The following is a 141,219-nucleotide window of genomic DNA, read 5'->3' as shown; positions in this document are numbered from 1 at the left end:
ATTTTACTTGGCTGTGGCTCTTAGCACTTCTAATCATAAAATATCATTGGGAGAAAAGGCAAGCCACTGTGTTCATATCTAAAATATTTAAAAAATTCACAATCTTTTATGGGCACCTGATAAAAGACTATATCAGAACACACACGAGGGTTCTCAGCCTTCATTAGATATTAAAGAAAAGCAAACTAAAGCAATAGTACTATACTTCTATGCAGCCAACATCAGAATCACTAAAATTATAGACTGGGAATGCCAAGGAGGAAGCCATAAATTCTCTGATGTCAGTAGAATGTGTAAATTATTTTAGCCTTTTAGCATCTAACTGTTAGGCTTTACCTTCTGGGGCTACCATACACTATGTCCCAGCAATTCCATCGGGGGAGAAACTCATGCACAAGTGCATCAGATCCATGTACCAGAAAATTCACAGCAGCATTATTCAGAAAACACGAAATTGGAAACAACACTAATGTCCATTAACAGAAGAATGGTTAAATTACATTATGATAAATATTCTTTACAGCAGTGAAATAAAACTGAAAGGGTAAAGTTTCTAAGCTGCAAAGCCTGAATTAAAATGTAAAAGACTAGGTATTGTTAAGTTCCTCTGCTACACCCAGAACCTGAAATTCCTGAGATAATTAAGACAACCCTACTGGCCTTTTAGCCCAGGGCCCTGTGCAGTTTGTCACAGGGCCTGAACCAATCAGTTTGAATGTGTACCCCGCTTAGGAGTGACCAATCACCCCCTCCCAACCTGTTCCCGCCAATGAATGTGCTAATCGTGTCTCAGAGTTGTTGTTCAATTTTCCCAGGCCTCATGATGATTTGTTCTGATGTATGCAAAGCCCCCCCCCTCCCCAAAAAGTGTACTTAAGCTCTGCTTGACCTCTGCTGGGGCTCTGGGCTGCTCTATCTTCCTGAGTGAGCCTTGAGCCCCAGCATGCTGGTTCAATAAACTCCCTCCTGCTTATTGCATGAAGCCAGTCTCTTGTGTGGTCTCTTCCTCCAACGCTTCACTGGACCCTTACAAAACCAGCCTTCTGTGTATGCGACTCAGGTGGATTCCAGACATAATACTCAAAGAAACAGGCAAAACAAAACGGACAAATAAAAACATACTTCATGATTCTATTTATAGTAAAAGCAAATGAAACTAATATGTGGTGTTAGGTTCGCAGTTGCCTTTGGGAACAGATAAGGCTTTCAGAATAGTGTAGAATACTGTGTGTGTGTGTGTGTGTGTGTGTGTGTGTTGGACCCTCCTGGCGACAACGTAGGTGTGTGCTTCGTCACGTGGTCGACTTCTGTTGCGCACAATTTGCTGTGTGTCCTTCTTCAGTGTGGATGTTTAAATGTCTACAGATCGCAAGTTTCTCGGCAAACCCAAGCGTCGCGGGTGCCAGCTCGGATGTGCAGGGCGGTGGGGCGGTCCCAGCAGCTGCTTGAAACGTGTGACCTGGCCGCGGTACTCACGTTGCAGCCAGAGATCCACAACCTAAGCCCAGGACAGGAATCTGAAGTCCGGGACCATTCGCTAATTCCTATGGGTCCTCGCTTCTCCCGGTTGGAGACAGGACGGTCAGCTTTCCCTCCCGCCTCAAGCTGCAGTGATGTGTAAGAAAACTCCACTTGGGTGTTTGCACTTTTTGCTTAACTTTTGGCCACAAATGCTATATATCAGGAACTCTCCAGACGCCAAACATGCCCCAGCAAAGAACCCCAAAACAGAGACGTTCTCAACACTGGCGCCAAGACCCTGGCCGCCTGGTGCTTTGAGGCTGGGCCCAGGGTGGATGTGGTTCTTTCGATTGCTTCGGCCTGGCGGTCGAACTACGCGCGCACGCGGCGGCTGCGACTGGTGCTGCCTGGCGGCGGAGCGCGGTGCACGCTGGGACTTCTCGCTGGCGGGCGGCTGCGGGCAGGCGGCGGCGGAAAAGGAGCGGGAGACGGCAGGATGGTGAAGCTGACGGCGGAGCTGATCGAGCAAGCGGCGCAGTACACCAATGCTGTGCGGGACCGGGAGCTGGACCTCCGGGGTGAGTCGGGATCAGCGGAAGGGCTCTCCCGGGCCTCAGCGCTTGGCCTTGAGGTCCGCGCCCGGCCGCGTGCGCGGTGGCTGGAGCTTGGCCCGCGAGCCTGCAGTGTGGACTCCCAGTCGGGGTTGCCTCTTGCCGTTGTTGCCCAACTATCTTGCCGTTAGGCTGCTCAGAGTCTTATGTGGTCCCGCTCCTACTCACAGGCTTGACCGTCTTAATTACTTCCTGATCCGTACTCTGTTAGGCCTTGCCTGGCCCAGGTGTGCCGCAGTTTGAGCTGTTTTAGAGCCAGGAAAATAGGCTCGTTAATAGTTATAACTAGAGCAGGGTGACAATCTTGGTTCTTAGTAAATAGTTAATAGACATTGAGGATTAGATATGTTAATGACATTTGGAGGAGGAAGAAAGTTTGGTTACAAGTTAAAAAAAAAAAAAAACGGGAGTGCAGATAGCTACTTGTTAGTTTTTTAGGATAAGGTCTTAGAAAGGGTGTAAAGAGCGCCTTGGCTCAAGCCTGTAATACCAGAGACTCTGGAAAGTTGTAAAGACCAAATTCTCCCGGGTAAAATAATGTGTGATCACAGTCTGAGACACCAAGGTCAGAGTGCCACTGCTGCCACCTCTGCTTTGTGCTAATATTCCTTACTGACCGTTAGGAAATCCCGGTTCTTTTTATTTTATTAAAATTTAAATTTCTCAGTGGGCATGGTGGCAGACATCCGTAATCACAGACACTTGGCAGACTGAGACAGGAGGGTAGCAAGTTTAGTGCCAGTCTTGGCAACTTAATGAGACCTTTAGAAACTTAGACTGAGCATGTGTGGAGTTCCGTGATTCAATTCCCAGGACCAAGAAAGAGAAATTGAGTTTCTCAAAAAAAGGCCAAATTCAAGAGAATCTCATCACTTCTACTCTTGGCACTATTTGAACCGCTTGCAGTATCTTATTTGGATGCAGTACTTACTTTGATATAGCCTTTACGGCTCCCTACTCTGTACTTTAACCTGGTTTGTGTTTCTTTTCTTTCTAGCACCTAGTTCAGTAATTATGTCCAAATTACACAAATCAGTTGAATTTGTTCACACTGTGGTTTACCAATTGTGTATAAAATGTTGACTTTGAACTCAGAATTGGAGGTGAAGGGAAAGCTGTCATGATATCATGAGGATGTGTGGATGAGTTCTATGAATATGGCCTGTGGGAATGCAAGAGATTGAGAACTGTTCTTCCCAAATTCTGAATAAGGCTTGGGCATTGATAATTAGCAAGTGTCAGTTTTTCTTACACTGCTTAATTAGCTCTAAAGCCTAAGAACAGTGAAATATCTTGTAAATGTTCTTATAAACATTAGTTACCAAGACTACCCAGGGTGAATAGCCCCATCATCCTTAGTCTTATCCTTGTTCTCAGCATTTTCAAGTCCACTTCCAGACCATAAGCTTCAGGGCACTGGGGGCTTGTGACTTTACCTCATTTATTATCTTCAGTACCTTGCAGAGTGTTTGACATGGCATAGGGGATAGGTAACTATTTCCTGAATAAATGAAAGTTTTGAGGCAATTACCATGAAATACTGATACTGTTTTAATGAACTTTCAAATCACATTACATTAATAACCTCTTATGTGGTTTCTCCCCCCTCCATTTTTAGGATATAAAATTCCAGTCATTGAAAATCTAGGTGCTACCTTAGACCAGTTTGATGCTATTGATTTTTCTGACAATGAGATCAGGAAGTTGGATGGTTTTCCTTTGCTAAGAAGACTGAAGACATTATTAGTGAACAACAACAGAATATGGTAAGTGTCTGCTAAGAGAGTGATATATTTTTTTCCCCTCTAGAGTAAATGTTTTGGTGTGCCTGGAAGAAATTGTAATACATACTGCCAGTTAAACCTACATGTTTCTTCCTAACAAAAAAAACCAGTAACACTTTTTCCCATTGAGATTCAGAGATTACTTTGGCAGTGATCTAGGTTACGTGTACCTATTCAGAAATCTTATGTTTGTATATTTGTAATCTTCCAACATACTGCTTTATACATGTTTTAGTTTCTAAAGCAGAGCAATCATATTTAAAAGGATATACAAAATCCAGTTATATTTTTCACTAATCATCTGTACCTCTTACTTTCTACTATTTGTTTTTCTTTACAACCAATTTCTAAAATAAAACTCATTAAAATGAGATCTTTTTTGATCCTCCCTTCATCAGCTTTATGCAAATTTTATTGGGAAAGAATATGTTTTTATAAAGTAGTACAAAGTCGTGAATTGTTGTTTTTGAAGCTAGAAATAGTTCTCATGGGTTAACCATTCCCTTGTGGCATGGTTATGTCTTGTACCTGAGCTGTGAATGCAGTCACTAGTATGTCCGTGCTTCCTGAACCAAAAAGTAGTTATGAAGCAAGCTAAATAGTTTATTCTACCTGGAATTCTCACCCTTTTTAGGTTCTTCTGGACAGTATGGCGTTGGAAAGAGGGATTGGGAGACTTAGGTTCTAAAATCATCCCACTCCTGTCACTGGTCTTGTGACCTCAGACAGGGCTTCCTCTTTGTGCTTCATTTCTCTTTTGTGAGATAGGGTATGATGGAAGGATTTCTAAGGTTGTTCAGACTTTGAGGTCTGAGATCCTCTGAGCAAGGACAGGGATGAAATTATTAGTTTGTTAATTTTCACTTTTAATAAGAGACTTTCTGTTTTTATTTTAGCCGTATAGGTGAGGGACTTGATCAGGCTCTGCCCTGTCTGACAGAACTCATTCTCACCAATAATAGTCTTGTGGAATTGGTAAGTTGAACAGGGGGAAAAGGTATTTAGGGGCAGGGTTAAAGGTATTACAAGTTTCTTTTACACTACATGCAAAAATATATATATATATATTATTTCGTAGTCTTTTTTTTTTTCCCCCCTGTATCTTTTTCCTAATTATTTCAGAATCTGGACCTTTTGGATTATTTTATTTTTATATGGTACCTTTTTGTTGTTACTGTTCTAGGGAGTGAACCCAGAGCCTCATACATGCTAGGCAAACTTCCTGGGCTATAAATGTTGCAAATACCTTTTCCTATCCTGGCTTTCCTTTTGACTTTGTTAAGGTATCCTGATGGAAAAAAGTTCCTAATTGAGTGTAGTCTAATATGTCAATTTTTATTGTTAGTACTTCCAATGTTCTTTTTTTTTTTTTTTTAACCTTTATTTTGTTTATTTATTTTTATGTGGTGTTGAGGATCGAACCCAGGGCCTTGCCAGGCGAGCACTCTACCTCTGAGCCACAACCCCAGCCCCAGTATTTTCAATGTTCTTATGTCAGTTTTATTGTTAGTACTTCCAATGTTCTTTTTTTTTTTTTTTTTTTTTGTTAGTACTTCAAATGTTCTGTTAAAGCTTCCCTTTCTTCTCCCCAGATTATAAAGAAACACCTACATTGTTTTCTAGAATTGCAATGTTCGGTGTGGTACCAGTAGCTACAAGTGGATACTTCGAATTGAGATGTGCAGAACTATAAAATACATGCCAGGTTTCAAAACACAGTACCAAAAAGGAAAACATAAACTTAGTAGGTTTTAATACTGATGTTGAAATGATAGTATTTTGGATAATAGGTAAAATAATATATTATTAATTAGTCTCTCCTGTTTTTCTATTTTAATGTAGGTACTAGAAATTTTTAAATTGCATATCTGACATGCATTAAATTTTGTTAATGATTCTATCCTAGAAACTTTATTGCTTTGCTCTTCAAATTAGATGAACAATCCACCTGCAACTGATTTCGTTATGAGATAACAGGCAAATTTCAGTTTTACTATATAGATAACAATGATTTGGGCCCTTTTTTATGCCCTTAAAATTTCCATTCTGGCTGGATGTGTTATTACACATGTATAATCCCAGCATCTCAGTAGTCTGAGGCAGTATAATCACAAGTTTAAGCTCAAAATAAATAAATAAGTGAAATGGTCTGGGGATATAGCTCAGTGGTAGACCACCAGGGGTTCAGTCTCACATAAAATAATTTTAAAAAAATGTGTTCTACATGTTTAATTTTTAACAAAATTGAGTTCATATTGAGTTATCCTGTTTTGTAACCTGAATTTTCCACATTAACACTGAATGTTTAAATTCATATTACATAGTTTGATTTTGGATTACTAAGATTTTGTCTGCCTTCTCTATTTTCCTTATTGTTTAGAATGAACTGTATGTTCTATTCCTGGTGGACAGTGTCAGAGGTGTTCATAGCATCTTTCAGGTTTTCAAAAGGGTATTTAACTCCAATAGTAGGAATGGACTGTCTTGAGGTTGTGTGCTTTCCAAAATTTGAAGTACTTAGCCCAGAATGCATGCTATTTGAGAAGTTATAGTTGTATTTGAAGTTTATTGCAAAGATAAAAAACCCGTTCCTATGAGTTACAGAAAAAGGTGTGTTCAAGTCTCACATCAGTGATAGAGGATTTGACTACCTGCCTGGATTTCTGTCAGTCTTGGTTTTACATGTACCTTCCCAAACAATACAGTATAGTGACCTAAAACATTTCAGCAATTCCATAACTTCTTATGTATTTAGTCTTTTTAAAATTTATTAATACATTATCATTGTGTTTTATTGTATATGTGTAACAAACCTCGTTTTGTATTTCTTTTTGGATATCTGTGGTGCTATGCCAGTATCAAGCTCAAGAGGTCCCCCTGGTGGTGTTTGTGAAGTAAAGATGAATGATTCCTTTTTTGAAAAGTGGCTCTGTTCCCTTGTTGCTTTTCGAAGTTGGTTCCTTGTTTTAATATGGACCTCTTCCAGATTTTGCATATCATTCTTGACCAGACCATGCTAATCCCTATATCCTTCCAGTTATCGTATATGTGCTACAAAAGTAAGCACTGTCCTGTTTTTATCAGTACTTCTTTTCACTGTCCCTCTTGGCGGCCCTAAATTTTGATCTGTTTTTAGCAGTTTTTTCCTTAGTGTAAGGCTTTGTTCTGGAAAGGAAACAATTTTTGGTTAGTGTTTAGAGAGAGGGCCTAGATTGCTGTAATCCATTAGACCTTCTCATACACTTGTACTATTAGAATGTTCAGATCCTTGGACTGTTGTTCTCAAACTAAGTACCTATCCAGTATAAGAGATGCCTCTGCCTTCCCTCTGCTTCTTTCTACACAAATGGTTTCACTGTGCAAGTCTTTTTTTTTTTTTTTATCTTTATTTTTATTTATTTATTTTTATGTGGTGCTGAGGATCGAACCCAGGGTATCATGCATGAGAGGCAAGTGCTCTACCACTGAGCCACAACCCAGCCCACATGCAAGTCTTGAAGCTTTCAAGTTGTCCTTACTTATTTCCATTGTAGGGTTCATGGGAAATATCTTCTCATCTACTTTAGTTGTCACTATTGACAATAAGTTTTTGGTTTTTCTATCCTCATTCAACTGTGGTTTATGGGACAATTTGGACAGATTCAAAAACCATCCTGCCTTCTTCCCATAATTTGGTGGGGGGTTTTCTTTGTTTTTAATTATTCTGTTCACTTTGTGAAAAATTATTTGAAGAGATTTGGGGAAGCCTAGAATAAAGGTGCCTTTTTGCAAAGACAATATGTTGTTCTCAGGCACTTGGGGGAGGTACTTGCCAAAAAAGACCACATTACACCAAGATTCTGGATTGAGATTCCCTGGGTAAATAGCTTGCTCCAAAGTTGCATCAGCTTTAGCATTGCTTTCTTTTCAGTGTATGTCTGCTGCTGTTGACAGAGTTAATGCCAAGATTTTACAAAGCTCAAGTTATAAGTATTTAAACATTTGAGATGTACTAGTATTGGGCTAGGTGCTGGGGTAGTAAGAAATAAAAGACAATATGGATACTTTCTTCAAAATAGACAGCATATGGTATCAGTGTTCTTATGTGTGCTCCTTATTTTTACAGGGTGATCTGGACCCTTTGGCATCTCTTAAATCATTGACTTATCTAAGGTATGGAAATTATTTGTTGTGTTAACAAAACTAATGAAGTACTTAAAATTACATTTGACCCTAAAACAGTCAGTCAGTAGAAAGTAGCTTTTATTTTATTTATTTATTTATTTATTTATTTATATTTATTTATTTTTTAGTTTTTGGCAGGCACAACATCTTTGTTGGTATGTGGTGCTGAGGATCGAACCTGGGCCGCACGCATGCCAGGCGAGCACGCTACCGCTTGAGCCACATCCCCAGCCCCAGAAAGTAGCTTTTAAAAACAAATATAGGAGCCTGGGGTTGTGGCTCAGAGGTAGAGCGCTCACCTAGCATGCTCCCCTAGCATGTGTGAGGCACTGGGTTCAATCCTCAGCACCACATAAAATTTAAAAAAAAAAAAAAAAAAGATATTGTATCCAACTATAACTAAAAAATAAATGTTTAAAACAAACAAACGAACAAAAATGAGGTGCTAAGCAACTCAGACCCTGTCTCTAAATAAAATACAAAATAGGACTGGGGATGTGGCTCAGTGGTTGAGTGTCCCTGAGTTCAATCTCCGGTACTCCCTGCCAAAAAAATATAGATAGATAGATATTTCCTTAATGTAAAGAATTTTTTCTCCTTAATTTATAGATTTATTACACTGTTCAAATGGATCTCTTAAATGCTAGCCTATGAACAAGATTGGTATTGTGTTGTTCTTTTTCTTGTAGCATTCTAAGAAATCCTGTAACAAATAAGAAGCATTATAGACTGTATGTGATTTATAAAGTCCCACAAGTCAGAGTGCTGGATTTTCAGAAAGTAAAACTAAAAGTAAGTATTCTTTGATTGTAGGTCATTATAGAGTTTTATGCTTTTCTTTATACTTTTGTTACTGACTTTTTAAATTTCCTAATTGAGTACAATTTGCCATTAGTTTGCAGTTTAAAATATGGGAAAGAAAATGTTAAGTCAGATTTTTTTTTTTCCTCGTGGCAGGATTTTAAATTAACACTCTTGTCTAACATTTGCTGTTCCATATTTGGCAAAATGTTAGAACCACGGCATTGAGTATCTGCTTAAATACATTCCCACTGAAGATTTTGATCTATTTTTGAGCAACTATTAGCATGACTTACCCCTTATTGGAAGTGCTTCTGTTTTTGCTTTTCTCCCCTTTCCTGGTTTTTTGGGGTCCCTCCTTGAAAGGAGGGGAGGGAACTTTCTTCAGGGAGCTTCACCAGAGAAGGCAAGATCTCTATCTTCTTTTCATATGAAATTGGCTCTTTGGTATTTTTGCCAGCCCAGAGTATTTCAGGAGAGTTGGCTTCCATGTTTTCTGAGGAATGCATCTAAATGCATGTGGTATTCCTATTTCCATTAACTCTGTGTGTGGTGTTGCTGTAGGAGCGTCAGGAAGCAGAGAAAATGTTCAAGGGCAAACGGGGTGCACAGCTTGCAAAGGATATTGCCAGGAGAAGCAAAACGTAAGATACGGATATCCAACTTAACTCCACTTCACCTTCAGAAACACTGTCTGGCAGTTGGCCTCCTTCAAAATTAAGCCAAAAACTGTGATTAATGTGGTATTAAATTTGAGTGCTGATAGTTTATGGCCATCCATGGTCCATACATTAACAGGTTAGCAGAGAATATATTTCAGTTTGCAGTCTTAATGTGAAATTTTGTACATCCTGTTTTCTCTATAGGAAGATTAATTGGGAGGTGTTTCTGAAGGAGAGAGTTCTTGTATCAGTTTGTTAACAAAGATAAGATACTACACTGGTTGAATTACTTTCAAAAACCTTTGAAAGTAAAAGAGAAGCAACTTCCTTTGGGCAGGATTTAACAATTATGTTCTTCCCTCCTAAGTTTTAATCCAGGTGCTGGTTTGCCAACTGACAAAAAGAAAGGTGGGCCATCTCCAGGAGATGTAGAAGCAATCAAGGTAATAATGTTTTGGTATTCTAGAACTGAAGAGAGCTGAGATGTGGTTAGGACACATCATGGTATAGTGAACCAAGTTCTGAATGCTGCAGATTCCATAGTTGTTAGAATCCAGCTATATTTCTATTTGAGGAAAAACTACCTAAAAGTTATTATTTGACTTGAATTCATTGCGTCAGCCAATCAAAGTGGGAAGCATCTGTCTTTTTTTGTTTTGTTTTGTTTTTAATTGGTGCTGAGGAATAAACCCAGAGCCTCGCACATGCTAGGCGAGTGCTCTACCACTAAGCCATAGCCTCGGCCCTTGCCTTAATTTTTGCTTTCAAAGATATCTTAAGCTGGGGATGTGGCTCAAGCGGTAGCGCGCGCTCGCCTGGCATGCGTGCGGCCCGGGTTCGATCCTCAGCACCACATACCAACAAAGATGTTGTGTCTGCCGAGAACTAAAAAATAAATAAAATATTAAAAATTCTCTCTCTCTCTCTCTCTCTCTCTCTCTCTCTCTCTCTCTCTCCCTCCCTCCCTCTCTCCCTCTCCCCCCCCCTCCCCTCTCTCACTCTCTCTTAACAAAAAAAAAAAGAAAGAAAGAAAAAAAAAAGATATCTTAAATTTTAGGATATGTAGAATTATCATTCGTTCTCTTAGAAGAAGGCCTGTTTCTCTTCACTAATTTTGAAAATTTATATGATTTGCTTTTTGATTCAGTATACCAATAAAATTCTTCCCCTGACACAGAGCTACATAATATTCCATATGAAAAGATACTGTGAGTTTCTGTAGATGTTTTCCACATGGTTGGTACTTTATCGCAACTAATTGTCTATCTCCGTTTTCCTTTGTCTTCTAGAATGCCATAGCAAATGCGTCAACTCTGGCTGAAGTGGAGAGGCTGAAGGGGTTGCTGCAGTCTGGTCAGATACCTGGAAGAGAGCGTAGATCAGGTTAGGGAATGGTGTTATGTGAACTTTTACCCATATGTATAGTCATGCTCCAGATAATGTTTTGGTCAGTGACATAGTGCATACATAGCAGTAGTCTCATAATATTATAATAGATCTGGAAAACTCGTATGCTTAGTATTTTTACTTTATCCTTTCTATGTATAGATAACACAAATAAGTATTTTACCTTTGCATTAAAGTTGCCTGTAGTATTCAGAACAGTAACATGTTGTATAAGTTTCTAAGCTAGGAGCAATAGGCTATGCATCATAGAATGGATATACAATAGGTGATACCATCTAGATTTGCAGGTATACTCTTTGTGCTATTCTGATTCACATAACAACAAAATCACCCAGCTATAAAGTTCTCAGAAGAATCTTTGTCATTAGGCGAAGCATGGCTGTCATATAATATAGTAGTTAGGAACACAGGTCCTAGAACCAAACAGCCTGAGACTTAAATCTTAGCCTCATCAGCTCATCCTTGGGCAAATATGTAGTATATTCCTTCATCTTTAAATCTGAGATGATAATAGTACAAGCTGTTATAAGTTGTTGGGAGAGTTAGGCCTTGTCCACACCTGTAATCCCAGTATTCAGAAGGTTAAGACAAGATACTTGTAGGTTTGAGGCCAGCCTGAGAAACTTAAGAAAACCGTTCTCAAAATTAAAAACAAGGAAAGAAAGAAGCCAGGCACTGTGGCACACACTTATAATCCCAGCAGTTCAGAAGGCTGAGGCAGGAGGATTATGAGTTCAAAATCAGCCTCAGCAACTCAGTGAGACTTTTTCTTTTCTTTTTTTTTTTTTTTTAAGAGAGAGGAGAGAGAGAAAATTTTTTTTTTTTTTTAAAGAGAGAGTGAGAGAGGAGAGAGAGAGAGAGAGAACTTTTAATATTTATTTTTTTAGTTCTCGGCGGACACAACATCTTTGTTGGTATGTGGTGCTGAGGATCGAACCCGGGCCGCACGCATGCCAGGCGAGCGCGCTACCGCTGAGCCACATCTCCAGCCCCGAGAGAAAATTTTTAATATTTATTTTTTTTTAGTTCTCGGCGGACACAACATCTTTTGTTGGTATGTGGTGCTGAGGATTGAACCCGGGCTGCACACATGCCAGGCGAGCGCGCTACCGCTTGAGCCACATCCCTAGCCCCACTACATTTTCTTTATAGCCTTGAGTCAAAACGTGTTAGAACAGATGCACTGTTGAAGTCAATACAGGAGTCTAGTTGACTGTTATTAAGGCAGAAATAATGGGAAAATACTAAATAATGTCACTAAGTGTTTTGTAGTAGAAATTACCATTTCTATAAAAATGCAAACATAAACATGTAATGGATTTACTGTTTTAATAAATTACTATTCTTTAAAATTGTTTTAATTTCTAATACCTATCAACAGATGTAATCGACATAAACAAGGTTTTTTTTTTTTTTTTTTTAAAGAGAGAGGGGAGAGAGAGAGAGAATTTTCAATATTTATTTTTTAGTTCTCGGCAGACACAACATCTTTGTTGATATGTGGTGCTGAGGATCGAACCCGGGCCGCACGCATGCCAGGCGAGCGCGCTACCGCTTGAGCCACATCCCCAGCCCACAAAAGGTTTTTTTTTATGTCCTCACCCTAAAAGTTTAAGAACTGCTGAACTAGACAGAGGCAGCAGGACATTCTAGGCAGAGGAGACTGCCCTGCCAGAATCCGTGTAGAAAGGTACACTTGAACTGAGAAAGGGCCAGAGTGAATGAGGCTCACATCTCTGGGAGGATGTGGCCTGATGAGCTGACAGAACCACATAGACGCTGCAGGTTGTGTGATATATGGTGGAAATCTGTTGAGCCTTTTGAGCTTAGATGATGACAGATTGGGAAGTAAGAAAACTCCTTATTGTACTAGGGGTGAGAGGCTGAGTGAGACAGGAAGATTGCAAGTTGGAGACCAGCCTCAGCAACTTAGCAAGACCCTATCTTGAAAAGGACTAGGGATGTGACTCAGTAATGAAGCGCCCCTAGGTTTAATCCCCAGTGCCAAAAAATAATGTGTATTTTGACTATAGTGTGTCAGAGTTGTTGCATTGATTTGCTGTCATCCCCAAACCCCTCCCTGGGATGTTTCAGTTGAGTCTTGGCTATCTTAGGATATAAGCATAATCAAAAGCACAGTTCAGACATCGAGTATGGTACTCCATTGCTTGATTTGCTAGATCTCAGTGGGCCCAGGCTTCCAAGTAGGACTAATGAAGCCATTCCTTCTTTGTAGTTTTACATCTAGAAATCTGGTATTTGGATCCAACTGTAGAAGCAATAGACTTAAACATGATTTTCTTTTTTTTAAAATATATTGACCAAAAAATCTGCCATATATTGTTGAACAAGTGGTTTGTTGTTGCCATATTTCCCTTAGAGCAGTAAAGTCATTGACTATTCCAGGATCTGGCAAGTAGTGAATGCCCAAATGCTTTTTGAGTATATCTAGTTTCTTTGCCCATAGTAGTAGCAAGAATGAAACACATGCATATAATCTTTTTGTTTTCACAAAAAAAAATGAACTAACTATCAACTACAATGGGAGGCAATAGTTTTGACTTTAGTTAGACCCTTTGTGACCCTTTTCCTTGGAAATCGATCATCTCTTCCAGTATCTGCCAAAGACAGTTTGACCCTGGACTATAAGCTCCTTAAAAATGGGCTGCTCCAGGTCTTTTTGTGCCTAGTCCAGTGCCTGGTATACAGTAGCCACAGAATGGGCACTCACCTACTAAGCAAACAGTCTCTCAAACTGACGTGGCTTTTTTTTTTTTTTTTTTTTTTTCTTTTCAGGGCCCACTGATGATGGTGAAGAAGAAATGGAAGAAGACACAGTCACAAACGGGTCCTGAGCAAGGTGGTGGATGTCAACTAATAGGCAGTCTTGGGACAAATATACTTTTTGAACATGGAATAATAGCCTTGTTTGTGTCAGCAAAGTGGAATCTCACCATTGTTGAAACGTTTTAAACTGCTGCCCATAATTTTGTATTATAAATTTTGAAGTCTAAATGTCAGTTTTTTACAAATGGTAAAAAATAAAGGCCACTCACTGTGCTGCCGAATTGCTTGTCATTGTGGTGTATTTGCAATGAGGTGTAAGGACAGATTTTTTTAAGTTGGAAGTTCAGGACAATGGTGTTTGTAGGTGGGCATCCCCATTATCTGTGAAATGTTTACATTTTCAGATTTTTCCTAAAGGCTTTAGGATTCACACAAATCAGCATCTTTTGACCTTTTTAATTAAACCTATCTGTAAATATTATACAAATAAATAAATTGATTAGAAATATTGCTGTGGGGAATATGACAGGAACCTGTAGTATGTGGTGAGGGGAGAATCTTGGCTTCCCTAATGGCAGGATAAGTCATGCTTCCTCAGCTTCTGGACACTACGACTTTGTTTATTTGGTGTTCAAAGTTTGGATTACATGGTTTCTATGGTGGGTATAAACTCAAGGACAGATAAGTGCTTAGGACAAAGAAGAAAGGTAAGAGCTGGGGTTGTGGCTCAGTAGTAGAGTGCTCACCTGGCACGTGCACGGCCCTGGGTTTGATCCTCAGCACCATATAAAAATAAAAAAGGTATTGTGTCCAACTAAACTGAAAAAAATATTTTTAAAAAGGACTAGGTTGTGGCTTAGGGGTAAAGCATCTCAGTGCTTGATTCCCAACAATAAAAGTAAGTGGATTTTTTTAATTTCAAGATTATCTTATTGTAGTGTTTGTATTAAAGGCCCTGATTTTGTGGTTCTAAAAATTATTAACTGGGGCTGGGGATGTGGCTCAGGCAGTAGCGTGCTCGCCTGGCATGCGTGCGGCCCGGGTTCGATCCTCAGCACCACATACCAACAAAGATGTTGTGTCTGCCGAGAACTAGAAAATAAATATTTTTTTAAAAAAATTCTCTCTCCTCTCTCACTCTCTGTAAAAAAAATTTTTAAAAATTAAAAAAAATAAAAATTATTAACTTAGGAAACATTTTATTTGTGTACATAATTAACATAATTTAAAGCCCACCTTGGGGGTCTGTAATAATGTCAGTTAAAAGTAGAGATATATAGCTCATTGGTAAAGCACTTTCCTAGCACGCACAAGACCCTGGGTTCAATCCTCAGTATTGCATGCAAAAAAAAAAGCAATGAGACCTCACAGTTCACATTTTTGTGATTTATTTTATTTATTTCGTGTGTGTGTGTGTGTGTGTGTGTGTGTGTGTGTGTGTGGTGCTGGAACCCAGGGCCTTGTGCATATGTGAAGCAAATACTCTACCAACTGAGCTATATCCCCAACCTGACACTGTTGATTTATTGCTCCCTCTTATCTCCTTTATCTACCACACCCTTAATCCTATCTAGACCTTTGTCACTTTTATCAGTAGCTATTGCCACAATCATGCCTCTTAAACCACCCAAAACTTAAGGTTTTGTTTGTTTTTTTTTTTTTAAAAGAGGAAAAAATGAGTTCACAGCTGGCTCTGTATTTCATTGTAGATCTATGGATTAACTAGGATAGCTTTTCAAGTCTCTGTCTCTCCTTAGACAAGCCAGATAACCTAGCAATGCCTCAAGAAGTAAACTTTAAAGGCTTCCTGAAGCTGACACTCAGAGCTGATGATGCACATTTATGCCCACTTGATGTTAATCAATGTAAGCCACCTGGCCAGATACAAAGTCAAAAGATGGAGAAACTCCTTCCATGTGAAGGTCCTGACATGGATATTGTAATTGTTTAAAATGTGTGTTATTTTCATGAATTGGTGCCATATTTTATTTTATATTACAAGGTCCTCAGTGGAAAGGAGTCTCACTTTTTATTTGCCAGCTAACTTTTTACTACAAGAGCCAGAGTGTTCGTAAATGGTTTGTTTCACTAGGAAAATTAATAATTCCATTTTATTTTTTTGAGAGAATTTTAATATTTATTTTTTGGTTCTCGGCGGACACAACATCTTTTGTATGTGGTGCTGAGGATCGAACCCGGGCCGCACGCTTGACAGGCGAGCGCGCTACCGCTTGAGCCACATCCCCAGCCAATAATTCCATTTTAAATAGAACAAAATCGGTAGAACTGCAAAGAACACTGAAATCCATATAATAAACAAGCTTGATATAATGGATACATGAAGAACAGTTGGAAAGTATATAGAACATCTTCCTTAAACACAAAGGATGTTTATTAATACTTCATGAACTTGGCCATTGTGTCTCACAAAATATAAAGAATTGACTCAAATTATAATATTATCACAAGTAGTCAATTTACTTTAACCATGTCCCACTTTATGCTTTGAATATAACCCTTTCTGCTCTGCCACTGCACTGGGGTGGGGGGACAGGGTACTGGGGATTCAGCTCAGGGGTGAAGGGAAAGCAAGGAACAAGAGACTGGTAAGTGAGAAATGAAAGATGGAGACCAGGCAGAGATACACATGAGAGTTTGTCAGAGCTGACAAATAAAGGCCATCTCTAGAGGAAAGAGTTAAAACAGGCTTGAGTTCCTGGACTTTCCTGGAGCAGGCTCAGGAATCAGAGCCAGGCTGGTCCTAATGCTGGTTGTTAGGGGTTGCCGGTGGTATATGAGAGTGGTGAGCCTTTCTCAGAAAGGCCCTTGGATGGGAAAGTGAAACTTTTTCCTTTGAAATGGCAGCTATCACTTAAGATGACCATCCAGATGCTAAGCAAGGACCTTATAAGGGACACTCGACCACTGAGCCACATCCCCAGCCCTTTTTTGTATTTTATTTATTTAGAGACGGTCTCACTGAGTTGCTTAGCACATCATTTTTGCTGAGGCTGGCTTTGAACTCACAATCCTCCTGCCTCAGCCTACAGAGCCAATGGGATTACAGGCATGCACCAACATGCCCAGCTGCAACTTATCTTTAAAATGGACATGTTTCTTTCTCTTCCTCTTTCCCTGCTCCTCTATCTCTCCACATCCCTAATCTCAGGGGAAACAGGATTATCTTTCTTCCCCATCCTAGGCAGAATTACAGCCTTTGGGACAGGAGTCCCCAGTGTTTCTCCTTTGCTAGCAAAGCAATAAACCTTTTTCCTTTTTCTCAAAATCATATCCTCATTTTTGGATTGGCGTCAGGGACAAGGACTGAGCTTCTGGCAATATTACTAATATAAAAAAGGTACCATATAGACTTGAAAGTCTCAAAACAAATTTGTAAGTAACTCATGGACCAAAAAATAAATCAGATCTGAATTCAAAAGTAGAGGCCCTTGTGGTCCAGTAGCATTTGGCATTAATTAATAATAGATACACTGAAATATAAGAAAAGTGGATTCATTAAGGGAATTAGAAATTCAAATATAAATAACTTACACCACAAGGTAATATGCAATAAGAACCTAATGAAGAATTGCAGTTAATAATTGCTAGGTTTGGGGGGAATATATTAGTTGAGCTTGGGCTTACAGAAGAAATAGTTGTTCTTTTAACAACTGACCATTTTTCTGGTGATGAAAGTGATACAATCAAATACCAGAAGAGCAAAACAAATACTCTATATGACAATAGAAGATTGCCCTAAATGTGATTTTTATTTTGCAAACCTGAATAATATTTATAACAAATATGACAGAAAAGTCAATAAGAAATTTGGACAAAGGTTTTGAAAAAGTTATTCACAAAACAAGAAATAAGAATAACAGATATTTTTAAAGATGTTCTTTAATGCCAGATTCATGGGACCCTGATAGACCTCCAGGAGCTGAATCTGATGCAATCACACAAGAGTCTTTATTGCAAGCTGGAGCCTGGACTCACAACCGTTTCCGAAGCAGCGGTCCCAGGGAGTGAGTCCTGGTCCTTTGTTCAGTGAGATTTTATAGGTTTGGGGGGATACTCTATGTATCACAGCATCACACAGCAAATCATTCCACAACACGAAAAATCAAACAACAACTCTTAACATTGATTAGCACTTTCACTGGCGGGAACAAGTTGGGTAGGGGTGATTGGTTAGTACAAGAGGGGGATTCTTTTGAACTGATTAATCCGTAAGGGGTGTATGTGCTAAACTACATAGTTTCCTAACATGTTATCAATCACCGAGACTACTGCGGGGGTCATCTGGCATCCAAGTATTTTCCCTGTCCTCATGATGATTGGGGGTTGCTAGGGGGTTGCTATGGATCCTTACCTAGCCTGACTGAGTCAGGGACACCTGGCGCTGCAGATCTCTTCCATTATTTGCAGACAAACAACTCAGCAGGGTGGCTATGTGCCTAGGAACATTCTGTGGGTTTTTCCAATGACAAGGGTCACGCCCCTCCCTCCGGACAGGCTTTGAGGTAGAAGCTCGTTTCTCAAAAATGGAGTCACATCAACAGCAGTTCAACAGCACATACAATCAGGGAAGGAACCAACAATGAAATATTTTTTAAATTTTTTTTGTAGTTGTAGATAGACAGAATGCCTTTATTTTATTTGTTTAATTTTATGGGGTGCTGAGGATGGAAGCCAGTGCCTCATACATGCTAGGCAAGCACTCTGCTGCTGAGCTACAGCCCCAGCACAACAATGAAATATTGTTCATGTCAGATGGGCTAGGATAAAAGAGACTGAAAAGCTCATAATCAAAGGTTTATGCACACAGGGTTTATCCAGATATTTTCTCTGTTGTTCATAGTGTCATTCAACATGGCTTATTCTGTCTCTCACCACCCCCTTTCCCATGCACAAAAATCTATTTTTCTGTAGTAATATTTTTTGATCACGAAGTTTTATGTGTTTTGGTTGTTTTTTTTTTTTCATGTTTCTTTCATGGGCTGTTAGCAATTTGACAATATATTCTATATTCTTTGACCTATGAATTCTGGGAATTTATATCTAGATGTGAAATAGTATATATATGCAAGATTGTTCTTGCATATCCTTGTAAATATTAGTGAAAAACTCGGTAAAGTTCTAGGAATAGAGAATATGTTAAAGAGAATATGGCAGACAGATTTACACATATGTCACACACACATATATTTACCATGTAAAGAACTATGCAGTAATTAGTAGCCATTTGTGTTAGCAAGCTTGAGTATTTGTAACCAATACACCTGACAAAAACAGCTTAGATGTGAAAAGTTTATTTTGGCTCACAGTTTAATCAGTTCAGTTCAGTCAGCTGACAGCATTGCTCTGGGCCAGGGGTAAAGCAGGACATCATGGCAGAAGGGAGTGGCAGAGGAAAGCTGCTCAGTTCAGGACAGCCAGGAAGCAAAGAGCAGAGTCTTACTTTTTAAAGAGAAAAACTAATGTTACAATTTATCCCATATTGATGATTACAGCAACAAGACAGGGTGGATGAATACATCAAATTCTTTCCCTCATTTAACTAGGTGAAGGTTGGCTTAATTTGTTGATGGAGGGTGAAAGTTGGTAACAACAAATCTTTGCATTTTTGTATCTTCCTCCATGGCTACTGTGAGCATCTTGAGTCCTGAACTACACTGTGAGCTGGAAGTGATGTGAACTGCAACATTCTTGAAGCTTTCAAATTTTAATCTGACACCTCTTGTTAAAGCAAAGGCAGGGAGCCTTCTTTTAAATGCTATCTTAACTGTTAAGTACTATATAAAAATAAACTCTACTCCCAAGCATTGATTGAAACTGTTCCTACTGTGATCTCTTTTCTAAGCACAAGCTTCCTGAGAGAAAAGAGAGACTCCACAAATTGCTGCCATGACCCAAGGGCAGTTTACCCAACGTCCTGACAAAGAGGCCGAGTAACTTCATTCCTACGCATTTGTCACTATGCATAAGTTTTTGTTTGTTTGTTTGTTTGGCTGTTTTTGTTTTTGGGGTCTATGGATTGAACACAGGGGAATTTTACTACTGAACTACAACCCTAACCTTTTTTATTATGGGATAGGTCTCCCTTAAGTTGCTTAGAGCCTTGCTAAGTCACAGAGGTTGGCCTAGAACTTGGGTTCCTCTTGTTTCAGCCTTCAGAGTTATAAGACAGGTGGGTACCAACAAGCCTAGCAAGGGGTTTATTTTGTTGTGTTGTGGTGCTTGGGACTGAAAGGCCTGTGTTAGATAAGAGTTCTCTACCACTCAGTTATATCCCCCCAGCTCTAAGGTACATTAATCTCGGACCAAGTATTGATCTGATTATGGTTATAATCCCAAGAAATCATTCAGTTTTAACACATTGAGTTCCTGTAAGATGCCAAAACAAGTGGGAAATCATTGTAAAGCAGAGTAATGGTTCATCATTTAAATGAGAGAAAAACATCAGGAAGAAGAAAGTATGAACTGGGTTGTAGCTCAGTGTAGAGCACTTGCCTGGTATGCATAAGGCATTGGTTTGATCCCCAACACAGTTTGAAAATTTAAAAAGAAGGTAGAAATGAAACTCCTTTCTAAACTCATCAAATTGGTGCCTATTTTCACAGCTTTAATTGACAATGTTCACAGTTCTCAATTTTCTGGTTTGAGGAATACATTTTCAAGGTGGTTATCAAGGTGAAGAAGGGGTTTCAGGGTTTTTCTCTACTAGCCCCATGAGCTTCAGTCCTTCAATAAGCATCTCTATTAGCTTTTCACTACTATAATAAAAATACCTGAGGAAGGCTTACTTTATAAAGAAGTTTATTTAGCTAAGTTTGGAGGATAAAAGTCCCAATAGCATGGTATGTGTTCTTGCAGGGGCTTCTCTTGGTTGCATCACGTCATGGTGAAGTACATGTGTAACTGTGTGCGTGGTCTTTCTCCCACTCCTTAGGGAAGGGCCCCACCTCTAAACACCACAGTCAGATTAAGTTTCCCCCCTTTTAATTCCACTAACAAGCCTTTAGAGGATTAAACTGCATGGATTTGGGAGAACAAACTGTATTCAAACTATAGTATCTTGCATGGTTGTGCATGCCTGTAATTCGAGTGGGTGGGAGGCTGAGGCAGGAGAATCACAGGTTTAAAGCCAGCCTCAGCAACTTAGAGGATCTATAAGTAACTTAGTGAAATCCTTTTTTCAAAATAAAAAATAAAAAGGGCTGGGGATGTGGCTCAGTGGTTAAGTGCCCTTAAATTCAATCCCTCCTACCAAAAACAAAACAAAACAAAAAACCCCAAACCACAACAATCTTCTCCTTTACTGATTCTGAATATACTGCTAGGAGCACTTGGTGAGTTTAAGAACTTCTTGGCAAACTAAAGGAAGAAGCATTGCTGGTCTTCCAGCTTGATGATGATGTAAGCCTTCCCACACCACTCCTGGTCAAGGCAGCAGTGTGACATTCCGACATTATCATTGTTACCCAACTCTAATCTTATATTGCCTAGGTGACCTAGTTGAATTTCTACACTCCGCCCGGCCCCCAACCCTGATTATCTTTGAGGAAGGGATGCCTGAAGGCCAGAAGTTCCTTTTCAGGTGAGCCAGCTGAAACTTGGATGGCCCTAAAATGACTGCCAGAGTGATTGCCAGACAATATCTAACTTCATTTTCATCCCATCTCCATGCTAAATGACACCCCATGACAATTGACAGTTGCCACAAGGAAGAACCATAAAAAGAGACACCAGAATTGAGAGAAAACCTCCACCCAAAGAATATATGAATAGTCTTTTCCTTTATTAACCTAGACTTCCCCCCTCATTTCTTTACATACAACTATAATTTACCAATCCTCCAGGATTGAGAATGATTTACAAGTCCATTTTCCCACCCCTACTATTCTTGGCCAGGAAGAAAAGTCTCCTTAGCTGCTCAATCAGCGCTGTTATCTTGTTATTGGGTCCACAATTCCGAAAAGGAAGCAATACCCAATTTGGGGTAAAAATCTGCCAATAGCAACCACTGACTTTTTTTCTTTTTTTTCACTTTGTCGTATTTCTAATTCTCGTTCGTTCTTTTGATACACAGCTAGGTTAAGTGCACGTCTTCAAAACCCAAAGGTCAAATTCCAAGCAGGGTAGTTATAATCGCCAAAGAGGTGGTGACATTTGAGTAGTTGGAGGGGGTGGAGGAAGGCATTGCCGGCAGAGGGAACAGCCAGGACACTATTATAAATAAGTGATAATATGCTGTGACACACAGTAACCATGAACAAGTGTTGGTGCCACTGCTATGGTAATTCTTCCAAGAGGTTTTGATTCTGAAAACTTTTGGGATCAGTGAGACTTTCTTGGCCTAAAAGTAGGATAAAGAAGCTGCTGTATTTCGTGTTTACAGCTTTGCGGGACGGATGTCGCCAAAAGGTTGAGCTCTGTTGCCTAAAGGGCTCCGGCAAGAGTGTGGGCACAATCCCTATCCCTGGGCGGACCCTAACCTTCTTGACTCAGTGTCCAATCAGTATAAAAGTACAAATTCCATAAGAAATCAGAATAGAAGTCTGATTTCCTCCCTCACTGAGGACACTACGAAGATTAAACCTCCCTGCTGGCTCCGGGTGTGTCCAGCCGATTTTCGCCCCGCCTCTCGGAGACACCTACTCTGCGATTGGCCAAGCGTCATGACGGGTCGAGACGCGATTGGTAGACACCACTGCCACGTCCAGGCGCTCCACGTGTACGTAAGGACCGGCCGGAAGTACCCGGATAGAGGCGACGCGGCAGGGTTGGGCAACGGTGGTGGCGGCGATGGAGCGGGAAGGGGAACAGCTGTCCGCGCGGCCGGCCCTAGAGACTGAGGGGCTGCGCTTCCTGCACGTCACAGGTGAGTTGCCGCGGGCTGTGGTGAAGTGGGGCGCGAGTATCACCTCTTCGGCGCGCCGCCATGTTCGGTGGGTGGTCCCCCGCTCTGAGCTCAGGGCCGGGGCCCAGAGGCCTGACTCGTAGTCGGGCGTTAACCTCGCACACAGGCTCTAGGCTGCGGCCTGGATCTCGCGCAGATGCCTTCTCTAGAGCCTCCCATCTTTGGGTGGCGCCCGCGGGTCTTGTTTGCTGTAGTCCTGTACTGCAGTCCTTTCTGTCACTCGACCCTTAACGTTTCTTTCTAGAAGCCCCTTTCCCCCACCTTCGCCCGTACACACACCCAGTGCTGTCACTGCTTTATGTGTGATTTTGTAGTTCTGAAAGACCTTTGCCATCTCGGGACGGATAAGCCCCCCCCTCAACCTTCAGAACCCACTGCTGTGCCCTCCACCGGCCATACTCCCTAGATGGTTGAGCCGTCTCCCTTAATTGTTGCGCTTCTTGCTCTTTTTGTAAGAGGGCGTTTTTTCAGCTAAACCGAGAAGGTTTTTAGGGCAGGAGCCAATTTGTCTTTATTGAGATTTATGGAAGTATCATTTTTAGTGTCATATTTTTTCTTTTCAGTGGGCTCCCTGCTGGCCACCTATGGCTGGTACATCCTATTCAGCTGCATCCTTCTCTACGTGGTCTTTCAGAAGCTCTCCGCCAGACTAAGGGCCTTGAGGCAGAGACAGCTGGATCAAGCTGAGGCGGCTGTGGGTTAGTGTCTGATATAACCGAAAGGAAGACAGTGGCTTGAAACGAAGACAGTGGCTTGACACCTGCTTTTTGTACTATTATTGAAAAGTCCGTTTTTAAGAGTAACAATACATATGCTTTTTTATGTATGGGAAGGGGTACTTTGCCTCCGAAGTTGATTTTGATGTATATGTAATTCTGTTTTTGATTCAGAGATTATTTTTTAGTGTCAATTTTCAAACTGTCTTAAACTTTGACAGTAGAAATGAAGATAATCTGGATTTTTTTTTTTTTTTTTTGCAAAGGGGGAGTGGTGACACTGGGGGATTGAATCCAGGGTATCAAACATGCTAGATAAGCACTCTGTATACTTTTTTTTTTAAATTGTAGTTGGACACAATACCTTTATTTTATTTATTTTTTAATATGTGGTGCCTAGGATTGAACCCAGGGCCTCCCATGTGCTAGGTGAGCGCTCTACCACTAAGCCACAACCCTAACCCAACACACTGTCTACTTCTAAGCTACATCCCAGACCTGTTTCAGAGATCTTAATGAGATTGGAAAATTCAACCTGTCTGCCTGATGGTGTATAGTGTGCTCAGTGCTTATCTTATTAAATGATTATTAATTTTAGGAAGGATTAAAGTGAAAACAGTTTCTTGGTACATATGGATCTGTCCACTGAGTTTTATCACAAAAACCTTTGTGAGTGATCACAAACAGCCTTAGCTCTTCATAGATAATTCATCATGATTTTTCAGTAAATTCTCAGATCTGATTTTTAATTGCATTAGTTGTATAAAAAAATTCCATCTCAAAGTAATCTTTTCACTGGTTAAAGGCTATACTGGCATGTAGTCTTAGCTACTCAGGAGACTGAGGCAGGAGGGTTGCTTAAGCCCAAGTGTTTGGGGCCAGCCTTGGCAACATGTCAACACCCCAGCTCCAGAGCAAACACATATCTTCATGTATCTGAGTCACTACAGTACTGAGTTAGGATGGAAAGCTTTATTTTACTGGCACTTGTTAATATTCTTAAGGCTAGTTGGGAGGATTTTTCTTTTCTGTAGAAATGAGGATAAAATTCCTATGAATCTTTACCTTTTTCTGATATAGGTGTGGGCTAATTAAGTGACTGGTAAAGATTCAGAAAACTGGCTGTGCTTGGTCTCTCACACCTGGAAATCCCAGTGACTTTGGGACACTGAGGCAAAAAGATTGCAGGTTTGAGGCTAGTGCCAGCAACTTAACAAAACCCTAATTAAAAAAACAGAAAGGACTGAGGATGTAGCTCAGGGTAAAGTACCTGTGGGTTCAGTCTCTAGTACCAAAAATAAGGGTGGGAGGGAAGATTCAGAAAACTTTCTTTAACTTTTGGAGTTCTGGTCAACCTAAAGATAGGGTGTGAGTGAGATATTCAATTTCACAGGGTCCTGTCCTGTGAAATCTCATTGTGAATCTCACACTACTCATATTTCATTCACAGGTCCACTGTATACCAGACTTCCTGAATTAACATTATTGTAGGGAATACAAATATCTGCATTTATGTTTTGAAAGAGCCAAGTGAGACCCTAACTCAAAACAAACACAAAGCAGTACTGTGATTGAGGTAGAAAGCTGTTTTAGGAAACAAAGCCTACTGTGTTGCCCAGGCTGTTTTTGAACTGAACTTAAGGGATCCTCCCACCTCAGATCTCCCAAGTGCAGAGATTTGTTTCTGATAATGTGGACATGTAGGGCTGAAAAACTATGGCTAAGGCAATGTCACCTGTTCCCTTAAGCAGTCAGATGTATGTGCAGAAGTGGGTAGGATTACTCACAAAAAAATTTTTTTGTTGTGTTGAGCTGGGGATATAGCTCAGTTGGTAGAGTGCTTGCCTGGCATGCACAAGGCCCTGGGTTCTGATCCCCAGCACCACAAAAAAAAAAAAAAAAAATGATGTTGTTGTCTAACATTGTACATCTATACTTATAGACACTGAGAAGTTTCTATTTTATATTGTATAAGATGCTTTATCTCTAATTTTTTTCCTGATATTTTAGAACCTGATGTTGTTGTTAAACGACAAGAGGCTTTAGTGGCTGCTCGTTTAAGAATGCAAGAAGAACTGAATGCACAAGTTGAAAAGCATAAGGAAAAACTAAGACAGGTATAAACTGGTTTTATTTAGTAATTTTTTTTTTATTATTATTATTTGCTGTTCTGGAGATTAAATCCAGGGTCTAGAGCTTGTCAAGTGAGTGCTCTACCTCTGAGCTGAATCTAATCTGAATGGCTTTACTTTGAAAATGTAGTCTTAAAAAATGGTGTGAAGCTTAGTGGGTAAGAGTGACTGTATGTATATGTTCTTATTTGTAAATTGTTAGAATAGGGTCCTGTCCTGTGAAATTCAACAGATGTTTTAAGGCCTACCATGTAAATATTGGCAATATGAGAAATAATTCTGTTGTTGGGGAAGGATAAATGTAATGCAAAGTACAGCGCTTAAGAGGGACAGACTGGAGGCAAGATGTGTATGTAAGTACCTGTGCCTGTTGGGAGTAATAGGAGCAGAAGGGCTTCCACTTAGCTTTGTATTGGTCAGCATGCATTTTCATTCTGTTAAGCGGGAAATACTCGTGTGTCTAGGTCTTGAGTCACAGACACATAGAAGACACTTTTAGCTTTGTTTTAAGCTGTGTTGCACATGAGGTAGCATAAGGGAAGGGAATTGAAGGAGAATGAGGGGAAGGCAGCTGAGAGGCCCAGTCAACAATGGTGCTAATAAGAGATGGAAAACAGCGGCAGGGGCTGGGGCTCAGCGGTGGAGCACATGCCTCGCACGTGTGAGGCGCTGAGCTTGTTCCTCAGCATCACATAAAAATAAATAAATAAAATAAAGATTATTATGTCCAACTACTACTTAAAAAAAAAATTGAGAGAGAGATGGAAAACAGGAGATGGAGTTTTGAAAGTTTTTTTTTTTTTTTTTGGTACCAGAGAACTCAGGGGTGCTTTACCAATGAGCTATATCCCCATCCCCCCTTTTTTTTTTTTTTGGAAGAGAGTCTCATTAAATTTCTAAGGCTGGCTTTGAACTTGTGATCCTCCTGCCTCAGCTTTCTGACTGCTGGAATTTCTGGCTTGTGCCACCACACCCGTGTTTTAAAACATTTTTAAGGCATGGGATTTGGTTGAAAGAGAAGGTGGAAGGTGAGGTGGGGAGGAAGAACTGAGGATTGCCTTCAGCAGTCAGGTGGAATGCAGTGGTATGATCACCCACCAGCTTTGTCCTCATCTGTGCCACTAAAATGACCTTTGCCATCTAATTTTAGTCCAGAAGTTTCTGGGCCTCCTTATCCCCTCAAAATGATGCATCTGCCAGGAACTTTTAAGGTTGTATTTTTGGTCTCGCTTGCATCTATCCCTTGTTCCAGAGACAGATGTCTTTCTGCAGTCACTGACAGCTGTTCTTATTTCTGCATGGTCATCTCCTTGTGGTTTGTCTGCCTCGCTTGGCTGGGACCACCTCCATATACTCCCCTTCTTGATCACCCTGTCCCAACAGCCGTGTGTGTGTGTGTGTGTGTGTGTGTGTGTGTGTGTGTGTGAAGCACTCTACCAACTGAGCTATATCCCCAGCCCTCCAACAGCCTTTTCTTTTCGTTTTTTCCCCTGTACTGGGAATTGAACCCAGGGCCTTGCTCATGTTAGGCAAGTACTCTGTACTGAATTATATTCCCAGCCTTATATTGAGACAGGGTCTCACTAAGTTTCTTAGGCTGGCATTGAACACTCTGCCCTTCTAACTCAGTCTCTTGATAAGATGCAATTATAGACAATCCCCTCTGTGCCCAGCTCCAACAGCCTTTTAGTGTCCATGACAGTTGATCAGCTACCTTCCCTTTAGTTGTTAACCTAAAGTGTACATTATTTACTTAACTTTTTTAATTAGAAAAAGTTGTGGGGCTGGGTTTTATCCTCAGCACCACATAAAAATAAACAAATAAAACAACAACAATAACAAAAAAAGTTGAAATGTAAAAATCTATACCATGGAAACTAAATTTTTATATTTCCCCACTCCCTCATTTTGCACTGCACAAGCATCCCATACAATGTTAAGTTTGTGGGACATTTTTTTTCCAGAAATATTTGATCTATATATAAACACATGTATGGGCTGGGATTGTGGCTCAGTGGTAGAGCGCTTGCTTAGCACAGGCGGGACCCAGGTTCGATCCTCAGCACCACATAAAAATAAAGGCATGGTGTTATGTCCATCTACGCCTAAAAAATAAATATTAAAAAAAATAAACACATGTATTTTTTATTTTTTTTTTGGTACTGGGGATTAAACTCAAGGGCACTCAACCACTGAGTCACGTCCCCAACCCTATTTTGTATTTTACTTAGAGACAAGATCTTACGGAGTTGCTTAGCAGCTCATTTTTGCTGAGGCTGGCTTTGAACTTGTGATCCTCCTGTGTCAGCCTCCTGAGCTATTGGGATTACAAGCATGTGCCACTGCACTCTGCAATGGGCTCCTTTTTATAGAAATGGAAGCATGTCATTTTGAGCACTCCTTCCCCCCCAGTTTATAACCATTAATTCTGTGTTTGTATGTGTATTATCCTGAGAATGGAATTTAGGGCTCTGCATATACTAGACAAGTACCCTATCACTGAGCTATACCCCCAGCTCAAACCATTAATTATTATTGTTTTGTTTCTGAGAGCTGTACAATAAGTCGTATTTCTTCTGTGCAACAGAATTCAATGATTTCAAGGTCTTTTTTTTTTTTTTTTGAGAGAGAGAGAGAATTTTAATATTTATTTATTTTTTTGGCGGACACAACATCTTTGTTTGTATGTGGTACTGAGGATCGAACCCAGGCCGCACACATGCCAGGAGAGCGCACTACCGCTTGAGCCACATCCCCAGCCCCAATTTCAGGGTCTTAGTTTGAGTATTGTAACAGTTTTATCATTCAGTTTGCTAATATAACTGAAAAATCTTTTTTCCCCTTTGGAATCAAGCATTGAACCTAAGGGTGCTTGACTACTTACTAATTCACATCTCCAAGCCATTTATCTATGTATCTATCTTTTTATTTAAATTTTGAGATAGGTTCTTACTGGGTTGCTTATACTCTTGCGAAATTGCTGAGTCTGGCTTTGAAGCTTTGCTTTTCCTGCCTAAGTCTTCTGAGCTGCTAGGAATACAGGCATGCACCACCATATATGGCTGAAAAATCTTTTAAAAGACAACTTTAGAATTGTAATGAAAGCCTCCTAAAATTGCAAGAGGGACAAAAAGTCTGTCCGTGTTCAAGTGTCTAAATTCTGTGGCATATGTAATTCTGATTGGATCTGTGCCTCATGGTTACTATGAGATTTCTAGTGTATAATGTCAGAATTTGTCTGCTATGGTTTCATTTAGATGTTCTCAATTACTCAGTGAAGTATTAAAGAACTTTCACGTTTAGAGGTGATTGGTTTCCTGACCTTTTTTACTTGAGGACAGTGGAAGTATGATGTAATAGATGTTCGGGTGTAGCATTGATAAATCTTGTATTCTATGAAGAAACTTGCTGGGTGCCCGCTTTTTAAGACATCTGTTCACAAATCCTTGTGACACCAGTTATGTAGAACCAGAATGAATTACAGTTCTGTCTGGATTCCATTGGAAATGAGAAATTTTAAGTACTGTTGGTATACATGTCAGTTGTAGTTCTTGGTTGCTGGAAGAGATGGTATTTGTTAAGGAAAAGAGAACAGAGGCAAAGGTCTTTCCTATGATCCTCACAGCCTCAGGCAGAGGGTTTTAGTGACTTCCCTGGGCGGCACAGCCAGATGACAGCCAGGGGATGACAAAAGGAGGCTTGCTTCCCACCTTTTCCAAGTCAAAGTAGTTCCACATTCTAAAAATGTCCTATTAAGTGCAAGTTTTGGAAGACCTCAGTCATTGCTCTTTTTTCCCATGACACATTGCTTTTTTTAAATAGTGTAAAAAGCAACCAAGCATAGTGGCATAAACTTATAATTTCAACAGCTCAGGATGTTGAGGAAGGAGGATCACAAGTTCAGAGCCAGCCTCAGCAACTTAATGAGGCCCTAAGCAACTTAGCAAGACCATGTCTCAAAGTAAAAAAGGACTGGAGATATGGATCAGTGGTTGAGTGTTCCTGGGTTCAATCCCTGCTACCAAAAAAAAAAAAAAAGGTACAGAAAAGCAAGAGTTAAACTCACACAACTAGATCACAACAGCGTTTTTAACTGAAGAAAATAATGGGTACCGGTTTGTTTTGAAAAACATTTAAATTAATAATTATGAAAATAAGCATTTTCCTTGAAAGGGTGGCACTTATGAGTACCTTCTTATGTGATTCTCTTTCTCAGCTTGAAGAAGAGAAAAGGAGACAGAAGATTGAAATGTGGGACAACATGCAGGAAGGCAAGAGTTACAAAAGAAATGCGAGAAACCCTCAGGTAACTATAAATTGGCCTGCCATTTTCTAATAGATAAAGATTTGTTAAGTAGCATGTTAAATTTTTTTCTTTGTGATTCTGGGGATTGAACCCAAGGTCTTATGCATGCTAGCCAAGCACTCTACCATTGAGCTACGCCCCCAGCCCCAAGTAGAAGGTTTTAAATAATTCTTAAGCCTGTGTGTGTTCAAATAGGAGGAAGAGAGTCCTGGACCTTCTACTTCATCTGTCATCCCAAAACGGAAATCTGACAAAAAGCCTTTGCGGGGAGGTGGTAAGCACAATGTCAAACGTTTATTTTTCAACACTTACAGGATGTACTTAACCTTTTAAAAGTAGATTCTATTTCTTTTGTCTCAAGGTCCATAAATTGACACTAATTTCTAAGCTTAGGGTTATGAGGATTAAATAAAGGAAACAGAAAATGCCACATAGGTCCTAAGTAATTAGAATTATGCCTGGGATCAGTATTCTCACTTGATCCCACTGCAGCTCTATAAGAAAACAGGTAAGCAGGATGGGGAACATTCTGCCCTCCTGGCAAATGACTGTCAAGGGATTAAAACATAGTGGTTAAGTCTTGGTTTTCCTTATTTCTCATAAGTAACTTTTTCTCAAAAAAATGTGAACAGATGTTTGTTCAGAGCTTTTTTTCTGTATGAAGAAAACTGGGACACTCTAGGTAATACCATAGCAGTCTGTCTTATTGTGTCTTAGAGAAACTTCAGATATACTTAGGAAAATGGAACTCATACGGAAATGGAAATCAGTAGTCTTCTGTGATTCCGGCTAGGAGTTTCCAGTTAATTCTGAGCAAGAATAAAGATATGAGAACACCATGTAGGCACCAGTTCTAGGTTAAAGACATCCATGGGGAAAGAAGGACACAACAGGGGCCTGCTTGGCATCTTTGAGGACCAGGGAGGAGACAAGGATGTGGACTCTAGGCAGCATGGCAACAAACTTGGCAAAAGGCTGCCCTCTAATCCCCTCTGTGTCAGGAACCCAAAGCCAACTTGCTGGAATGGTGCAGCTGAGTAGAAAATGCTATTTTATAACTTTCCATTGCTGGAAGCCTTAAAATATATATATGTGTATATATATATATATATATATGTATATATATATGTATGTATGTGTATATATATATATATATATATGTATGTATGTATATATTTGTTATAGATGGGCATGATACCTTTATTTGGTTTTTTGTTGTTTTTTTTTTATGTGATACTGAGAATCAAACTCAGTTTCTCATATGTGCTAGGCAAGTGCTCTACCACTGAGCCACATCTCCAGAGCTCCTAGTGGTGATATTTAGGAGAAGAATAGGAATTGTAGAAAATGTAATACATGACATGCTTGTGTACATGGCCCATTTTGGTGTGCAGCATTACTGAATTTAGGGCGTTTGCCCAGCCTGGTTTTACAAAGAAGGAAGTAGGCACAGGGATTTATTGCCCAAAGATTCCACAGTAAGTAAGGAACAAAGCCAGTTCATTCATTGTTTGGTTAGCTCTGGGACCTGAGCACTCAACCCAGTCATCAGTTGATTGCTGATTTTGGGAAGCTAGTGGGGGAGGAAGAGAGGGAGAAATGATGTAGGCAACCCAGTTCTGACTCATAGACGTTCCATTATAGAACTTCTGCCAAGTTCTAACTGGCAATTTCATTATGTATGTATGTATGTATGTCTATCTATTATCTGTCTATCTATTTGTGGTACTAGGAATTGAACCCAGGAGTGCCACCAAAAAGCTATATCTCAGCCCTTATTTTTATTTTGAATTTGAAGAAGGGCCTCACTAAGTTGCTGAGGCTGGCCTTAAACTTGCAGTCCACCTTCCTGAGCCTCCCAAGTGTCTGAGATTAGAGGCTCATTCCACCATTCTGGCTTAAATTTATTGTCTTTTATTCATTTATTTTTTTATTTAATGGGCTAAGGATTTGAACCCAGTGCCTCACACGTGCTAGACAAGTGCTACCACTGAGCTACAACCCCAGCCTTTTAAATTTATTTTCTATAGCTTGAACTGCTCTTGAATATATACTTTTTATTAAGCACTACAGTTGAAGCCTTCGTACAATTCATATATTCAAAGTCAGGCTATCCTGAAGGATGGGGTTGTTTGTTATGGCTTTTTTATTTTTATTTTTTTGGCCCATATGTTTTCGGGAGTTAGGATAAAGACTGAATGCTTCTTTTTTCCCTTGCAAAAAGTCAATTCAAATTGCAATCACAGTGTAGAACATTTTTTTAATATGGTAGTTAAAAGTTTTTGTTTTTGTTTGGTACTGGGGATTGAACTCAGGGGTACTCAACCACTGAGCCACATCCCCAGCCTTACTTTGTATTTTATTTAGAGACAGGGTCTCACTGAGTTGCTTAGTGCCTTGTCATTGCTGAGGCTGGCTTTGAATTCTCAATCCTTCTGAATCAGCCTCCAGAGCCGCTGGGATTATAGGCATGTTCCACTGCGCCCAGCTTGGTTAAAAGTTTTTTGAAAATATCCATGAGAATACAATTTATACCTTTGCATGTGAGGCTTACATTTGTATTTTTGATATAAAGTAATCCCAGATTTTCAGCCATCTAGTGTTCTGCATCTGTTCTCTCATTCCAGGTTATAATCCTTTGACTGGAGAAGGAGGTGGAACCTGTTCCTGGAGACCTGGACGCAGAGGCCCATCATCTGGTGGATGAAACTAAGATTCTTGTTAGTGTCACTTTTGACATTAGCAAGATAATCCCTTAGCCCTTGATTCGATTGCCTTACGCACACTTTTCACAGTGACTAGCCCAGGGGAGGTGTGGTTTATTTCTTTTCTTAACTATACCTGCGTGTTTAAGGGTTTTAGTCAGCATGGGATGTAGACATTGCCAGTAGGTAATGCTCCACTGAAAGTCAGTCATTGCAATTGTTGATTTCATGATTCATTACTAGCTGGTAGATAGAAGGCCTCTATCTAAATAGCAATCTTGGTAAAAGAGGCCTAACAATGATCTTTTGTGTTGGAAGTCCTTCCTAATTAAGGACAGTCTCTGTGACAGGTTGCGTTGAATGATGTCTTCCTTATAAATGGTGAGCCCACCAGTGAGGATTACTGATGCAGATGGTTGATGGGGTTTGTTTCTGTATATTTATTTTTATGTACAGAACTTTGTAAAAAATGAAATTGTAAATATTTAAAACAAAGAATGACATTTTTAGCATATTTATTAAATTTATGGAAATTTCTTTATGCGCTTGAATTTGTCCATTAGACATTAAGCAGCTTTTTAACATTCAGACTCCAAATGTTTGTACTTAACTTCTTCACTTACTATTTCTTACCAGAAATGAGAATCACAAATGGCAGACAGCTACAGCAGTTTTGAAAGTTGGCAGATTCTATTGGGCTCATCTACAATATCAGGATCTTGTAGTTTAGTTACTGAATTAATAGGATGAAGAAACATCTTGATTCAAGATAACTTGTAGGCTGACCAGGTTCCTAAGAGCCCTATGAGTCATTCCCAATTTGCCATGACTTATTGATTATGTTCTTTTTTAATTTTTAAAAATTTGTTTTTTACTGTTTTAGTTGCAGATGGACAAAGTACCTCCATTTCATTTATTTATTTTTATGTGGTACTGAGGATTGAACCCAGTACCTCATACGTGCGAGGCAAGCACTCTGCCACTGAGCCACAATCCCAGCCCTTGACTATGTTCTGTGAGAGCCCTTATCAGGAATTTTCTAAAAGAACCAGATAGTTGTAAATAATTTAGACTTCACTGACTACTTAGGGTCTCCATTACATAGTTATTGGGTTTTATGGTTAAGTTTCTTTCTTTTTTTTTTTTTTTTAATATTCATAGTTCATGGACTAGATTTGGTCTACATGCTATAGGTTATGGACCACCCCTACTATAGAGGTTATCATGAGAAGGAACAAAATTAAACTTTAGGCCTGGGTGTGGTGGTGCATGCTTATAATCCCTATGAATCTGAAAGCCAAGGCAGGAGGATTGTAAATTCAAGGTCAGCTTCAGTAACTTAGCAAGACCTTATCTCTAAGAAAGGACTGGGGATATATAACAGTGGTAAAACACCCCTAAATTCAGTCCCAATTGTCCCCCTCCCCCAAGATTTAAACTTCAGAATAGTGCTAATTCAGAAAAGTATTCTGAAATGGTCTCATAAATTAGTCAACATTTGGGTTGGGGTTGTAGTTCAGTGGTAGAGTATTTGCTGAGCATGTGTGACTCACTGGGTTTGATGATAGTACTACATAAAAACAAATAAAAAATAAAAGTTAAATTCTTAAAAATAAATAGTCAACATTTATTGAGTATCTGATGCAGGTAGAATATTCTGTGATTGTCTATCTGGCATATAAAGGAAAAAAGTCTGGTCACATAGGACTTAAAATGTCTTGGGAAGTGCTACAGGGAAGAGTTGAGGAAAGCAGAACAGGGTATGTAAAAATTGGTTATAAACGAAGTTTGCATGAAAACCAAGACAGTTTGGAGAGATCTGAGTTCCAATTATACATTTTAAAAGTAGAGCGATACAGGCCAGGGTTTTGTGCATAGCAAAATCAGCTCTCTGGCTGCAATCTAGTCAGCTCTTGACACACAGAACAAACTACATAGAAATAGGAGTTACAGGGGAATAGAAGGGTGTGTTTTTTCTTCCTTCCATAAATTATGAAGTCATGAGCATGTAGGAAGAAGCAGTGCTTGAATTTTGAATGTCCTCTTTGCATCTGGCTCTTCTAGTAATGGTAGTGGAGGGTTGGTATCATAGGAAGAAGTGATGAGCAGATATGGATATTATCTGTATATAGTAATATTATTTATTGGGGTGCTAGTTATACGTGGTAGTATGTGAAGAGCATTTACCATGTGGTAGTTACATACCTATATATTTAGTCCTCATTACAGTCCTGTGAAGTAGGTTCTGTTAATAAGTTTGATTTTCAGAAGCTGAAACTTAGAGGGGTTATGTAAGTAATCCAAGGCCCCTAATCATTGAAATTCACTTTGTGCCTGTATTCCTGCCTACCAAGGGCCTTAGGTAATCAAGATGTGGGGAGCTTAAGCTAGTAAATGAAACAATTACATATGGAAGTTGTGTTACAAGACTAGTTAAGTCAGTGTTTCAAAGGATTGGTCAGAGAACATAGGTCTTACTGAGTGTGGTGACACATACCTGTAATCCCAATAATAAGGGGGACTGAGGCAGGAGGATCACAAGCTCAAGACCAGCCTCAGCAATTTAGTGAGGACTTAAGCAACGTGAGAGTCCCTGTCTCAAAATAAAAAGGACTGGTGGTAAAGCACCTCAGGATTCTATCCCCACTACTAAAAATAAAGGTCCCTCCCCCCCCCCCAGCTCTCCAGAAAAAACAAGAAATTGGGGGTAAAAATGCAAGGGCCAAAACCTGAGGCCTCTGGCAAAGAAAAGACCTGGGCCAGTGCCATGAAAACTGTGTTTCAAACTCAGACTCTATTCTCTGCCATGTCCCTCTGCAGAGAAACTGTAGCTGAGATAGAAACACATTCTAGCACAGAATTTGGAACTAAAGTGGTAGACATTTGGGAGCTTTTAATTATTTGTGGGATTTTGGGGTGAGGGGGGCAATAGGGACACTGCTAAGGCCCTACCACCACAATAAATAAATTTTTAAAAAGCTACATTGTGGTCTCGCTTAGTTACTGAAGCTGGCCTCAAACTTGTGATTGTCCTGATCCTCAACTTTCTGAGCCACTGGGATTGCAGGCATTTGTCACCATACCCAGTGTCATTCATTTCTGTCACCACGAAATGTTTGCCATCACCCAGTATTGTTCCCCAGCAGACTACAAGGCTTGCAGGGCAGGGCAGGACCTGTGCTTATGCTGTTTGCAGTTACAGCATCTCCAGGCCTGCTTGAGTCTTATTTTCTACAGCACATCTCTTCTGCCACTGTAGTTTTCTGAGATGGAGCATTTGAATTGGGTTATGATACAATTACGTTTCATCTCAAACCATGAATGTCTACCTGTGTAATATCTTTTTTTTTTTTTTTTTACCACCAATATGGTTTTATTTTTGTCATTGTCAACATGTACAGCATTGGAATTGTATCATTTTATTTCTTAAATATTACTGGAGTATGCATTAAAAAGATACTAATACATTTAAAGCCAGCAGCAGTGACACACACCTAATCCCAACTATCTGGGAGGCTGAGGCAAGAAGATCACAAGTTCAAGGTCAGCCTGAACAATATCACCAGACCCAATTTCAAATAAATATATATAAATAAAGAGTTGGGGATGTGATTTAGTGGAATGCACCAGGGTTCAATCCCCAATATCACCAAAAAACATTTAAGAAATATGACACATTAAGAAGGCCTCTGTAAACATAATCCTTTCTGAATATTTTTTCCTATTCTGCTTCATAGGTAAATAACTTAGCCTATAAAATCATACATAAAACTGTCAACTCTTATGGCCTAGAACTTCATACACATTTTGGAGTTTGAGAATAAATGTTCCCTTTGATTTATAAATAATACGCAGTATTTGTAGTGTTTAGTTTCATTCAAATCACCAATTCTTATTGTCTCCCAACTTGTTCTGCTAATAGACCTTTTCAGTTTACTGGTAAAGATGCCATGAATTAAAAGTCATAATGGACAAATAAATATTTTAAAAAAGCAGAGAAAGTGGCTACCTAATATCACTAAATATTAAAACCACTTCAGCTTGTATGAACAACAAAAAAACAGTGAAGAATGAATACCATTCATTTAAAAGGTATCTAATAAAATTTAGTCAACAATGAAATTGAATCCATATTAGCCTTGCAAAAAAATTCCACTGAGATTCTGTTATAGAAACAGAACCAATAACATCCTAATTTTCTAAAATTTATTTTTGAATTATCATTTTGATGAGTTAATACTTTAAGGGTAAATAATGACACACAAAATGATTTTAGAAAGGCAAACTTATAATTCCTGATACACATTTCATTAGTTTTTGTTTAATGACTAGAAATCCTTATTTCTTCAGAAAATATTACATATTCATTGAAACACACCACTTATCTAGTGGTTTATTATGTATCTTCATATTTATTAGATAAGAATTTCAATTTTATGTAATAAAAGTAAAAAGGAATTTTGCATGTTGGCTATGTTTCACTTTATACATTATTTTTAGGCCTTTATAGGATATAAAACTTAGAAAAACATTCCCAACTAATATTCAATGTAAATGACTCAAACTACAAACAATACTAAGCTAAGCACTGTTATTACTTTTAAAATCTAAGTTTCTAGAAGTTTTGTTTTTCAGTCAATACAAAATGATCTAGTTCACACTATTAACTGCCCAAAAACGGTTTAAAAAACTAAATATTCTTTGTTAAAAGAGAAGATTACAAGAAATTTTTTCTATGTTCTCATTTAAAAAAAAATAAGATTCTGGTATACACGGGGAATTTAAGTACAAATTCTTACATGGTGGCTAAAATCTTGTCAACTTTCAGCCTGATACAACATAAATCAACAGTTAATATGCATAAACATTTCAAAATTAAAGTTTATAATGGAAATGTCAACAAGTCATAACTATGTCACGTCAATACTGATGGGTTCCACTATACTTCACCAGGCACAGCAGATATGAACATCTGATAGACAGACTGCTTAGAAAATTAAAGCTATCAGAGCTATAAATAAGGAATACATAAATATAAACATAGCAATGCAAAACATTAGGGCCATTAAAAAAAAAACGGTGTGATGCAAACACATTTGATAGTTTTCTCTGTAAGCCACTTTCCACTGATTTATAAAGCTATGGTTTTATAATTCTTTTTAAAAGGAAAATTTTTCAACACATACTGCATGCAGTAATTTCACTGTACATTCTTGACTAAAATGCAATCTTCAAATCCTCTTGAGGAATTTGACATATCTCATGATCTCTCCAGAAAGTCAGCTTGTCATATTTTCAGCAGCCTTTAGTGCTTCAGTAGCCTTGCGGAGTTCCTTAATAACAGATGATAAAGCTTCTGGGTTAATTCCTTGTTCACAAAGCCGTACACAAATAGACAGTGTTTCCATATCTAAGCCAGTATTCAAAATTCTTGAAATCTCAAGCAGAACATCCATGGTCTCCCTCACCGCATTCAGATTCGCCGCTGTGGTCACCGAAGACCCGGCACCGCTGCCACTCGCCATGGCGGAGCTACCTGTGTAATCTCTAGAAAAGGCATTTGTGTACTTGAGTCCACATCACCACTTATATCAAGTGGCATTAGAGGGGTGGTTACCTTCTTGCCTGTTCTAACTCCATGAGGTAGGGCACTCACAGATATCAGCTCATTCTAGGTATCCAAGATGCATCTGCAGGCCAGCAAAATTTCTGGATTGGGGGAAAGATGTGATTACAAAGAAGTGTGATGATTCTACCCCAGAGGGAGAGTGGAAGCTGAGAAGCACACAGCAGTTATCTCAACGTGGTCTGTGGGCTTCCTGAAGATGTCAAACATTGGAGCTGAAAGGGCTATGGTGGGGGTGTCCCTTCAGCCCCCCCCCCCATGAGATTGAGCATAGGTAGAAAAACACAATAGGTCTAAAGACTGAGCTCTGGAGCACACCGGTGGTAGAGATTAGGAAGGTCAGAAAAAAGCAAGGCTGAGGAATGGTCAGAAAAGGGAAAAGCACACAATCTAGGAGGCCCAAAGCCAGATGAATACTGTTTTTGAAGAGTGCTCTGGGTAATTAAAAAAATATATATATTAGGATAACTTCAGTTGAGAATCAAGCCCATCACACTTACCATCACAAGTGACCTTAGGAACAGTTAGCAGGATAGATTTAACAACAAATGGACAAAAAGATGGGAGAGAATACAGAAAATATTTTCAAGACTGGATACCACAGAGAAGAAAGGTGTGGTCAGTCATTTGAGTAAAATCCAGTAGGTAATGCTATAGAAGAGGTGGGAATGTCACAAGGAGGGGCTTGTATATAATATGTTCAGTGCTATCAAGTAAAATGAACCAAACATCCCTAAAGTCTGAAATTTATGGGCCCAGGAATGCATCTTCAGTGCACTTGGCAGGGCAAGGAACAGACATTAAGAGACAAGGCTTATTTTGATGTGGCCTTGCTCTTTTTTTTTTTTTTGTATCAGGGATAGAACCCTGGGGCACTCAACCACTGAGGCACATCCCCAGCCCTTTTTTATATTTTATTTAGAGACAAGGTCTCCCTGAGTTGTTGGCTTTGAACTTGCAATCCTCCTGCCTCAGCCTCCTGAGCTGCTGGGAGTATAGGCATGTGCAACCGTGCCCAGCCTGACCTTGCTCCTTAGAAGAAAGACTTAGTAATGCTGTTTGATGAGGAAGAACCAGCAGAGATGGTAGGATGGAGAGAGAAAGGGGCAGCAAAGAGTCCCTGAGGCATGATTCTTCAAGTCTCTCTCAAATCATTTGGCCAAAGACACAATACCATCTACCTAAAAGTTTCCATTGAAGATTTATGTGTTCTGTGCCCAACAATTTATTAATGCTGCTCCATGATTAAGATGGATGGGGGATTCATCCATCATTTAAGTTAAGAGCTCTGGGCTAGGCTGTAATCTCAGCAACTCAGTAGGATTGCAAGTTTGAGACCCACCTGGGGAAACTTAGTGAGACCCTGTTCCCCCCAAAACAAAAAGGGTTGGGTGTAGCTTGGTGGGGGAGAGCTCCTGGGTTCAATCCCTATTCACCCCCCTCCATAAAAACATAATTAAGAGCTCCCAAATGTCTATCACTTCTGTTCCAGAGGCCCAAGGGGACATAGGTGGCTATTGCTGCTTCTATGACAATTGTTGCTCTGATAACTTCCACTGTGGCAGCAACCACCAACACTTCTGCTCTGCTGACAGCTGCTGTAGTTTCTCCTACTGTTCTAATTACTGCTACTGCTGCCACCCTCACTGCAGCAAGGACTGCCACCACTGCTGCGGGACCCAGAGGCCTGCCAGGGAATTTTCCCACAGCCTCTTGGGGTGGAGGTAGTGAGCACCTCCACCATCTCCTGACAGCTGAGGGCATAGAGCCGAGCTATCATGACAGAGCTGAAGTTCAGTGGCTAACTGCTGATTGTGTGGGCAGAGCCTGCCCCTTTTGCCTGTATAAGATTCACTACTCAGGTCCTCAGAGACCCAGTCCCAGAACACTGTTTTACCTCCCTTGTGCCTCAGAAAAAGCCCCATTCATTTGGTATTGCTTAGTCTTTTTGTGATCTCTGCTTTGAATTGAGCAGAGCCCTCAGTAGAGTTAGTAACACTAAGAACTGAGAGCTCCTAACACCAAAGAAGCTGTCTTTTGCCTTTTCATGATTTCTGCCTGAATTAAGCAAAAAGAACCCTCATCTGATTGGCAACAAAGTGACCTCTGATTTGGAAGATGTATCCATTAGCTTTTCCCCCATCCCAAACCACTTTGATTTTAAACAACCATTTATCCTTAAATTCTGCTGGGCATGGCTATGTTGATTTTGGCTACACTCACTCCTATGTTTGTGGTCGTCTGGTGGCTCAGCTGGAGGCTGACTCAGCTAGTGGCCTTCTTTGTGTCTGAAGTTGGCTGGTTGTCAGTTGGACAACAGGTGAGTGGTCAGGCCAGGTTGGATGCATTCACATGGCAGTTCAGTTCCAAGGACAATGTGCCAAAGCTTTTCAGGTTATCTTGCTTCTCATTTTGCTACAATCCCATTGGCCAAAACAATTTATAAGTTTACTCCCAAAGTGAAAGCTAGAGGAATATTAACAATGAGAGGAGCTATAAAGTCACATTGCAAGGGAATAGGTGGAGGGGAAGCAACCAGCCATTTGCAGTAGAATTAGTATACAGTCTCATAAGTGCTGTTAGGTGAACTCATGCATCATCAATGCACATCTTGCAGCCTGAATTCTCTTATCTGGATCAAATCTGCCCCCACCTGATCATCCCCAAGATTTACAATCAAAGGAATTGTATAGCAATTTTGAGGAATCATGCTCTGACCAATACACTACATCGCAACCCCTAAAAAGCTTAAGAAATGGCCTGCATCAGTCAGAGTGCCAGTGGGAAATATGGTATACTCAAACTGGTTGACTGCAGAGCATGTAACAAAGAAGGTATTTGCTAACAACACGCAGACAAGACTTAGGCATGGTACAATACTAAGGGAAGCTAATAACACTGGGGAGTTTTTGAGCATTAATGTCTCAAAAGCCTGAACACTGACTAGAACCTGGAGAAAAGTGTGTATGGATAGGACCTGAAAGAGTTAAGTCTTCAATCCAGACAGCCAACTTGCAGTGATCCAACTAGAAGGACCAGAATACTGTGATCTCTCCTCCCATCCACCATTCCTCTGCCAATACCTCCTATTGTCTGAATCCAGCTGAAAGCTGGTGACCCTGGGGATGTGCTAATCTCTGTAAATTGGTTAACTAGTGCCTGGTAGGAGTTGCACTGTGTCTCCTCACCCCAAGAACATGTTGAAGTTCTAATCCCTATTGGGTACCTGTGAATTTGCCTTTGTTTGGAAATAGGGTCTTAGCAGAGGTAATCAAGTTCAGATGAGGCCAGTTGAATTAGGGTGGGTCCTAATCCAGTGTGATTAGTGTATTAGTTAGGTCTGCCCTAATAAAATATCACAGACTGGGTGGCTTCAACAACACAAGTTTACTCTTTCACAATTCTGCAGGTTGGAAGTCAGAAGGTACTTGTAGAGTTTGTGTCTTCTGTAACTTACTTCCTTTGCTTGCAGATGACCACTTATTGCTGTCACTTCATGTGGTCTTGTCTTTCCTGTCTGTGTGTCCTAATCTGTTTTTTAAAGGCACCATCAGACTGGGTTAGCATCCACCCAATTTTTCCCATTTTAACTGAATTCTTTGAAGACCCCATTGCCAAATACAGTCACAGTCTAGATTCTGGGGATTAAAGCTTCAACATATGAATTAGGGTGGGGTGAGATAAAAGCAATTCAGTCCCTAACAGTTGTTATCCTTGTAAGAAGAGGAGAAGAGACGTAGACACTGAGAAAAGAAGGCCATGGGAAGACAGGTTGACTAGAGGGATGCAGCCCACAGCTAAGGAGCCCCTGGGCCTTCCACAAGCTAGAAAAGGCAAGGAAGTTTCCCCAGAAAGTTCAGGGGAAGCTTGGCCCTGTCAATACCTTAATTTTGTTCTTCTAGTTTTTTTCCCCATTTTTTAATTTGTTTTAATTAGTTACACATGACAGCACAAAGATCTTGACATATCATACATTTGAATCAAATGGGATATAATTTCTCATTTTTCTGAGTGTATAGGTTGCAGAATCACATTGGTCAGGCAGTCACGTATGTACCCACAGCAATAATAATGTCTATTTTATTCTGCTGCCCTTCCATTCCCCCCTTCCCCTCCCCTCCCCTCCCATCCCTTCTCTCTACCCAATCTAATGAGACCCTCTTCTTTTTTTTTCCCCTCACATTGTCATACCTGTATTCTGTATAACGAAGGGGGTCTCCTTCCCTCTTCCATGCAATTCCCATTCTCTCTCCCTTTCTCTCCCACCTCTCTTCCCTATCTAGGGGTAATTTTCTTCTCATGCTCTTCCTCCCTAACCCATTTTGAGTCACCTCCCTTATATTAGAGAAGACATTCGGCATTTGTTTTTTTTTGGGGGGGGGGATTGGCTAACTTCACTTAGCATAATCTGCTCTAATGCCACCCATTTCCCTGCAAATGCCATGATCTTGTTATTTTTTAGTGCCGAGTAATATTCCATTGTGTATAAATGCCACATTTTTTTTTATCCATTCATCCATTGGTTCTTCTAGTTTTTAACCAAGCTGCATCCCCACCCATTTTTCATTTCCTATTTTGAGACAGGGTCTCGCTAAATTACAAAGGTTGGCCTCAAACTTGCTATTCTCCTGCCTCAGTCTCCCAAGTCTCTGGGAGTACAGGTGTGCACCACCACAACAGGCTTATACTGCTAGCCTTTAGAACTGTGATAGAATAAATGTCTCTTTATAAGCCACTTTGTGGTCATTTGTTACAGAAGCCACAGGAAACTAATACAGTGACTTACAGGAAATGTAGTTGTCCTATAGAAATTTCTCTTATATCTTGTAAACAATATAGATACAGTCCAAAGGCTCAGGAAGAATAAAAGTGGCATGGATCTATTACATGTGACATGCTCAGACACATCCTAATAATGGGAGATGGCCTGGAGGGCATTATTTCAGCAAAGTCTTGAAAAGATGCTGGTGAAGGGGGCACCAACATTCTTGAACTGCATTGGTGGTAACTGATCAGAGCAAAGTCTGACTTGAGGACAGGATGACAGGTCATGCTGGACAGTTCAAGTTTGGCACTCCAAACCCATTTTCACCCCCTCTTTCACCAGAAGACTAACTTGTGTTAGGAGCCACAGCAAAAATATTGATATAGGCACCAGCCAGCAATTCACATTCATATGGTAATTGGACTCATGCTGTTCAGCTGGGCCCATTTCAAGACTCAGGTTACTCATGTCACTCTTGTAATGGGAGAGTTCCCATTGGTTGGAAAAGGATGGTAGGAGGGTGTTCCGGGGGAAGTGGAAACCCCCCCAGCTCAGGTAGAACACACACGTGGCGGGCCCACCTGTTAGGGGACGCACACGGCCTTTCTCTAAATAAAACTTTGTCTCAGTTTGACTGGCTTGTGTTTTTGTGCCCAACCGGGTTGCAAGATTGCAAGCCCGCGTGCACTGACAGCTCAGCAGGGAATCGCTCAGCAGGGGTGCCGCAGGCAGTGCTCGGCAGCAGGAGCGGGACTCAGCCGGCCCGGGCCGGGCAGTTTGCGGCAAACTTGTATGAGCTGCAGGGACTTATCCACAGTCTGTTCAGGCCAGTCATTTGGGTGTTGACCTGAGACCACCTTGACTTAGCAGATGTAAACATCACTCCTAGGGGCTCCTATCAACACAGTAAACCTGAATTGTTTCCATAAATTTGGCTCCAGCAAACTTTATCATTGTTTTATTTTACCTCCAGACACCTGTGGAGTCCCCCTCCATAATTCTTCCCCATTTCCCACCAGTGTGGGTAGATGGGGTCCTGCCACACTTTTAGTGTATAGCTATGGCCTCCCACAGCAAGCTTGTACTTTTCAACCAGAGATGTTGGGCTCAAACTCCTTCTGTATCCTGGAGGCTGTGAGGAGCTGTGAGGTGAGGCCTGAGGGTGGTCAGCATCAGGTGGTAGGGAGCTACCTTAGGTGCATTAATTGAAAGATGTTTCTGTAGGAGTTGGGCTGTGAGAGGCTGAGACAAAGGGATTTAAAGGTTCAAAGTTCTCTGCAACTCTTACTCAGGCCTAGTTTTGGCTTCCAACCTTTTTCTCCAACTGCTGCAGAGGATGATGGTCCATCAGGGCTTTCTGATCTTCCCCTTGTGTTCTACATTGGACAAAAACTGCCTTCAATTTGTCCTTTTCTCTGTGTATACACTTGAGGGTCATCAGAAGCAGCCATCTGACCCCACGGTCTTTGTAATTCCCTTGTTGCCACTGTGCCTAATTCACTGTCCTTTGATCTCCTATTGCCTAGTCTCCTTTTGCCTACTTTCCTAGGCCAACAGGAATATCCTGAATGCCCATGATGCCACTGTCAGCCACTAGTATCCCATAGCTTTCTTCAATAGCTGAGTAAGCCAGCCCCCAATCCCATTGTGAAGGTATGTTTCTCAAGCCCATGTCACTAATCATATCACCATAGTGAGATATCACTACATACTTCTTAGAAAGACTAAAATTAAGAATATTTATGATTACAAGTGTTGGTGTGGACGCTTGGCATGGATGTGGATGAATTGGAACTCTTACATTCCTGTTAGAAATGGAAAACAGGGCAGTGAGTGATATAGCTCAATGGTAGAGCACTTGCCTAACATGTTCAAGGCCCTGGGTTTGATTAGGGATGGGGGTGGGGAGTGGAGAGAAAGGGAAGAAAGAAAATTGAGAGCAATTTGACAGTTCTTAAAAACAGTGAAATGACACCTACTGTACCACTTAGCTATTCTACTGGTAAATATTTACCTAAGGGAAATGAAAGTGTGTGTTCATATAAAGCCTAGCAAATGACATGAATGTTCACAGCAGCTGTACATTTAATAGCCCAAAATGAAATCAGTGCAAATGTCCATAAATGAGTGCATGCATAAACTGTGGTACATTATTAGACTGGAAGGCTGTTTAGCAATAAAATGTTGTTTCAAGATATTTTCTTCTATGTGAAAGACACCAGAGCCCCCAAAAGAGTACATACTATATGATTTCATTTATACAAAACTCTTGAACATGTACCTGACCAATAATGATGGAGCACAGATCAATGGTTTCCTGAGAAACAGAGGTATGGGCAGAGATGGAAGAAGCATAAAGGGGTGCAAGAAAACTTTTGGGGGAATGACCATGGAAACGGTCACTATTTTAGTTGTGGTGATACCTACCTATCTATATGAGATATATATATATATATATATATATATATATATATATATATGTGTCAAAACCTAAATTTTACATTTTAAACATATACAGTTGATATCAGTTGTACCTCAATAATATTGTTGTTAAAAATTCTTTCTGTTCAAATAACTGGTGAGGTTCCTGTCTACTCACTGGGCCCAGATGTGATGGGTGGCTCTGGGGAAGGGTCAGAGCTCTCTGTGGGGTCTTGGAGTCTCTGTGAGCTTTGCTCCCTTGATATCATAAGCTGACAAAGAAGTGAAGCAGAGATGGGTTGGCCCCGAATATGTCCCATATACGTGTCCTGGGGAGCTCCCGTGGCCAAGCCCATGCAATACCACTTTCCACCTTGCTTCTAGAGTTTGCCCTATGGCAGGGAAGCAGATGGTCTTATTACTATCATATATTTAAAATTTAAATTTCTTTTTTGGTGCTGGGGATTGAACCCAGGAGAGCTTTACCCCTGAGCCATATCCCCAGTCCTTTCATTTTTAAAATTTTGAGGTAGGGTCTCGTTAAGTTGCTGAGGCTGGCTTCAAACTTGCCATCCTCCTGTCTCAGCCTCCTGAGGCACTAGGATTACAGACATTTGCCACCATGCCAGGTTAAATGTGTTTTTCAATGGCTTACGTGTTTATCTCTGATTTACAGTTAAATGGCATGAAGCTTCATTTCAAAACCATTTCTAATCAATCAGAAAATGTCATGAAATACAGAAAATGTAGAGAAGAAACAAATGACACTGGTTGAGTAGAATTCCTCCTGTTAATTCCAACATTGCTGAAATGGTGTTAAGCCACTCTAGCGGTGGCAGCTGAACACCAGGGCCAGTTGTGCCTTAGGCCATTTCCAGTTGTGATAATAGAAGTGTGTTCTTTGGAGGTTTCCTTCCCATTTACTAGGCGGGACACATTTTCAGAGTGCTGGGGTCTGAGGTCTTTCCTAGGGACCGTAATGAGGGCTTTTGCTGAAGGCTGAGACAGGAGGATTGCAAGTTCGAAGCCAGCCTCAGCTACTTAATGAGATCCTACCTCGAAATAAAAAAATGAAGGACTGAAGATATGGCTCAGGGGTAAAGTTCTCCTGGGTTCAATCCCCAGCACCAAAAAAGAAATTTAAATTTTAAATATTTGATAGTAATAAAACCATCTGCTTCCCTGCCAGAGGGCAGACTCTAGAAGCAAGGTGGAAAGTTGTATTGCATGGGCTTGGCCACGGGAGCTCCCCAGGACACGTATATGGGACATATTCGGGGCCAACCCATCTCTGCTTCACTTCTTTGTCAGCTTATCATATCAAGGGAGCAAAGCTCACAGAGACTCCAAGACCCCACAGAGAGCTCATACCACTGAGACAATACATGGATGCTAACAGCTTAAAAGTGTCATTTTTCAGGAGAAATTTTTTTAGATGAAGTTTCAAAAAAGTCAATAGCCTTGGGCTGGGGTTGTGGCTCAGAGGTAGAGTGCACGCCTAGCATGCATGAGGCACTGGGTTCGATTCTTAGCACCACATGAAGTAAAATAAAGACATTGTGTCCACCTATAACTAAAAAAAAAATTTAAAAAAGGGTCAATAGCCTTTCTGTGTTAGGCAGCTTTCAATAACTGTGACAAAATACCTGAGTTAAAATCAACTTTTAAAGAGGAAAGGTATAGTTTATCTCAAAGTTTTGAAAGTTTCATTCACTTGGCCCCACTGCTTTGAGCCTGTGGCAGCACAATATATCATGGTAGGAGTGAGTGACAACTGGGAAGAAAAGAGAGGAAGAAGAGACGCTAGGATCCCCAAATTTCTTTTGAGGACATACACCCAATAATTCAACTTCCTCCCACTATGTCCCGTCTCGAAAGATTCACAACCTCACAATAGTACCACTGGCTGAAAACAAAACCTTGAACACAAGGGCCTTTGGGGAATGTTCCAGAACCAAATGAAAGCCCCCCCCCCCCTTGTAGGGGACAAAGATGGGCTTATCATCTTTGCACTAGTGTTGAGGCTGATGAAAGTCCAATGATGTGAACAACCTCACTGACCTTTAACTCCACACCCTCCTCACCCTATGCCTGCTCAGATCCCATGAATATCAGGATTTTCTGGGCTTGGGGAAGGCATTCTGAATTGTGATACTGTGTGATGTTGTGATACTGTGTGATGTTTTTAAATTGTGATACTGTTTGATGTTGGCAGGCATACAACATCAGTAGAACATCTCAACAAAACTCCCAGTGTTTGGGGGGTGGTTGTCGGAGACCAGCTCCAACAGGGGGTCTCAGGAGACGAACGGATGGTGAGGAGTCGGCGAAAGAGGGGGTGGAGAAACAACACAGACACCAAAGTGAAGGTGTTGATCCCAATCTTTACTTGTGAAGTTGATCATATATACTTTTCATTTTGGCAGGCTTACAGTATTTTGTGGTTACAAAACAGTAATCATTATTCAAAGAAACAAAATATTACATAGTTACAATTAGAATAGAAGAATGTATTTTGACTTATGCATAAGCAAGCATTTGTACTTTCAGTTGAGTTTTGCTTTGAGCTGTTTCTGCTTAGTTAACTTTTAATAATAGTTACAAATGTCCCAAACTATTGGCCTATACCTTGACTATTCTTTTCTTGACTTACTGACTGGAACCGGTGCCATGGTTACGGCAAGTGGTTGACTTGTTATTACTTTTAATCAAACAAAAGTAAGAGCACAAACCATTGTGCACAGAAACAAGAACAAGTTGCCCAGTACTAAGCACTAATCTATCTTCTCTAGATTTTAATTTAATTTCTCAAAAACTTCCCTGACAGGAATACAGGGAGTTTTTCATTAGACATTAACAATTTACACTCCACAGCTGAATCATTGCATTTAAAGCAAACAGATCTATGCTTTAGAAGTAGTTGCATTAATTGGGAAAGTCATGATTTTTCCTTCATACTTAATGGTCATATGAGAAATCGCAACTATACTTATTAAAGGAATACAAAAACAAATCAGCCCATTCCCAGAAACATACTGCGCTCCTCCAGAGGATGGACGCCTTGCGCCATCCACCTCAGTAGGGCCTTGCCATTGCCTGAGTCAGGGGAGGGGCGCAGCAGGTGGTACTGGGTATTGAATCTAGGGGTACTCTACCACTGATCTCTACCCCTAGTTCTTTTTATTTTTATTTTGGGACATGGTGTCCCTAGGTTTCTGATGCTGGCATTGAACTTGCAATTCTTCTGCCTCAAACTCCCAAGTCTCTGGGATTAAAAGCATGCGCCACTGTTGCTTGCCTAAACCTCCCAATTTTTCACAGCCATGTAATGCTTATTTGGAAACTCAAAATTTTTGTAGTGAGGCTGGGCATGGTGGAACATGCCTGTAATCCCAGTTATTTAGGAGGCTGAAGCAGGGATTGCAATTTCAAAGCCAGCCTGGGCACTTAGTGAGACCCTGTCTCAAAATAAAATTTAACAAAAACTGGGAGTATAACTCAGTGGTGGAGTGGTTCAATCCATGTATTAAAAAATATGCAGCAATGACCTGCAGACAACCTTTCCTGTATGAAAGTTGCATCTTGTGGTCCTAGACTAGTGAAGGAAGACAAAACTTCTCAAGAAGCATCCACAGCCATATACAATAAGCTTAGATGGGCTGATATTTTGCAGGTGTTGGGAGATCACTGGCCCATCTATCACATGAAAGAAGAGATCCATGGCTATCATACCAATCTGGGCATCAGGATCACTTGGTGTGCTTGTTAAACCTGCAGAAGTCAGCCCTACTTTTCCAACATCATTCAGTTTCATGATGCAAAGAGCAGATTCCAGTTCACAGGGGTTTTTTTGAGGCAAAGTCTCACTAAGTTGCTTAGAGACTTGCTAAGTTGCTGAAGCTGGCCTCTAAACTTACCATCCTCCTACTTCAGTCTCCTGAGTTGCTGGGATTACAGGTGTGTGCCAATTGCCCAAGTCAGTTCAGTTTTTTAGCTCAACTTTGTGTTTATCGCCAGATAAACACAAACTCAAAACCAGTATATAACATTGGAAAGTACTGGAGAAAGTGATAATTAGAAATAGGCTATTATTAACCATAAAATAAAGTGTCTGATCTCTTTTGAGTCCAAGATTAAAGAAATCCTCACTTAACAAGAACAGATATATACCACGAGAGGGCGCCATTGTCACAAGGTTCTAGCACTGTCCTGACCCAACCCTTTTTCAATGTACTATCCTAACAAATTTTGAAAGATTAAAAAAAAAAAATGTTTAAGGGTTAAAAGGGGGAAAATAATAAGACACACAGATGGGGAAGGTGGATAGAACACTTTCCTAGTGTGCACAAGGACCTGGGTTTGATCCTTAGCACCAGGAAAAAAAGACAAGAAAAAAAAAAAAGACTACCATAAATCCTTAGGCTTATGGAAGGCCCGAGAATAAAAACAAGGAGGAGCAAATATTAAATAAATAGAGAAATAGATTCTAAGTACATTTATCCAAAGTAGTGTTTGGGACCTAAGTGTTTGTGTATTTGTTTTTTTTTAAATATATAGTAATATTTTGGAGATGGGGCTAAATTCATTTATGCTTCTATACAATATTTTAAATAATTTTGTACATAAAACAAAGCTTAATGTTATGGAACTTTTAATTTGTAGCCCTATTTCAGCTCTCAAAAAGTTTCAGATTTTGTAACATTTTGGATTTTGGATATTTGAATTAGGGATGCTCAACCCATATAGGCATTTTGATTATTCAAGAGGGCTCTTACTATTCAAGGGGGCTCCATGCTTGAAAATGCCTAACAATGACATATTAAGAAAACTATGAAACAAAACTTTAAATTATTTCTCTGAAACTTCATTTTTAATTAGCTATTGAGGGGCGAGAGACAAAACTTGAAATAAAGTATTATGGAGATACTTGCTTAGACTCTGATGCATTCTGGGCTCCTTGGCTGTGGCTGGTGACAGCACTCACTATGTGGCTCACTGACTTCATTTCTTTTGTCCTCAGTGTCCACTTCTGTAATATAAAACAGCTGTCAGATAGAATCTGTGATCTTAATGATCTAAACTGTTAATATTTTGGAAATCTGTTGTGTGGAAAAATTGGTATCATTTTGTCTTTGTTGGCTTAAGTAATACAAGCACATATTAAAAAAAAAAAAGCAAAACTGATGTTTAAAAATACTAATTGGAAGATCTCATTCACATCTTTCCTTCAAACACTCCCCGCACCCCATTCCCCCTGGCTCCTCATAGATCCTCAGTTTGTTAGACGTCCATCTAGTATTTTGTTATAAAAACACTAGCAACATTCTTATTGGTTTTTGTTTTTCAGTATGGGGATTTACACTGAGCCACATCCCAGCCCTTTTTATTTTTTGAGACAGGGTTTCACTAAGTTGCTTAGGGCCTCACTAAATTGCTGAGGCAGGCCTCCAACTTGTGATCCTCCTGCCTGAGCCTCCTGAGTTGATGGGATTACAGGGGTGTGCCACCATGCCTGGATGAAAGCATTCTTCTTCTTCCCCTTTATTTTTCACCATCTTGCTATAGAGAGAACCTGCTCACTTTGTTTTACAGCTGCAGAACACAGACTGCCCCAGTTTACAATGGTTTACTAAAGATTTTTGATTTTATGATGGGGCAAAAGTGATGTTTTCAATGGGAACTCTAGTTTGAATTTTGAATTTGGACTTTTTCCCATGCCAGTGATTTTGGTGCAGTCCTCTTTCCGGATGCTGGGAGCTGCTGTTTCCAGTCAGCCACACCATTAGAAGGGGAAACAAGTGATACTGCACAGTGCGCCACATTGTTAAGCTGTGAAGTCCTGTAGGTTAGGTGTATTCAATGCATTTTCCACCTATAATATTTTCAACCAATGATGGGATTTTTAGGATGTATCTTCTTCATAAATAGAGAAACACCTGCATTTCATTTTCCAAAGGCTAGTCCATAGTTTGTTTATTCATTCCACACACAATCACAGAGAACAACCTTGTACAAGTGTCATTTTGTACTGGTATGGCTGGAGGATAAATTCTCAGAAGTGGGCTCTAAATTTAATGCACTTGAAATTGCTAATGATGATAAAATGCCCTCCAAACAAGTTGTACAGACTGCATGACAGAATGCTTCATCATACCTTTCTTAGTGTGAATTCCTAGAGAGCCCTTCATTGCCAGGCTGGCTAACAGCCCTTATCAACCATCAGATGAGTGATAAGAGTATTTATGACCCTAGTGCTGGCATGATATCGGAATAACAGGGTGTGCAAAGGATCAGGGAAGCACTGGGGGGTGATTTAATGGGTGCTATGATGAAATGTTCTTTTATCCTTGCATTTTACTTTAGGTGTTTGTGTATTTGAATTACTGCTGTCTCAATTAGTAGCTTAAACCTTCTTCTGCAGCTTGAATTCAAAGTGATTTGATGCTTCATTAAGCTTTGAGTAAAACAAAGAGGGTTTGAGCTACACATCTGGAATGTCTCTGCAAGACCTGACCCCGACTGTGGTTAGCCCTTAGATGGCCATGCTGGCCAGCTGACCAGCACCAGGGTTCAGGTGTGAAGGGTGGGGGGTGTCCTTCCTGTGGATGAAAGCTATGTCTTTGTGCAAACCCTCCAGCTGCAGAAATTCTGACCCTGCTGTAAAGATTAATGGCATTTCTTGGCAACAGATGGGAAAGTCAAACTTCTTTGTGACATAAGGATTAAGTCCTAGGCTAGAAGCAAACTGTTCCCGCACGTTATCTCACAAAGAACGATTAGGTTGTTTCCCAAGAGTGCCTGTGCTGGCGGCAGCCGTTTCTAGTTAGTAAGATTACATCTCACCCGGCCAGTGTGCAGAATTGTGCTCAATTTTTTCTTTCTGGCTCTGTCCTAATATAAATGTGCACATGCACACATACTTGTGTGAGAAACACACTGATGATGCACAAAGATGATAGGCAGAACAAGGAAGCATGAAACACTGAAGAATGTTCCAGAGAGAGAAGCCAGAGTAAAACCCATAATCACTTGCCCTTTCGTACCTCTGACTGGAAATGTTGCAACTAGAAGGAAAAATTGAAAAAATTAAAAAGGTAATGAGGATCTTGCCTGACAATTTAATAGCAATGTTAATAATGAAGCAAAATTTTATTGGGTTAATAGAGGTTAAGAGGTAATATTAGTAAAATGGTCATTACAGATAATCTTTGCAGGCAGTGAAGAGAACCTTCTGAAAGGATGGATTATTACAACTCTCAGAATTTCACTGTTTCTTAAAAGAGGCAGTCCTAAAAGTTTTTTTAAAAAAATTATTACCATTTTTTTCCAGGGACCCTCTTTTGAGGCTCAAGTCCAGACACTGAGTTTTTCAAGAAGCCCTTACAGGGAACTCTGTCAGTTGTTCAAGGCTTGCTGCCAATAAACAATTGAGGTATTTACCAAGAGTTTCCAAGAAATTGCTGCAAATTACACGAAATGTTATACCTGCAACAGGCATTCAATGTATTAGCAGCAGGGAAAAAAAAATGTATTTCGTGCGGGAACAAAGTTGCAATTTGTGAGAAAATGTTCAGTCATGTAGGTAGAGGTGAATTTTAATTATGTGTCAGAGAATCACAGACATGCAAACAGAAAGGAAGTAGATGATCCAACATTTTAAAATGAATTTCTCAATATCAGTCTAGACTCACTACCAGGAGACTTTAACTGGATCTGTTGGAAAGATCCGTTTAAAGAAAAGGAGAACTGTCAGACCCTGAAACTCTTTGAGCTTGGTTAAATGGGACTCTGTTTAGAAGTCAGAGCCCATCCCAGGCTCCTGATCCCCGCATCCAGTACCAGCCAGCCGCCTCTCAGGTGCCATTAGGAGTTTTCATGGAATATGCTCACAGTTCAGGTTTCCCTTGCATGTGGGCCTGTATCTGATTATGGTTAACTCCACTCCTATTTTGCGGTCAATGACCCCCAAAATAACAAAAAAGGTTCCCAGTGCTGTTAATCAAGAACCCAACAAACATCATTACACTTAATGGACTGTGGTGACACACCTACAAAATCTTAACAACCAGTCTTCTCCCTATCTTTAAAAATAAATTAATGTGAAGAAACTTGTGAGGAGCTTCCAAGGCCTCCACTATTGAACCTGTAGGTGAGGCCGAATGTGCACCTAGGAATCCAGGGATTTCTAGGAATTGGGAAGTTGTGGAAGACAAAATATTATTCCCTTCACATGTTTCTGTACTTTTTATTGGATTTTAGTTTAGGAGAGGAAATAAAGACATGTCCAAAGCAGGTTATGAAATCATTGACTATGTCATGAAATTGAATGTCTACAGGCCTGCAACTTGCCATATTTATGTCTTACTTAAATCATTTTGAATTATGGGGCTGTTGCTGAATTTGGGGGGCTCTGGTGACTCCCCAGCATTTGTGGTCTATAGTCTTACTGGAAACCTCTTTCGATGGTTTTTGAGCCTGTAATTCATGGTTGTATGTTCTGTATTTTTCTCAAGACCATTGCTGGAATCCTGTATTCACTGCATAATCGTATTTTATTTTTGGATGTGGATCACTTCTTGGGAGGGAGTGTGGGGAAGTGAGTAATGAACTATTTTTGACATAAATCACAGAAGTCTAAGAAAGTACTAGTACTCCAAAGAAGAAACAAGAGCGACCACCATTCGGTTAAAAAGAAAGTGCCTGCATTTCTCATAGCTTGGTATTTTAAACTATGTTAATATCTCAGTTATTTGGTCTTATTAGTAATGAAGAGAGACTCAATGATTATCCCCAAATATGCTTAGTTTCTGTCTCGAATTGCTGGGTTCACTTAATTAAATGAGAGCCCCTCAGGCCCAAGAAATACTTTGCTCTTGGGGCTGGGGTTGTGGCTTAGAGATAGAATGCTTGCCTAGCATGCATGAAGCACTGGGTTTGATCCTCAGCGCCACATAAAAACAAAATAAAGGTATTAAAAAAATACTTTGCTCTTAGAGAATTTCATTATGAAACCCCGATAATATATTGGCGACTAAGTACTGATACTTACAAACATTTGTTGAATTGTCACGTTCTCAGTTTGTTGCTTTAACTGAGTTTTCATAAAGGAAATGTATAAAATTTAAAGTCTAGCGTAGAGGAGCAGGTACCCCCAAATCTGTCTTCAGAAATCCAGGACCCTTTTTGTAGATTAACTATTAAAATATTGACAAAGACTCAGATGAACGATACTAATCAGCTATCTGCCCACTAGACTACAAATAATAGTAGTGGTTTGTTGCCCAGAGTATTAACATCTTCTGCCGTTTCTTCAACATCTACTAAATGCTAGTACTGTATGAAGAGCTTGCGCATAAAGTGTGGCTCCTTCCTTCCTCCCTCCCTTCTTTCTTTCAAGGTAACTGAATTCATGGTTAACTCTCCCAGCCTGCACGTCCCAAACGGCTCCCCAGCTGTTGATTCTATACGTGCCGGTTCCTGCCCACAGGACGGCGGGAACAAAGATACAGTGTGGATGGGGCGACGCAGGCAAAGGAGCAGGGAGGTCAGCCGGGCTGACGGGCAGGGCGCGGCAGTGGGGTTTATCCGAGGACAGTGTAGGAGCGAGGAACGTGCGGTTCGTGTAGTTTGGGGCCAAGAAGCCCCTTCTGCAAAACTCGCCCTGGAGATGTCCATTAGCGACGCCCAGGTGCGCAGAGGGACTGCCCGCGGTGGCGCCCACGGAGGCGAGTTCTCCCACCCGGCGCAGTCAGCCTGCGGGCCGGCGGGGGCGTGGCCGCCGGCGCGGATAACGGGCTGCTGGAGCCGGCGTTTGAATAGGCCTGCAGCTCTAGGGCAGACGCGGCCCCACGCCCCCTCCGCCCGGCCGCAAACCGCACCGGCGGGCGGGGCACGTGGGCTTTTTTAATTTTTTTTTTTGATCAAACTTTGGCCACGTGAACCGCCCCCCATTCACTTTTGCGCCAATCGCTCGGCGCGGACGGATCCCGAGAGGGGCCACGGTTCGCAGCCGCCGGAGCCGCTTCATAACGCGCTGTGCGTGACGTGAGGGGCTTCTGTTGCAATGGCGAGTTAAGCCGGAGGATGTGCAGCTGCGACGGCGGCGTCGGCCACGAAGAGGACGGGGGCGGGCGCAGCACAATCCGAGCAGAGCCAGCCGGGGGACGCGAGCTGGGCGGGACAGGGGCTCTGGCCCGGCTGCCACTGCTATCGCCGTCGCGCTGGCCCCGCGCCTCCGCGCGCGAGCGGGAGGAGCCGCCGCCGCCTAGCTCCCGAGCCGCCGCCGGCGCGCTCCGGGCATGGTCCCCTCTTAAAGGCGCAGGCCGCGGCGGTGGGGGCGGGCGTGCGGAACAAAGCGCCGGCGCGGGGCCTGCGGGCGGCTCGGGGGCCGCGATGGGCGCGGCGGGCCCGCGGCGGCCGCGGCGCTGCCCGGGCCGGGCCTCGCGGCGCTAGGACGGGCTGGCCTCCGCAGGCGGGGGCGGCGGGCTGAGGGCGCGGGGAGCCTCGGCGGCGGCAGCGGCCCTGCGGGCGGAGTGGCGCGGGAATGGCCGCGCGCGGCCGGCGCGCCTGGCTCAGCGTGCTGCTCGGGCTCGTGCTGGGCTTCGTGCTGGCCTCGCGGCTTGTCCTGCCCCGTGCTTCGGAGCTGAAGCGAGCGGGTCCGCGGCGCCGCACCAGCCTCGAGGGCTGCCGGCCCGGGCAGGCGGCGGCGGCGGCGGCAGCGTCCCAGGCCGGTGGAGTGCGCGGCAATGCTCGGGGGGCGCAGCTGTGGCTGCACGGCTCGGCCCCGGATGGTGGCCCGCGCGACAGGAACTTTCTCTTCGTGGGAGTTATGACTGCCCAGAAATACCTGCAGACCCGCGCTGTGGCTGCCTACAGGTGAGCCCTTTCTTTCTGGGTACAGCCTCCCGCATTCTGCATCCAGGTGCGCCACATTACCTGTTCAGTGGCTCCTGCCCTTGTCTAGACTCGAGGCTCCCAGACTTTTTGGAGGATCCAGGTGTTCTTCTCAGGAGATGACCGACATTGGCAGCTGATGTCATGAGCGGCGGGATAGCGAGCACAAGGCTCAGGAGCCCTGCTCTGGGGTCGGATGGACTAGGATGACTCTGTGGGTGTGCCTCGTCCTAACCTTTTGCAAGGCACTTCAGCTTTCCGTGTCCAAGCTTCCTCCTTTGTTAAATGGGCCTGACTAAATGCGTCTGTCTCTTGAGGTTGTAGGTTGTAGGAAAATTCATAGCCCAGTACCTGTGGTAGTGGTGGCAAGTGAGGTTATAATTTGATTCTCTAAAATGAGCACATTTGCTCTTGCACAGCTAGAGCTCATATAAGTTAATCTGGCTAGAGATTTTCCATAGCATACTTCTAGATTTCACAGTTGAAGGCACTCCGGTGAACGAAAGGGGGTGCCCACTGTGCACTTGACCACACCGGTCTGAAAAGCAGAGAGAAAAAGAACTTTGGAGAAAAAAAATAATTTCCCATGATAGATTCCGTGGAAGGCAGCATTCCCGCGTTCTTTAGCTCATCAGTTATGGTACATGAATGTTATCCAGTAACTGAAGCCTAGTTGGCTAAATGAGTCATAAAAGTGGCTGTAGTCATGTTAAGGATTAACAAAGGGATTAGCCAAAGCAGTCTTTAGAAAGGAGATGATGATTTTGGAATGGCCGGCATGGTTAGAATCAGATTTGTAGTGGAGTGAATTTAAAGTAGGAGAGGGATGTACACTCAGTAAAGGGATTTGGTGGAAACTTTATGTGTGAAATATAGAAAACACTGGAGTTCATCAGGCCACAAAAACAAGCCAGTGTCAGGAATGATTTTAGAGCTCGAATGTTTTGGGAATGAACTTTTAGATCAGTCAGTACTGAACAAGGCTATAATAGTTGCCGGGGGTTTTGTTATGTTTTTTTTTTTTCTTTTTCTTTTTTTTTTTTCTGTTTTAAATGCCTTTGTAACTTCAGCTTTTAAATCCAGTACTGCTCTTTTATGTTTTCAAGCATTAGATATTGTAATGGGACTAGCATATACAGATCTTTCCTTCCTTTTAAAGGAGGAAGTATTGAGAAACAAGGTCAAAGAGCTTGACTGCCCTTTGAATGACTTAATCCCCATTCCTACATGTTTCCATTATCTTGTTGAAGTCCAGACTCCACATTCTGCCAGGAATAGTTCTGAGCAGATGAAAAGCTTCAAATTTAGGTATTGTACCACAAAAATGGAATCCCAATTAGAATGTTATACTCCATATATGTGTAATACATCAAAATATAGTCTATTGTCATGTATATCTAAATAGAACAAGTAAAAAGAATTTAGGTGTTATAACTATAGACTAATACATCAGTTTGGGAGCTATCAGATCAGGTTCTCTTCTAGGTGTACCATGATTTACTTGGGGTTTTATACTCTTTGTCCAGAGAAACATCCACATCAGAAATTGGTGAGTCCACATGACTACAGTTTGATGGCTGACCATGTGAAATCACAGTTCTAGGGACAATTACCATAGTAGTTTGTCCGATGCCCCCAATAAATACCAGCATACTCAAAATGTAATGCAATCCAGAATTACTAGTTTACCCTCCATGATAGTTTCCCAAAGTCCATGCTTGACATTCTGACTTTTGGTTTCTTGTCCACATCTCCTACCTCCTTTTTGTTTAAAACACACACACACACACACACACACATTAAGATTTTGTTTATTTTCTTATAGGCAGTTGGGGAAAGTAAAAACACAGTTTGCCCTCTGGCCAGGGTTCTTCCTTCTTTGAGATATCTGCTTTTCTGAGAAATGAAGACCCCTACCAGAGGTTTGCAGTCATTCCTTCAACTTTCTTGCATAGCTTTTATTTCTCTAATTTGAAAAACTCGGCATACTTGGAGTCTAAGGGTGGGCCTACCTTACCAGTTAGAGTGTCTGCCCCTCCTGTCTACCCTGTGTTTAGATTGGCTTCAGGAGATGGCACAAGACAATTTTAGCCTTAAGGAACTTTCAGGGAAGGCCTGAATTGGGATGGAGTTTATAGGGTGTAACTTATGATTACAGTTTTGCTGTGCTTTGTAGGCCAAAAGTCCACACTGAACTCTTAAATTGGAAATTCCATGTACAGATTTGTATGTTAAGTAGACTTGAATCTCGAGTCTTCTAATGCAAGGTGAAATCATAGTTGCAACTGGGTGTGCTCAGTTTTATATTTCTTCTGGAAAGCAAATTTATTCTTAATCTCAGGAAAAAAATTTCACTTTTCTTTTTAAACCTGTTGTTTACCTTATGGATGAAGGAGATGCTAACACTTTTAGTAAGAGGGTAGTGTGTTGTAAGATACTGAAAGTGTCAAAATTTAGGTTTAGAAACTAGTAGTTTCTCTTCTTTCCAAGAACTGTTTGAAATCTATGGAAGATCTAAAAATCTCTTGAGATATTCAAGAAGATATGCCTGTCTGCACTAAAGTTACTGCATCTTAATGATAAAACAACCTCGTCCTTACATACTTTACTTTCTAGACCTGCCAAATGCTTGTAGTAAGGGTAGGTACCACCAAGAGATGGCAGGGCAGTGATAGCTAGCAGCAGACAAAATATTGAATTTAAACAGGAGGCAAAATAAAACTCGAAGTGTAGTAGATCAGAGACCAGCCAGATCTGACTTCTATAGACTATGACTAGAGACATAGCATTTGGATTCATAGGAGTATTCTTGGTTCATCAAAATGTTCAGTTGCACTTTGGATTCGTCCCTTTGTAAAGCAAATACATACATGGCCCCTGTGGATCTAGACTCGCTGAGGTTGGGGACATAACAGTACAGATGCTTGTTCCAGGGGGAGGGACAGACACTAAAAAGAAGGTTTCAGCTAGTGGTGGGCACTGTGGAGAAAATAGAACAGGTAAGGGCAGGGCTGGGAGGTGCCCTGTCTATATTAGGTAGTTGGGGAAGGCTTTAGAAAAAGTGGCATTTAGGCCATTTGGTTTGATAATGAGGAACAGGTTGTCTGAATATCATTGACGAGCATGTGAGGCAAAGGGAAGAACTGTTAAGATCCAAGGCAGGAAATAGTTTGGAAAGGAACCCAAACATGGCCGGTAAAAGAAAGGGAAATGGGCTTACAGAGTCCAGTCTTTCAGAATTTTATTCTAAGTGAATGAAAAAGCCACTCAAGCATTTAAGCAGGGAAAAGGGTGAGTAGTTGGGATTCTGCAAATAAACAGAAAATAATTTATTTTGACTCATCTACAAAGTTATTTGTATTCTAGGTAATTTCACTTTAAAATACTATGATTCCCCCAAAATAATTTATTGTGCTGATTATCAGCATGTTGTGGGAATGCCTTGTTCGGCATGTCTTGAGTTACCAACTGCAATCCAAATTTTCTCCATTTTTAAAAATTTCTTAATATGTTCTTTGATAAATGGAGGTTAACTGTTTATGCAATTCAGTCTGTCTTTCCCTGATTTTATAACTCCTTCCTTAAGTTCTGAAAACTATTATCCTAGGGAGATTTGAAAAGGTAATATTTTTTTTTTCTAATGCTAGAAAGGATACAAGTCATCTCCACTTCATTTTTTTCCTTCCACATGGTATATTGTCTGAGCACCATGTGTTGAGTAAGCTCTCATTTCCCAACCAATTTGAAATACCATCTTCATCATATTCAAAATTCTTGGGTATTGTTTTGGACTTCCTCTTTTGTTTTATTGATATTTTTTGTCTATTCTTATGCCAGTACCACCCATTAAAATTATTTGAGGTTGAATAATATTTTAATATCCGGTAGGCAAAGTCCCTTTTGTTTGTCATCTGTTTCAGACGTTTCTTGGCTACACTTACATGTTCTTGCTGGGGGAGTTGTGTACATATTTTTATTTTTTGTCAAAGTTTTGATTAAAAAAATAGCATACACATTTAGTTGTTTAGTTCATTTAAATCTCAGAACACTGAGCTAATCCAATACTTCTTATTTGTCTTGGTTCTTACTTCTCCTGGGCCTGATGGGCAACAGTTTGCTTCTTTCTTTCTCAGAAGAAAGACTTGGTTCCCTTCTTTGCCTAAGAGTGATAAAGGGTACCTATAAAGATTAGCATCCGTCTGTAGGGGACTGTGGGGAAGAAAAGGTGAGAAACACCAGCTGTGGATGCAGGACTCTTATTTCAAGGTACTATTGTATCAGTTAATGACTTCTTCCCAATACTTTGAAAGAAGGCAGACTGTTCCTTTTACCAACCCTAATGAACTGCTCCTCTTTTATATATCTCAGAGTTCATTTCCTTATTTTTTGAGCTAAGCCCACCATGTTTCTCTTGAACCAGTTTAGAGCAGTACTCACTTTCTTAGATGCAGTTCTGTTTGGCAGACATTTATATGGAAGGTTTTTACATATAAAATCAAATAACTTCTAAGTGAACTTTTGCAGCACAATCCATTTCAAGTGTGTATTACCTGTAGAAAAAGACTAGTGAAAAATGTGGTCCTGAAAATGAGGGTAGTTTTAAATATCATGATTTGAGATCTTGTTGTCTCCGATTGGAATATTCCAAGCATAGCCATGGTTGTGTTCTCATCATATGGCAGTTTGACTTTTCCCTGTCCATGAGTTAAGGTGCTAGTTATTAAAAGTAGATTACCAGTGCTGGGCTTCAATCCGTACAGAATTTAGTTCAGGAAAGGAAATGAATGATGATGGATGATGAGGGAGGTGCCTGAACGAATTACTGGGGGGTACAGAAGAAAGAGGCTTACACTGCATGAAGAGGATCAGGGCAGTCTCACCCACACTCCCACCCTTTCTTTCCTGCGGAATCTTGAAGGATGAGTAGGAGTTTTTGAGACAGAATAGTATGTTTCCTAAAACATGAAATATGAAGAAATAATGAAATGATGGATGAGAAAGGGACAGTTCATTGGAGTTGAGCTGTGAGCTGTGGGTGACGGAGTAGCAGGCAGGGACATTCAGGGCCAGGCTAAGGAATTGGGTTTTGTGGTATGGGTGTCCAGAGCTATTGGTGGTATTTCAGCGGAGAGTAGCTTGGTGTGTTTGGAGTTTCTGAAGATCAGTTGACAGCCTAACTATTTAGAGAATGGGCAAAAATCCAAAGACAAATTGTTATTTATTTGACGGGGTTGGGGGGTGATTGGCAGTATTTATCAAGAACTTTAAAATGCATCTCTCCAGAAATCTAGCAATTCATTTAGAAGTTTTCCAAAGGAAAATTTGAAATGTATGAAAAAGATATTTAAAGTACCTTAGATGTCCATCAGGAAGTTTAGATCATGATTAATTGAACTGATTTAATTGTATTGTGATCTATATTTCATACCATTAAGATGATGTGGGTCTGGGGCTTTGGCTTGGTAGTGGAGTGCCTGCCTACTATATACAAGGCCCTGGGTTCCATCCCCACCCAGCACTGAGAGAAAGGGAAAAGCAATGTGGCTGAAATATTTTTTTCAAAATGAAGAAGTTCAAAATATACTTGAGCACGACTGTGCTATGAAATAGTATAGGCAGCATGAGGCCCATTTCGTTTATAATCAAACTAAGATATTTGTGTAGTATAGAAAAGAAAGTGTAAAATAATATATACACCATGATGCTAAAAGACTTTTTTATATTCTATATATTCTAGTTGTTTTATAATTAGTAGTTGTTTGTAATAAAACTATATTGGAGTGGGGAGGAGTTGACAGCTCTTGGGAAGAACCATGAATTTGATTCCCCCCCACCCCCTGCCCCAGTACTGGAGGTTGAACCAAGGAGCATGCTGTATATACCATTGAGCTACATCTCCAGCCCTTTTAAATTGTTGGAGACAGGATCTTACTAAATTTCAGTTTAAATGTATTAAATTGGTCTGTCTGCCTTCTCAACTTAATGCATTGTCATTTTTGAAGCACTGACTGCCACCGCATTTATTTTGTATGTAAACAGATTTGTTTTGGATGATTAAAAGTAAGGGGCAGTTTACTCCTGCTTGATGTCAAGTTGGTGCTTGTGAACCAAAAACCTGAGAATTGTTGAACACTAGATATCAATGTCATGAATGTGTGATTTTTGTAAGTTGATCACAGGTGTAAATAAACTTGTGTCTATTACTGATGATAATGCCCCGAAAGAAGTGAGCAGGATTTTGAATAGTAAACAGATTTCAGAAGGTTATGTTTGAATCAGGTTTTCTGGCTGAGAGTAAAACCTGACCCCAACACTTAAGTTTTGCCTGGATTTATTGTCACCAAGCCAGACAGACAAAGGTCGGGTAGGAGTGGTTGAAGTGTGTGTAAGACTGCTCTCCTTATCTTTGATGGCTGTTTCCTCAGCCTTATCAGTGGCCCAGAGACTGGAAAAGAAATGTGGGTGATAATCTAGGTGACAAGTGTATGGGATAAGAAGCCAATAGGCTGGCCTTTGGGGGCTGTCGAGCTGTACCTGTTTGCATTCTGGCTTCCATGCTTATTAGCTTTATGATGCTGGGAAAGTTAGTTACTTAGATTTAGACCATAGTCTCAGCTTGTTGTGGATAATGATACTTCACATACCTCACAGAGTCCTTCTGAGTTTGAGTGAGTGTAATTCACTCTGTAATTGTTCAGTGAAAGGTAACTGTTGGCTGTGGATAAGCAGGCTGATTCAAGGTAGTGCCTCAATACTGATTTCAAAGGGGTCAGCTAGAATAAGTTCAGGGTGGTTTTTATTGTTTGCATTTAAACACTGATTCCCCCCCCCCCCCAGATTTGGAAACTTAAGTTTTGTTCATGTGTATCATCTTTTTCTCCGAAGAACAAAGGAAATTATATTTACTTGGGGCCAATTAGGAATGTAATCCAGAAAAACAATATTCAAGCAGGTTTGAAAATGTGCTCTTTGTTCATACATATCCCTTAGAGTTAGTTGTATGTTTACACTTTTAAGTGTACAGCAACATTTTACATGTTATACCAAGTATCTCTGCAATATTCCAAGTTCTGGAAATCTTTCAGGAGATCAGAATTTGCCTTCTGTCACTTACATTCTGAATTTATTTCTTATGTTTCAAGGAGGGTATATTTAAGGGGTGTTCCCATTGTTTGTTGTGAACCTGTGCTCCAAGAGCAGGTTACTCTTAACTCTTAATACTTTAGAGATGTCTTCTGGGGGAGTGCCCAGGCCACTGTTGAGATGGGAAGTTGTAATCTACCCTGCCAACAACTTGAGAAGAAAAATGCTGTTTAGTACTTGCTTTCCTTGGTATGTATTTTTTAGGATTGTCAGTAAAGAGCAAAAGTGATTTCGCATTTAAAATTATCTCTCCACTTATTCCAAAAAGACACGTCTTAAGGACAGTGAGTCAGTTAAAAGATTTTAAAAGAGGAAGCCACATACCCGGAAACCACATATTCAGAAGGGTGAAACTGTAAGTACATTTGATGCAGAGCTTCTGCTATTGGCTGAAGACAGAAATAATGGACTGAATAATGCTGGCAATGTCTGGTTGAGGGCACACCTTCAGTCCTAGGAGAGGCCTTAGTGAATCAGCTTTCAGCCTGGGAGTGTCTGTAAGGCCTTTTGGTGATCTGACTGGCAATAAAAAGCACACAGTCTGTGTTTTGGGGGAAGGGGGGTGAGGTGGGGTTGAAGTGAGATTGCTCCTCCATGAAACCATTCTTTCTATACAGATATTCCCTATATTTGTTCTGCTTTCTTGCCATGGACCTGGGCGGGGGGAGGAATTTCCCAAGTCTTAGTATCTGAAATAGTTTTTACACTTAACCCAGAACAATAGGACACCGACTTGTGACTTTGGGTTGCCAGCTGGAACCAGAAGTCTGGAAAGCTTATAGCTGAATTTGGGCCTGCCATTGGCACTTGCACAGGTCATGTCATGGCACTCAGGTCTCAGCGTGTGAGCTAACCGCAGTTTGAGTGGGTACCCTGAGAGTCCCCTGACTGATCCAGGGTTGTCCTGGGTGTAGAGTTGGGCCAGGCAGCTCCTACAGTGATTTTGCCCTTTATGCCTTGCTCTGGGTTTCCTACTCTTGTTTTTCTTTAGCTTCATTTTCTTGTTCCCTTTTTCTCTTAAATTTTGTCTGTCATAAATCCTCTCTGAAACAGGGAAGAATATATGTACACTTAATTCCTAGTATCCAAATTTTCTACAAGGGAACACCCGTGTTCTCCCTTCATTCTTTGACCTCAACTTCTAAAATTATTTTACACTTGAACGTAACCAAAAGGCCAAGAAGCCCTATCTGAGGTGATTTTTTTTCATGAGTCCTTTTAGACTTGCCACTCTGTAAATTGCAAATGACATGCTTAATAATGGTTTTGGGGAACTTGAAACTAACTCTCACAGCATTTTTAAAATAAAAATCAATATAACTGTTTAAGTTTAGAAACTTTAAAACAAAGAACTCAATTTTACTGTTTTTCTTTTAAGTTTTTGCCTGTTGGATAAAGAAAGGTTTTTATTACAAAAGTAAAATTTTCTGTTGTCCTTATCTTTTGGTTTCTTTATTTGCTTGTTAGCCCAAAGCTTTCCTCCAGGTAATTTTTTTCCCTAATTCTAAATATATGAATCAATTGAAAAAAAAAAAAAAAGAAAAGAAAATTCAGACTTTCTGGCCCCCTATCCAGAAATAACTGTAGTGACTATTTTGGAGTGGAGGTATATGTTATCTTATTTTTGTATGTATATATTTTTTCTTCTAGAAAGCCACATCAGAAATATATATGTATGTATGTATATATATATCTCCTGCTTTTTAAGCTGACCATATCTTATGATTATTTACCCAGGACAGTGGTTGTGCTATAGATGTAGTGTTACACAGAAATGAATTTTATGTAGTTTTCCCTAAAAATGTCATTTAATAGAAATGGAGAATATGATATCAAGTCCTCACAGGACACAGACATTCTAATAAGTTAGGATTAGGCCAGCAGCATTACTGAACTGTGATTTGACTTGGTGTAGGGGTAGTGGTTAGAGCCTAGAAGAATGTAGAAGTTGCTTGGCACTCTCAGATTTCAGTTGTCTTATCTGGGCTTTAGGAAGAGTTGGGTATCAGGCCATTGAAAATTGAACTATCTGGCAAGGGCCTTTGGAAATGTCCTGTTGTGTCAGTTAAGAACTGCTGGTAACAAATGTGTTGATAGTCAAGTTGCCATTTACTTGTGGAAACTACAGACCTTTGCCTATTTCTATTACAGAAGGAGGGCCAACTTGCTTGGTCAGCAACATTTCCTTAAATTCTTTGAAATTATTAATGTGCCCCTTCCCTCCCTAAGAGTAAATTATGAATTATGTTCCAGAACTTATTCACAGGTGGAGTTCTTTAAGGTAAAATTACCTAATTGAACAGATAACAATTTCTTAAGATTGGAGGGTTTACAAAGACTTCATGCTGAGAGATGTCCCTTAAAACACCATCATTTAGATCAGCAAAGAACAGCATGTTGTTTTTCTCTGGGTTACCTAAAAGAGAGCAGATAATAATTGGGTGGAGTTACTGTAGAGGGGCCTTTAAAGATGGTTGAAGATTAGATTATCTGTTTTTAAAATTAATTGTTTTCTCTTCTTGGGCAAATTACACCACTTGAAATCACAGTTGAGACATTAAGTGCAACTGTGATAGGCATGTTGCTAGTGCTTACTGTTCTGAGTTCTGTCTGGGGCATGTGAGGAAGCAGGGCCAGGTGAAATATTAAAGAGTCTGGTGTTTTAAGCAGAAATACCTAAAATTTAAAGTCTTATAAGACTTATATCTTGTAACACTGAGATTGAGAATAAAACAAAATTCTAATAAAGTATATAGCTTGAGGGTTGGGATTTTAAGCCAAATGTGTGAGAAGCATTTTCCACAATAGCTTCATTCCAGTTTGCAGTCTTGCAACTAACTATTCTGTGTTTGGTCTATACTTCCCTCTCTCTCTCTCACTTTTTCTGTTACTACATTATTGTATTTACAAGTTCCTGTTTACCCTCATAATAAATGATACTAATATAGTGCCAGGCAGGCTTCTAAGCACTTTACATGTAACAATTTATTTAACCCTTGCAATCATTTGATAAGGCAGATACTGTTATTCCCAGTTTATAGGTCAGGAAACTGAGGCACAGAGTAATTTACCAAAGTTGAGCCAGGATTCTTATCCCAGCATCATGATCCCAGAGTCCATGCATTGTAGATTGCCTCTTTAATAGGTTGTTCCTTTGAAGTGAGGAATTAGTTACTTCATCTTCCAAATAATACTATGGTGCTTTTGTATTTTCAGTTTTTTGGGTTGGCTACTTTAGCACTACTTTGAACTTGGTCTGTTTTTAGTACTCACATTTCAGTTTAGAAGCACCATATGTATGAACAAGCTAAAGTTAAGTAGCTGTTATTCCTCATCCTTTCAAAATCAGTCATAAAATGGTACAGACTATTTAGCTTTGAATTACATTTCAGAAGTATATGGATAGTAGTATATTTCAACTCCAGTGAACCTGTGAATTTTCCTTCTGGATAATTGTTTTCTTGTTCTTTGAGTCAGTTTTCTATAGGTTGGAATTGTAGGAAGTATGACTTGGGGTATGAAAAGTGGTGAGAAGCTTATCTGGAAATGATTTCTGCCCTTTTGCAAACACATATGTGTCATCTTTAATTCACTTATTATATGTGAGTGGTTAGTATTCATTCCATACATTTACTTACCTCTGTTATGTGTCAAGCACTGAAATTATTTTCATTTTTAAAGAATCGTAACTGCCAAACAAAACAACACTTCTATACAAGGAGAATTCAGAGGGGTGGGGTTATGGTTCAGCGGTAGAGTGCCTGCCTCGCATGTGCAAGGCCCTGGGTTCGACCCTCAGCAGCACATAAAAATAAATGAATAAAATAAAATAAAATAAAAAAAGAGAATACAGTAAGATTTCTTTTTCTTTTTGTACTGGGAATTGAATCTAGGAGTGCTTAACCACTGAGCCACGTCCCCAACCCTTTTTGTGTTTTATTTAGAGAATCTTGCTAAATTGCTTAGAGCCTCACTAAGTTGCTGAGGCTGGCTTTAAATTTGTGATCTTCCTGCTTCAGCCTCCCAGATTACAGGCATGTGCCACCACCACACCCAGCTGAGTCAGATTTCTTGACTTGAATGAGGTTAGTTTAGTTTTGCCATCACCTTCTGGAGGTTGGAAGAATGCTGGGAAGTCATCGCCCCTCCAGAAGTGACCACATCAAAGGAGCACCTGTGGATTTGTCATACATTCTGTTTAGGTTGCAGCTCATTCACATTTGCCAAGGGACTGGTCCCTTATAGGTGGGTTTGGTTCTCTCCTGTATTTCTTTTTCTTTTATTATTATTTTTTTAATATTTATTTTTTAGTTATAGGTGGACACAATGGCTTTATTTTACTTTATGTGGTGCTGAGGATTGAACCCAGTTAGGGTGAGCACTCTCCCTCTGAGCCCCAGCCCTATCTTTTTCTTTTTTTAATGATAAGAATATAGGGGCTGGGATTGTGGCTCAGCAATAGAGTGATCGCCTAGCATGGACGGGACCCGGGTGTGATCCTCAGCACCACATAAAAATAAATGCATTGTGTTGTGTCCATCTACACCAAAAAATAAATTAAAAAATATTTAAAAAAATAAGAATACAGAAGACAGAGCGATCAAGAGTGAGTTCTGGAGCCATGTCAGAGTTAGCTCTACACCAAACTGGTGTAAAAAATTGTGTGTTGTATGAATTTGTAAGGCCACAGAAAGCTAAGTATCTACCATGGTGAGAATTTGAATGCTTTGTAACATAGAACATCTCATGTGACTTGCAGTTTTATTTATGTCTAGGCTATAGACAAAACAAGTATACGTAAATGTTCCCGATAGGTTGACTGTTAGCAAAGTAGCTGATAGAAAACCTAGTGGGAATTTTTTATGGTCATGTCCACAGCAAATGAGAAACTGCATTCTAAAAGCCTTAGTAATGACCATTTCTCTTATAGTTCTCTTTCTTTTTTTCGCTCATTCTTTCTTTCTTGGTACTGGGAATTGAACTCAGGGGCACTTGACCAGCCTTACTTTTAAAATTTTATTTAGCTTTGACTGAGTTTCTTAGTGCTTCACTATTGCTGAGGCTGGCTTTGAACTTCCAATTTTCCTTGTCTCAGCCTCTGAGCCACTGGGATTACAGGTGTGCGCCATTGTGCCACCCCACCCCCCTTCTTCTTCTTCTTTTTTTTTTTTTTTTTTAAGGAAAATAGTTTTTGTGAAAATGTATGTATGTGATATAGCATTTAATGCTGCAGAGTTATGAATTTTTTTTAAAGAATAAAAAGTGGTATAAAATAGTAGTTCTGTTTAAAATCCATAAGGCATTAAGGGGAAACATTAGCAACTACTTTGTTGTATCCATTCTAAAATGCACTTTCTCCCCTGACATTTTAACATCTTTGAAATTTGGATGCATCTTATAGATATTGGCATGATGGGATAATAATTGGTGGTATTTTTTTCTTGATAGATGAAATGGTACATCTTACAATTAACATTCTAGATTTGATGAAAAGGAAATGTTTAGCAGAAAGTTGAATCCCATCAGATTTTTCTTTTGCTTAAAGAAGTGTGAAGTTGTTATGTATTTCTTAGATTTTGATTGAGAAATGAAGCCAACTACTTCATTGAAAATTTATTTTCCAAGAGTACTTTATTGTAAATTGTTTCTAAAATTACAAAAGTCATACTATGTTTTAGAATTTCATAATCCAGTTGGTAGAGTGTTTGCCTCCCATGCACAAGGCCCTGGGCTCAATCCCCAGCACCACCAAAAAAAAAAAAAAAAAAAAAAGAATTTCAGTTTTGCAAAATGAAAAAAGTTCTAGGGATGGATGGTGGTAATAGTTGCATCACAACAATGTGAATTATCTAATACTACTGAACTGTATACTTTTTAAATTTTTTTGGCACTGGGGACTGAACCCAGGGTTGCTTTACTATTCAGTTACATCCCAAACTCCTTTAATTTTTTTTTTTTTTTAATTTAAGACAGGGTCTCGCTGAATTGCTTAGCACCTTGATAAGTTGCTGAGGTTGGCCTCAAACTTGTGATCCTTCTTCCTGCAGCCTTCCAAGATGCTGGGATTATAGGTGTATGCCTCCAATGCCCAGCTTGAACTGTATACTTAAAAATGCTTAAGATGTTAAATTTTATGATATGTGTATTTTATCACAGTTAAATTTTTCTCAAAGCTAAGTGATATGATATTTATGAAAGTTTCCCCTTAGTACAGAGATACATAGACTAAGAAACAGTGACAGTCTTCTTTATCCACAGTTTAGCCTCTCTAAATTTTGCTAGTTCTATACTCTTTCCCAGAGGTTTGGAATATATTTTCAGATACATATAGATACATCTATATCTATATCTATATCTATCTATCTATCTATATGTTTGTTTTTGGTTTTGGGGATTGAATCCAGGGGTGCCCTTAACCACTAAACTACCTCCCCAATCCTTTTTAGTTTTTATTTGTATTTATTTTAATTTTTTATTTTTGGTACGGGGGATTGAACCTAGAGGTACTTAACCACTGAGACACATCTCCAACCCTTTTTTAATATTTAATTTAGAGATTGGGTCTCACTGAGTTGTCTAGGGCATCGATAGGTTGCTGAGGCTGACTTTGAACTTGGAATCCTCCTGCCTCAGCCTCTTGAGCCTCTGTGATTACAGGTGTGTGCTACCATGCTTAGCATCTTTTCAGATATTTTTCTCTTAAGACTTTGCACTAAAGATGTGTATATGTTTAATTTTATCTGCAAAGTCACTTTTTACTGTACAAATACTATTATTAGCAGTTAAGTTAAAATAAAACAGAGGAGAATATTATTTGGAAACTGCTTTTTTAATTTCATTAAGATTAAATTTACTACACATCAAGCACCCCTACTGTGGAAATCCAAAATGCTCTGATACATGATGAAACTTGAGTGCAGTGTTCAATTCTGCCAGGGTCAGATTTCAGAGCACTTTGGACTTTTGGATTAGATCTGCTCAACTGGTAGTCTGTGTACCTATTCCAAAATCAAAAAAAAAAAAAAAAAAAAAAAAAAAAAAAAGAAAAGAAAAAGAAAAAAGAAAAAGAAAGCTCCAAATTTCAAACACTTCTGGTCCCAAGCATCTCAGATAAGGGATACTCAATCTATATTTCATTTATTCTCCATTATATGTATTTCCTGAAAGTAGTCTATGTAAATAAATTGTAGTAAATTACTTCAGTTCTAAGTAGATAGCCTAAGTACAAGGTAAAGGGTATGTGATAGCCTTAAATCAGTTGTTTGGTATAAGGATGCTTTTGTTTCCTCTTAATTGATCCTTAGTCTTTCCTTGATCCTGTGTATCTCTGGCTTCCTTCAACCCTCTATTCTGCTTCTGGGGATTTCATCTGTCCTCTACTCCATTACCTTTGGTGACTTCTGGTGGTTTTTGTAGTATAAAGGCCCACATGTCTGGCAGGCTCTGGAGGACCTGCAGAGTTTTCCCTACTTGACAACTCTCCGCACTTCCACGCTCTTGGATCCTGGTCTGCCTTGGTGTCCTTGATGGTCACCTTGTCTAGGGAAGCATTCTCTGTCTTACAGGTCTTGTTCACTTGTAGTGATTCTTTCAGGGAGCTTATTTTAGTTCTTGGTAATATGTACATGAGTGAATGTCCTATAATGTCTCTCTTCTAATGTCAGCTCAATGAGTTGGATGATGTTTTGTTCACCATCACATTTTTCTTGGCACATGTTTGGCACTTGATCAGTGTTCAAAGAAAATTTACTGAATGAATAATTTGACTCTTTTCTTTTGGTACCAGGGATTAAATCCAGAGGTGTTTACCCACTGAGCTATATATCCAGCCCTTTTTTATATTTTATTTAGAGACAGGGTCTTGCTGAGTTGCTTTTTAGGGCCTCACTAAATTGCTGAGATTGGCTTTGAAATCACAATCCTCCTTGTTCAGCCTCCCAAGCTGCTGGGATTATAGATATACACCACAATTTGACTTCTTTTTCTTTTCTTTTCTTTTTTTAATATATTTTATTAGTTATATATGGACACAATATCTTTATTTTTTATGTAGTGCTGATGATCGAACCCACATGTGCAAGGCAAGTGCTTTGCCACTGAGCTACAGCCCAAGCCCCACAATTTGACTTCTTGTAGCTTGTTTTATAGAGTTGAGGAGGTGGTCATTAGGAGTTGATATATCAGAAAGTAACCTGACTATCCAGGTCTTGGTGTCTGACAGTTTGGTTTTCAGTGAAACTGAACTGCAACTATTTTAACACTTCATCCTTCGTTTTTGTTGGGTTCTTTTAAAAAAATGAATTTGGAGCTGGGCATGATGGTACACATCTGTAATTCCAGTATCTCGGGAGGCTGAGGCAAGATGATCCACAAGTTCAAAGCCAGCCTCAGCAATTTAGCAAGGCCTTAAGCAACTTAGCAAGAACCTGTGTCAAAATAAAAAAAATTAAAAAAAAAGAGGCAGGGGGCTGGGAATGTAACTGAGTGGTTAAGCATGCCTGGGTTCAATTTGTAGTTCGAAAAAAAAATTGGATTCTGCAGTATCTGGGAGCCCGGGCTTCCATTAAGAGGAATCAAACAAACCAAGAAAATCAAGCAATCATATGTAGTGGTTCAAAATGAGCAGATATGTGAATTTCTAAAAATAAGCCTGGAACAAACTGTTCTCTAATTGATATTTATTTTAATTCCAGAACATGGTCCAAGACAATTCCTGGGAAAGTGGAGTTCTTCTCTAGTGAGGGTTCAGACACATCTATACCAATTCCAATAGTGCCACTACGGGGCGTGGATGACTCCTACCCACCCCAGAAGAAGTCTTTTATGATGCTCAAGTACATGCATGACCACTACTTGGACAAGTATGAATGGTTTATGAGAGCAGATGATGATGTTTACATCAAAGGAGATCGTCTGGAGAGTTTCCTGAGGAGTTTGAATAGCAGTGAGCCCCTGTTTCTCGGGCAGACAGGACTGGGCACCACAGAAGAAATGGGGAAACTGGCCCTTGAGCCTGGTGAAAACTTCTGCATGGGGGGGCCTGGTGTGATCATGAGCCGGGAGGTGCTTCGGAGAATGGTACCACACATTGGCAAGTGTCTCCGGGAAATGTACACTACGCACGAGGATGTGGAAGTAGGAAGATGTGTCCGGAGGTTTGCAGGCGTACAGTGTGTTTGGTCTTATGAGGTAAGAGCAGAAATCTTTATTATAGGGAAGACTGTTAATTTTGTCATTAGTTCTGAATCAGTTGTAGGAAATTAATGATAATCCTTTTCAAGGGTTAAAATTAGTATAAATTATACATTTTTAGCCTCGGGTTTTTGTTTTTTTTTTTCTTCCTAAGGTTTGAGTTCCCCTTAATACCTTTTCTCTTGGTCTTAGCTTTTGAAGCATGCCTTCCATACCTTTGTCATAATACTTTGGTTGATGAATAATGACACTTGGGGCTTAAATAACACTAGTGGTTTGCTGATGGTCATAGTGACATTTTCATGATTTTTTAGAAAATCATTTTATCTGATTTCTGCTGACTCCACAGATAAAATTGACCATTCTAATCTGGACATGATGACCTACACAGAGTAGAAATTTACATATTTTGAATTTACAAAATGATTAATAATGTGAAAAAAAAGTAGCATTTGGCTTTGCATTTATTTTGAACTTTAGGGCTTGGGTAGAGTGTGTACTTGCCATACATGAGGCTTGGAGTTGCATCCCCAACACCATAAATAAACAAATATTTTGAACCTTGACTTTTTGGATAGTTGTTATAACCTGTACGTTTATAATGTAGTTCCTTTCAGATGAGGTGGTAGGCAGTTTCTGAGTTACCTTGACATGCACATGAAACTTGTTTATATTTATTTTTTTTTGGTTTGTTTTCTCTAAAACCTGAGCTTTTTGAAGGAAATCTACTTGTAGTTGTTTTCTAATTAATAGTTCCAGAGGATATGAGTTAGCTTTTTTACTTTTTCTGTTTTTATTGGCAGACGTGTACCTCTTGTCTGCAGTTGCAGGATCTAACAGTGAAAAAAATAGTTTAGGTTGTGTTGTGTTTAGATCGATAAACTACTTGTAGTTGTGAAGAGCAGAGGGAATTGCTAGGCCTTTTGCCCAAGAAAAAGAATGTACTTTCTGATGTGAACTGTTACCTCTTTCAGAGTTAATTTTCTACAATACTTGAGTGAAGAACTGATGTTCTTGTCTGTACTTGCCTTCCCCCCCACACTTGCTTTTAAATGTCTTATAATCACTCTGTTAGATTTGTTTGAACTTTTAGGGAGGTAGACATTTTCAAGTGCATAGGAAATGGTCTTTGTGTAATTTTTAATTTTAAATTTGCAAAGGTGTTTTAAAATGCTAGGTGTGATCTGAATGAATCCCTTAATCTTCATGTGCCTATACCACTCCTCCCACCTGTTCCATTATGTAGGTATTTTGCTGGCTGGGCCAGGAGGATCTCTGTTTTCATGGATTTTTGCAAGAGGAAGGCCATTTAGGGATCTCATGCTGTATTAAGCAAAATACTGCAGTATTTCTGCATTTTCTCCATCCTTAATTAAGTAGATACAGCCTTAAAATAATTCATCGGTGCTGAAATATGTAATGCTTTAGGTAGTTTGGGACACTTTCTCCTGACGCTTATCTCTGAGAAGGGAGCCTTCTTGGTAGATTTGTAGAGGACGTGCCAACTTCTGAGACAGAATTGTTTTTCAAAATGTCTTACTGTAGTTATATTTGCATCTTAGATACTGCTAAGTAGATAGACACCATTAGAGCCAGTATCTTGAGTTAAATCAAGAATTTTGATACAGCACCAGTTCCAAGATATAGTTGTAAAGTAGTGTCCTGGGACTGCAGGAATTGGAAGACTGGGGGATAGTTTTCTTTTTTAAAAGTAATCTAACTTTAAGGTTTCCAACACCCTAGACAGGGATGCCTGGGATCATCCTGTGTGAACGCCTGGAGCCACCTTTTAGACTTGACACATCTGCAAATGGCCTCATTAGTAAAAGGGGACCTGGTTGGTGAGGAAGTTCTCTCCTTGGATGCTTCCCTTTCTCCCTGCCTTGCAGTTGGGTCAGCCAACAGCAGTAGGGAGGATCTCCCTGGGAATGTGGGGCAGTCAGTCAGGGTGTTTCTGCTGCTTTGCATAAATGCCTTATGATGACAGGGCTTTTACTAGATACTGCTGGCTTGCTCTCCCTGGTCTTAGGCCAGGTGGCTCTGTTACCAGCAGTGCTGACTGTTCTTTTTTCTCTCCTGGGAGTTGCCTGTTGTAGTTTTGGCCACTTTTCTGTTGGAATGTTATCTGTCTTAGGGTTTTGTTGGAGTGCTTTATTTTGAACAGTGTCTTCTCTCAGACCATGACTTGTCTTTTTATCTTCATTGTGAAATTTTTATTATAGGCAAATTGTGAATCTAATTTATCATTCTTTTCCTTGATGTTCTCCCCCAACTCTCCCTTTTTTGGGGATAATCTTGTTTAAGAAATTATTCCCTTCCTGAGGTCACAAAGATTTTCCCCTATATATTTTTCTGTATGTTTAAAATTTTGCCTTACATATGTGGTTCTTCATTATCATTTTAAAGAATTATGTCCATTGGGATATTTACCATTTTGTAAGTTTTTTTTTTTCTTTTGGTAAGTCCTTAAGAACTTGTAAATTATTAGAATTTATCATTGTGTTCACCATTCAGACAAGATGAATCTTTCATGTTAGTAAGGAATTTTCATTAAACATCCTGTAAATCTTGTTTCTTTTTTTTTTTTTTAAAGAGAGAGTGAGAGAGGGGAGAGAGAGAGAGAATTTTTTTTTTTTTAATATTTATTTTTTAGTTCTCGGCGGACACAACATCTTTGTTGGTATGTGGTGCTGAGGATCAAACCCGGGCCGCACGCATGCCAGGCGAGCGCGCTACCGCTGAGCCACATCTCCAGCCCCAATCTTGTTTCTTTATTAAAGCTTACATAAGAAAATTTTGAGGTAGAGTCTTATGGTAAAGACAGTTATGTTAAGCTTTGGGTCTTGGAAGGTACTTATTTTGCTCAATTGTAAACCTAGCCAGAAGGTGTGATTTTTTTTTTTTTCACAAATAGAAATAATGCCTTGGATAATATCTGCATAATTAAGTGACTCAAGAGTCATGAGGAACAACCATCAAAATCAAAACCCAAATTTATTTCTAAGCTTATTTTGATTACTACTGGTAGTTATTTATTAATAAATAAATGACTTTTAAAACTTCACTTGGCAATAATTTTAAACTCACAGAATTTATGGGAAAGTTGAGAATATGGGCCTGGAGCCACTATTAAATACTGGGAAAGTCTATAGGAGTTTATCTATAGCAAGGTCTGATTGCCCTTGTCACTGGGAGTTGGCATCATTAACTCAAGTTTTACAAGATTTTTCTGAGAAACATGATCAAAAAATTTGAAAAGCTAACTTGTTTTATTTAAGCAAATATTAATTCTGTTCTTTTTAAAAGGGAACAAAAAGAATATTTACCCACATAATCTATTGGTTTTATGTTTTAGTTTTTAATTGGCGTATTCCTGTGGAAAAAACGTATAGATTGTTAAGTGTAGAGCTCTGTGGATTTTCACAAACTGAACACAGTTGGGTAACAAGCACCCAAATCTTTCACTTATTTTAATACAGTCTTGACTTGTAAAAAAAAAAAAAAAGGCATTTGGGGTAAGATAATTATTACTAAAGAAATTTGGAGATAGGCATAGATGGATTTAATACTTTTTCAAAAGTTATTGATTTTAATGATTAATGCTGTCACATGGTTCAGAATTCAAAATGGAAAGAGTTTACAAGGATAAATCTCCACTTCTCTCTCACTGGGTGTCTAAGATGAGTCAGTTCCTCAGTGTGCAGAGAGGCACCAGGAGGTGTCACAGGGTATATCACATCATGTACAAACCATTTAGTTTATGTATCTTTCCCCTTTTACACGAATGCATGTTAATATACTATTTACAGCTTGCTATTTTTCACTTAAATTTCTTGGAACATTTTCTGTGTGGTTCATCACCTTTTACAAATGTCCCTTAAGTTCTTTTCAGCAGTTTTTCTAATCGGTCATTTAGCATAACACTTCTCAACCTTTTTCACATCATGGTACTCTCACACACTGGGAGACTGACTTCAAGGGCTTCTACCCCAGCCCCTGTCTGCTGCAACCACCCCTAACCCCATACCACCCCAGACCTGGAGCAATGGCAATCTGGGCACACCTGAACTTGTTCATAATATACCTGTATGCCAAGGTACACCAGTTATGATGCTCGATGTTAGCTGAACTAGTAGGAAAATTGCAAAAGATTGAAACATGAGTGGCTTTCTTTTTCTTCCACAAAGACTTTCTATACAAAGTTGAGGAGACAAAGATAAAGAAAAGTAAAGTATGAGAACCCGTGATACTAATTTTAAATTAAAGAAACTATAAGGAAGGCAAGATCGATGATGTTCTTTTTTTGGCAAGGCACATTATCTGTGGAAACCAAAGTTTACAGCAAAATATATAAAGAAGAAAAGATCTTTATTTGGCTGATTTATAAAGGCATGTTGAACATTGTAACATCAGAAACCTGGGTTTTTTTTTTTTTATTCTTTACTAATAGAAGAAATAATATCTCCTAACTGGTGGTTGTCACGGAGATGATTCATGTTGGCTTCCTCCTCATTTAGGCTGCCCAACCATCTCACCTACCAGAGAACCCAGCAGCTCCCCACCCTGTGGCCAGAGTAGATGTACCACAGACCACACACTAATGCTTTACGGTACTTCTCATGCTTACACTGAGCCTTATTCTTTTGTTCTGGAGGTTCCGAAGTTCAGCTATTCAGCCTCTACTAGATTAGAAGTGGCAAATTATCACCCCTAAAAGGGAACTACTGTACAAAGACTATCAGCAGTGAGCAGGAAAGGCAGGAGGGGAAACTGAAAAATTAGAGAAAGTGAACAACACAGCAGTCTAAGACCAGTCATTGTGCTGTGGAATTCTAGTTTCATTCCATTGTGATTGGCAAATGTACTTTGTATGATTTCAATTATTTTAAAATAATTGTAATGTTTTTATGCCTAACATATGTTCTGTCCTGGAGAATGTCCCATGTGTACTTGAGGAATGCTGCTGTTGTGTGGAATGTTCTGTAGATGATTGTTATGTTTAGTAGCTTTATGTTGATCAAGTTTTCTGTTTCCTTGTTGATTTTTTTTTTCTGGTATTCTAGTCATTATTGAAAGTAGAGTATTGAAGTTTACAATATTGTTGAATTTTCTTTTTCCTTTCTGTTATGTGAATTTTTTCTTCATTTTGGGGATTTGTTTTTAGGTATATAAAAACAGTACCTAAATATACTTTGGAATGTTTGTATGTACTGTATTTCCTGATGAATTGGTCCCTTTATTATTGTAAAATTCCTTTTTTGTCTCTGATTACAGTTTTTGTCCAAAGTTTATTTTGTCTGATATTAACATAACCATTTCACTTGATTGGCAGATCTTTTTCTGCCTTTTTAGTTTTAAAGTGTATCTTTGAATCTTAAGTGTATTTCTTGTAGATAGCATATAATTGAATAATTTTTAAGTCCATTCTGCCAGCTCTGCCTTGTAAATGGAGTGTTTAATTCACTTTCATTTAATGTAATCACTGAGAAGGTAGGACTTATGTCTGCCATTTTGCTATTTGTTTTCTGTATTTTTTTGAAGTTCTGCTCTTTTTCAGTACTTTTATGTTTAACATATTTTCTAGTGTAGCATTTTAATTCTCTTGTCATGTCTATTTCTATATTTTGTTAAAAAGCTATTTTCTTCGTAGTTTCCCTGAGGGTTACAATTAATATCTTAGTAACTTAGTTAGGATTAAAATCAACTTAATAACAACAGTAAACAAAAATTTTTGCTCCTGGACAGATCCATCACCTGAGTCACCTTTGTGCTGTTGTTGTCATAAAAATCATATCTCCATACTTTGTTTGCCCGTCAACACAGATTTATAGTAATTGCTTTATGCAGTGATTTTTAAAACCAGATTAGAAAAATACATTTATGCTGTCTTTTCTATTTACCTATGTAGTTACCATTATTGGGTTCTTTATTCATATTGATTCAAGTTGTTGTATAGTGTCCATTCATTAAGCCTGAAAGAGTTCCTTTACTTTTTCTCTTAAGGTAGGTTTTGCTAATAATGAATTCTGTTTTTATCTGGGGATGTCCTAATTTCTTATTCACTTTTGAAGGATAGTTTTGTTAGATGCAGACTTTTTTGGTTGGCAGTGTTTTTTTATCATTTTGAATGGAGGCTTTCCGCCATCCGTGATATCTATAAGAAATCAGTTGTTAATCTTACTGATGATGATCCCTTTATGTGATGAGTTGCTTTTCTTGCTGCTTTCAAGATTTTCTCTTTGGTTTTCCAGTTTGATTATGATGTGCCTAAGTGTGGATCTCTCTATCATTCTTGGAATTTTTTGAGCTTATGTATGTGGGTTGCTTTTCATTAATTTTGGGAATTTCTCAGCCAATATTTCTTCCAAGTATTTTTTTCTGCTGAACTGCCCCCCCCCATTTCCATCATGCATATGCTGATTCATTTTTCTTTGTTCAATTTTTTTTCCCCAGTCTCCAGACTGGATAATATCAGTTGACCTGGCTTGAGGTTCACCAATTCGATCTTCTGCCTATTTGAATTTCAGATATTGTACTTTTCTCTCTTTTTTTTGGTGCCAGGGATTGAACTCAGGGGCACTTGACCACTGAGCCACATTCCCAGTCCTTTTTTGTGTTTTAATTTAGAGAAAGGGTCTCACTGAGTTGCTTAGGGCTTAGCTTAGGTCTCAGTCAAGTTTGAGGCTGTCTTTGAACTTGCAGTCTTCCTGCCTGGGCCTCCCAAGCTGCTGGGATTGCAGGTATGTGCCATTGCGCCCAGCAAGATGTTGTACTTTTCAATTCCAGAATTTTTGATTGGATCTTTTAAAAAGTAATAATTTCTATCCCTTATGTTTTCTTACTTCTTCCCATGTCTCTTAATTTTTGTTGGAAACTGAGCATTTATTATCATTGAATTGTTATGACTTTGTAAATCAGGTTCTCTTCCGTCTCTGTCACATTTTTGCTATTTGTTTAGTGACTTTTTAGAACTAGTTCCATAAAGTCTTTATTCTTTTCTGTGTGCCACTGAAGTCTCTGTTCAATTTGCTAAGTGTTCAACTAATGTTTTGGCAGAGATTTCCTTAGTTTCCTTGAACTGATAAGTCTCCCAGTTTTTTTTTTTTAATGTCAATGGACCTTTATTTTATTCATTTATTTATATGAGGTGCTGAGAATGGAACCCAGTTCCTTACAGGTATGCTAGGCAAGCGCTGTATCACTGAGCCACAACCCCAGACCCTCTCCCAGTCTTTTTTTTTTTCAGAGAGCTCTGCACACCTTTTGGCACTTGCCCTTAATGGGCAGGCAGTTGACAACTCTGCCTTAGTCTTCACTTCCTTCTTATGCAGAGCCTCAAAGTAGCCAGAGATGAGAACTTAGGACTTTCTCAGGTCTTTCCTAACCATATGCACAACCCCACTTATGAGTGTGGCCTTCCACATTCCCAATATTTTCAGTGAAGCTTTTCAAAGTCCCATTTGGACATCTCATTGCCTAGCTTTTCTTTTAAAGCTTTTTAGTTGTCTTTTGCTCAAACACAGGAAAGCAAGGAAGGGCTGGGTGATAGAGCAGGGGAGGATGAGTTAAGGGGACAGTGTGGAGAAACTTTGATAGCCTGGGTTACCCTATTTAAAGGCATTTGGATTTTTGGACTATTATAGACAAAATCACAATGGTACCCTTTCACACACACCACTACCCCTTTCTCCCTATTCTTCCAGCCATATTAACAGCAGTGGGTTGTGTGGATGAGAGGCCAGCAGTAAACCTCAAGTAAGAATAAGGGAAGAAATCAGAGATGATGGAAACAAAGACATTTTGACTAGAGATTAAACTGACACTTTAAAGCTAAAACTAAATGTTATTTTAAAATATCTTTTTTTTTTTGTTTCTGCAGTTGATGATTTTGCAAATGTCTGTTTATGTACACTGACGATAAATCATTCTTAAGACAACTTTTGAGGGTTTATATGAACTATAACTTAAGGTTTTTCTAACAAACTAATTAGTTTTTTAAAAAGTAATTACAAAGAATTAATTACTATGGTGGCTTATAAACATCACAAATTCTTTGATAATTTTCCCTCCTGGAATATAGAACTTAATTTCCCTCCTCTTAACCTGTAGGCTTGTCTTAGTGGCTCACTTCTTGGCTCACTTAGTGGCTTACCTACCATAAGTCATCTTCAAGTCGTGTACTCACCAGTGTGATGAAGTGAGGGCATTTCACTTCCTTATAGTCTTCCCTGAAAACATAACCCTTGCCTGGTCAGGAGGAAACGGGCATCAGATCCAAGGTATAGGACTTCCTATAAGGTGTGACCATTGTTTTTCCAGAGTGCCAAGGTCATGAAAAGCAAGGAAAGACTGAGAAGCTCAGAGTGGAGACATGATGACTCAGTGTAGCCTGGGGCCCTGGATTGAAAGAGAAAAGGGATGTGAGTGGGAAAGCTGGTGAAGTGTAAATAAAGTCTTCAGGGAATAGTGTTATTTGAATATACTTTTTTCATTTGATATGTGTGCCATAGTTAAATATGGTGTTAAGAGTAAAGCTGGGTGAAACAGGGAGGGGGAATTTCTTCACTGTGTTTACAACTTTTAAAATATAAGTGATTTCAAGATTAAAAAGAAGAACCCAGAGACGTCTACTTGAACACAAAAGGGATGTTGCTCTGCCTGCCCCTGTATCCTCTGGGCTGCCCTGTGCCATGGGAAACTGTGCAAAGCAATAGAAGACTGGATCCTCTGTGACTCGAGTGGATATTGTACAGGATGTGATTTGTAGCTTATTGACTTCTAGGAAATCTAAAACAGAAAGGTCTTTGTTTGAGAGGGCTGCAGACTTCTAACCCTAATAAAAGAGCTTATCATTTGAGCAAGCTTATAATGTACTGTGTGGTATTACTATAAAAATTTTGTCATGGTACTATTACAGCAAAATTGTTCCTTGGCTAGCAAGAATCCTTCAACATCCACTCAACAATTTAATGCTAACCCTCTTACTGACATCATCAAGCTTAACCCTGTAGTGTTTTACTTCTTCTCACTGAACCCTTGTGGGGGAAAAGAAATCAGTATAGAGTTATTTTCTTTGATCTCTGGAACTTATTTCCAAAGCTTTTTCTTTCTTTCTTTTTAAAAATCTTCCTCTCATAGAAAAATATTATAGTTACTACTTTCTCTTTCATGTTTGTTTGATGTCTGTATTTTCCTGCAACGTGAACCCTGATTTTAAAAACATAAGACTTTGTTTTATTTGTAGTGTGTTTATTAAAGGCAGCAAGATGAATAAAGTTCTATTTCCTTTAATATCAGAGGTGTACCTGTTGGCTTTTTAGGTGTTTATAAATGAATACTGTTATAATTTAGAATTCTTATTGTTTATTAGAGCAAGATGAGTGTGGTTGTCAAAATATTCCAGGTAATGCAAATGTAGATTTCTTTTTAATGGTTAATGTGTTAAAAACAAACTGTGCCTGCTGTGTGACAGGCCTGCTCTGGACATGGGGGGTTGCAGGAGTGAGCCCAGCAAAACTCCTGCTCTCAATATGCATCTGCTTATATGTGGAGACAAAATGAGGAGACAGAGACATACATAATAGCAAGTGTCACTCAATCTTCTGAAGAAGTACAAGCACTAGAGGTGGATAGAGTAGTGGAGGAATGGGGCTGCTAGACCAGCTGAAAGAGTAAGAAGTGAATTTTTTTTTTTTTTTTTTTTTAATCTGGGAAGTATCATTTCAGGCAGAGGGAATGTGATGTGCATGATCAGGACCAGGAGGTGGGTGGATCTTTTGAGTTAGGAACTGGATCTTACGAGACCTCTCCATGATGAGGGTATTGGGTATTAGGCTAAGGGGTGGAGGAGTGGGGGGAAAGCCTTGGGAGTCGGGTTCAGGGGCGTGCAGGGATTTAACATTTGCAAACTAGTCCTCTGCTCCTCTGGTTGGTATGTGAGCAGGAAGATTGTTTAGCAGCTGAGTGGTAAGAAGTGATTAGTCAGTGGATGAATTTTGCAGGTAGAGCTGATAGGACATGGGGACAGAGAAAAGTTGCCTAAGCAGTTGGAGGAGTGAAATTCCTCTGGAAGAGGAAGATGGGAAATTCAGGCTACAGATACAAACTTGAGTCAACACCATAGAGATGTTATTTAGGGCCAGAGACACATGATATCATCTAGGGATTTAGGGAAGTCTAGGGGAGGAAATCCTGAGGTCCAGCTGGGGCTTTCAGGGGTTAGAGGTCAGGCATGAGGGCGACCCACAAAGGAGACAGGGGAGGCCAGTAAGATAGAAGGAAAACCATACCTTTGATTTCCATTTGCTTAGTTTGAGCTTGAAATGTTTGAACACTTAACATTTGGTTAGCTTGGAAGGTGGTAATGTGGGAGGATTTTTTCAAAGTGAACATTATCTTCTTTAAAGAGAGAATCCTTTAAAGGGTATGGGTGGATAGTGTGGGAGATGTGCTACAATAATGAAGGGAAACTTTTTTTATCTGCTGATGACTGGTGTGTGGAACAGTGCTTGAGAATAATGAACTTTGGGTACTAGCCTGAAGACCAGTGGACCACAGAGGGCTGTGGTCAGCATTGCTCCCTTTTCCCCCCACAGACGCTAATTGCCATTTGTTTGGAATTGTAAGCTATGGAGCCTGTGTTGTAGAGGTTTTTATTTATCATGTTTTTTCCCCCTAATAGTCTTGCTGTGTTGTCCAAGTTGATCTTGAATTCCTGAACTGATTCTTTTCAAGCCTCAGCCTTCCATAGGCTAGCATCACTGTGTTTGACTATTTATTATGAAATTTGATGTTCCCTCTGTTGATTTAAACTTGTATGGTTTTGTTTAGCTTTAAAGACATAAGCCTCTCACTCCCATAGACAAAACACATCCCCAAGAAGCATCTTAAGTAGTAACTTAAATGGATTAAAGTAGTGAATAGCAACCTATGAACAAACAAGAGGTATTTGATCTTCTCTTAGGAAGTTTTCAGTATTACTGGGTCAATTTCTTAAAGTCCTTAGTCTTAAAATTCCTGTACAGTCTCTCTTTTTTTTTTTTTTTTAAAGATAGAGAGAGAGAAAGAGAGAGAAGAGAATTTTATTTATTTATTTTTTAGTTCTCGGCGGACACAACATCTTTGTTGGTATGTGGTGCTGGGGATCGAACCCCGGCCGCACGCACTCCAGGCGAGCGTGCTACCAGTTGAGCCACATCCCCAGCCCCCTGTACAGTCTCTTTAAAGATGCTGGTCAGACTCTTTCTTAAGCCCTCTGAATTCTCTGACCTTGATGAAAGCATTCATGACCTCTGTAGCTGAGGATGGTGCTTTCTACATTAACAGCTGAGTTCATGTGTATTTGGTGGTAATCCCTGTTAAGAAAGAAAAAAAACCTGTCATTGTCATTCAGAACTAATTTTGTAGGGGAAATCCATTTGATATCATTTTGACTTACAGCATGTGTAGTCAATTGGTCTATTTACCCAAGTTCTGGGTAAATAGTGCCTTACTGGGAAGAGGGGTCTTTGGAGATAGATTTAAGCTGAGGCTCTTTGAGGTGAAGATACTTCCCTGGATTATCCTGGTGGGCCCTGAATGTCATCACAGTTTTTTTTTTTTTTTAATTGAGAGACAAAGAGGGGGATAAAAGACAAAAAGGTTGGTGAAGTAGTACGTGGTGGCAGCGCATGCCTATAGTCCCAGCTACTCAGGAGGCTAATGCAGGAGGATCTCAAATTTGAGACCAACTTGGGAGCAAGATCCATCCTGTCTTGAAATAAAAATTTTAAAAAGGAGTTGAGATGTAGCTCAGTGGTAGAGTGTCCTTGGGTTCCATCTCCAGTCCCCCTCCCTCCTACAAAACCATGTGAAAAAATTAGATATAGGAGTCATGCAGCCATGAGCCCAGGAATGCTGGCAGCCACCAGGAACTGGAATGAGCCAGGTTTTTTCAGAGAGGGGGCAGCTCTGCCAGCTCTCAGACTTGTAATGTCCAGAATTGTGAGGGTATCTGTTTTTCAAGCCGCCAACTCTGTGGCAATTTGTTATAGCAGCCTGAAAACAAATACAGAATGCTACCCAGAGTGTGGCTCCTCAAGATGTAAGGACAAGGGCTCTATGGCCCCATCATGGAGCTGCACACCTGTAGGAGAACCATGTTCTCTAAACTTGTTGCATCTCTTCTAAAAGGTGATTAAAACCTGTCTTGCAGGTATGTTGTATTAAGTATCTGGCACAGGAGAAGCATTCAGTAGTAGTTTTTTTAAACTGAGCTGAACCCAGAGTTGCTAAACCACTGAGCCCCATCACTATTGATGTTGTCCCCGGTTACCTGGTTGTGTCAGGTTGGTCAGGTTTCTCCGCTAGAAAGCCATTCTTACCCTCGCCACTCTGCATACTGTGCTCTTGGAGAGGAAGTCTCTGTGGATATCCCACACTAGAGTGGGGGAGTTTTGCTCTACTCCTTCAGGGTGGAATAGCTACATAATTTAGAATTTTTCTGTACAGGAGATTTGTCTACTCTCCCCCATTTGTTTAGTTACTTATGACTATTGATATGGATTCATGGATGTTTAGTTTGTATTGTGGCTTATATACTACTTTATTTTGTTGATAAAATTGTTCTAGTTTTGGCTTTTGGGGGTTCTTTCAGTTGAACCTGCCTTTCTTTTATAGCACTTTCTTTCTTCTGATGCTAGAAGGTGCCCCAGGCTCATCTAGTGTATTTCCTGCCCCAGTCCGAGAATCAGCAGTTTCTTTAAGGATCCCAGGATCCATTTTTTTGGAGAATACTATTAGAAACCAGGACCTAGGTACTGGGTGTATTTGTATACTAACCTATGTATATAGGCAGATCTGTAAATTTCTCTGTATGTGGTTGTTAGGAACTTTTTGTTGCTGTGACCTAATACCTGACCAGGACAACTTAGAGGAGGAAAGTTTATTTTGACTCAGCTCATGGTGGCTGGAAGCAGAAAGAGGAGGAGGAGGAGCCAGGGAGACAAGACATGGCCCCCAGTGACCTGCTTCCTCTAGCCATGCCCCACCTGCCTATAGTTACCACCCAGAAATCTATTCAAATTATTAATCCATCAAATGGATTCATCTAGGTCATAGCTCTCATAATCTAATCATTTACCTCCAGCATTAACACAGCAGTTTTTTGGGGACAACTTATATCCAAATCATAATAGTATATGACCATCTGCATTTATTTTAGTGAAAAGATGAATCCATACTGTGCTCTCCAACTCTAATCTTTACCAGGTGGGTCATTCTAGCTTCCTCCCTTTTCTTTATTGCCAACTTCCCACCCTAGCAGTAAGAAGCCTGGCTTTCACCATCTGCCACCCATCTACTTAATTCTTCAATCCAGTATTCATTCTTTGTGGTTTTGGAATTTTATCATGTATCCTTATGGGAAACAACTTCACCAGCCAGACTACAGTGGTAGTGCTTATGTGCCGTTTCATTTGCCTTTAATCTTGAAGTCTCTACTCATTTTCCAGGTTACTTAGCAACCTTCTCCCTTCACCCTCTTCAATGAAGGTGTTGTATATGTATATAATACATTTAGGTTGTTTTTTCACAGTCTGCATTCTATCCTGGGATTCCTTGACCTCCTAAATGATTTTTTATGTTTGTGTACATTGAAATTGCTTTTGTACTATAAAGTTCTGTGGGTTTTGACAAATGCATTATCAGATATTGACTGGTAAATTTATTCTTTTGTTTTTGTACTGGGGATTGAACCCATGGGTGCTTAACCACTGAGCCACATTAACCACTGTGCCACATTGCAAATCCTTTTTTAATACATTTTATTTGTAAACAAGAGTCTCGCTGAGTTGCTCTGGGCCTCACTAAATTTCTCTGGCTGGCTTTGAACTTGTGATCCTCCTGCCTCAGCCTCCCAAGCCACTGGAATTACAAGCATTTGCCACCACACCTGGCTCCATTAACTTTTCTACAGAGTAGTTTCACTGTTTGGAAAGTCTCTGCACTTCACTATTCAGTGCTCCTCTCCCCCCACCCCTTACCAAGACCATGGCAACCACTCTTCCATAGTTTGGCCTTTTCTAGAATGTCATATAATTAGAACTACACAGTATGCAGACTGGTTTCTTTCACTTATCATTTAGATTCATCCATGTCTTCTTGTAGCTTGGTATCTCATTTCTTTTTTATAGATGAATAATATTCCATGTTATGGACATGTACCATAGTTTGTGTATTCAGCTGTTGAAGGATATCTTGGTTGTTTCCAGGTTTTGGTAGTTAGAATAAAGCTCTTAAAAACATTTATATGCATGTTTTTGTGTGGATGTGTTTTTAAATCACTGGGTAAATACATGAATGTAATTGTGGAGTTTAGCTAAGATGCTGTTTAGCTTGGAGATCCACGCTGTCTCCCAATGTGACTATACTGTTGCACATTCCTAGTAGCAGTGAATGAGAGTTCCAGCTGGTCTTCATACTCTCCAGAAGGGGACTTTGTCAGTGTTTTGGATTTGAGCTATCTTAATAGTTACATAGCAGCACTTTTTGTTTTAGGAAGAGATTTTAGAGCCCCATAAAAACCCAGCCTAAGGGGCTTTTATTTGATTCTGTATTCCTGTTTTTAATTCAGGCAAGTGGCTCTTTCTATTATTTTTTTTTTTTTTTGCCTAACTCTATGAGGATATGGAAAATTGTTGGATTGACCTTTGGGGTTGGTTTGAATTTTCTATTTTTATGGTTTTTCATGTGCCTTAGGCATCTAGAATATTAATACAGAGTGCTTATCCTTAATGGCAAATATTTTAAAGACAAGTCTAAACAGCTAATAGATTATTGCATTCCATATTTAATACCTAGATGATTATTAACAACCCAAAAGGATTTTGAAGAGATGTACATGAATCGTTCACTCATTTGTTGTTAGATAAATTTAGAAAAAATTATTTGTTCTTTTTAGTTATATATGACAGTAGAGTGTATATTGACATACATACATGGAGTGTAACTTCCCACTTTTGTAGTTGTATATGACGTGAAGTTATACTGGTCGTATATTCATATAGTTAGGTCTGATTCATTCTACTTTCTTTCCCATTCCCTTTCCCCCACTTCCCCTTGTCCAATCTGGTGACCTCCCCACCACCACCTCTTGTAAGCATCTGCATATCAGAGAGAACATTTGGCCTTTGGTTCTTTGGGATTGGCTTATTTCACTTAGCATGATATTCTCCAGCTCCATCCATTTACCAGCAAATGCCATGATTTCTTTCTTCTTTATGGCTGAGTAATATTCCATTGTGTATATGTACCACATTTTCTTTATCCATTCACTTGTTGAAGGGCACCTAGGTTGGTTCCATAACTTAGCTATTATAAATTGAGCTGCTATACACATTGATGTGGCTGTGTCACTGTAGCTGCTGATTTTAAGTCCTTTGGGTATATGCCGAAGAGTGGTATAACTAGGTCAAATGCTGGTTCCATTCCTAGTTTTTTGAGGAGTCTCCATATTGCTTTCCATATTGGCTGCACCAGTTTGGAGTGCCACCAACAATGTATGAGTGTACCTTTTTCCCCACATCCTCGCCAACACTTATTGTTGTTTGTCTTCATAATAGCTGCCATTCTGACTGGAGTGAGATGAAATCTTAGTTTTAATTTGCATTTCTGTAATTGCTAGTGATGTTGAACATTTTTTCATATTTGTTGACCATTCATATTTCTCCTTCTGTGAAGTGTCTGTTCAGTTTCATTGTTCATTTGTTGACTGGGTTATTTGTTTTTTGGTGTTAAGTTTTTTGAGTTCTATATATGTTGGAAGTTAATGCCCTATCTGAGGTGCAGGTGGCAAAGATTTTCTCCCATTCTATAGGCTCTCTCTTCATGTTCTGGATTGTTTCTTTTGCTATGAAGAAGCTTTTTAGTTTGAAGCCATCCCATTTATTGATTCTTGATTTTACTTCTTGCCTTTTAGGAGTCTTGTTGAGGAATTTGTTTTCTAAGCCAACATGATGGAATTTGGGCTTAATTATTCTTCTAGTAGGCACAGTGTCTGTGGTCAGTGCCTAGCTCCTTGATCCACTTTGAGTTTTCAGCAGATAAATTTTATTAAGTGCCTACTGTGTGATAATGGTGCTGTGTGGCAAGAGCACTAAGATGAGTAAACATACCTATCCTTGCCATTGTTGAATTTAAGAAAGACAGAACATGTATGTATTTGTCATATACACATAAAATATATATTTGTGAATCATATATATATATTTCTGTAAGCCATTAAGTGCTTTTCAAAATCAACATCCAGCAAATAATTATGTACCTACACTGTACTTCACTGGGAGACCCAGGGGGATAATACACAGGTCTCTGCCCTTTGGAATTTTGTCCTTGTGCAAGGTGATTATTTCATTAGTTACAACTGTGGTGCTCACATGAAAACAAGTACACAATCTGTGACAATATGAGCACGACCCCCCTGGGCTGGAGGGTGAGGATCCGAGGTCTGAACTGGTGCTTGAAGGTTGAGAAAGAGGTTCAAAGGCTCAAGTGGCAGGGTGGGGTCCTCTGAGAAGAGCCCAAGCAATTAGTGAAAGTCGACTAAATTGAGGGCAGTCAGGCAGTAGAGCCTGTGAATGTTATTTTATCCTTGCTTTAATTTGGATATTTTGCCCCAGCAAGGACTGTTTTTACTTCATAGCCCAATCCCTTCCCTTCATAGGAAAATAAAGTATTGATGGTTTAATTAAATGCACTCTTGCAAAGAATGAATGTTTTTGAGAATATATTTATACTGTCATAAAATAGAAACAGTACAAATATAGAATAAAAACATTCGAGGTAGTCAAGAAGGATCAAAGATGAGTAAGACAAGAATCCCACTTCCAAGGAGTTGTCCCAGGAGAGAGACACCAAATTAATCATGTCAGTGAGAAGTACTAACAGGCCTAGGAACAGGGTCTTGCAGGAAACCCAAGTCAGGGTGGCAGGGACAAGTCCATGTGTGGGGCGACTGCTGCTCAGAGCCTTGTGGAGAAAGACTGTACAGCACAGACATACCAGGGAATGAAGAAACCGGGCCAAGGTCATATATAGGATGAGGTCCCTGTGCTGTGACCATGTACAAGGTCATATACAAGGGACAAGAAACAAGGTCCAAGGTCAAATGGCAGTGACAAAGAGGCATATAATGAGATTGCTGGTATAAGAATACGCTTAAGTCTGTTTACAGATGAAAATTATTTGATTATAAAAAATAACTTTGGGAGAATTTACTTTTCTATATATTTTAAATCATAGAAGATTCTGTGCCATGGCAACTCCATGAAGAGCTAACTTAGTTTCTAGTAAATTTTGTATGCTTCATTTTTTGTGGCCTTTCAAACTAAGTTTGATCTTTCTGGCATTGTAAACTCATTGATAGTGTGCTCTAGAAAACTTTTAAGGTTTTAATTGCTGACTTATAGGCTATAACATACTTGGTATTTTCATGTCTTTACATATCGTTCATATGTCAAAGCTTATAAACATCTATTAAAATTATATGGATGTACCCAATTGAAAAAAAATTATTTTCTTTTAAGATGGCAGATGGAAGCAAAAAACTTGTGGGGTGACATCTTTCTTTAGTCATTGCTTTCCTGCAAAAAGGGCATATAAGTACTTTTGTGATAGAATCTATAGTGAAATAAGTGTCCTTGAATTTTGCACAGGCCCTGGTAGGTAGGTGTTTGGTGTATGCTGGGGGAGGGCAGTGGGATGTGAGATGTGCTGTACTGTGTCCATTAACCTGGAGTTGCTGCATCTTCAGTAGAAGTAAGATGAGGCTGAGGTAGGCAGGTAGAGTCATGAGTGCTGATCGTGCACACCTGATGTGTGTACCCAGCATGTTTCACAGTCCCTCCCCACCTGTTGCCTCCAACCCTGCAGGTGATGGATCCTGGTCACTCAGGACTGGCCCAAAGGAAACCTACTTGTCATACCTGGACTATGTGTTTACGATCTCAAGAGCTAGTTGTTTTTGGAGGGAAAATGAAGAGTGCAGCTATATTGCCACTTCCCTCTGAGTATTAGTATTTTTGCTTTTTTAACCACATTGGTGTTTTTTAAAACACCAAATCTTAGGAAATCGCCCACTGCAGTAGGAACTTAATAAATATTTTTTTTAAATTTGTTTATTTATTTATTTATTTTTCAGTTCTCGGCGGACACAACATCTTTGTTTGTATGTGGTACTGAGGATCGAACCTGGGCCGCACGCATGCCAGGCGAGCGCGCTACCGCTTGAGCCACATCCCCAGCCCTTAATAAATATTTATTGGCATGGAAGTTTGCCTTGCTTCAAGATCTGATCTGGCAGAGACATATTTTCTCCTGCTGTTGTATTTTGGAATAGTTTGAGTGACTTTAATCTAGGGCACTGTTATCATTTATACTGTTTCACTTTAGATCTTTTATGTGAGCTGTTGTATGGAGTAAATGTAATGAGCCTAGGGCTTACCTATTTTGTATTCGACAGCACATTTTGTAGTTTTTTTCAGTTTGGGAGTAGTTTTTGTTTGTGTGTGTGGTTTAGTTTTGTTTTGCATAGTACTAGGGATTGAACCCAGGGCCTTGCATATGCTAAGAAAGCACTTTCTACTGAGCCATATCCCCATCCCTTTTTATTTTTTATTTTCAGACAGGGTCTTGCTAAAGTTACTTAGGGCCTGGCTAAGTTGCTCAAGCTGTCTTTGAACTTGTGATCCTCCTGCTTCAGCCTCACAAGCCCCTTGGATTATAGGTATGTGCCACTATACTTGGCAGGAATAGTTTTAGAGTATTCAGTCTGTTTACTTTTAATATAATAACTGACACATGTGTTTAAATATACTATTTTTACTACTTGTGTTTTATTAGTCCACCTCTTCTAAATCTCTTTTCCTCCCTTCTTTTGGATTACTTTTTTTGTGTTTGTTTTTTCTTCTCTGCCATTTATTTAGTGTTTAACTAGTACAGATGATGTCATGCAGTTTAGACTTATTAAAGACTGTAAATCTCATTTTCCAGGAAATGCAAGGATTTTAGAACTCTGCAACTCCATTTTACTCCTTCCACCATTTGGGCTGTTGTCATGTGTGTTTATCCTACAAGACATCTTTATTACTGTTTCATGCAGTTAATTTCTGTTTAGATTTACCTTTATAGTTACCCTTCTCTTATTCTGTATTCCTTCATGCATCTTTGATCTTCCATCTGTGATTATTTTCTTCCTTTCAGAAGAATTAACTCTTTCAAATTTCTGTGAAGCAGGTCCTGATGTTGATGAATTCAGTTTTTGTTAGGAAAATTTATTTCAGTTTCTTTTTTTTTTCAAAAATCTTTGCAAAATTTCCATCAAAGCTGAAATACTTTTTAGTGAATGCTTGTATATACACACTTAGATTCTGTGTTTTATTATACTTCCTTTATTATGTGTATGTCTATCCATCTTATTTTTTAAATGTATTTGAAGGTAAATTGAAGCCATTGGTACATGTTTCCTCTAAGTATTTCAATATACCTTTTATTACCTAGACTTTACTATTGGTTTAAGGTATTTTTCCTTGAGATCATATTTATATTCTTTTCAGTTGTAGTTTGCCATTAAACCTATTATGTTTTATTTGTATTTTATCAGAATATTTTAGTTTGGGGTTTTCCATTTGTTGTTTTTAGTAGCTTAATGTTCTCTGCTGAAATTCCCCACTTTGTCACCTATTTCTTGAACATATTAATCACTTGATATTAAAGTCTATATGTTGTAAGTATGGATTTCTTGTATTTGCCCTCTCCATCCCAGTTTTCAGTCATTTGTGGGTCTAATACTGGCATGACTAATAACTTTTTTTTTCAAATCATTTTATCTTTAATAACGTGGCAATAATTCAAAATATGAAAAACGTGTTCCCTTTAAAGAGGATGCCACCCTGATGGCCTCATACAAGCATGATCAAAGGCAATCAGAGGAGACTGGATTCCAAAGGGCATGGGTGGTAAGAAAGCTTCATGGCTCACAGATTGATGCATTTGGTTATGGATTCTCCAAAACCGAGCAGGTGACAGATGAAACATGAAATTTAAAGGACCCTCAGAGAACAGGGCGCCGTTGCTGGGTCATGAGCACCTTGAACCGTTTCTTGAGGTGATTCGGTGTCTCGGGGAGACGCCGAGCAGGTCTGTTGTCCCGTAGGGTCAAATTTCTTCATCGTGTAGACCCAATCTCCTTGCTCATTGAGAGAATACTGGAGAAACATGACCATGTTTAAACCTGAGACTCCCAAGTCCGTTTGCCATGACTGGAGAAACATGACCATGTTTAAACCTGAGACTCCCAAGTCCGTTTGCCATGACTAGTAACTTTTGACTCAATTGCAAACATTGTGTGTAAAACATTGCAAGTCCCCGGATATGATTAGGGTTCTCCAATGAGAACATTAATTTGCTTTTGACAATGAACATAAGAACAGGTTATCTTACGCCCAACAGGGACTGAGCTGTTTCAAACTTGCCTCATCTTTATGAGTTGGTCTATTTCTGGTTCATTTGTATTCTAAAGACACAGTTTTCCTCTCCTTCTCCATTTTCCTCCTCCTCTGTTGTCTGTGGGGGGGGGGGGCGGGGGTGACTGGGGATTGGTATCCAGGGCATCACACATGCTTAGCATGTGCTAAGGGCTACACCCCAGCCCTTTGCAGTCATTTAATTACAATAATTTTTTTTTAGTTGTAGATGGACATGATAACTTTGTTTTATATGTGGTGCTGAGGATCAAACCCAGTGCCTCATGCATGCTAGACAAGTGCTCTACCACAGAGTCACAACCCCAGCCCAGCACTCAAAAGTTTATGAGGGTTAGCCTGTAGGTGGGAAGAGAAATAATGATGTTAGATAAAGACAAGTACTTTGAGAGTATTTTGACAGTACTAACTTGTAAGACTAACCTTAAAGGGTTTTTCATTGCAAAGTTTAAGGTACTTTTATACTTTGTTGAAATTGCTGTTTAAATTGTCCTTCAGGGCAGATGAATTACATGCCAGTAGATTTGTTTTTACACTGATAATGTTATTCCCATATCTGTCCTCTCCCACCAATAAACTGAAGAGAGCCCCTAGTGTGTGTTCTGAGATAATACTTAGCAATTGGAGCAGTTACTGATTTGATTATGACCTATGCTGGAAATTAAATAAAGTAAGTATAGAAAGATTCATTTTTACTGCCTTTTCTTCTTTGTTTACTACACGTAAACATGTCTTATTGTTGCTTAGCTACTGACCTTGTATTTGTTATTTTTGTTTAACAGTCCTCCCCACCCCAATGAAACACTGAATGTGTATAATTCCAGTCTAAACTCAACTCTTTTTATTTAAAATAGAAAAAGTCTGTGGAATACAGCGAGATATCTCTTTATTATTTTTCTACAAATCTATATATAAGTTGAAATGTTATTAAAATGAATGGATTTTTAAATGCTGTGTTTATGTCTCTTTATTCACTTTAAATATGAAATATGTCCTCAGACTTGAGTTTTATGATATTGACACTTTTGAAGACTACAGACCAGTGGAATGTTAATTAGTTTGGATTTTTAAAATTGTTTTCTTCTGAATTGATATATATAGTATGCATTTTAGCAGAAATATTACAGAAGTGACACTGTCTTCTCCTTGAATTTTAGCAGTTCATGATTTTTCTTTGTTTCACTATGGTGGTATCTGCCAGGCTTCTCCATTGCAAAGTTACTTTCTTTCTTATAATTAGTAAGCACACTTGTGGAGAGCTGCTTTAAGGCTATATAAATATCCTGTTCTTCAAACTCACACCTATGTTTTAGCATCCATTGATGTTTCTTGACTGAATAAATTAATATTGTGATGTTTGCCAACTGGTGATTTTATAATCCTGCCATTGCTTCTACTGTTATTAGCTGTAAGTAAAGTTTATTCCTCTTCCCATTTATTTATTCATGTATGTGTTTGTATGAATATAGACTCTTGCATTCCTATTTTGTTTAATGGGTTATAATCTCTTACTTTTATTGTATTTTCTTATTTAATTATCCCAGATTTGTCCAGTCCTTTTGTGAGGGTTCTGTGTTTTTTGGATACGTTTCTATATTATCTGAGCAAAATTTCTTGCTTTCTGGTACAGTAAGATGTTCCATACTCTTAGGTTTTCCTGTCCTAATTTCTCTAAGACCCTTGTTCCTTATAGTAGAAAATATTTAGAAGACAAAATCTGGCCCTAAGTCTGTTCACTTCTGTTGGGTTGTTGCTGTTTGTAGGCCTCTTAAGTGGATTGAACTAGGAAAAGTATGTGTGTATCTCCATAATTTCACACTAATATCCCAAATTCCATTTCACCACCAAAAGGTTCTTTATTCTTTCTTTCCATGTTGTAATTCCTTTCTTAGACAGTTGAGAAAACCAGCTCTCATCATCCTGGGAGATTTACTTAGTGCATCAATTTGTGCTGTATGTGTGCAATCTCCTGTTGGTGCCACATTTCTTCCGATGGTGCCGTCTTGTCCTTACCACTCAACCAGCACTGCCACTCCCAGCATGCATAGGACCCTTTCTCAGTCTGGGCTCTGACACCCACTGCTGGGCTTTTGTGCCTGTCTCCCTTAGCCTTGCTTGATCCCAGGAGTGCCTTTTGAGGGTTTTTTTGGTCTTGTTTTGTTTTTCGTATTGGGGATTGAGCCCAGGAGCACTTTACCACTGAGCTATATTCCAGGTCTCCCTTATTATATTAAATTGCTGCAGGCTGGCCTCAAACTTACTGTCCTCTTGCCTTAGCAGCCCACAAGTGTTTTGTTTTTTTCTTTCTCTCCTTTTTTTTTTTTAAGTTGTAGATGGACACAATACCTTTATTTTATTTATTTATTTTTATATGTGCTGAGGATTGACCCCAGTGTCTCATACTTGCAAGGCAAGCACTCTGTCACTGAGCCACAATCCCAGGTCACAAATGTCTTTTTACTTCAGAAAAGTTGGGGTTGGTTGGGCAAAAAGCCTACATCTGTCTTAAAATAGGCTTGTGTGTTTGTGTGTGTGTGTGCATGCACACGTTGGAGATCAAATCCAGAGCCTTGATGCTAAGCGCATGCTAACCACTGAAATACATCTCCCGCCTCTTGAAATAGGCTTTTAATTTCAGTTACCTAATTCCAGGTGATACCTGACTCTGGCACATGTCACTGTAGCCCTTATATTAAGAGTTTTTTGAACACTTGTAAGGAAATTTCACCAAATAAAAAAATTCTATTTTGATATTGTATTCTTTGAAGATCTGTTTTCTTGGGTATTTATTTCTCTGTGCCAGACATTCAGCTTTGTCTTTTTCCTAGTAGATTGGGTCTTGTCTTGATCATTTCGGTATTCCTCTTTGAGGTTACTATATGAGGCATTTAATGTTTGACAAATTAACACGTATGAGGAACGTGATAAAGATTACTAGGTTTTTAAGGAAAATATACTTTGTGAAGTGCTCTATTATTGTAGCTAGCCAGCTGGTATCATGAGCTGTATTCTGAAAATTCAAATGAGTGATTTTTAAAATACTATTGTTGTTAGGCTAAGCTGAGGAGCATTTGATGATACTAATTCTTACCATTCTGAAGGTTTGTATGGATGTGACTCTTTCCTGTTCTTTCAGCCAAAGATTTTTTTTTTTATTTCCAAAAATGTAGTATAGAAGACAAGCCTTTTATTCCCATTTTAGGTAGTGATTTCTTTCTTACTTTTTTTGTTTTGATTGTATATGCTGTGTTAATATAAAATACATTTATCAGGAGTGGACTTTTTCTGAGAAATATGTTAGATAATATTTGTTTCAGGGCTGGAGATATAGCTCAGTTGGTGGAGTGCTTGCCTTGCATGCACAAGGCCATGGGTTCAATCCCCAGCACTACCAAAAAAAAAAAAATGTTGTTTCAGATATCTTGTTAATATTTTCCCCTTCAAATATTATTTGTTTCTTTCGGTTTGGTGTGGTATGGTGTGGTTTACTTTGGTTTCTCTTAAATAAAATTTTAATTTGGAACCATGTTTCTCCAGAGAGTATGCAGCTATGCCAGTATAGAGTCAAGTAGGTAGCAGGGATAAACATGGCCCAAGTTCTTAGAATGTTAATTTTACCTGACGTTTGGGGGAGCCAGGGTAATGTTTATAATGAAATAAACATGGATATCATAGAATATTATGCAGATTTATGTGAATTTTTAAGATTGAAAACAATAACCTTAATATTTATTGGAGGGCTGCTTTAGACTATGACCTAAGCCATGGGAATATTCACTTTCTGCTATCAGGGAATACGCCTGTGTAGGAGGAAAAAAAAAGAAAAAACCGAGGAAATGACATGTTCTCTCACAAATTGATAAAGTCTGGTTTGCTTCTTTTCTTTAGCCAGTTTATTCATGATGCCTTTTCTAGCTTCTTAGATTCCATAGTTTACTGATTTTCCATAAAACACCATATTCTTTCAGTGCATAATTTGATGAGTGTTCATTTGTTTTCTGAAGTGTTATTTGTATGCTGTCATCTTACATAATGCTTCTTTCCAGAGCATTTGCAAAGGAAACAGCCTTGTTGTGACCATCTCGTGTAGCAGACCATCTCCAGCAGTCCTGCTGGCTGCTATACCAGCTGAGGAGGAAGTGCTCCTGCAGCATTGTGAGGCATCCTGTCCTCTACCTTGGGTCTCAGCACATGGATCATGTGCCTCTTGAGAAACAAACCTGAAAATTGGTTCTCCTGCTGATTAGAGACATGTTCTCTGTTTCTTATCTGTCTAATCTCACATCTTGTCTGTGTGACCTCTATCCCATTTCCTAAATCATCCTTCTTAGCTCTGAGGCTGCCCCAGGGAGAGAGAAAGGGGACAGATGTGGGTTTGTGATTGAAATGAAACTTTTCATTTAGGAGTGCAAATATTATGTGATATACATAAAAAATAACTATTATTATTTTAAGCATGGAGCTTAAAATAATACCATATTAAGAGCATGGGAGGTAGAACAAATTATTAGACTCTTTCCAAAATTAAAATTTTCACCTAGAGCAGAACAAGTGTTGTATTTGCATGTTCAGATGTTAGAATGCTAATGATGATAGTCATGGACAAAAATGTTAGACTCTTTTAGTTTTTTTTATCACAGGACCCTTCAATTTTGAGTATGACTCTTTTCAACAAGTAGCTATATAAGTTTATTAGAGCTGTGTATTTTTTTCTCCTTGTTTGGGAAGCTTTGTATAATCTATGCAGATTAATAAGTATCGTGTTTATATTAGAGGGAAAATTAAGGACCAAGTTTTTTCTTAAATAACTGTTGAGTAGGTTGGTTTTAGTGTATATACTAGTTTGTTTTTTTTTTTCCCTCTGAATCATCTATGCATATAGTGGTGATTTAGCAACTAGGAGGCACTGTAAATTATTGGTTATAATAAACTGATGTTATGCCCACAGCACAGCCAGCAAAAAGGATGAATTAGGGTCAGAAATAGTAACAGGCTTTTGTCCAGGAAACCTCAAAGCATATAATGAGGTATTACCATGATGATTATGTTTAAAAAAAAAAAAAGAGAAAGAAAAATCCAAAAGACAAAATATTGAAGCTTTAAGCTTTAATAAAACAGATTAAAGATTTAAAAAAAACAACCTTTTTATATTTCTGAAAATCTCTTTGAATAGTCTAAGCGCTTTTAAGAAGTCTCTTACTATAATTTCATGATTTGCTGGTGGATGGAATATGTAATATTATAAAAAAACTTTATACTGTGATGTTTTCCTAATGACAGTATTTGCAACTTCTCCAGATGATCATTTTTAACTAGCCTCTCTTTTGATAATTAAGTAAAATTATTTCAAAATTTTAAATAACAGAAAATAATTCCCCTAAATTCTTCATCCAGATGTCTTGATTGTCGACACCACATTGGGTTTATCCTTTTCTCTGTATGCTTTTTTTTTTTTTTTCCCTGAACGTGTGAGTGTAAGTTTTAGGTATAATGCTTGTTTTTGCCCTTGAATACTTAATCATGTGTTTAGTGTGCTTGCTTGCTTCCTCTTTTTTTTTTTTTTTTTGACACCAGGGATTGAACTCAGGAGTGCTTAGCCACTGAGCTACATCCCAGCCTTTTATTTATTTAGAGACAGGGTTTCACTCAGTTACAGAGACTATCTTTGAACTTGTAATACTCCTGCCTCTGCCTCCTGACTGCTGGAATTACGTGCACCAGCGTGCCCAGCTTCAGTATGTTTTCATAAGAATGAAGACCTTCACTTATATAAACAGTGCAGTAATCAAAATCAGAAAGTAAACATTAATATAATTGTAACAGATATTAGTCATACTTCATCAGTTATCTCAATAATGTCTTTCATAGTAAAAAAAAAAAACAAAAAAAAAAACCAAAAAAACCTCCAAGTTTTCCAGGTGCAGTTCAGGATCCCATGCAGCCTTGGTGTGTCTCTTAAATATTTTAAACCCTGTCCTTGTTTTTGCTGTCTGTGACCTTGAGTTATTTTGCAGAATGTCCCTCAGTTTACATTTATCTCTGTCTCAGTTTCCCTCAGGTCAAGTGACATTATGTCCTTCTCAGTACATCACATCAGGAGTGAATGGTTTCTGTGATGTCTGTATGGGTAGTGTTAATCCTGATCACTTGCCAGGTGGTCTTAAGACAACTGTTTTTTTATCTTTGTAATTAATAAACATCTTAAAGACCAATTCTTTGAGACCTTGAGATATCCGATTTCTCCTCTAACCATCATCCACTAATTTTAGCATCCATTGGTGGTTTTTACCTGAATTAATTACTGTGGTATTTGTCAAATGCTGTGTATTTACAACTCTACTAGATGGCAGTTTTTATATTGAGCAGCTTTATACTTGGGCTTTTGGTAATTGCTTTCTTTAGAAGTGACCTGAGAAGCCAATATATTGAAGTTGAATAGTGTCTCTCTTGTCCTATTTCATCCATGCAGTCAGTGTGTCTTCTCAACTTTTGAACTGGATGGCTCAAAGGGAAAAGGATGTGGCTGTTGAGATTGGGGACAGAGTCTGCTGAGTGTGTCCTGGATGCGTATTCAGCTGTTATATATTCTGTGCACACTTTCCTCTTATTTGGGGCCTTTTGGCATCTGGAACCCAGCACATTCTACTTTAAAGATCGATTAAATACCCTTGTGTTCAATCCCTGGTACCAAAACAAACAAACAAAACACCTCGGTTTGGGGGGTTAACAATCATTAATAAGATTGATCTGTAGTTATCTTGTTTTGTTTACTTAAAAATGCTGTTACTGAATCCAGTTGTCACATATTCTTAATTTTTATATGCTAACAAGTGCTTGCTGTGGCTTGAATATGGTTTAAGTATGTCATACATTGTAAGCTTTTTGTCCCCAGTGTGGTAGCATTGAGAGATGATGGGGCCTATTGGGAGGCTCCAAGATGGGGCTCTTCCTCTGCCCTGGCTTCCTGTCTCACAGTGTGATTTTGTTCCCACTCTTGAATGCACTCCTTCCATGTGTTGTCACCTACCATGAGGTATGCAATAATGGGCCCTTGATAGAGCCAGTGCTATGATGTTTGGTCTTTTAAACTCCAAACCTGTGAGCTAAATAAACTTTATAAGTACCCAGGATTGAGTATTTTGTTACATTACACACACCCCCCAAAAAAGGACTAATGCAGTCCTAGTAATTTTATTCAAGAAATAAGTGACCTTCTATAGTAGTGATAATGAATTTTTAAATGTACAGAATCTCAAAGCTAGAAGAAAGGACTTTGAATGTATTTACCATAAAGAAGCAAAATATTTGAGGAGATAGATACATTTAATCTGATTTAAAAATACAGTGCGTACTTATTTTAAAAAAATCACATGATACTCCATAAATATGTCTATGTATTAATTTAGAATTTAATTTAAGGATATATAGGGAATCAAAGTCTACATTCATATAAAGCCCAGATACCATGGCATTTCCCCCAAAATTGGTTTTTGATAATTTAAATGCAACAATTTGCCTCACCACTACTTTTTTTCAACCTATTAAATTATTCATCCTCAATTTATAGTCTTTATCCTGTAGTCTTAACTACAAATCTTAACTCCTCCCAAATCCCTAAACATAACAAACTACTATTTATAAATGAACCTTTTTTTTTTTTTTTTTGGTACTGGGGATTGAACCCAGGGGAATTTAACTACTGAGTTACATCCCCAACTCTTTTTTGTATTTTATTTAGAGACAGGATCTCACTGAGTTGCTTAGCACCTTGCTTTTGCTGAGGCTGGCTTTGAACTTGTAATCCTCCTGCCTCAGCCTCCTAGCCCCTGGGATTACAGATGTGCACCACCACACCTGGCCTAAATGAACTTCCTTAAGGTAAAACACACACACACACACACACACACACACACCAAGTCTAAGTTGGAACCATTTCCCATTCACACCAGTGTGTACCATCAGTGATCAGAGATGCTCTCAGTCTCTACATCAGCCTCATTCTGACTCTCACATCCTGCTGCCTCTTCCCTCCTTGGAGCAGTGGGTAGGATTCTGGTACAGCATCAGCCACCTCTAAAGTTGCTGAAGCTCACAGCTTGCACTCTCTGCTCATTATGTGAGCTCAGGTTGAAAGCTGAAGTGTATCTGGAGGCCTGAGGGTTTTCCTCCTCTGGCTGGCTGCTGGCTTGACATTTCTCTGACTCCTCCTGGTCTGCCACTGGGAGGGCATAGAGGCAGGCTCAAAATCTCTCTTGGGCATAGTTCAGGAAAGGCAGCAGGTGATAGTCTTACTTCTCTTATTTTCCATCTGATTGGTCTCGCTTCTCTAAGAATACATCAGCTGGAATAAAAAGAGAGGGTCAGCCCCTGCCAGCTACGGCCACCAAAGCTGCCAGAGAACGCCTGTCTGCATTTCTTCCCTGCTGCTGGTTTTCCTAACCTCTTGTCATCTATCCATCTAGTGACTCACAGCTGCACCCCTTGCTAAAATTTAGTTCATCTGACTTAGTGCGTTCCTGTCTACCTTCTTCACCTGCCCAGAAGCCTACAGGAAGAGAGCTCCCCCACTTGTCCATCCACCAAGTTAATCAGATTAGCTGCAAAAAGACACAAAGGAGTTAGACCAGGGCTGCTGCCCACCAACTTGCTTCCTGTTCTTAATGTCTCTCTCTCTCTCTCTCTCTCTCTCTCTCTCTCTCTCTCTCTCTCTCTCTCTCTCCCTCCCCCTTCCCCCTCCCCTTTTTTTTTTTTGGTGGGGTCTTGCTATGTTGTCTGGGCTGGTCCCAAACTTCTGGGCTCAAGTAGTCATACTGCCTCAGCTTCCTGAGTAGCTGGGGCTATAGGTGTGTCCCACTGCACCTGGCTTATGTATCCTTTCTATTCTACTCTTTTGACCTCCACCTTGGTCCATAAGATTTGAGATGGTACCTCCTGCCATAGCACCTTCATGTTGATATTCATGGAAAGTTGGGAAACAGGGTAGGAATAGATGACTCTTTCTCCAAATACGGGCCTTGTTATACAGAGAATATAGTAGGTTTTTGCTGGGAATTTGCGTCAGCATCCCAGATGCTGCTGCTATGTGACTCTTGTGGAGAATCTGTAAGAACAGTCACAGGAATTTGATCTGCCCGTCTTCATCTCCTTCATCCCCTTCTTCCTCTTTATATCCCTATTGGCACACCCTGGAAAGGCAGGGAGTATAGGGTATTGTATGACAGAAGATGCCCAGACCCTACTGAGTCAGGGAAAGACTGAGTCTTGGAGAAAGGATTTACACAGGGAGGCTGATGTGGCATGTACAGCTGGGGAGAACCTGCTGGCCCAGCCACAGTGCTGCCATAGCATCAGACCTAGCTAGAATGGGGTGGGGCAGCCAGGTGTTCTTATCAAAGCCTGTTTCCATCCTACTTCAGAACAGCCTTTGAGCTATCTTGAAACAGTCCTCTTAATCTTACTCAAATTAATAATTCACCCTAAATTGTAATCTTTGCTTAGCCTGAATTGAGACAAGCTTGGTCAAGAGACTTGCTTAGGGACACACAGCCTATGAGAAGCAAAGCAGGTGCCAGCTGTTCAGGCTCTGCATTGTATTTACAGTCATATTATGTCTGGTGGGACCACACACCCAAGTGACTTTGTTTATAGCTAGTGTTTTTGTATAAAGACTTCTCTTACGTTCTACTTTGAAACTCATAAGAACAAAAATTTTAAAAGTGATTCCTAGAAGTAAACTGATTCATGAAATGACTACATATAGTGACTTTTGTCTTATTCAGCCTACATTGTCATCTTGGTGCCTCAGTGTTCATGAGTATAAGGAATTTAAAAAATATATACTTATTTTGTGCTATCATAGGGTATCTCCTAACTTTATTTAACTGGTGGGTATTCACAAAATATCTGTTGTACAAATTGAATTGTATGAAAGGATTTTCTATTTCTTGTACCTTATATAGAATGATGCTTCTAAAGCTTTGTTACTCTCATATATGCTGGTACAGCTGTAATGCTGGTTAGACACAGGGATGAAATGAACTGGGGCTGTTTGTGGTCTTCGAGGGTTCTATTTTAGGGAGTGATGTCTGTTTTTAGTTTCTCCAAACTGCCTTTTATGCACAAGACCAAAGTAGGATGAATGTATACCACAGAGTAAGGCCACGCAGAACTTCATGCATCATTTTTTCTGTTTCTAGTGTTACTTCCAGGGTTTTCATTTAACTTGAATAAAATGTACTTAATTTTTAGAGGACTAGCATAAAACTTTAATTTTAAATGACCTTTTAAAATTTTTATTTTTAATTGTGGTAAAATATACACAGTAGCTTGGTGTATTAGTGTACACCTGTAATTCTAGCTATTTGGGAAACTGAGGCAGGAGGATCACAAGTTTGAGGCCAGCCTGGGCAACTTAGCAAGACCCTATCTCAAATAAAAGACCTGGGGATATAATATAGCTCAGTGCTTGCCTAGCCTCTCAAGGGTTCAGTTCCCAGTACCCTCCCCACTCAAGTATATATACATGTACACACACTATATATTTATCAGCTTTTCATTGCTGTGACTAGAATATCCCTCAACAACTTAGAGGAGGAAAAGTTATTTGGCTCACAGTTTCAGAGGTTCAGTTCATGGTCAGCCAACTCCAAATTAAAGCAGAACATCATTGCAGAAAGGCGTGGTGGAAGCTGCTCAAGATGTGACAGCCAGGAAGCAGAGTGTGAACAAGGAACCAGGAACAAAATTCAAATCTCAAGACACACCTCCACTGTTCCACTTCCTCCAGCCACCTCCTGCTTGCCTACAGTTGCCATCCAGTTAGTCCATCCAAATTATTAGTCCACCGAATTGATTAATCCGGCGACCAGATCACGCCTGTCATAATCTAATCATTTCACCTCCTGCATTAATATAGGAGCTTTTGGGGAAACACTTCATATCCAAACCGTAACATACATGTAATGAAATATTTGCCATCTTAACCACATATTTTGTTTATTTGTTTTGTGGTACAGGATTGAGGCCAGGGGTGCTTTACCACTGAGCTACAGCCCCAGCCCTTCTTTTAAATTTTTTTTTTTAAATTTTGAGATAGGATCTTGCTAAGTTGCTTGGGGTCTTATTAATATGCTGTGAATGGCCTCAAATTTGCAATCCTCCTGCCTTAGTCTCCCAAGTTGCAGGGATTACATTCACGGGCCCCATTCTTAACCACTTTTAAGTGCACAGTTCAGTAGTATTAAGTGCATTACATTGTTGTTAGACTAATCTCTAGAACTTTTGAAATCTGAAATTACTTTTTAAAGTAAGATGTTCTATTAGAATTGGAAAAGTAGGAAGCCAGAGGCATAGCACTACAGATGCCACAAGGTGTTTTGGTGTCAGGGAGTCACGACCACTCAAGCATGGTGGCTTGGCATCAGGGAGCTGAAGAGCAAGGAGAAGCTGAGCTCTGGATGGGAATGTAGATTGCTTGGGGAGGGACACTACATTATGGAATGTGGTTCAGTTCAGCCAAGTCTCATGTCCAAAGGCTCTAGAGCAAAATCAGTAGGCTTTTTCTGTAAAGGGCCAAATGGTAAATATTTTTACAGTCTATGGTTTCAGTCCTAGCAATTCAGCTCAGCCTTGTAGTGCAAAAGCAGCTTTCAACAGTAACTGAATTAAGTGAGCTGTGGGCATCGAGTGCCAACCCCTGCTCTAGGTGGGCATGATGTTTTTGATCTTGAATCTGTAACCCCTGGCTGTTTCTTTATCAAGGAAACCACTTTCTTAGAGTTCATTTTCTTCTCTGTAAAGTGGGAACAATACCTACAATACCTAGGGGTGGAACATAATTACATGAAATAATATGTAAATATGCTGCTCAGAGAGTAGAAGTAACTATTGCAGTTTTTTGTGAAATGTCATTCTTGGGTGATATTTAAGCCATAGATTGTTCTTAGGCCTCTGTTTTTAATTCAATAGCAAATTTATAACTTGCATGACTTAGGAAAGGACGAAACAGCTACCTACAGCAGACACTTGAGAAATACAGTGGAGATAGATGTTAATTTCTCTAGCCTGTAACAGGGTAGCTGTTCCAGGTGTTCCAGGATGTTGTGGACTCTGTTCTTCACAGTCGTTGAGGGATCCAGGTTCTTCCATTTTGCTTCTCTGCCATCTTCTGTAGCATTGTGCTTGATGGAGATGGATCACATGGTTACTATGCTGAGGTTATAGCCCTAGAGAGACGATTGGGGACATATCACTTCCACTCACACTCTGCAGGAAAGGACTTGTGTATATGGTCATACCTCTAACTTAACAGAAGGTCAGACAGCTGGAGTCAGGCCACAGTTTGTCAACACAGAAAAAGGAGGACAGATCTCATGAGGTCACACTCTTGTGTCCTATGGTGAATCCCAAGTAGCCTGTTCTCTTGTAGACTGGATTTTTCTTTCTCAAGTTACAAGTGTAAGTTCACTTTTGGAATTCAAACCAATGTACCAGGGTCAGAAGGTTAAGAAATATAATTGCACAATGCAGGGTATTTGGCTTTTAAGTTAAAAAGCTTCTTATTTGAGATCAAATTAGACTTTCAACAAACATTTTCCATTGACTAGAGTCCTTGGTGGTTAGAAATTGATAATCAGTATATTCTATTTGTAGTTTTGGTTTTATGTGTGCTATATTACAATTTACTATTATATTAATTTATAATTTTAACATATAAATGCCATAATTTGAGGTATCCTTAGATACTTAACCTAAATTCTTCCTGGAAAATCATTCTGGCTACACAATAGATATAACCACTTGGGAGTACTCTTGAAATACGGTATAAAGTAGCATAGCAATTCAGATGAGAAAGTTTCTCTTAGGGTGTCTTCCTTTATTAAAGCCACATATTGTGGTTTTCCCTGCCATAATTCTTGAGTTTGGGTATGCATTTGTGATTAGACTTATATTTGAGGGGCATAGGAACGCCTTATCATTAGTTATCAATGTTTAACCTCAGCTCTACAGAAGGAACATAGTAACGAGCTTACAAGTCAGTTTTTTTTCAATATTTTGAATGAAAATCTCAAATTATATAATGCTACTTACTTTTATGAAATAGAGCAACATTTGTGACTCATGAATATTTGCATAGATAACATACTTGGAAGTGAAGTAAAACAAAGACTGAAATAGTTAAACATGCTTTGTTTCTTTTTATTCTAGGAATATGCCTGTAGTTCATGTGAATTGCTAGGGTCATATACAACTAATGTAGTATATTGTGTGTTTGACTAAGATATTTGGAAAGAAAACAAGGGATTTAAATTATGGCTTTACTGCTTATGTTGGCTAATTGTTCTGTAGTGTACTTTCTTAGGTATGGATCTTAATATGGAATACCACTTGATAACATTAGGGTCATGGCTAATTGTTGTGGTTTTTCCTAGTTATTTTAACATTAATTTTACTCTAAGGTAGTAACAGTGGTTAGCTCTAAGCAGTAAGAATGGAGTTATATATATATATTTGCCTCTCTGAATTTTTCTGTTTCTGCCCATGAATGAATAACCTCTCCCAACACACATCCTTTATGGGCACAGTCCCATCTGACACCTGTTCATATAAATGGGGCATAAGAAAGTGCCCATCAAGAGACTGGGAAAGAAGAAGAAGAAAGAGGTCTTCATTTCTTCTAGTATAACTCATTCTTATGAGGGTTAGGAATATTCCCACTGTTCAGTTAGCATATGCTTATTTTATATATACTTTTATTTATTTTTTTTAGAGAGAGAGAGAGAGAGAGAGAGAATTTTTTAATATTTTTTAGTTTTCAGCGGACACATCTTTCTTTGTATGTGGTGCTGAGGATCAAACCCGGGCCGCACGCATGCCAGGCAAGCGCGCTACCGCTTGAGCCACATCCCCAGCCCAATATATATACTTTTATTTTTATATTTATACATAACATATTAGCTAAAGAGAGGCTAAAATTGTACTTTTAGTCTCAGTTGACACATGACTTATTGCTTTGCCATTAGCCTTTAAGTTTCCGTTCTCACTTCTATGAATTTTTTTGTTTACTCTTATAAATTTTAGTATCTCTTTCTTGGGTTGATCCTGATTGATAAATAGAACAACTTGATTTTATTTATCAGTAATGTTAGCTATTTCAGGAAAATAAGATGCTCAGAAGTATAGTTATTACTCTGACATATTTATAAGTATGCATACATTGTATACTTTACAGAGAATATAATTAGTTTTGCATCTGAATGAATTATTTTGCAAATATCAGAGTAGGATTTTTTTTGGGGGGGGGTAGTGCTGGGGATTGAACCTAGGGCCTTGTGCATGCAAATTAAGCATTCTGCCAACTGAGCTATATCTCCAGCCCTTCACAGTAGGATTTTAAGTGTCTCCTCCTTTTCCCAGTATTTTATTTATTTTTTTATAGCCAAACAGACACTTTAGTTTTTTTTTAAATTGATTTTATTTTTAAAATACATGACAGTGGAATGCATTGCAATTCTTATTACACATATAGAACACAATTTTTCATATCTCTGTTTGTATATAAAGTATGTTCACACCAATTCATGCCTTCATACATGTACTTTCTTTTCCCAGTATTTTTATAATGAATGTATGTATTAGCCTTCTGCTACTGTAACAAAATACCTGAAATAATCAACTTATTAAGGGCTTTATTTTTGTATCAATACAAGGTCACTTGGTCCTGTTGCTTTTGACCTGTGATACACACAGTACATCATGGTGGGAGCTTGTGGCAGAGGAGTCCTATTCAATTCATGGTGGCCTGGAGGCAAAGAGAGACAGGGGAAGAGGTCAGGGTCCTGATATCCCCTTGAGGGTATGTCCCCCATGACTAAAGACTTCCCACTAGGCCCCACTTCTTAAAAGTTCCACCACCTCCCAGTAGCGCTAAGAGATGGGGACCAAGCTTTAGCACTGTGAACCTATGGGGAATATTCCAGAGTCATACTATGGTAATATATATTGCTTTATATGATAAAAAAGATTTAAAAATAGTAATCACAAGTGATGTAGCTATTTCTACAAGAAGGCACTTTAAGAATCACATGGTTTATGGGTGTAGTCATATAAAATGCTGTTTGTAAGACTATCCTTTGTTCATTATCTCCCCTTTTATTTTCTTATAGCCAGTCCTTCTTATAAGACACATCTTCCAGAATCTGTTCAAAACTCTGAATAAAGAAGTAGATAAGAGCCGGGCATGGTGATGCATGCCTGTAATCCCAGCAGCTCAGGAGGCTGAGGCAGGAGGATGACAAGTTTAAAACCAGCCTCACCAATTTAGCAAGACCCTGACTCTATTCATATATATATATATATATATAAAATTTATTTTTTTGGGGGGGAATCCCCCCCCCCAAATTGAAATGTTCTCTCTGATATGTGGGTGCTAACTCACAATAAGCAGGGGATGGGGGGCAGGGGTGGGGTAGCAATTCAGTGGATTAGACAAAGGGGAAGGAAGGGGGAATGGGAATAGAAAAGGCCGTAGAATGAATCTGTCATAACTTTCCTGTGTTCATATATGAGTACATGACCAGTGTAACTCCAGTCATGTACAACCACAAGAATGGGAATGTATACTCCATGTATGTATAATATGTCAAAATACATTCTATTGTCATTTTTAAAAGAACAAATAAGAAATTATTTAAAAAGTAGTTAACATCTTGTCCTTTTGGCCTCCTTTTCAGAAGTACATTCTTTAAAATAGAATTTGACATTTTAAGACACCACTGTTTATCCTCCTACCTTTTGTGGCTCTCACCGTCATCCTTTCCCAACCAAACCCACACAGAGTCAAAGTCAGGGCTTGGGATTTAATTTAGAAATGGAGGCAAGGTTAGAAAGTGGGATTGTTCAGGGACTTAGAGGTAATCATGTGTATCAGTGATTCTATTCCAGGTGGGAGCAAGAAGTATTGGCTGTAATAGATTAAATGCTACTGTATTTGCTTAGAAGCAGCTTTCTCATTCTTTTCCTTTTAGCACTTAATTATTATATAACTTTATTTAATGGTGCAGAATATATCAAATATGAAACAAGGAATATAGAGGCAACATTAATGGCAAGATAGTTGTTCTGGCTATATAATTCAGAACTAAAATTAATTTATAATTTAAATTGCAATAATGAAGTGTCATTTTGAAATTCTTTTAAAGTGTTGCCTGGCCTACTGCACTGTTTCTCAGGTGAGGGACCCCTACAAGATGTATGGGCACATGTGAATAGAATAAGAAACAGAGGAGTAGACATGTTTAGTTGAGAGAGGTTTGCCTTGAATGAACTTTTTATTGTTTCCTTTCAGTTTATAGTATTTGGCAGTCCGTGTATTAATGTAAATAATAAAGCACAATTTACCCATTCTTTATTTTTCTAATTTAAAGATTACTTAACTCCACTACTTCTAGTAATGACTTTCCTGTGGAAGACTTAGTAACCACATGCAAAGGGCCCTAGGAAAAGCACTTAGTGCTTTTGAGTTACTCCACTTTCATGAAATGCCTCTGGATCCTACTCTGTTCTGGTGTCAGGCCACGATGGTCAGCTGACTGCTTGTACCCAAGGAGAGAGTAAGTGGGCACCAGGGAGGTGTAAATGTGCTCCATGATAGTCCTTCCTTTCCTGGTACCCAATGTTGCTGAGACATGGTGCTCTCACCTACTCGTAAAACAAAAATGACTGCAGCATCATCTCCACAACCAAGAGAGTGTGTTTTCTTGAGAAGTGAAGGTTCTTGAAGATGCACATCATCCTAGTGTGGAAGATCATCTTCCTTTATTGCCAGGACTATGTGTGTTGTGTACACATTAAATGGGGGACTTTTCAGCTCTATTGATTACTTTTATGCTTTTTCCAACCTAAATTTTGTTCTATGGAACTCTTATGCTTGTTCAGAGATTTTTAAGTAGTCTTTCTAGCATCATTATTGATTGAACCACTAAAGTACATGTGTGCATGAACTGGAGCCTCCCCATGAGCCTGTACAGAGAGATGGCCACATGACCTAGAGTTTGGAAGTTGGATCTAGCTGCATTTACAGTAAGGAGCATCTGTCTGCCCTCAGGTAGATAGTCAAATTGGTGACTTGACCACTGTACCTGCTTTTTGCTCCTAGAAGTGCTCCTTGCACAGGATAATGGTGTCATGTCTATTTAAGAAATGAATGTTCCCAGCTACTAAACATTGGACAGTCATTATTTATTTCTTTTAGTTTTCGGCAGACACAACGTCTTTGTTTGTATGTGGTGCTGAGGATCGAACCCGGGCCGTACGCATGCCAGGCTAGCACTCTACCACTTGAGCCACATCCCAGCCCTTAGAATCTCATTTAGTCTATGCATGTTAAGTGTTTGCTGCAGCTCATTGATGTTATAAAATCACACAGGTTGTTAGCAATGGGGAAGCAGAAATAAACTTATTTTTTAATCAGATGCCTTTCAAGGGTTAAAGAGCTAGGGACAATTCAAAACAGATTGCCTAAAGGAAGGATTATGTCAAATGATTATTCAGGTGAAGTAGTAGGTTATTTTGGAAATAATAATAATAATAATGGGATGATCATTCATTTAGTATACTAAAATTCTTGGTAACATTCTGTCCTTAGGGTAAATGTCTATCAAGGGCATCTGTTAATGCCAGGGTCTGCTAAGTGTTGGAGCTACAGAAATCATATGTGAGACCTCAAGAGACTTCAAGGAACTTCAGTCTGGTAGAGCAGATAGAGAAAGATAGTGTAATTTCTGAGGATACTAGGGCATCCTCTTTTGAGGATGCTTTTCCTCTTGCATCTGTCTGAAAATATTGATTATCTGTACTCTAAAGTCTCATTCTCATAGCTCTTGTTGCCTTATTTGTTGGGAGTGGGAGTTGGGATGGAGGGCTACAAGATGTGCCTGTCTTGCCTTAGGCCATTTTGTCCACTGGGCCCTACAGCCTGAGAATGGGGGAGGTAGAATTAAGGAAAATGTAGTTCCCTGCTATCCTGTCTCCACACATGCACAGCTTCCCCTAGTATAGATATTCTTTTTTTTTTTTTTTTTTGAGAGAGGAGAGAGAGAGAGAATTTTAATATTTATTTTTTAGTTACTGGCGACACAACATCTTTGTTTGAATGAGGTGCTGAGGATAGAACCCGGGCCACACGCATGCCAGGCGAGCGTGCATCCCCAGCCACATCCCCAGCCCCTCGATTCTTTTTTCTTTTCCTTTTTCCTTCTCCTTCCCTCACTCCTTCCCTCCCTCCTTCCTTCCTTTCTTTCTCTCTCTTCCTCTATTTCTCCTTCTTTCTTTCTTGATAAGTTGTTCCAGCTACTTTTGACAAAGCCTATCTTTTTGTTGTTGTAGTTGTATGTTTGCATGTGCCTATGTTGGTTGCCTGTATTTTGAAAACTATTTGTATTTTTTCTCTGGGAATTTAATACTGTAAATATAAAGCTTTAATAGCTCTCTTTACCACTACCACCCTACTCTTTACTTTGCCCATAACCCTCTCCAGCCAGATTTTTTTTGTGATCTTGTGATAGAAAACTTTTAAGAACTGGTGCCTTGAAATGAGAATTCCCCCTCAGACTTGACTTGTGCTGAAGATGACAGATGTTGGAGACCTTAACTCTTGAGCCCCATCTTATAGCTCCAGTGGGTTGTCCTAACTTAACTCACTAGGCTTTAGTGATCCAAATTCTTTTGAATCTTTAGGTGTTTTGTTTATTGTTTGGTAAATACTGTAAGTTAAAATACCATAGTGTGTCATAGTGTTGTAAACTGGAGTTTACAACAGATCAAGTATAAATAAAAACAAAAATTATAGACGGAAATAAACTTGTAGGCTATATTTGACTCACACAGTTATTTTGGCTTTGTGTCCCCCACCCCTTTCCACCCTTCTTTGTCTCTCTCTCCAAATTTGAACTGAGTACTAACACTTATAAGAGACTTTCCACACACAGCTGGACTTCTAACTTCCCTTAGGTCTGACAGCACCAGCCCTCTATTACTATATCCTCACTCCCCCACTCATCCCTTCTGGCTTACACCTGACTTGCTTGGGTAAGTTTGGTTTTAGTTTACTTTTGTTTTGACTTGTTTTTGGTGATCTCCTAGACTAGAGCTTAAATCAAGATGTTCTGGGTCAAGTGTGACATTGGTACCTTTTCCCATATTGACTAGAGTTAGGACAGTGCTGGAAGAGGATAAGTGGAGGCTAGTGGGTCTGGATCCTAGGGCTAGAGGGGAATGGGTTTTAAAAATACGGCTTTAGAAAGAAGGCCCTTCCTAGCAGGTCCAGGGCCAGAAAATGATTCTGCTCCCTGCCTGCTCTGTTGAGTTCATGCTTATGTGTTCTCTGTACACGGCCTTTTGAATTCTCACTGCCTTTCACATGAGGGTTTAGTGACTATTTGGCACTTTATCTGTATAGTAGTTCTGCATATATTCATTCTACATAACACTGCCATATCTGCTACTTTATCTATTTGGTTTGCGGTGTGTGTGCAGAATTAAAAAAACAAAAACAGTATTGTCCAGAGAGCTCAACTAACCATCTGCCCTAAAGTCAGGCACGTATAAAGAACAAAATAGAAATTTGTTTGCGGTACTGAGGATTAAACCTAGGGCCTTGTATGTGCTAGTGCTCTACCAGTGACCTATACCCCCAGCCCTTTTTATTTTATTTTGGAAAAGTTCTCGATAAGTTGCCCAGGCTGGCCTCAAACTTGTGATCCTCCTGCCTCAGCCTCCTAACTAGCTGGGGTGACAGGTATGGGCCTGAGATGGGAATTTAGGTGCAGTTTTCCAGCTACTCAAAATGGTTGTGTCCTACCTTGCCCATACTGATTTATTCAAACCAGGGAATGTCCACTTGCAAAATCCTATTTCAGTTTGGTCACTTTGCTAATATTGTCTTATGCAGAAGCCTTAAATTACTGCCAGCAGCTTTTATTTAACTTTGCCAAGATCAGTTCTCAGTTGCTTTGAAATGGGCCATGCTTTTCTTGAAAGTGTTTAGATTTCAGAATTGGACACTGACCATTCAAGACTCATTTATATAGTTCTCATTTTTTAGCATAGAGCCTGAGTTTAATTCCCATTAAAAATTTAGTTTTTATGAATGGAGTTTTTTAAATACAAAATACTGACTCCTTGAACTTAACTGGATGAAAATTGGCAAATCCTATGCAAAACCTAATTAGGAGAGACCTCATAGGAATGTGTGGGGTAACCATATGTCACTAGAGCTAGGGACAGCACAGTTTCTGTTGGTGGTCAGCCTAATTATTAGCAGACCCCCACTTTCATCTCAGAAGTTCTTACTTTGGACAATAAATTTTCTAGAAGCCCCACCTGTAGGTAATATGAGAATGTTAATTTAAATATTTAAACTTTTATGACTCTGGCTATTAAAACCACCTGATCTGTTGACATATAGGCAACTTATATTTTCTTTGAACCAGTTTTCAGAACAAAAGGATGAGAAAACAAGTTCCTTGGAATGAATTGAAACACTGCATATGCACATTTGAATTAGGAGTTGTCGATCTGGGGATCTGGGGCTGCCATAGTCTGTTGATGTGAAGGAACTGTCTATCTAATGAAAGACTGTAATGTAAACTGTAATGGGGAAGGACAAGACCTAATGAGAATGTTGGCATTCATTGCAGAAGACAGAAAGCACATTTGCTATTGAAGACCGTAGAAAGTATTTGTTAAGGAAGATTAGATGTGGGTGGTTCAAGGCTATTCCCAGCTGGTCTACAAGTTCCTGGGAATAGCATGACCTTGGGAATAGCATGACCTCTCAGATTTACCATAGAATGACTCAGCGTCCTATAGTATTTCACTAAGGGATATGGCTTTCCCAGAGTCAAAAGATTATGGAGGTATTTCTTAGAACAGAGGATAAGGACTGTTTGGACACTGGAAATTAAACAATCTTTCCTACTATCCTATCTTAGAAAGTTTTTTCAAGTAGTTTTTTTAAGTATTTTTTTAGTTGTGTATGGACTCAATGCCTTTATTTGTTTTTATGTGGTGCTAGGATCAAACCCAGTGCCTCACACTTATGAGGCAAGTGCTCTACCACTGAGCTACAATTCCAGCCCCTAGTTTTGTTATTTTTTAATGCAAGGAATACCTATTTGCATCAACTTGTGTTTTCTTCTGTTAACTGTTTTACAATCTTGTAAACAATATGCCAAATTATAGATGATCCAATTACCTGGCGATAATAAACTTTCTAAAATTCTAAAGTTGGTATTATTCTAAATATCCTTTATAACTAGCTATTACATATTTGTTGTTCCTGGAGTTATAAAATTAACTGTTGAGAATCTCATATCCTTAACCTTTTATTTTGTGGGCTAGAAACATCCCAGGGATATGTTGTTACCTTTTAATGCTCCCCAAGTAGTTTTACTCCATGAGGTGAGCTTTTAATGCTGCAGCTTCAGCCAAGTCAGGAGTGGTGGGCAGAAGGTGTGACTTCAGAGTACACATACATCTTGGTAGTAGCATAAAATCAGTAAATATCTTCATAGAGCCTTATTTCTTTTTAACATTTCTTCTTGAAATTGTTTTATTCTAAACTTTCTTCTAGAGAAACAATAGTTTATTTCTATTACCAGAAAATTGCTAAAATTTTGATATAGTCATACAATTATACTTCTTGAGAGTTGAGAGTTTCATCCTCTAAATCCAGGAAATTGCCTGGAGTCCAGAAATTAAATCTTCCCTGCATCTTTACTTGCTTAATGAGGTACCTTGGGGTGAGCTTTGAGTTAGCCATAATATAAGGGAAAGAGAGAAAATGGATAGAAGATCTTGACCAATCATTTCTCATTACAGTTTCTATGACCACATAGTTTAATTTCATCTCACCCACAGGATGCCTTGTTAAATACAGTCAGGTGTTTTTGTTTTGTTTTGTTTTGTTTTTGGTACCAGGGATTGAACCCAAAGGTGCTTAATCACTGAACTATATCCCCAACCCCTTTTTTTTTTTATATATTTTATTTTGAAACAGGATCTTACTAAGTTACTTAGGGCCTTGCTGAGTTGCTGAGGCTGGTTTTGAACTTAAGATCCTCCAGCCTCAGCCTCCCAAGCTGCATCGTTTTCAGAAATTACAAGTAATTTCTGAGTTCTTTCTAACTTGGTTTTAATATATCATTGGCATTTTTGTTTTGAATTATATTTTATAATCCTTGTTCTTAATTTTGAAGATGATTTGTAAATGTTTTTCTCAAAGAAAATCTTTCTCTGAAATCTGAAGAGTCTATTTGATTTTTCCCTTGTCCTCTCTCATCTCATCATATTCCACCACCAGAGCCATTCATGATGAGGGTTCGTACAGAATTGAGGGAGTAGTTAAATGCACTAATTGCCTGAAGGTGCTGCTTGAAGCCAGTGTAGGCAGCTAGTGGTGTGGTTGTCAGTGTGGTTTATGAGAGGTGCAGATCCTCACGTGTCACATCATATCTACTCACTGTTCTTAGTCCATCCCCATTAGCTACTTTTAGAAAGCCTGCTCTTTCATTTACATTAAGATTTTTCTTAAGACCAGTACACATGTGTGTTCTGTTCATTCTTTCTTTATCTTTGTTTTGTAGCAGTGGTAGTAGGTATAGGAAATAAATTCTTTGAGACAGTATGAGCCACTAGCCTGTCTGGGTATAGCATTGGCCTTAAGTCTCTCCAGCGTTCCTCCCCACCCCTGCTTATTTTTGTCTTGCAACAGACTTCTTATTCATTTTTTTTTTCTGTCAAACTTTTGGATTTTAGCCAGAAGGTCTTTTCAACAACTTTATTGTAATTTAAAATTCTCATTCTGTTTTAAGGCTTCCATAAACCTGTATAAATGCTTTTCTCCGTATTGATGTGCTTAGCATATATACCATTTCAGGTGAAGCCTACCTAGACTCCAGTCACTGTAAAAGTAATCCCCATAGGCAGCCTCTAAAACATTTTGAAAAATATATTCCTGAAAATGTTTGGGGACATGGTGTTCTTGTAAGTGTGTAAGAGGTAATCAGTCATACAGAGAAGATTGGACACCCACGGTGCGTGCATTCTACAGATGCTTCCCATTGGAGCCTGCCTTCCACATCTTGTATGTTGATAGCTAAGAGTAAAATGGGCAGTCTAAAAAGAAGAAGAAGAAGAAGAAAAGAAAAAAACAACAATAACATCATTTGTCTAATTTCTTTTTTCTTTAAATGTGCTTCTGATTTTTATTTCTTGGTCAGAAGAGCCCAGCCTTTTCCCCATTTGTTATTTTGTTTCTTTTTTTTAATATTTATTTTCAGTTATAGTTGGGCATAATACCTTTGTTTTATTTATTTATTTATTTTTATATGGTGCTGAGGATCGAACCCAGTGCCCCTCACGTGCTAGGCAAGTGTTCTACCGCTGAGCCACAACCCCAGCCCCCATTTGTTATTTTTTATGTATGATATATCATGTCAGTCCTCATCAGCCGTTTAACATTGAAATTATTCAACAGTTTCCTAATATTTCTATGCTTAAAGGCTTAACCCTTCATTATTGATCTGTCAAATGTATATTTGAGCATCTTATGAACATGTCAGGCACTGAGCTGTATCTGAAGATGAAGTTGGTAACCATCAAAGTCTTGTAGTCTGTGCTGGTCTGCTGTGAAACACTTTTCATGAGAATTCCTTATAGGGTCATCGTGGATTGTGCACCCCTCATTTCCTTGTTGTCATCTTCCCAGATTTGTGCCCCATAGGGGCATATCCTTCAGCAGCTTCCTGGGAAAACTGGAGCGCAAGATAAATCTGAGCCTTTGGATATCTGAAAATCTCTCTCTTGTCTCTTTTTCCCTGATGAATAGTTTGGGAAGAGAATTGTACATTAAAGATGATTTTCATTCCTTCCACTTTTTAAGGCATTGTTTTTTAGTATCCTGCAGCGGTGTCTTATGTCCGGTGCTATTCCAGTTTCTGAGTCTTTGGCAGTTTTTAGATTGTTTTTCCTGCTGAATACTTAAGAGTTGGTAGCAGAATACAACAGTTACTAATATGGCATTATGTAAAAATGTGGATGTGTAACCGATATGATTCTGCAATCTGTATTTGGGGTAAAAATGGGAGTTCATAACCCACTTGAATCTAATGTATGAAATATGATATGTCAAGAGCTTTGTAATGTTTTGAACAACCAATAAGAAAAAAGAGTTTAACCCAGGCATGAGGGTCCTTAAAATCATGTATCAGTTTTTTATATTGTTGTTTTCTCTTCCATGTACTTTGGTTTTTGTTTTTGGTGGTTTTGTCTTTTTTTTTCCTCTCCTGTTGTCTCTGTTTTGCTTCCCAATCCCCCGCCACCAATTTCCTGGAGAATTCTTCAACTTTGTCTTCCAATGCAGCTCCTTTTTTCCCCTATCTTATATTTAACTTCAAAAGTTTTTTTTTGTTGTTGTTCTCTGATTTTCTTTTTTGTAGTATTTTTTTTAACATGGATGCAGTATCTTCTTTTTGAATATACTATAGTTTATATTTTTATAGGAGTTTTTTTTTTTTCTGTTCACTGTTTCTACCAAGCTTTCTGTTCTTTGTCTTCTTTATCTTTCCCTTTAGAACCTTGAACTCTTTAACTGTCTGAAGATTCTTGGTATTGGTATATTTTTAAGAGTGAAGTATTTAAAAAGCTGACTGGGGGCTTTGTAGGTGAAGTTTTTCAAATTGCTGTCTTGGCTACAATTATCCAACATTTTGATTAACTTTTTGTTGGAGGACTACAGTTCTATGGGACTACTTGATTGATCCAGAAAAGACTCTACCAGATTCCTGCTTGACGTGGGGAATAGGGTTATGAGTGCTGGAGGGAATGGGGAGATGAGGTCTGGGGTCCTTTCTGCTAAATTCCAGAGACTTTGATTCCCTCCATTGAGTCTTATACCTTATAACAACATAGATGCTCATGTTTGATTTCTGGAGAAACAACTTCTGAATATATGCTTAGCAAGACGGTAACCACAAAGAAGTGGGAAATACTTGTACACAGTTGTATTTAGGAATACCTACTGTAAATGTTGAAATGTCCACTTTTCGTTATTTGTCAATCCTGATTTAGTTACAGTAACTGGTACAGACAATCACCTATCACGAGGTGCCCAGCACTTGCTGGGTAGGTTCTTGCTCTGGAGGTGTGAGCTGCCTGGGAAATAAAAAGTCTGAAATAATTAGTAAGAAATAAGAGCCAGAGCCAGAAATTAGATATAAAAAGGGGAGCACTGATAGGTCTACCAATCCTGATAGGAGCTGGAACTGAACAACTGAAAAATGGCCCCACTTCTTAATATTTAAGGGAGAGTACATCAAAGGCAGGGATGAGGTTTCAATGAGATGAGTCTTGGTTCAGTGTGGCAGAGGTCTTGTAGTGAACAGGTTGATTGGCATTTTGGCAAGCCACACCCATCTCTAAGAGTTTGTGTGGCTCCCTCTGGTCACCCCATCTCAGGTGCTGTGCTGAACTTAAGGTGGAGATAGGTAGGATGCCACATGAATCAAGCATTCTCAAACCAGCAGGGTTGCCACTGGGAGTTCCTGGTACCGCAGGGCTTTCCTGCCTGATGACATCACCATCACTTTAGTTCATGCACACGGCTCAGTTCACATATGGGTCATGGATGGCTTCCAGCAGTCACCCATGCATTTTGACAGAAGCCTCATCATCTCAGTGGTAGAATCCTAACTTGGAGCATCTCTGAAGATGTTGTGTATCTCCTGCTTCTTCCCATTGCCCACGTACATTGGTCACGAGGGAGGGGAAAGGGAATTTGGGGATCTACTTCTAGTTTCCCTGCATTCAATAGAGGGCCTTGCCCCTCCCTCTCATAGTCAGGTCTTTCTGGGGTTCACACAAGTGGTTGGCTTTCTCCTCAGAGCAGGGTGAGATTTCATATTCTCTCACTTTCCATGTCCTCAAGTTCTGAGAGCATTTTTATGTGTTCTGTCTCCTCTTGGTCCATTCTCTTGGCCCCTAGGGTTTATTCCTTTTATATTTCTTTATTCTCTTTTTTAGAGGTGTTTGGTAAATGAGAATAGAAAAATCATGTGAGTTCTGCCACTCCTGTTTTAGCCAGAAGTCTTTGATTTATATTCTCAGTGTACCATTTTTACTAATGGGTTGAGAATGAAGTCTGAGGCATGACCCAGTGGGGCCTGAGGAAAGAGGGGGTCTGAGATGCAAGGGAAATGGAATTGACAGCACAGGCTGTCTGCTGAGCAGGGGAAGGAATAGCACCTGCCTTTCTCACCCTTTTCATCCATATTTTTTATTGGTGCATTAAAATTATACATATGGTGGGATTCATTGTTACATCTTTGTACATGTACATGATAAAACAATATAATTTGGCTAGTATCATCCCCTAGTGTTTCCCCTTTCCCTGTTCTCCTCCCTTCTCCTGGGCCCCCTTCTACTTTACTGATCTTCCTTTGATTTTCATGGGATGCCTTGACCCCCTTTTCTATTCCTTGTTCCTCTCTGGCTTCCGAAAATGAGAGAAAAGATATGAACCTTGACTTTCTGAGTTTGGTTTATTTCATTCAAGGTTTTCAAGTTCCTTCCATTTTCCTGAAAATGATATAATTTCTTTCTTCTTCATGGCAAAATAACGCTCTATTGTATACGTATACCACATTTTCTTTATCCATTCACCCATTGATGGACACCTCAGCTGCATAGTTTGGCTGTTGTGAATTGTGCTGCTGTAAGCATGAGTATGCATGTATTACTATAGTGTGATGACTTTAATTCTTTAGGATTAATATTGAAGAGTGGTATAGCTGGGTCACATGGTGCTTCCATTCCTAGTTTTTGAGGAACCTTCGTACTGATTTCCATGGTAGCTGTACTAAATTTCAGTCCTGCCAACAGTGTAAAAGTGCTTCTTTCTCTCCATGTCCTTTCCAGCATTTATTCTTTGTATTCTTGTTTACTGCTATTTTAACTGGAGTGAAATGAAATCTCAGTGTAGTTTTGATTTGCACTTTCCTAATTGCTAAAGATATTGGAACATTTTTTCCAGTATTTGTTGGCCATTTTTATCTTTTCTTTTGAGAAGTTTCTGTGCCCATTTATCAATTGAGTTATTGGAGGGGTTTTTGAGTTCTTTATATATTCTGGATATTAATTCTCTGTCAGAACAGTTGCTAGCAAAGGCTTTTCTCCCATTCTGTGGAGTCTGTCTTCAGATACTTGATTCCTTTGCTTTGCAGAAGCTTTTTAATTTGATGTCATTTCATTTATTAATTTGGTGTTGTTTCCTGAGCTATAGGAGTCCAATTGAGAAAGTCATTGCCTGTGCTGAAGTGTTGACCCTGCTTTTTCTTCTAGGAGTTGCATAGTTCCTGGTCTAATTCCTAGATCTCTGATCCATTTTTTAAAAATATTTTTTTAGTTGTAGTTAGACACAATTCCTTCATTTTATTTATTTTTATGTGGTGCTGAGGCTTGAACCCAGCACCTCGCATGTGCTAGGCAAACGTTCTACTGCTGAGCCACAACCCCAGCCCCCCATTTTAAAAAATATTTATTTTTTAGTTGTAGTTGGACACAATATCTTTAATTAATTAATTTATTTTTATGTGGTACTGAGGATTGAACCCAGGGCCTCACCTGTGCTAGGCGATCACTCTACTGCTGAGCCACAACCCCAGCCCTCTCTGATCCATTTTGAGTTGACTTTTGTTAAGGGTGAGAGGTAAGGGTTTAGTCTCGTTCTTCTACATATGGACCCCAGCTTTCCCAGCACTATTTGTTAAAAAGTCTGTTTTCTCCAATGTATGTTTTTGGCACCTTTGTCAAAATTCACTCTATCTGTGTGGGTTTGTCTCTGGGTCTTCTATTCTGATCTTTGGTTTATGTGTCTGTTTTTATGCTTGTACCATGCAGTTTTTGTTACTATAGCTCTGTAGTATAATTTGAAGTCAAGTGTTGTGATACATCCAAGCGTTGCTTTTTTTGAGTGGGGGTGGGGAGTGCTTAGAATTGCATTGGCTATGCTGGGTCTTTTATTCTTCCAAAGAATTTTAGGATTGTTTTTTTTATAGTTCCGTGAAGAATGTCATTGGTATTTTGATGGGGATTACATTGAATATGTATGTTTTTTTTTTTTGTAATCTGACCGTTTTAGCATATCAATTCTGCCCATTCATGACATGAGAGATCTTTCCATCTTCTTGTATCTTCTTCAGTTTCTTTTTTCATTGTTGTATAGTTTTCCTAATAGAGGTCTTTCACCTCCTTGGTTAGATTTATTCCTAGGCTTTTTGTTTGTTTTTAGGGTATTTTCACCTCATTTTGGAAAACCATATAGATGATTGAATATGTTTATGTCCTTGGAAATGAGGGGGCAGTGAGGGCTTTCAAAAAATTCTATAGTTCTTCACATTCATTGTCAAAAATTGGAAATTATAATCAGTTGAAATAGAAATAACATAATTTAAACAAATATATATAAGGTCTCTAGCTTCCCACTTCTACAGTAGTTCCTGTACTAGTCCCCAGTTCTGGAGCATTTAGGCCCATACTGCTCTTCCCTGGGGTGGAGCTTTCCTTACGTGGCAGTGCCCTTGGGTGGCAGCTTGAGGTCTGATGGTTCAGTTACCGGGTCCTGTGACATAGGACGAATGGTTTCTCGGAGTTGGGGAGCAGCTATTCAGAGGCTTCCCTTTACTTTTAGGGTTTATAGGATTGTGAAATAACTGTGTTTCTTTTAGCACTGCAGAGAAGTTTCCCAAACTTTTGTTGTGAATCCTCAGATTATACTTGGTTTTCACCTTGTAGCCCCACAGTGTGCACTCAGCAGCCAGCCAAACTGGAAAATGAGCGAGCAGTAAAGGTGTTTTCAACAGAGTTCATTCAACATCTTCCGTTGTGACCCACATAAGGAGCAAAGTGGAAAGAAAGATTATGGTGATCATTAAATTTTATAATGAGACATTTATCTTATTATTTTTTAAACTGGGGATTGAGGTACATCCCCAGCCTTTTTATTTTATTTTTTTTTTATTTAGACAGTGTTTTACTGAGTTGCTGAGGCTGGCCTCAAAGGCCTCAAACTTGCTATCATCCTGCCTCAGCCTTCTGAGTTGCCAGAATTATAGGAGTGCATCACTGTGCCCGGCTGTTTTAGTGTTGTTTTTATCAGTTACCTTCAATTTGCCCCAACCATCCAGGGTTTGAAGAAGTCGAGCTCCAGATTACTTCAGGGCTTTAAAACAAAGATTTGTTTTTCTGCCCTGCAGTTACAGTACGTAGAAGAAGAGATACACAAGTGTATAACAAATGTCTGCTGCCACTCTACCATGAGTAGCATTGAGCAAACTGCTGGCTGTATGGGGGTGGGTCCTGAATTGTGTCTCAATTCCTCTTAACACACAAAAGTCACAATTGGTGTTTGTCCTGTTAGGATAAGTAAGATCTGTTTCCCCTTTCAGATCTTGTATTTCTTTTTTAAAAGAACAAAAATTGGATTGCCTTTTCTAATTAATTATAAAATTCAACACTGACTTTAGTGGATAATTCCATGAATATGCTCACGTGTGGATCATGATGCAGAAACAGTCAGAAACAATGGTACACTTTGGAGGGCACTGCGACCCCAGTCTGATCCCTGCACCAGACTTCATGAGTGTTGGGAGGGGAAGAGTCAGCATTTATCAGACACAGTTTGTGTAGGTGCTTGGAGCCCACCACACAGCTGGTAGACCCTTGAGCTCCCTTTTTTCTTTTAAGCCATTCTTTGGAAGTATTCCCCTTCTTACTCCTTTTGTTTGTATTTATTGGTAAATTATAGTATTCTGTATTAAAAGAAAATGGAATGTAGTAGCTAATTTGTATTTTTCTGTTATTATGATCATAGCAGGGGAAAAAAAGAATAAAAAATATGACTGCCCAAAGGCAGATCAACTGGTCAGCCCAAATCCATATTATACATATCCAGAGTTAGTTTATAACATAAATAAAAAACTGAATCACAGAGGGGAAAAAAAAAGCAGGCTTAACTTACCTGATACCAACTTCTAATGGTGTTTTTCTCCTTTTTTGAGGGGAAGTGGTAGAATTTTCTTCACTCCAGAAGACTCTGAAAAAATTCATCATCTACTTAACTGAATGTCCTGAAGAATTAAGCCCTTTCTAATTTGAACACAGGCCCCATGTTGGCTGCTGGCCCTTAAGCTTATGTTCCCCCCAAAATTTGTGTCTTTGGATGGAAGAAGAGTTTGGCCCCATGCATACTGCACCCTTCCCAATGGGTCAGCATTTCCTGAGCTCCTGGGCCTGTGGGTGCTGGAGACCATGCTGAGCAAGCAGGCAGACATGGAGAGTGTTTTCAAATCACACCTACTTTCAGAGACCATGCAGAACCTTCTTTCACCCTGAAAACACATCCCCCCGCCCCCCCCCCCCCCAGCAAGGTTTTGTGAGCCTCTCTTGGCTCTCCTGTTCCTTTAGGAATCAATTAGGTTTATTCCTGCACATGGGTGGCTGGCTGCACGGCCTACTCTGCTGGTCTTCAGTGAGTGTGACTTGTTCTTTGGGGCGTGTCTTGTGCTTAGTGGGACCAAAAGTGGCATTCTTTCCAGACACATTTACTTAGTAACTGCAATCTCAAGTTTACACTTTTTACTTTTTTTAAAATATCTTATTTACTTTTATGTGGTGCTAAGGATTGAACCCAGTGCCCAGACATATGAGGCAGGTGCTCTACCACTGAATTACAGCCCAAGCCCCTCAAGTTTACACTTTTTCTTTATGGGAAAACCTTTTCATAATTCTGCCTGCAAAATTATATTGGCCAACTCTAGTTGTTAAGTCTTATTTCTTTAAGCAGTTTATGTCTGTTAACTCTTCTAGTCTCATTCGGCTGTTGTTAATTGGGCTTTATCTAGGTCCATCCGTGTGCTCTTGCCTATCTAGAAGGATTTCTAATATTTAGATTTTTGTCTTTATAGTTACCAGGTATGTAAGAAATTACAAGCATGGAGGGACACTTGGTCATGCAAGACTAAAATTGTAATTATTTTTCTTAACAGATGCAGCAACTTTTTTATGAGAATTATGAACAGAACAAGAAGGGGTACATCAGAGATCTCCATAACAGTAAGATTCACCGAGCTATCACGTTACACCCGAACAAAAACCCACCCTACCAGTACAGACTACACAGTTACATGCTCAGTCGCAAAATTGCTGAGCTGCGTCATCGCACAATACAGCTCCACCGAGAAATTGTCCTGATGAGCAAATACAGTAACACAGAGATTCATAAGGAGGACCTCCAGTTGGGAATACCCCCTTCCTTCATGCGGTTTCAGGCCCGCCAACGAGAAGAGATTCTGGAATGGGAGTTTCTGACTGGGAAGTATTTGTATTCAGCTGCCGATGGTCAGCCCCCTCGGAGAGGAATGGACTCAGCCCAGAGGGAAGCCTTGGATGACATCGTCATGCAGGTGATGGAAATGATCAATGCCAATGCCAAAACCCGGGGGCGCATCATCGACTTCAAGGAGATCCAGTATGGTTACCGCCGTGTGAACCCCATGTACGGGGCAGAATACATTCTGGACCTGCTGCTTCTGTACAAGAAGCACAAAGGTAAGAAGATGACAGTTCCCGTGAGGAGGCACGCATACCTACAACAGACTTTCAGCAAGATCCAGTTTGTGGAGCATGAGGAACTAGATGCACAGGAGCTGGCCAATAGAATCAATCAGGACTCTGGATCCCTATCCTTCCTCTCCAATTCCCTGAAGAAGCTTGTTCCCTTCCAGCTCCCTGGGTCCAAGAACGAACGCAAAGAGCCCAAAGATAAAAAGATAAATATACTGATCCCTTTGTCTGGACGATTTGACATGTTTGTAAGATTTATGGGAAACTTTGAGAAGACATGTCTCATCCCAAATCAGAACGTCAAACTTGTTGTCCTGCTTTTCAACTCTGATTCCAACCCTGATAAGGCCAAACAAGTTGAACTGATGAGAGATTATCGCATTAAGTACCCTAAAGCTGACATGCAGATTTTGCCTGTGTCTGGAGAGTTTTCAAGAGCTCTGGCCCTCGAAGTGGGATCTTCACAGTTTAATAATGAATCTTTGCTCTTCTTCTGTGATGTTGACCTTGTGTTTACTGCCGAATTCCTGCAACGGTGTCGAGCAAATACAGTTTTGGGCCAACAAATATATTTCCCAATCATCTTTAGCCAGTATGATCCAAAGATTGTTTATAGTGGGAAAGTTCCCAGTGACAACCATTTTGCCTTTACTCAAAAAACTGGCTTCTGGAGAAACTATGGGTTTGGCATTACTTGTATTTATAAGGGAGATCTTGTCCGAGTGGGTGGCTTTGATGTTTCCATCCAAGGCTGGGGGCTGGAGGATGTGGACCTCTTCAACAAGGTTGTCCAGGCAGGTTTGAAGACGTTCAGAAGCCAGGAGGTAGGAGTGGTACACATCCACCACCCTGTCTTCTGTGACCCTAATCTGGATCCCAAACAATACAAAATGTGCTTGGGGTCCAAGGCATCAACATATGGGTCCACGCAGCAGTTAGCTGAAATGTGGCTGGAGAAAAACGATCCAAGTTACAGTAAAAGCAATAATAATGGCTCTGCACGGACAGCCTGATGTCCAGCTCTGCTGGAAGGGACATTTTTAATTACCTAATTTATTTTTCAAAAATTTTTGTATGATCAGTTTTTGAAGTCCATACAAGGATATATTTTCCAAGTGGTTTTCTTACATAGGACTCCTTTAAGATTGAGCTTTTTGAACAAAAATGTGATCAATGTTTGCCTTTGAATACATCTTCTTGCTGAACATTATGTAGCAGACTTGCTTAATTCTGACTTGAAATATCCCTGATGAACAAAACCTTTTATGTTTTTTTATATTTCCTTTCCTGGCCCCTTCTCTGCAGTCCTATGGCAGAAAACATGAACATTCCTATGAAGTATTATTATAACAAACAAACAAACAAAAAAAAAAACACTGTAACTCTGGTAAATGTTCTATTGTGACTGTTAACCTTGCACAGATTCTACCTTTTATCTTTTTTTTTACACAAGTTTTTTTTTTAAAAGCCATCTCAAGTTTCAGTTGTAAAATAAGTAAATGTGATAATATCTGTATCATCAGCATCAGCATCTTCAGCAAAGCTTTCCAAAGTTGATTATTTCCCCCACACTGTACTCTACCCATCAAGGTCAAGTAGCTTTGACAAGCCACAGGAGTGAGGACAGCACAGCCAGAGCTGGGGTGGTTCCCGGGATGCCGTGGCCTGAGCAGGCCTGGCACCACATTGTGAGAAGTGTTTGGCATTTTCTCTCTTGCTGACCCTTCTCTTTAGAGGGTGAAGTATTAATATTTAGAATGATGAAGAAGAATTACTGTAATAATTCTAATGTATGCAAACTAAACAAACAAAAACACCCTAATGAAAACTTGGGGGGAGGTGTATTTGGTTTCATTCACTTCGTCCTGTCTGTTGTGGAGATGGTTACTTCATTCTTTAATTACTGTTTGTTTTATCCTTGACATCTGAATACCTTTAATTTATTTAATATCCATTGTTTAGAGTTCTGCCATTTCTTGAGTACCTGTTAGTATTAGTATTTATGTGTACCAGGAGTGTGGTTAGTATGTTTTATTTGCAGTAAACTGATCTCCAAAGATTTCCTTTTGAAGAGATTTTACCCTTTTCTTAATTTTCACATTCCTGTTTTACTAAATATTAAGTGTTCTTGGACAATTTTGGTGCTCATGTGTTTTGGGGACAAAAGTGAAATGACTTTGTCATTACACCAGAATGTTTGTTTTTAACTCACAGATCAAATGTGCCTTAATTTTTTTTCATTTAGATTTCAAACAGTTGATAGGCTTGCCATTTTAATACACATCATTGGAGATCTGCTTATTTGTAAATAGCCTATTGCTCATTTGGAAAAATAAACCAGTGAACAATATTTTTCTATTGTACTTTTGAAAACCATTTTGTTTCATTATTCCTGTTTTAGCTGAAGAATTGTATTACATTTGGAGAGTAAAAAAACTTAAACACAGATTCATAAAGTTTTTTGAGTTATTTGAGGGAAGTATTTCTATGGGCTGCAGTTGGGGAGTGAAATGAAACTCATTTTCCAGTGTCTCTTCCTCTGTTTTTCCTAGAATGGACTCTTCTCCTTTGTTCCTCATCTGCTTGCTAATTCCGTGATCTCAAAACAGACTAGGCCCTTGTCAGGCTCCACAATACAAGTGCACCTTCCAAGCTCTGTTGAATCTGCATTTTAACTTAGTGCCCCACATGTTTGATTAGTGTTTAACTAGCACTGTGCATATATGTTCTTGGGGTTTTTAGGACCATTCTAGCTAGAAAATAACTTGAATAGAGTTGCTGTCTGATTCAACATTTTTTAAAACTGATCTCTGATGCCAAAGTAGCAAGATTTTGTGGATGAGAATTACACTCCCAGGAGAGGTATTTACAGTGTAATGACAGTTAAATCCTAGCATAATGACATCGTGCTCACAGAAAGAATTGCTGTAATTCTGCCTAATTGCCATTTACTCTGTGGGAGTGTTTAGTTTTTTTTTCTTGGGAAGAAAAGCAGAGATACTTTTATTCTCCAGTAAGGAAGAGCATGATCCACATTTTGATGTCAAAGTCATGTAAATCCCTCCTGTTTATCCTCACAGAGAATTGTAGGGATTTGGATTTGGGTTGGGGACATGAGCAACAAACATATGAAGCTGAATGTCCATCTGTCCAGCATCTTGGTGACACCTGGCTAAACTTGTCATTTCCTTTCCTGCTCCCTCTCTCGTGACTGCCCGTCCTCCTCACATCCTTGGAAGTGCTGCCTCCCTTCAGGGCTGTCTCCAGGAATACTTTCAGGTCCCAGCTCCCCACCCCCATGCTTGGATGCTGCCTGCTAGCCTCCAGGTTCCACTCTCCTGCTGCTCCTCAGTCACTTCAGGGCTCTCCTGCCAGTGGGTGGAGTCCATAATCTCACTGCCACTCAGGCCCTCTTCAGCTTGGCTTCCACCCCCAGGTCCATCAATTGCCATCCTACAGGGCACTTCCTCCGGCCATCCCAGCTCTGGATTTGGGGGCATTCATCTCTGCTGCTCCAGCATGTGTTTTCTCTCCATGCTTTTCCTCTGCAGCCAGAGCACCCCATTGTTCACTCTGATGGCATCCAGGACCCCTCCTGTGTGGCTGTGATCGGGGGACTTACTCTTATGCTTTTGTGAAAATGTCTCCCTTTCTAGACCTCCTGGAGGGCAGGCATGGGTCTCTTTCCTGGTGCTCCCCAGTGTGTAGGGAAAAATGGTGCTACTCTCCACCTGTGTGCCCTTCCTTACCTGGATCCTTTCCCAACAGAATGTCCTGTGGCTTTCCCACAAGTCTTGGCCACTATTGGAAGGCTGAGATCTGCAGCTTCCACTCTGTTAAATAGTCCCTTCTCCCCTTGAACTTGGGAAGCTGTTTATACCACTTTCTTCCTATTTTGTGTTAGCATGCATTACTGTCTTCTTAATATTTCTCTGCCTTAAAAAAAAACCCAAATGTCCCCAAACCCAAATACACCTTCCAACCCTTATTATAATAGGGGAATAGGGTTAAAAAGTGGGGAGGAAATCACCATGCATGAAGGCATGAAAACGGAAGCCACCCTTTCTGTCCAGCCTTAGGTCCTCCCTACAAAGAACTGCAGGGTGTGTGTCCTGGCTGTAGAGGTGCACGTGTGTGTGTGTGTGAGTGAATTATGCATAGATTAGAATAGGCGGCATTTTATAAATTTATGTATACAAACCAGAGAAAACTGTGTACTGGCTTAGGTACATGAATCTTGGCAAGAGCCTCTTAAGGAACTATAGGGCAGAAGCAACCATGGCTTCCCAGGGGCTCTGTGACAGTGTATGGGCAGGTCAGTGGACTTTGGGACACTATGGTTACACGTCATGAGCCCTGCCTGGAGTGAGCCAGAACAGCCTCATCATAAGGTCGGGTCACTTGGTTGGCACAGGTATTCTGGGCCAGGATAATACTGGAGCATGGACGTTGGCACCCTAAGACCCTCATGTTTAGAAAAGAAGGCCAGGTGTCACACAACACAAGCTGTGAGACATCCCTTTGGGCTGCAGAAGCAGGCAGGCCACTGGGAGTGAGGAGAGAGCATCCCCTTCACTCAGGACTGAGAGCAAGAAGGGAGTGGAAACCCCTTTTATGGGCTTGCTATTCAAGTTCAGGAGCCCTGGCCTCCTTCCTGCCCAGCTTTTTGACCACATCCTATTACGAAATCTTCAAAGCCTGGCCTTGACACAGCTCAGGAGTGGATGTGTGATTTCTTCTCAGACCAAAAGATGCAGGAGGACCTGGCTAATGCACACTTTCACATAGCCAACATTTGTCATGCTGTTTGATCCAAGCCAAACAACAGTGAGGTTTTGCTGTCTCCTTGTGCCCTTGAGTATCACCTGGAAATCTAGGTGTTCTGTGCAGCCACTTCCATTTGACACTGCATTCATGAACTCAAATGTATGTGCAAGCAAGCATAGTTGCTGTGCCCTTTCCCTTAAGGACACACTTAGGTTAAGGGGACCTACAGACTTTCAGACATGTTGCCTCTGCTGCTGGGGTATTGCCTTTCAAGACCTGCTCTTCAGAAAGGTGGCACACCTGCAGGGCTCCTGTCCACTGAACCATCTGCCGATGGCTGAGGGGTTTTGTCTGAACCCCAAGTGCCCGAAGTCTTTTCTTAGGCCGTCTTTCATGAAGGGAACCAAGGCCCTCCCCACACCTGCCCAGACGCCTGCCCTGGGGGATTAGGCTGCATTACTCCTGTATGAAGTGCTGTAATCTCTGCTGCAAAGGAGCTTATGTGCCACGCGACCAGGGAGCCAGCTGGGGGTCTGTTGGCTAAGGTGGCTGCACAGGGCTGCCACCTGCCTGGGTGGGTCTCCTGGTAATTTAAGAATGTGAAGGATGGCTCCTGTTCCATTTGTAAGGCAAATGCCCACAGCAAATTTGCTTAGTCTAATTTGTTATAAATGCACTAAAAATGGAAAAATCACAATGCATTGGGTCAGATTACAGCAACTCATTGTATGTGAAGGAAAAAAACCTCTCGTATTAGTTTTCCTATGCTTCAGAGTTTTATTTGGTCTTTTGCAGAGAAGTGGGGGTTAGAATGGGTATAAATCTTCAACCAGAAATCACAGTGCCACCTAGGCCAGGGGCTGGCTTGTCGTCGGTGCAGTTAAACCGCTTAAATATATGTTGTCATAATTTTGAAAGCATTTAATTTGCCATTAATTGTACCTCAGTTTGAGGATCTCCATGTCATGCTAATCTACCCCAAAATGAAATTTTGTCCTGTAAAGAACATTCTAGCTATACTTTATTTAAAATGGCAACGGTAGCCAGGTATGGTGGTACACACCCGTAATCCCAGCAGCCCGGGAGGCAGGAGGATCGCCGATTCAAAGCCAGCCTCAGCAACTTATTGAGGCCCTGAGCAACTTAGTGAGACCCTGTCTCAAAATAAAAGAGGGCTGGGGATGTGGCTTAGTGATTAAGCACCCCTGGGTTTAATTCCTGATACCAAAAAAAAAATAATAATAATAATAATAATAAAGCAAGAACAGTTATGCCTGGCTGCTTTTTAACTAGAAAATATAAGTTAATTTAATCATTTAAATGGTGCAAATTAAGCTCTGAAATCTTCTTAAATGAAGCCATTGTTATCTGGAATGAATTTCTCTCCATGAGGTAGTCCAGCCCAGTTAAGCTGGCTCTTCTGATGCTACCTTTCTCTTGCTGATTTGTCACAACTTACTTTGGTGTCTGTGTGAAGCCACTCCCCTTGGGGTCCCTGGATAGCTGCCCTATGTGTGTTCCCATTAAGAAAAATGAGACCTTTCTAGTCAGACTTTAAAATCATTAATTTTGAATTAAATTTAAGTCTTCCTTTAGGCAAAAGCTTACTTCTCAGAACATACCAAGGGCAGTGTTGGTGCCAGGCTTAACATGTCCTGAAACCTTCTTCCCTTCCTGCAATTTAGAGGCTAGAAATGAACCATTTCTAACCATGCACTTTGAAATGATCCCAGTCCTGTTGTGAAGGAAGCAATTCAGATTTTTTTAATGAATTCTGTTTCCTGCCTTGTAAATGACGATGTTAACCACACCATAAAGAGCATATACAGTTGACCCTCTCCCTGAGGGTTGCACTTCCATGGATTCAACCAACCTCCCATTGAAAATCTTTGGAGGGAAGAATTATGTCTGTACAGAACATGTACTAAATTAATGGCACAATTAATGGCAAATTAAATGCTTTAAAAATTATGACAACATATTTTTGTTCTTTGTCATCATTCTCTCAACAATTTAGTGTTAACAACTATTTATAAGATATCTATGTTGAATTAGGTATTACAGAGTATACAGGAGGATGTGTGTAGGGTCTATTTTATTATAAGAGCTTCCACTGACGTTGGTATCTGGGTGGGGAGTGGCAGGCAGGGTAGAATCCTGGAACCAAGCCCAGGTGGATAATAAGAAATAATGGCATATATAAGGAAGAAAGGAAGGGAAGGGAAGGGAAAGATCGACAGTCTCATACTCCCTGTTCCACTCTGGCAAGTTCCTGTGGGGGGTTTCACGTGTATTTACAGTTTGTTGTAATAGTGGACGTATAGTTTGGCGTCTTGAACTTTCTTTTCTCCACAAGGATAATTTTAAATCGTCTTTAAAGGCTGCCTTCTGGGCTGGGGATGTGGCTCAAGCGGTAGTGCGCTCGCCTGGCATGCGTGCGGCCCGGGTTCGATCCTCAGCACCACATACCAACAAAGATGTTGTGTCCGCCGAGACTAAAAAATAAATATTAAAAAAAAAAATAAATAAATAAATAAAAAAATAAAGGCTGCCTTCTTCCTAGAATTGAAGGTTCCCCTAATATTGGCTATCTCCAGTGTCCCACTGTCCCATCTTAATAATGCCATAGGAGCACCCTCTGCACAGGGACCTTTTTGTGGTTTGGGTCATCTGATGGATTTCCAGAGGCGGCACATCCACTTCTAGGGCCGAGTCACTGGGGTTTGGACCTCCTGACATGACACAGTCTTCTGGTATTTTTCTAGTCAATGTCGACATTTTATACCAACTAGCATTTCTAATAAAAACTTTTAAAAGCCACTCAGAACAATGAAATGACCTTCAAGAAATACTGGGGGAATGCTGCACACAGTATCTTGCTTACCTCATCCGCAGGAAATGGCAACTCCACAAACCCAGCTCTGTGGCCATAAAACTTGAGTCACAACAGAGTGACAAAAAAAGAGCAGACAGATATATTGATGACTCAGGGAATGAGGACAGGCAAGTTCCAGACGCAAGGCTGTTTGGGAATGAGGTACACTCCATGCTCAAGCCATGACCCTCCTCGCAGGAGACAGGTTAGGCTTGGCATGGACCGGAAGCTGCCAGCTCAAGATAAGGGCAGCTTTTTCCAGACTTGGCAAGGCGACTAGAGTACTGAATAAAGGTTAGATGGGACCAGAAATACCAGGCGTCCCCTGGAGAGCCGGAAGTGATTTTCTGGTAAGGAAAAGTATACATTTGCAAACAGATGGAAATGAATTTTGATGTTCAAAGATGAAACTACTGACAAGTTCTAGGCAAGTTTTGAAGATTGATGATGTATTTATAGAAAAAAATATTAAACATAGTTATAATTTATTATCTGGTTTTGGTGCTACTTAGAAGCCATAGCACATTACTGGATTTGAAGGTAGTGTTTGGCTATGGGCTAGAGTCCCAGCTCTTGAAGATTCCCTGAATGTTTGCTTTTGTAGGGGGTGCAGGTGGTAAAGGCAAGATACCAGCCCATCCCCTGGCAGAAAAGGACAAGGAGAGGTCCTTGTTCCACCCCTGCATCATTGAAGTGGGGATTTCTGAGAGGGCCATGGACTCCAGGGAAGCAACTCTTAAGAGATGGACCTTAGCAACTTTCCAAGGGCTAAAGGATCCCAAAGGTCTGAAGTGGCTCACCAGGCTGTCACTGGGTAATGAGCGGTTTGCATTATGATTCATGGGCCTTCTGTAAAGTTAGATTTGGGGATGGGCCTTTCTCTCCTGAAAGGATGTGCCTTCCAGCAAGTGTTGAGCAGTTTCTCTGAGACAGTTTGTCCGCACAGTCACTGTCTGGGCCACGGCTCAGGAGGGTGTGACTTGTATGTTCCATCAATAGGGCAGATCGAAGGCCCTGTCCAACCCTAAGTGGTTTGTTGTGGGTCTGCCAGGAGTTGCTGGGCAGCCTTGGCCTCTGCCTGTTGAGGAGATAGATCTCAGCTACCAGATCTCCCAGGGAGTGAGGAAGATGTGTGGCTTCTACTTTCTATCAGTCTCAGGGACCCTCCGGTTAGCCCATCATGGCCCTGGACCAGTGACTTATAGTCCCATCTCACTGCCTTCCCCTCTAGCCAAGGGCTAGATGCTGTGACCGTTCCCTCCAAGTCACTCCTACCAACTGTACCTCCAAGTTACTTTCCTCCAAGTCACTCCACAGCCCCCTAGTTGCTTCGGGAGGCGAGTTTGTCACAAAATTGCTCCATTTCTCTCCCCCATGGGGTTCACTGACAGCAAGACTCTGCTCGTCTTGATTTCCCAACATATGTGTTTGCCTTTCTTCTGCCTCAACAGCAGTCAGTTTCAAATTAAAAGGAAAATATCCACAGGCCACAAGATTTGAGAGAAAATGTGATACATACGACTTTCATGGGTTTGTTACTAAAAACACTGCAGACTGTCTTAAAATGAATGGACTGAGAGAATGCAGAGCTGCCAACTTTGATGATAATACTGTGCAAATTGAAATCCATTTGCAGATTGTGACATCAGAAGCACGGTTCCTACTTGTGACAAGAAAGTGTTGTGCTCGGGTTCTAAATGGCAAGCAGGTATCCATTACTGCTAATCTAGGAGTTTTGCCAGTCTGCAGTCCTCAGGCCAGCATTAAAACTAGACGAGAGCTTGCTGCACTGTTTCTATGTGCTCTTAGCAAAACACCCCTCTCCATGGGGTGTGCTGCCTGCATATGACTCCAGAAGCATCAACTAAATTGTACATCCCAAAGTAGAAGATCCCAGGTTGGAGACAGGATGAAGGATAGTGATTTTACGGTACTATTAGGTGTTTCCCTGTTCCCCATTTTATAGACCAACTTGTGGTTACATAAGTCCAAGAGAATTTAAGGTGAAGGGCAGTGAATAAAAAGACAAAGAACTGGGCTGATTGTGATGTTTGCTTTGGCACTGAGGTAGGAGACGGGGTCTCAGAACCAGGCTGACTTGAGCAAGTCGGCCAGAGGCCCTGGCCAGCTAGGACTGGCTCATGAACACTGATTCCCAACTCCATGTTTAGTGACATCATACCAGGAACCTGAAATCCGCTGAGATGAAGTATTTACACTACAGGAAATGGCAAATGCTTCAAAGCAGTTTTGGTTGTTTTTTTTTTTTTTCCAAGTTGGATTTACCAGCACAGTACTGGTTTGGATCAACTCCACAGACGCTCCTCCAGGTTCTGGGCCAATCTGCCTGGCTGCAGCTGTGTGATTGTGGACAAATTCTGTGTGCCAGAACTCAGCTTCCTTTGCTGTAAAATGAGAACAGTTATCTTTCCATCACCTCCCAAGATTAAATAGAGAATCAATTGGACTTGACTCTCTTGTTCCTTTAGGCCAATTATAATGCCATTTTCCACACCATCTCCACCTTCCACTTCGAAATGTCACCTCCTTCCACACCCACATCTGGTGAGTCATCAAAGCTGCCAAGTCCAGTTAATGTCACCAGGATGGCCCCTCCCCTACCGCATTATATCCAGACAAAGCTGCATTGACAAAAGTATGACTTGCCCATTTCCAGCTCCTCCAGTCCAGCCCCTTCCTTAAAGCAAAACAAAACAAATCTTATCTGACTTTCCTGCTTAGACACTGCACCGGTTCAATCCCAGGTTATGTGGCCTGGCTGCCCTAGGCTCTGCTGGAGTAGCCTCTGCATGCTTTTTCAGTCTCCCCTGTGCTCAACAACTCCCTGCCCATCACTGCACCCCATTCACCCCTTCCCTCTACTGAAGAAGAATCCAAGATGGCCAAGAGGCATCCTATACCTAAATGTCCACTTGTGGATTCCAGCAACACTACCCTTTCAGTTCGGCCTTTCCAGGTTTGGTCGTGCCTTCCTATCCCAATCCCAGGCCCCCTTCGCACTTGCTGAGGTATGTTCTGTCTCTTAGCTGGGGACTTTTGTGTCTCCATCTGTTGGTTGCCTGGTCACCATATCAAGGTGGTCAAGACCAACTCAATCATCTTTGGGAACCCCCAGGGACCTGGAAGGTCATGGAGTGCAGCCAGTGCTAATTCCCTTTATTTTGGCTGAGTTATTAGTTAAGGAATATAATAGCTAAAATTAAATATTTCTATAAAGACAGCCTGGGAATTTCATTTTTTTAGGTGAAAACAATCAAACAGTTTCCAGTACAAGAACAAGAACCTTACTTCACAGATATGGAATGTTTTCTCTCTGGAACCTTGAAGTTAACATTTATGGAGCAGTTAGGAAGTGCCAGGCACTTCATTTACTGTGAATCAAACCCTGTGAGATCAGTATTCCTGACCCCAGCTGCAGATGAGGAATTGAAGTGCAGAGTTTAGGTAACATGCCCAAGATCACAGAGCTATCAATGGCAGATCCAAATTCAATACCACTTCAGACTTATTCCAGAATCCATGTCTGTGGAAAAAGAACATGCAATGTATCTCTAATTGCCAGAAAGATTCAAGATTTTCAACTTAGATGACTCACAGATTATCAGAAAAAGGAAGCTCCTTGAATGGAAGCTTTCAAAACTATAGAACTAAGGAGCTCATAAATAGTTTATCTATTTTTATTTCCTCTGCCTTTTAAAAGGTTAAATTTTTAAAGTCCATTTTCTGTCACTATAACAAAATACTTGAGACCAGCTTATTTACAAAAAAAATAGAAATTTATTTAGCTTACAGTTCTTGAGGCTGGGAAGTACAAGGGCATGGTGGTAGCATTTGATAAGTCTTCTTGCTGCATCATAACGTGGTGGAGGGGTATCACATTGTTGAGACAAAGCAAGCGTTCTAGTTCAGGTCTCTCTTCCTCATCTTGGAAAGCCTTACGCCATCACGGGGTCCCACCGTCATGACCACCTCTAATTGGAATTACCTCTCAAAGACATCACTTGCAAATCCCATCAATCTATGAATTTAGGGATTAGGTTTCCAACACAGGGAACTCTGGGTAACACATTCAGACCTTAGCACTCAATAAACATGCTATTTATGTAGATACAATAAAATATTTTTTTTTTCAAAATGCTCAGAATTTGGAAATTTCTAGTTTCAGGAGAGGTGGAGTGGCTTGAATCAAACGAATCCTCTCACAAATAGCAATTATAAACTGTAGAAAAAAGTAGCAACACTAAAAAGCAAAACATAAAGGAACAACTATTGGAAGGCCCTGTAAAATAATCAAGATCAGATAGAAAAAAGAGAATCTGACTTTGGAAACAAGGGAACTGCTTTGGAGCAAATGAATATTATTTATATAGCCCTTCCCTGGATGGTGCTCACCAGGCTACAGAGAACTTGGAAAGTTCCACTATTATTATTGGCTTGAGGTATCATTAGATGGAATTGAGAGCTACCAGAGTCCTTGGAAGTAGAGGAATAAGTCCCAGGAAGCAGGGAGACTGGTTGGAACTCCCAAATCTGCATATTCACTCCCCTTCGGATTCCAACTCACTTCTACCTATGTTTGCCTAGAGGAGTCTCCAAGGAATCTATCAGAAAGCAACAGCTGGAGGACTGAGAAAAGCTAATTAGAGATTAGCTCCTATTGCAGGGGAGTCAGTATTTGGAATTAGAGTCCCATCAAGTTAGAGGGGCTTCATAAACACCCTGAGATTTCCACTGAAATCCCAAATGGGCCATATATTCAGAGCAAAGACTATGTCTCATATTTATCATAAGACCAATGGCATACCTAAACTATATGTACCCTAATAATGTGCAAGAACCAGTCTTCATAAAATCAAGATGATTTATCAGAAATTTAATATTCAGGAATTTAACTAAAATCCATTCTCTTCAGAGGAAGATAACACAATCCAGAGCTTATACAACAGATCATCTGAATTTCCCTCTTAGGGTTTCTTAGTGTCTTGGGTAGAGTTTTAGAACTAACATCCTCACCCTAGACCCTCTTTACATGAGGCCCTATAAATACTAGCACTTACACTAGGGCTTCTTCCCAAGATCTGCTGGTTGCCCAGCTGCCACAGAAGACATTATTAACTTTTGATTAGTAGCTATGTAAATAAACAGGGAAATGTAACCTATAGCCTAGGGAAAAAAATCAGGCAATAGAAAACTTGAGATGAACCAGCTGTTCAAATTAGCAGATAAGAGCTTCGAAACAGCTCTTATTAAAAGATTCAAGGACTGACAGGAAATGTTGTCTTAATAAGCTATAATGAGAAACTTCATCGAGAAATAGAAAATAGAAAAAACTTCATATTCTGACTATTTAAAATGAAGAATTCACTAGATAGATTTAAAAACATATTGAAAATAGCAAAAAAAAAAAAAAAGTAAAGAAATTGGCAAAACCCTGTAAGCCTAATTAGGAGAAAAAAAAAGAATAGGAACTGGGAATGTGGCTCAGTAGTAAAGTGCTGATTCAATATTCATGAGATCCTGCGTTCAATTCCCAGGATGAAAAAGAAGAGGAGGAGGAGGACAAGAAAGAAAGAAAAAGGACAAACCAAGAGTTAACAATATCAGGAATGAAAAAAGGGATATCACCACTAGATCCTAGAGCTATTTAAAAAGTAGTAAGACAATATTATGATCATATTTATTTTTTTAAAAAACAACTCATTTACCAAAGTTGCCATAAGTTAAAATAGATAAACCAAATAACTCTATATGTAATAAGAAACTTACTTTGCAATTATAAAAAAAAATCACCTGTCCTTGGGGGAGAGGGGTAAATCTAGCCCAGATGACTTCATTTACTGATGAATTTTATCAAGATTTAATGAAAAAAAAAAACAAAACCAGAAACACTGTTAGGAAATAGAGGAGGAGAAAATGCCAAATCTCAATACCAAAACCTGACAAAGACATCACAGGAAAATTCCATCATAAGGAGAAGATCTCTTATGGACATAGACACAAAACTCCTTATCAAATTATCTCTTTGTGCTGCTATGACAGAGTCGTTGAAACTGGACCATGTATAAAGAACAGAGATTGATTTCTTATAATTCTGGAGGCTGGAAGTCCAAGTCAAGGATCCTGCGTCTCATTGAGTCATCCCTGGTGGAAGGTGGAAGTGGGGGGGGGGGGGCTTGTACACTGAAGGTGGGGAAAGGAGGGAGGGAAGGGAGAAGAACCAGAAACCCCACTCCCTGCACACCTCACCCACACCCAAGATAACAGCTTTAATCCCTTTGTGATGGCAGAGCCCTGGTGACCTGCTTACCTCTTAAAAGTCCCACTGATCAACACTGTCCCATGAGAATTAGCTTTGGGAGACACAGTCAAACCATAGTAAAAATGTTAGCAGTGGAGTCAAGCATCATGGGAGGGTCGGGCCAGGAATGGTGGGTTGTTGTGATACTCCAAGATCAGTCAATAGAACGCATCAGGTTACTGATCCATGATGGGGCCGGGGCATGGGAAGAATGGAAGAACTTTGGATTGGGCAAAGGGGAGGGTGAGAAGGGGAGGGGGCATGGGGCAGGAAAGATGGTGGAATGAGACGGATGTCATTACCCTATAGCTACATATATGATTACATGAATGTTGTGACTCTACATCGCATTCAACCAGAGAATTTAAATGTTGTGCTCTATTGGTGTACAATGAATTGAAACGCGTTCTGCTGTCATGTATAAAAATGAAAAATAATTGTCTCCAAGTTAAAAAAAAATGTATCACTTTAATAGAATAAAATAGAAAATCATATGAACATCTCATAAGAAGAAAAGGCTCTAAATGGAATTCACCACTCATCTGAGGTACATTCATTCTCAATCTCATAAGAGACGTAGGCAGAGACCTGAGAAGGGGCTCATCCACTGACTGGAAGGGAGGCCTTCACCCTCCAGTGGAAACAAGGCAAGGCTCTCTCCTCACCACTTCTAGTTTGCATTGCCTGGAGGCCTGAAGTATGGGGTGGGATGACTGCGGAGATGTCCTGGCCACTGGTCTCTGGCCAGGGGCTCCACAAGTCACAAGGCCTCTTTCTCAGTCTTGGTAGTGCCCCTTGTCCCATCCAGGAATCCTTTGCCACCTTCTGGACCTCTTCTGCTTCCCTGCCCAGTACTGCCAGGGACATGGGTGAAGCTGGGGTGTGGCTCACAGCCTGAACCCTACAGTTCCCATGGCCCTCAGGCTCCCCAAAACCCATGGAGTCAGGAGAAATGGCCCAGACACAGGTGACCCATCTCTAAGCTGTCGCCTCACTTCTCTGCACCCAAGGATTTTATCTCAGGGGTGTGAGATAATTTCTCTGACTTACATGTATGCTTTTTTAAGTTAAAAAGTCAAACACTTGACTACATATGGCCCTTGACTTATGATGGAGTTATATCCTGACATTAAGTCAAACCCCCTGTCATAAGTTGGGGACTGTCTATATTTGTTGTCTTTTTTTTTTTTATCTTCTGATGTTTTGCAGTCGTCCCTTGAGGAAAAGGATGTTTTATAGCTCCTATTCTGAGTGAGGAAGCAGCAAAGGGCAGCAGGGATTAGTAGAGTGGGGGAAACATTTATTTCCAAAACACAACTGTGCCACACCCCTCTGTCATAAGGGCCTGCTCACGTGAAGCCTGGGGTGGGCAGGCAGAGGCATGGGTCAGTCTAGAAAGCTCAGGAACAGGTCTTTATGTTGGTGGACACCAAAGGTGGCCAAGAGGTGGCATGCAGGTGTGTCGGAGGACTGAGTGTTCAACAAGTGGTACTGGAACAATTGGGTGTAAGTGGACCCTGGGCTTATGCCACCTACAAAATAATTATAGGGAGACAGGAGACCTGACACTGAAAGATAAGAAGATAAAACTTAGGAAGTCGAGTACCCTCTAGGCCTTGGGATAAGGAAGGGTCTCTTAAACAAGACCCTAAAAATGTAGTAACTATGAAGGAAAAGACACAGAAATCCATGTCCATCAAAAGGCTAAAGAGAACAAAAAGACAAGCCTTAGATTGGGAGAAGATAATGGCAACACATGTGACCGACCAAGGACTTAAATCTAGAACATTCAAAACACCCTTGCAGGGGCTGGGGTTGTGGCTCAGCATCAGAGCACTTGCCTAGCATGTGTGAGGCACTGGGTTCGATCCTCAGTACCACATATAAATAAATAAAATAAAGGTATTGTGTCCACCTACAACCTAAAAATGTGTGTGTAAAATATATATATATACCACCTTTACAGAGCTGGGGTTATAGGCTCAGTGTGTTTGAGGCATTGGGTTCAATTCTCAGGACTGCAAATAAATAAATAAAACAAAGTTCTATTGACAACTAAAAAAATACTTTCAAAAAACCAGTCTTGCATGCCAATAAGAACAACACTGAAAACCCATGGAAATGGGCAAACAATTTGAACACAAATTCCTTTACAAAGGAAATCCTCAGCTGGGTGTGGTGGCACTGCCTGTAATCTCATTGACTCTGCAGGTTGAGGCAGGAGGCTCTCAAGTTTGAGGCCAGCCTCAGCAATTTATCGAGTTCCAGTCTCAAAAATAAAAGTAAAAAGTGCCAAGAATGTAGGTCAGTGACAAAGTGCCCCTAGGTTCAATCCCCAGTACAAAACACACACACACACACACACACACACACACACACACACATACACACACACACACAAAGAAAGGAAATTCTCATGGCCAATAAACCAGAAAAGATGATCAATTTCATGAGTAAGCAGGTGTTTGCGAATCAAAACCACAACAAGATCCCATCACACACCCCAGAACTGGTATAAATTTAAAGTTGTGGTGTCACTGAGGATATAGAGGAACGGGAACTCATG

At 39.8% G+C, this 141,219-nt stretch overlaps 3 protein-coding genes, 1 non-coding gene and 2 pseudogenes across 4 annotated transcripts; 3 read left to right on the top strand and 3 right to left on the bottom strand.

Annotated features, from left to right (window-relative positions):
• Positions 1–1,900: 1,900 nt before the first annotated feature.
• Snrpa1 (small nuclear ribonucleoprotein polypeptide A') lies at positions 1,901–13,952 on the top strand. The gene is made up of 9 exons (XM_026394711.2): positions 1,901–2,039; positions 3,691–3,838; positions 4,753–4,831; positions 7,962–8,008; positions 8,710–8,812; positions 9,386–9,465; positions 9,851–9,926; positions 10,773–10,866; positions 13,687–13,952. The coding sequence occupies exons 1-9, from the start codon at positions 1,958–1,960 to the stop codon at positions 13,743–13,745; spliced, it is 768 nt and encodes a 255-aa protein (XP_026250496.1). The 5' UTR covers positions 1,901–1,957; the 3' UTR covers positions 13,746–13,952.
• Positions 13,953–22,435: 8,483 nt separating this feature from the next.
• Selenos (selenoprotein S) lies at positions 22,436–34,606 on the top strand. Its single transcript, XM_026394735.2, has 6 exons — positions 22,436–22,561; positions 23,164–23,298; positions 25,327–25,433; positions 29,665–29,754; positions 29,950–30,028; positions 32,382–34,606. The coding sequence occupies exons 1-6, from the start codon at positions 22,486–22,488 to the stop codon at positions 32,459–32,461; spliced, it is 567 nt and encodes a 188-aa protein (XP_026250520.1). The 5' UTR covers positions 22,436–22,485; the 3' UTR covers positions 32,462–34,606.
• A 3,132-nt stretch (positions 34,607–37,738) lies between these two features.
• On the bottom strand, positions 37,739–37,984 carry LOC144255285 (mitotic-spindle organizing protein 1 pseudogene; annotated as a pseudogene).
• A 17,830-nt stretch (positions 37,985–55,814) lies between these two features.
• Chsy1 (chondroitin sulfate synthase 1) lies at positions 55,815–127,074 on the top strand. The gene is made up of 3 exons (XM_026394712.2): positions 55,815–56,146; positions 72,001–72,496; positions 124,116–127,074. Exons 1-3 carry the CDS (start codon positions 55,815–55,817, stop codon positions 125,703–125,705), a joined length of 2,418 nt encoding a protein of 805 aa, XP_026250497.1. The 3' UTR covers positions 125,706–127,074.
• Positions 68,107–68,225, bottom strand: LOC113187088 (small nucleolar RNA SNORA32). The gene has a single exon (XR_003301378.1). It is a non-coding gene; the product is annotated as a small nucleolar RNA SNORA32 (small nucleolar RNA).
• Positions 92,586–92,751, bottom strand: LOC113187065 (H/ACA ribonucleoprotein complex subunit 3 pseudogene; annotated as a pseudogene).
• Positions 127,075–141,219: the final 14,145 nt, after the last annotated feature.

Source organism: Urocitellus parryii, chromosome 6, assembly GCF_045843805.1.
Source record: "Urocitellus parryii isolate mUroPar1 chromosome 6, mUroPar1.hap1, whole genome shotgun sequence".
In the NCBI taxonomy this organism is placed as follows: domain Eukaryota; kingdom Metazoa; phylum Chordata; class Mammalia; order Rodentia; family Sciuridae; genus Urocitellus; species Urocitellus parryii.
The sequence above is the reverse complement of the archived record's forward strand: the minus strand, read 5'-3'. Positions and strand labels throughout refer to the sequence as shown.

Coding starts and splice junctions, on each gene's coding strand:
- Snrpa1 (XM_026394711.2), top strand. CDS start 1,958: ATGGTGAAGCTGACGGCGGAGCTGATCGAGCAAGCGGCGCAGTACACC. Junction 8,813..9,385: donor TTCAGAAAGTAAAACTAAAA/GTAAGTATTCTT, acceptor GTGTTGCTGTAG/GAGCGTCAGGAAGCAGAGAA. Junction 9,466..9,850: donor ATTGCCAGGAGAAGCAAAAC/GTAAGATACGGA, acceptor TTCCCTCCTAAG/TTTTAATCCAGGTGCTGGTT.
- Selenos (XM_026394735.2), top strand. CDS start 22,486: ATGGAGCGGGAAGGGGAACAGCTGTCCGCGCGGCCGGCCCTAGAGACT. Junction 25,434..29,664: donor ATAAGGAAAAACTAAGACAG/GTATAAACTGGT, acceptor TCTCTTTCTCAG/CTTGAAGAAGAGAAAAGGAG. Junction 30,029..32,381: donor AAAGCCTTTGCGGGGAGGTG/GTAAGCACAATG, acceptor CTCTCATTCCAG/GTTATAATCCTTTGACTGGA.
- Chsy1 (XM_026394712.2), top strand. CDS start 55,815: ATGGCCGCGCGCGGCCGGCGCGCCTGGCTCAGCGTGCTGCTCGGGCTC. Junction 56,147..72,000: donor CGCGCTGTGGCTGCCTACAG/GTGAGCCCTTTC, acceptor TTTTAATTCCAG/AACATGGTCCAAGACAATTC. Junction 72,497..124,115: donor AGTGTGTTTGGTCTTATGAG/GTAAGAGCAGAA, acceptor TTTTCTTAACAG/ATGCAGCAACTTTTTTATGA.